Below are 144,179 nucleotides of genomic sequence, written 5' to 3' on the forward strand. Positions count from 1 at the left end.
TCCATATATTGGAGGGTGGGAAATGTAAACACAGTACTTAAGAAAGATAGAAGACAGACTCTAGAGTAGTTTCCATATACTGGAGTGTGGCAAATGTAAATGCGCTATTTAAGAAAGAAAGAAGAGAGAAAACAGAACTACATACCAGTTAGCTTGACTTCAGGAGCAAGGTAAACACTAGAATCTATTCTTAATCTACTATTAAGGAAATGTTAACAGTGAACTTTGAAATTAACCAGAGGAGCTGGGAGAGACAACATGGATTTATTAGTTTTTTAGAGGTAGTATTTAATAGAATAGTTAAGGGGAAATAAGTGAGTGTGATGCATTTGGACTTACAGAAGATATTTGATAAAGTCCCAAGTAAGAGATTATTAAACAAATTAGAGCATGATGGGTATCCAAGTGGTCTGGAATTAGTTAACAGACACAACAAAGAGTGTAAGAACAAATAGATCATTTTTAGGTTGGAAAACTCTGACTAGTTCAGTGCTTCAGGGATGAGTGGTGGAGCCCCAGCTGTTTATATCAATGATTTGGAGCACGGGACCAAATGTGTGATGTCCAAGTTTACTGATGTTACAAAGCTGGATGCCAGTGTGGTTCATCTAGAGGATGCAAGAAGACTTCTGGGCCCTTTAAACAAAGTAAGAAAATATATGAGGATATGCTTGATGAAATATAATGATAAAGAAATGAGGCCAATGTTTAAAAAAAAGAACAGCAATGTATTTTTTTAAATGGCAAGAGCCTAACTACCGTTGGTATCAGAGGAATCTGGGAGTCCTCGTACTCAAACCACTAACTCAAGGAGCAATTATGAAAGCAAGTGAAAGGTTGGCCTTAATGGCAGGAGGATTTGAATGCAAGAATAGAGGTATCTCGCCATAAATATGTATGAGCCTCATGAGAATGCACCTGGAAATGTATGAGTTTGAATTGTACATTCCTACCAAAGGAAGACTTCATTTGCATTCAACAAAAGCTGTCATATTGATTCCTCTGATAAGTGGTTTGCCATACGAGAGACATTAAGCAGATGTGCCTATGCTTTCGGCGGTGTAGAAGAATGGATAGGATTTCATCAAATCATTTAGATTTCTAATGGAGCTTGGCAGGGTAGATAAATATATAACCTTACACCTGCCGGGTATATGTTCAACCAGCTGTCGTTTTCTCAAAATAAGGAGTTGGTCATTTGATGGAGGAAATTTCAAAATGGAGTAAAACTATCAATATAGGAAAGAATAAAATATAAGTTAGACAGAAGTAAAACCAGCAAAATGTACCTCAACTTCCCTTTGAGAGCTAAATTTTTGATCGAACTATAAGTGAAGGTAAAAGAATGTCATAATAAATCTAAGCAATAAATATTTAGGTTAATTAGTTTTGCAAAAATCTGAAGCAAATGACATCAGATATAGGTTTATTGTGTATTTAATATTTCAGTAATATTTAAGTAATATTGCAAATATATTGTTTGATTAAGCATTCTTTGTTGTTTACTAATTCAATATGGATTATATGCACATCATTTGTAAAAGTACATATGATATGGTGGCATACACCAAACGTCACTTAAGCCTGGTTTATACTTCTGCGTCAATGCATCACCGCAAACCCTACGCAAAGCCGACGTGGAACCCTACGTGAGAGCCTGCGTTGCTACGACACGCACCTCTCCCAAAATGTAACCGCGCGTCGTGGCAACGCAGAACGCAACAACTGTGATTGGTCCACTTGGTAGCATCGTGTGTCATCCTACACTGTAATAGCTTCCCACTGTGCGACTGAAGGGCAGGGAAGGAACTCTGGCTGCAATGCTTTCCGTAAATCTTTACAGACCTCCAAAATTATGGAGGACACATTTCACATGAAAAAAGACGCTCGCGTCTTGTTTACCCCGAGACTACCATGACCATGAAGCCTTGCGCGGGCAGGTGAGTGCGCATGTGTGACGTGCGCGAATTGCCAAGCAACACAGACACACCTACGCACAAGTATAAATGCTCACAACGTGCGTAGGCCACTTGCATAGGTTACGGCGTCCAGTTAACGCAGAAGTATAAACCAGGCTTTACCGTGGTCACACCATTGACGCAAAGAAATTACACAAATGTGCTGAAAAAATTCAAGCAGTGTTGGATGCTCCAAGGCCAAAGGACGTGTCACAATTGTGGTCATTTTTAGAGTTAGTCAATCACTATAACAGGTTCCTGCCAAACCTGGCTATTGTTCCACCCCTTGAACTCATTACTACAGATCAGGAAGAAATGGCAGTAGACAAAGCAGTGTGAGGTGACCTTAAGACAAAGGAAATGGTGACATCAGACACTGTACTCACACATTATGATCAACGTTATATTGTGAAGCTTCAACTTATGGTATAGACAAAGTCATGTCACATGTTGAGTGAAGGAAGTAAATGTTCCATAGCCTTTGCATCATGTTCCCTTACCTCTGCAGAGAAAAAATATCTACAGATTGACAGAGAGCCCTTTAGTCTGGTTTGGGGTGTAAAATGTTACAACGAGTACTAATATGGGAGAGAGTTTACCTTAATTACTGATCATCAACCTCTGGTGTCCATTTTCAATCCAAACAAGAGCATTCCACGAACAGCAGTAGCACAACTGTAGAGGTGGGCTCTGTTACTTGGAGGACTCAATTACAAGATCAAATTCAAGAGGACAACTAATCATGGAAGTGATTATGGATGGATTATCCTGTTTAGCCTTGGAAAAGGAAATACCTGAAAAATTTCCAGGAGCACTCTCCTCTTGGCGTAGTCTCCTTAGTGCAAGTCAAAGGTCTCGCTATAATGGCAGAGATGATCCAAAGGGAAACCAGAAATGACCCTGCACTGTCTCAGATCTACATGACAACCCAAAAGGTCTGGAATGTGCAGCAGAAATTTGAGTTCTCTCATTTCTGCAAGCGCCAGGATGAACTTATCCTTGGCAGACGTTGTCTTCTGTGGGAATGAGAGTTGGTGTACCATGCAAGCTGAGAGTTAAAGTGTTAGATAAGCGACATGCCGGTCATCTAGGTCTGGTCAAAATGAAAGCATTGGCTTGAAGGTTTGTATGGTAGCCTGGGATAGATTAGCTGATCAAGCAGCTTGCCATGCACTGTTCAGGATGCCAGCGTGTCCAGAAGAAAGGAGTCCAGAACTTTCAGAACCACTTGCCGCAGTTCCAGAGACAAGTCCTGCAACCACCAAGGAGGAGACCCTAGAACCTGAGATGGTTTCACTGCCGTCCCTCACCTGCCAAGCAGAATGACACCCTACCCCATGTCAGATGAGATGTTATCCCACAACAGTATATATATATATATATATATATATATATATATATATATATATATATATATATATATATATAGAAATGCATTCTATATTAAGTTGGAGTTTATAGCTCAGCAGGGAGGAGTGTAGTGTATTTAATATTTCAGTAATATTGTAAATATATTGTTTGATTGTATTCTTTGTTGTTTACATAATTCATTATGGGTTATATGTAAAAGTATGTGAATGGCATACGTCGTTACTCATCATGTCATATGTGTGCACTTCACTAAAGTAAAACTAAGCTTACAAATTCTCTTGAGCCCCCGTGTGTCTCTTTCAATTAGCTTTTAGAGTTACAAATCATAACATGTTGCGAAGTGCAGGTAGGCCCATAGCTTCAATTTATGGTTAAATCAAAACTACCCAGTCAACACTCATGTCCATCTGTCAACATACTGAAAGAAGAGGCTATTTTCTGCACAGATTGCAAAAGAAAAGTCTGGAATATTTGAACTAAACAGGTAATGTTACATTTTTAGGAATATTGTCCTTCAGATGAGATACTAACTCAAGGCTTTATCATCATGTTTTTCTTGTTCTGGTATATATTTGTAGAAAAGGGAGTTCAGATCATCTTTCTTCTAACAGCTACACCAAAAATAGATTATTTGGTCATGCACTCTATTGTTGTTTGTAATATCACACTGCATGAAAAAAAACTATGTAATTGTCACTTTATGTGAATTATTTCAAGGTAAGTGTGATTATGAACTGTACAGACATAACAATATTTTGCTTCAGTAGCTGATCTGTCAAGATGTAACCATTCAGTTTAACCCTCCAAAACATCTTCATCCAGTTAGTGAAGATGGTGGCGCGACGCAGCTCGCAGCGGCCACTCGGGTTGTGATGTCTGTTATTTGTCAAGTAGGGTGCCATGCACAATCCTGATTTGATGGAGACGGACGTAAGAGCACGGAGGAACATCCGGTGAAGCTTCTGAAATGCCTGCTTCGCTGCTGCTGCTACTGTCTGGTCCAGAATCTCTGGAGGAGAAGGCCCTAAGTCCTTGGCTTTGCTTGTTGCTCGGCGGCTGGAGCGGGGTCGAAGCGCTTGGCAGAGGATGGTGCTTGCAGAGGCTGTGTCGGAGGGGCTGGTCGGAGGCTCGAAGTTTTCGGACGGACTCAGAGTCCGCTACAGTCGGATGCTTCCAATGGTGCTGTATTGGCAAGTTGGCGGCGCTTGGGGGTTCATGGCAGGGAGAGTTCCTCCCTTCTGCCGCCTGCGTGAGATGATGAGTCTATCGCGACTTTGAGACTTTTTTTTACCGTGCCCGTGGTCTGATCTTTATCAAATTATGGTATTGCTTTGCACTGTTGTAACTATATGTTATAATTACGTGTTTTTTGTCAGTTTTAGTCTTGGTCTGTCCTGTGTTTTCTTGTGATATCATTCTAGAGGAACATTTTATCATTTTTTAATGCATGTATTTCTAAATGACAATAAACGAGGACTGAGTGTCCTCATAATCTAATCTAATTTAATCTAAAAATAAAAATGATTTGATAATAAATGAATAATATTATTAAAATGAGTGCATTGTAATAATTTAAATAAATAAATAAATTGTACTTTAACAGAATTGTTTGCCAGGCCAATTTACAAGTAGTTAAAAGTCAATTACTGCATATTGTGGTTTAGAGGCACAATGCACTTTAAGATGGTAGTTCCTTTCTTAAAGGACATCAATGATCCAAATGTGTTTTTATGAATCCACTGGCTAATGATTTTTTTAAAGGTTTGAGGTTTTATAATTCATTAATTAAGTTTCTATTCCAATTCCAAGGTGGACAAACTCATGTCTCAAAATAATAATTAGACCCAGGGATTACTAGTCATGAAATAGTGACTTCCCATCATTTCTGGGGACTTCAGCCAGGCCAGAACTCTTTAACAAACTATCACCAACATGTTACCTGTGGAACCAGGGGAGTCAACACACTCTATCACTGTTGCACCACTAACCATGCCATCCCAAGCCTACACTTGTCAAGTCCTATCACCTGGCTGTATATCTACTCCCAGCAGGGGTGAGGACTACAAAGGTACGGTCAAAGGAGACAGAGGAGTGTTTACAGGACTGTTTTGAATCAGAGAACTGGACCATATTCAGGGATTCATCTTTGGATATGAATGAATATGCCTCAGCCATCACAGACTTCATGAAGAGCTGTATGGATGAATCTGTGCAATCGAGAACATACCAGGTAAACTCAAACCAGAAGCCATAGATGAACCATGAAATTTGCAGCTTGCTGAGGGCTAAATCTGTGGTGTTCAAGATCAGAGATTGAGGACACTACAAGAAATTGATGTACAATCTACTGAAGGCCATTGTAACAGCAGACAAACAATTCCAATCGAATGCACAACAGTTGTGATAGGGTTTGCATGTCAATACTTCCTATAAGGTGAAAACTAACATCATAAATAGCAGAGATGTTTCACTTCCTGATGAGTTCAGTGTTTTTTATGCACACTTTGAAAGGAAGAATAACACTATGCCTGTACAAATTCCCTCAGAATCTGGCAACCCTGTGTTCTCTGTTTCAGGAGCCACCATCAGAACAACCTTCAAAAGGATGAATCTATGCAAGGTGTCAGGCTCTGATGGTATACCTCACAGGGTACTGAAAATCTGTGCTGAGCAACGGGCTACAATGTTTAAGGGCACCTTTAACCTCTCACTGTTGCAGTCGGAGGTTCCCGCGAGCTTTAAAAGGACATCAATCATACAGGTGCCCAAGAAGAACAGGAAGTGAAACATCTCAGCAGGTTTAAAAGTAGATGATGGATGTAACATGAATATAAGGAAGGACAAGCCAATGATTGGGTACAAATGCAGACAGAGCAATGAGTTAAATTGGACCACAGAGGCAAAATTCAAAAGAGTGAAGAATGCAGGACTGAAGGTGATCTACTTAAATGCACATAGCATTTGGAATAAGGTGGACGAACTCATGGCACACTTACAGATTAGTCAGTATACGTTGTGGCATCACTCAGACATGGCTGAAAGAAGGCCATAGATGGGAACTTTACATCAAAGGATATACTTTGTATTGAAAGGACAGGCAGGAAGGCATAGGCGGTGGTGTGGCTCTGTTGGTAAGAGATGCAATTACATCTTCAGAAAGAGGTGACATAGGGTCAGAGAAAGTTGAATCTTTGTGGGTGGAGTTAAAAAACTGCAAGGCTAAAAAAACTACAAACTATATTATGGGAATCATATATAGGCCTCTAAATAGCAGCCAAGATGTGGAGTTGAGATTGCAAAGGGAGCAGGAAAAAGCAATTAATAAGGGTAATGTAACCATTGTAATGGGGGCCTTCAATATGCAAGGGGATTGGGAAAATCAGATTGGTGTCAGATCGCAAGAGAGGGAATTTGTTAAATGCCTGTGAGATGGCTTTTTAAAGCATCTTGTGCTTGAGCCTACTTGAGGAAAGTCTATCTTGGGTTGGGTGTTGTGTAATAACCCATTAGGGAGCTTAATGTAAAGGAACCCTTAGGAGGCAATCATAATATGGTTGAGTTCATACTGCATTTTGAGAGGGAGAAGCATAAGTCGCATGTATCACTATCACAATGGATTAAAGGGAATTACAGAGGCATGAGAAAGGAGCTTGCCAATATGGATTGGAGGAGGATGCTGGTGGGGATGATGGCAGAACAGAGGTGGCTGAAGTTTCTGGGAATAGTTCACAAGATGTCCCATAGAAGAAATTCTCAAATGGAAGGGTTAGGCAACTGTGGCTAACGAGGGAAGTTAAGGACTGCATAAGGGTTAAGGAAAGGGCATATAAGGTAGCAAAAGTGAGTGGGAAGTTGGATGATTGGAAAGCTTTTAAAATCCATTAAAGGAATAAGAAGGGAAAAGATTAAATATGAGGACCAGCTAACCAATAATATAAAGCAGGATACTAAAAGTTTTTGGTTATATAAAGAGTAAAAGGAAGGTGAGAGTTGATATTGGACCACTGGAAAATGATGCTGGTGAGGTAGTTATGAGGGACAAAGGAATGGAAGATAAACTTAATGGGTACTTTGCATCAGTCTTCACTGCCTGATGTCTGTGAGTGTCAGGGAAAGATAAAGAAAGCAAATGCAATTTTGCCGTTTATTTCAAGGGGAATAGAATATAAAAGCAAGGAGATAATGCTGAGGCATTACAAGACACTAGTCAGGCCACAGTTGCAGTATGATCAACAGCTTTGGGCCCCATTTCTTAGAAAGGATTGTGTTGTCATTGGAGAGAAAGAAATGTGTTGTCATTGGAGAGAGTCTAGAGGAGGTTCATGAGAATGATTCCAGGAATGAGGTGGGGTTGACATATGAGGAGCTTTTGGCAGCTTTGAGCTTTTACACACTGGAATTTAAAAGAATGCAGGGGGATCTCATTGAAACCTCCTGAATGTTGAAAGGACTAGATAAGGTGGATGTGGAGAGAATGTTTCCTACGGTGGGGGTATCCAGAACTAGAGGGCACAGCTTCAAAATTAAGGGGCTACCTTTTAGAACAGAGGGGAGGAGGAATTTTTTTTAGCCAGAGAGTAGTGAATCGATGGAATGCTCTGCCATAGACTGCGGTAGAGGACAAGTCCGCGGGTATATGGAAGGCAAAAGTTGATTGTTTTCCGATCCGTCAGGGCATCAAAAGATATGGCGAGAAGGCAGGTGAATGTGGTTCAGTGGGATCCGGAATCTGTCATGATGGAATGGTGGAGCAGACTCGATGGGCTGAATGGCCTAATTCTGCTCCTATGTCTTATGGCTGATAATCAACACAGGCACACCTGAAGGATGCGTGCTTAGCCCCGCTGTTCTCTCTCTACATTTATGATTATACGGCTAGTCACAGCTGAAATGCTATTTATACATTTGCTGCTGGCACCACTGTTGTTGTCGCCAGAATCTCAGGTGGCAATGAACAGGCACACACAAGTGAGAAAGTCACTTGGCTAGGTGCAACAAGCTCACACTCAACATCAGCAAGGCTAAAGAATTGATTCTGGATTCAGAAGGAAAAGTTCAAAGAAAACACACCAGCGCTCATTGAGGGCTCAGTGGTAGAAAGGGCAAGCAGCTTTAAGTTCCTAGGCATCAGCATCTCTGAGGATTAATCCTGGGCCCAACATATTAATACAATCACAAAGAAGGCACACGAATTGCCTTACTTCATTAAGAACTAATGAACTTAAGAGAAATTTCTAAGAAACTTCGGTATGTAACTAACGACACTTGCAAATTTCCACAGATTTTGAAAGACTCTTACAAATTTCTACAGATGCAGCCAGCCAGAATGCTCTCCATCACAGCACAGGATCACAGCAGGCTGCAGAGTATTGTACACTCAGCCAGTTCCTTTATGGGAGCAACCGTCCCCACCATCAAGGGGATCTTCAAGAGGCAGTGCCTGAAGGAGTCATCCATCACTGAAGATCCTCACGATCAGGACATGCCCTCTTCATGTTACCACTATTGAGGTGGAGGTATGGGAGCCCGAAGACCCACATTCAATGCTTTAAGAACAGCTTTTTCCACTCCACCATCAGATTTCTGAATGGCCCATGAAACTGTTTTGTAACTTGTGGTAATTTTTATGTCTTGTACTTCACTGCTGCTGTGAAACAGCAAATTTCTCTACGTCTTCTTAACAGCGATAATAAACCTGATTCTGATTCATTTCCAAAACTACACAATCACCTTCTTGCTAATTACTATATTTCAGACATAATGCCTAATTATGCATAAGTCAGACATAATGCCTAATTATGTTCTATACAGTATAAAAGTAGAAAATAATTGAACTTTTACAACTATTACATGAACTCACTGGTAATGTTCACCTATTTTTTAGATTCTAATACTGTATAGGCTGTGAATTCATCATATCATTCCTGCTTTTACTATATGTTACTGTTATTTTAGGTTTTATGTGTTATTTGGCATGATTTGGTAGGTTATTTTTGGGTCTGCAAACGCTCACAAATTTTTCCCATATAAATTAATGGTGATTGCTTCTTCGTTTTACGACATTTCGGCTTACGAACCATTTCATAGGAACGCTCTACCTTGGGATGGCGGGAGAAACCTGTAATGTACTCTCACCGAGTCCTCATCTCCATGCAGGGCTAACATTTCACTGATGTCTATTAAACTGAAAATGCAACACTCTATTCAAATAAGGAATAGCAGGAGCTATAGACTATTTGCCCTGACATCTGTCACTGCGAAAATGATGAAATCCATTGTAGTAAGTCACAGCAGGACATGTAAAAAGTTGCAATACAATCAAGAAGATAAGACATAGTTTCATCAAAATATAATTGTGTGTGACAAATGTATTAAGAGTCATTTGAGAATGGATAAAGTTGTGAGGAGGTTGCAGGAAACTTGCAAAAGAATGTAGACAAGTTAAGTGTACAGGGAAAAAGTAAGGTGAAGAAATGTGGTACTATCTCCTGTGGTTGGAGGAACAGAAAAACAGTTTATTGCTTAAACGGATGGAGTATTGGGAAACAGAGGGATATGAAGCATGGCAAGTAACTATGCAATTACATGGAACGTTGACTTCCATTGCAAAGAAAATAAGGTACAAAAGCAGGCAAGTCTTGGTACAATTTGGTGTTGGTGAACCTACACCCAGTGTATTGCATACAGTTTTGGTCTCTTTTAGTTCAGGGGAGATACATTTACATGAAACACCATTTAGAGAAGATTCAGTAGGTTGATTCCTGGATGAATGGCTAGGTTTCTGAGGTAAATTTAAATACATTTGGGAAAAACTCACTTTTGAAAGCATGAGTAATGATATAAAATATAACTCTGTGGGGATTGACAGATTAAAGGCTGAAAAAAATGTTTTCTCTTAAGATGGTGTTGAGGAGGAATTTCAACTTTCAGAGGATCTAATCTTCAGAACTCCCTACCTTGTAGAAGTGGGGAGGCTGCACTACTAACAGGAATCTGCGGATGCTGGAAATCCAGAACAACATGCACAAAATGCAGGAGGAACTCAGCAGGTCAGGCAGCATCTATGGAAATAAATAAGCAGTTCACATTTCAGGCCGAGACCCTTCATGAGGACTGGAAAGGAAGGGGGAAGATTCCAGAATAAGAAGATGGGGAAAGAGGACAAACTAGAAGGTGATGAATGGGTGGGGGAGGGGCTGAAGTAAGAAGCTGGGAGGTGATAGGTGGAAAAGGTAAAGGGCTGCAGAAGAAGGAATCTGAAAGGAGCAGAGACTGGACAATGGAAGAAACGGAAGGAGGAGAGGAACCGGGGGAGGTGAGAGGCCAGTGGGGAATTGAAGAAGAGGAAAGCAGGAGGGGAAAAATTACTGGAAGTTGGAGACATCGATGTTCATCCCATCAGATTGGAGGCTACCAAGATCAAATTAACCATCAGGCAACACACACAAAAAGTGCTGGTGAACGCAGCAGGCCAGGCAACATCTATAGGAAGAGGTACATTTGACGTTTTGGGCCGAGACCCCTTGTCAGGACTCTTCTTTCAGTTAGTCCTAACGAAGGGCCTCAGCTCAAAATCTTGACTGTACCTCTTCCTATAGATGCTGCCTGGCCTGCTGCATTCACCAGCATTTTTTGTGTGTGTTGCTTGAATTTCCAGCAGCTGCAGATTTCCTTGTGTTTGCGTTTCAAATTAACCATGTTCCTCCTAAATAGAGGAGCAGATTTAAGAGGCCTACTTCAGCTCATATTTTAGGCTCTTGCACTCTTATTACTTTTTATCTTATATTTTGGAATCATTATTTGTCATGGTCCGGATCGGGTTCCCTTTAAATTTATTTTGTTTGTGTTACGATCCGGACCGTTGGCTCCCTGTTTCCCTTTGGTTCCCTGTTTTCCCGTGTCCCTTGGGCTTGGTGATTAGAGGCAATTTACTCTCGGCTGAACCTGCAGTTTATAGTCTCTGGCGTTCAGCGCGAGAACATTAACAAAGGTACTGCGAGCCAATGTCATCTGGCCGGAGCAAGCCTAGTCTCCTCCCAAAGCAAGTGTCAGCAAGCCGCCTTCCCTTGTCAGTACGGGTCAGTCAAAGTTAACCTGCTGGGGTGAGTCAAGAGCTCGCCACGGCTTGGAGCGTACTTGAGCCCAGTTATAGTTCTGTCCATCATTGTGTGGTCTCCGTATCCATGTCGTGCGTCTAAAAGGGGTCCTGGTCCTGTACCCTGGAAGGGTCCTGACCCTGTGTCAAGAGGAGTCCTGACTCCATCCTGTGTCTAAGGAGGATTCCCGGCTCAGTGTTTTAAGTCTTGTGTCTAAGTCTGTCCAATGAATAAGAAGAGTCCCGACTCCATCCTGTGTCTAAGGAGGATTTCCGGCGCAGTGTTTTATGTCTTGTGTCTAAGTCTGTCCTGTGAATAAGAAGAGATCCTGGCCCTGGAGGCTCCAAGTATCAAGTCCTGGCCCCAGGAGGCTCCAAGTATCAAGTCCTTACCCTGGAGGCTCCAAGTATCAAGTCCTGGCCCCGGGAAGCTTCAAGTATCAAGTCTTGGCCCTGGAGGCTCCAAGTATCAAGTCCTGGCCCCAGGAGGCTCCAAGTATCAAGTCCTTACCCTGGAGGCTCCAAGTATCAAGTCCTGGCCCCAGGAAGCTTCAAGTATCAAGTCTTGGCCCCGGAGGCTCCAAGTATCAAGTCTTGGCCCTGGAGGCTCCAAGTATCAAGTCCTGGCCCCGGGAGGCTTCAAGTATCAAGTCCTGGCCCTGGAGGCTTCAAGTATCAAGTCCTGGCCCTGGCAGTCCGTGATTCCGAGTCTAAGCCCAGACCTTTAGTCCCAGCCTAGTCCAAGGCCTGAGTTCTTGTCCAGTACGCTGTTTCTGCTTCTGCTTTGCTCTCCTTGTAACGAGCAATAAACTCAATTTTGGTTAACTCTTCAGTGTCTGTGTCTTGCATTTGGGTCTGCACTGTGACATTATTAATAAAATTGACAAGAGGATCAGACATGAAGAGTGCTGTATTGGAACAATCACAACATAATCCATTTCATTGACAGAGAATCATCCAAACTTTCACGGCCTGAAGTGTTTGTACTTCACCATTGTGTGGAGTGTGAGAGCTTGCATCATCTGTTCCAACATTTATACCTTAAATGCTAGCTCTGCGTCAATCTAAAGCTGATTTTAAGTAGTCTGACATGGGAGAAGGAGAGAGGTCAACCCAATTGAGAAATCCTCCCCACATTATCTACTCTGGGTCTGGCCACAAATCAAAGTTCACTCTTCCAACAGCCTCATCCAGGCCAGGATAGCCCTCCATAGAGTACTGTACATATAACCAAACTAAATGCTGCATAAATTCCCTGAGTTCCTCCAACAGTATTTTTTGCTCCAGATTCCAGCATCTACAGCCTTTTTGTTCAAAGGGTAATTGGTTTATTATTGTCAAGGTAGCTCTTGTTTGTCAGCCATCTGGCCAGATCTTTCCATGCATAAATACATCGAGGTAATACCAAGGGAAAAATAAAAAGATTACGCAATATAGTGTTGCTGCTAGTGAGAAGAAATAAAGTGCAAACGTTATTAGGAAGTAGATTGAGAGATCTGGTTCTCCTAGCGTCTGCCAGTACGCTTGATGCCATATATAAAGAGTTGATAAGCACTGAATGTTTCACTTGTGGGATTTACTGATCACATAATGTACAGATATGATTTTGTTTTAAATTTTACTCTGTTTAATAGTTGTGCCACTCTGGCGGGCACTGCGTTTGTTTTGTTCTGCTGATAACACTGGGCTACCGAAGTGAGTCTTTGAGAATGCAAATAAATCAGGCATGGCTTTATCAAAATGATGTTGGAGATCAATTCAATGCGGAATAAGCCTCGCAGGCACAGTGACTGTACCTCTTGTGAGCTAAGTAGTAAAGCACCACATATTTTAAAGAGCAATTGGAAATCAGACGATGCTGGAAATACTCAGTCATTATAAATACAGTGAAAACGAGAGTTAATGTTCCAGGTCATTTTTTCTTATTTTGTAAATAAAGAATGCAGTGGGTGCTTTCGGTCGATAGACCGCATTCACCTTCGACTCGGCGCTGTCACGGGCGGGACTCGCGCGGGAGCGCGGCGCTGCGGCCGGTGACAGGAGCGGGGAGGCGGCTCACGCGTGTCGCGTCGCGCTCGGGTGGGCGGTCCAATCTCGCTGACGCAGGCTGAGTGAAGTGATGGCGCCCAGCTGAAGGTACAGCAGTTTGCTGGTGATACGTGCTGCCGCCCTCATGGACAAGCCAGCAGTGAGAGCAACGGGCGCCGCTGGGAAGTCCGTGATAATATCCTTTAACACCCCAGCCCCTCCCCGGGAGAGGAAGCAAACTAACAGCCGAGTGTAACCCGGCACCGGGATCCTGGCAAACCGATTGTCACAGCACCACACCCGGAGCGAAGGATGGGCCGGTTAGTCCGCTGGCCAAAGTACGGCCGAGTCCGGCCGGCCTGGCCAGCCGAGCCCGGCCCCATCCAGGATGTTCCTGCCGCCTATCAGTGTGCAGCTGAACAGGCCTTGGCACGTTTTATCTTGTCACCTCTCCCCGCTTTGTGAAACGTGCGGTTACAGGAGGAAACGTGCGGTTGATGGTTCTCTCGTATCGTTTTGGTTGTTTTTTTTTGTTACGCGGTTGCTTAAAAACATCTAGACTTCCTGGGAAGATTCACGATGAGCGCATTATGTAAGAAACGTTTATTTTAAATGGTTGTTCTATTTTAAATTTAGTATCTGCCCTTTCCAGTGTTCTCCTCTTGATCTGTAATAACATGCCTGTATCACAAAGATATTTCCTAGCTTATGTTCTTAACTCATATTGAACCCAATTGTCCGGTTTAAAACTATCTTAAGTTGCAGAAAATAAATGCAAAACAAATGCGCCAGGATTCCACTCCTGTCACAGTTATTTACTTCTGCACCAGAGTTGGTCATCTTAGACGCTGATTGCTGCACCCGATTACAATTCTCTGTATGCAAGGTTAAAGTAAATATTGCTGGGCCATTGTGTGGTAGGCATCAGTTTTGTTGGAACCTTACAGTCTGTAAGTTTGAAAGCAGTGGATAACGAACAAAATTGAGGTTGCAAATCGTTTTGCTGCCTTTACCACAGACGAATATGCTAAGACCGTTTATAATCGTCCAACTACTTTGTCACCTTATAAGTTAATTTTAATAGCTACATAGAACAAATCACATGGTGCATTTCTTCAGTAGCGCTTAACAAGCTGAAATGCTTGTTTACTGCCTTCTAATGGAGGGATAGATCAAATCCGGCCCAGGAGGTTATGCATTGCGATTTAACGTAATTTTGTGAATATGTTCAAGATCACATAGTTATAAATAGCTGAAATAGTTAACATTTTGTTTTGCGTTTCTGTGTGAGTAAACTGCAAGGGCATATTTAACTTTAAAGATAACTTTGAGGCTTCAAGACTTTTCCCCATAAAAATGAAAATATATTCAAATGCTTTTGAAACAAAGATATATTTGCACCCCAAAGCAGAAGCAATCTTACAAATCAAACGGGTATAAATGTGTTATATAGCTACCTTACATTTCACAACTTCTGTATTTTAGTGGATTTCCTATAAAATTACTTGAATCATCTTTATTTATACAAGGCACAAAACTACAGAAGGAATTGGGCAGGTCAGTAAGCTGACCCAGAACATTGACAAATAAGGTTTTTTCCTGCTGTTAACGTGGATCTCTCTGATGTTCCACTGGTTCATGGATGCTTAAGATATATATTTTTTTATTTGTTATGTGTTACATTGGTTTTGGTTGTACACTGTTGTAGCTGTTCTTGGCCACGTCTTTAAGTGCAGCAAAGTTAACATACTGGTTCGAATGTCAAGAAGTGTTCCTGCCACACTGCAGGTGCTGGAAATCTGAAACAGAAATGCTGAACTGGTCAGTAAGGAAAGAAGAGTGCAATGTTTTGTGTCAAAATCCCATCATCAGAATTTGTATAGATTTTATATTAAAAAAACAAGTTACCAAAAGGGAGAGAACATGGAGAATGTCTGTAGTAGCTGGTAGACAATTAAGGTGTCAGGGTCACAATTACTATGAAAAGTCAGAAGAAAGAAAAATATACCTAAACTAAAGGATGTAGACTTGTCTGTGGAGAGAAATGGAGGGTGGTTTCCTGAAATTGCTAAATTAAGTATTGAGCCCCAGTGTGGCATAATATGGTCAGATGGGAGAAGAAATGTCAAACCTTGAGTTTGTTGGACTTAAACAACACACGGGAGCATTCTGCTGTTTAGTAAGATCATTGCTAAACCAACCTAGGTCTTGACACTACATTCCAATACTCACTGACTTCCCACACCAAGGAGGCTAAATACAAAGATATGATCAGAATACAAGTGGAACAGAGAATTAAAGTACAACTAACTGCAAGCTCTCACTTGCCGTTGTATACTACATTTTGTAGATGCAGTTGTTCCACAAAGCCATCACTCAGTCTGAATTTTGGTCTCCATTGTAGAGCAGACTATACCCTGAACATCGAATACAATATACTAAATTGGCAGAAGTACAAATGAATTGTTTTCATAGCACTATTCCAGTCCATAAATTGTGGGAAGGGAACAAAAGGGCTGGTGTCCTGGTTGTGCGTGGGAAAATGAGAAGGAGAGTGATTTTTGGAAATGGAAGAGCAAGCCAAGAATCATGGCTGGTATCATCGCTTCAGAATACTGAAAGGAGAGGGAAATTACTGTCTTCAGGTACCCAAACAGTCCCTCTAGATGAAGCAGCATTCATTTCCATTCCTTCTATTTTAGTGTATTACATTCAGTCTTCAAAGTTGTCCCCTTCACATTGAAAAAATTATATACAGTTTGGGTAATTGTTTTGTAGAACACCTGGATTTGATGAGCAATGGAACTTGGTCATCTGTTGCATTAATTCTCTGTTCCGTTGTCACTCTGACAGGCGTCTTTGCTGCAATGCCCAAAGTAAACTCGAGGACGAACCCTTCCTCTTCAGCCTGGGCACATTATAGCTCTTAGAACTTAATGCAGCAACAGGTAAACACATACCCAATAGCCATACTTTTCTAAGTCAATTTATTTCTTCCTGTAATTGTGGAAAATGCATCATATATGGACTTGTAAAAGGATATTTAATAAGCTGGGACCTAACATTCATGTCAGTAAAATTAAAGCTAAGGAATCAAGGGCTGAGACAGTATAAAAAATAGGCATGCTATTACATAACAGTGCTGTGTACGACTTTGGATTAGGGAAGTATACAGTGGAGTTTACTCCATGGAGGGAACAGTACCACTGCTTTTCTTTATATCGATTTAGACTTTGATGTGAAGTCTTAATTTCCAACTTTGCAGATGATAAAAACTATGTAGTTGTGGAACACTGTAAAGAGAATATTAGTAATAGAATTCAGTGAACACCCTGTAAGATTTCTATACATTTGCAGGTTTGTTTGCTGAGGGAGTGCATTTTTTTTTACCAATTCTGAACAAGCAGAGCCTTCATTCGAAGAGGCTCTAAGTCAAGACTTGCTCTTTGCACAACTCTCTAGAATAGTTTTTCAGAAAATTTCCTTTACTACTAACAACTAGGCCACTTTATTTTTGTCATCTTGATCCTTAACAATTTGAAAAGCTGCCAAAGGCTCTGAACTAAAAGATGGACAGAAAGTGCCCATAATTCTGAACCTCAATGAAAACAATGGTGACTATAAGTAAGTATTGGCATGTTTTTATTTGGTTCTGTGTATTTGCTGAGACCGTTGAAAATTATATTGTGTGGATCTTGCTGTTGTGAAACATCTCTTGCTCTCTATAACTCTATAAATGTACATCTGGGGTGAGTTTAATGTTCAGAGTCAGGCTCTGAATCCCAAGTTCCTATTTAAACTAACTTTGAGCAAACTCTTTATTCAATCGTGCATCTGTTCAGATAGTTTGGAATCTACTTGTAGCAGCATTGGGGGTCAACAAGATACTGTTTTTAATTGCCTACAATCAGAGGAGTTGCTTGTGTATTAAGGGGCTTTGGCAGTTTCGTTACTCATTCTAGTTTAAAGGCTGGTTTAGGAGGGAATTTGACTTTAATTATACAGCTGCTTTGTTTATAGTGATGCAATTTCTTAATTGGTTGTCTCAAAGGTTACCTGTTCTACATTTGATACTGCACTTCCTGTTTCCTTTGTCCTCATTTGTTCCCTGAAGGAAACATTTTATTGACTTTTGAATGATACTGCAAGATTATTAGTGAGTTGATAACTTATACCAAAGTTCTTTAGAATACAAATTCCCATTTGCTTCAGAAGGGCCACTCTGGTAATTTTAAAAATCTTTTGTGACATAAGTGCTAACCTTATTTGATCAGAGTTTTTTCCTGAAATGGGTTGTTATGTAAAATTCTTCCATAATAGTCAAACACTAATAAGCATATGAGAGGAGTTAATTTTGGTTTATATCGTAATAGTAAAGTTGTTAGTTCCTGTTCTTTGAAAATTTGAATAATGTATGTGATGATATTTGAAGTGACAAGCAGCTAGAAGTTCACTGTACCATTGTGGATTGATTGGTGGTCTTCTGCAAAACAGTTACACAATCTGTGTTGGTTTCTCCAGTGCAAAAGTAATTGCATTGTGAGCATTAGACTTTAAAATAAATGTGGTGAAGTACACGGATATCACTGCTTACCTATAAAGATTTTTGACTGACCAGACAGGAGAAAGGACTCTGATATAGAGGGAGAGATTGGGGTGTAAGTTCATAGCTCCCTGAAACTGGCAATATGAGTACAATCTCAGGGACGTGGTAAAGGAGGCACACTTGTTTGATCTTCATCGGTTAGGACTTTGAGTGTAAGAGTCAAAAAGACATGTTGGAGCTGTATAAAACATTAGTTTTAACCCATGTTTGGAGAATTATATGCAATTCCAATTGCCATACAGTTGGATGAATATCATCATCATCATGACTTGGCTTCGCGAATGAAGATTTAGGAAGGGGGCTGCCCACGTCTTCTGCAGGCTCGCTGGTGGCTGACAAGGCCAGTACGGGACAGGCAGGCCCGACCACAGCGGCTGCAAGGGAAATTCTGTTCTGGGTTTAGTGCTGTTGTGTCACGGTTCTTCCTCCTTCTCCTTTTGTTCTCAATGCCAGCCCTGCATGCGTTCTCGAAGGAGGAGACAGACTATTGAATGGTGTATTGCCAGGCCTTGCGATCGGAGACTAGATTAGACCAGTGGCGAAGGTCAATGTGACAGGCATGAAGGGATTTCTACAGAGAGTCCTTGTACCTCTTCGGTGCACCTCTGTCACGGTGGCCAGTGGAGAGTTCACCGCACAGCACAATCTTGGGCAGGCGATGATCCTCCATCCTGGAGACGTGTCCTGCCCAGCGCAGCTGTGTCTTCAACAGCAAGGCCTTGATGCTGGTTACCTCCACCTGTTCGAGGACTTCGATGTTGGTGATGAAATCACTCCAGTGGATGTTGACAAGATCACAAGGCAAAGGAGTAGAAGTAGGCCATTCGGCCCATCGAGTCTGCTCCGCCTCTCCACCATGAGCTAAACTATTCTCCCATCTAGTTCTAATTTCCAGCTTTTTTCCCAAATCCCTTGATACTCTGACTAATTAGATACCTATCAGTCTCCTCCTTAAACACCCTCAATGATCGGGCCTCCACAGCTGTATGTGGCAATGAATTCCATAGATCCACGACCCTCTGGCTAAAAAAAATTTCTCCTGATCTCTGTTTTAAATGGGTGCCCTCTAATTCTAAGACTGTGGCCTCTTGTCCTGGACTCACTCACCAAGGGAAACAGCTTTTCCACATCTACTCTGTCCAACCCTTTCAACATTCGAAATGTTTCTATGAGATCCCCTCTCATTCTTCTAAACCCTAATGACTACAGTCCAAGAGCCAACAAATGCTCCTCATATGTTAGCCTCTGCATTCCAGGAATCATACTTGTAAATCTTCTCTGAACCCTCTCCAACATCAGTACATCCCTTCTAAGATAGGGGGCCCAAAACTGCACACAGTGTTCCAGATGAGGTCTCACCAGTGCCCCACAGAGCCTCATTATTCCTCTTGAAATGAATGCCAACATAGCATTTGTTTTCTTTACCACCGATCCAACCTGATGGTTAACCTTTAGGGTATCCTGCACGAGGACCCCCAAGTCCCTTTGCACTTCCGATTTTTGAATTTTCTCCCCATCTAAATAATAATATGCCGGATTATTTCTTCTTCCAAAATGTACAACCGTACCTTTCTCAACATTGTATCTCATCTGCCATTTCTTTGCCCACTCTCCTAAACTGACCAAATCTCTCTGCAACCTTTCCGTTTCTCCAACACTTCCTGCTGCTCCACCTATCTTGGTGCCATCCGCAAACTTAGCCACAAAACCATTTAATCCATAATCTAAATCATCAATATACATTGTAAAAAGAAGTGGCCCCAACACTGACAGTCACCTTGTTTGCCAATATGATTAAAACTTATATCATAATAAATGTTTTAATTAGATTAGATTCATTTGAGTTATCATCACCACACTCGATACAATGATGGTCTCTGCTGACTGGTCTTTGCGACCGTGCAAGCAGGCTGTGGAGCATGTTGAAGGTGATGCGGAGACAGCGCTGGTGAAAACGCTCAAGGAGTTGTAGGTGATGACAGTAGGTGACCCACAACTCGGAGCCGTACAAGAGGGTGGTCAGTACAACGGCTCTGTACACGCTGATCTTTGTGCCTTTCTTCAAATGCATGTTGCTCCAGATTCTTGTAAAGCCTGCCGAATGCGCTGTTTGCCTTTGCCAGTCTGTTGTCAATCTCTTTGTCGATCTTGGCACCCAACAAGATGATGCACCCCAGGTAGCTGAACTGGTGGACTGTCTTCAGCTCTACCTCACTGATGGTGATGAGGGGAGGGTGGTAATCTTCCTGAGGTGCGGGCTGATGGAGAGCTTCTGTCTTCTTCAAGCTGACTTCCAGTCTGAAGAGTTCGGCAGTCTCTGCGAAGCAGGATGTTATACGCTGCAGGGCTGTCCCTGTGTGGGCAACAAGGGCAGCATCGTCGGCGAAGAGTAGCTCTCGGATAAGTTGCTCCAGTGTCTTGGTGTGGGACTGTAGTCACCTCAGGTTGAACAGGCTGCCATCGGTGCGGTATTGGATGTAGACACGGTCCTTGTCATCAAGCCCTTCTGTGGCCCTTTCGAGCATCATGCTGAAGAAGATGGTGAAGAGAGTCAGCGCGAGGACGCAGCCTTGCTTTACTCTGTTGCCTATTGGGAAGGGTTCTGAGAGGTCGTTGTTGTGTCTGACTTGGCTACTCTGATCTTCATGTAGCTGGATGACCATGCTGAGGAACTTTGGGGGGCATCCCAGTCGTTCCATGATTTGCCACAGACCTTCCTTGCTCAGTGTCGAACGCCTTGGTAAGGTCGACAAGTGTCACGTATAATCCCTTGTTCTGTTCTCTACATTTCTCTTGGAGCTGCCTGAGAACAAATACCATGTCGGTGGTGCTCCTGTTGGCTCTGAAGCCACACTGGCTCTCTGGGAGGTGGTGTTCTGCGATGATTGGCACCAATCTGTTCAGGAGTACTCTTGCGAGGATTCTTCCTGCAATAGAGAGCAGAGTTATCCCCCGGTAGTTGGGGCAGTCGGACTTTTCTCCCTGTTCTTAAACAGGGCGATGATGACTGCATCACAGAGGTCCTGTGGTAGTTTACCTTGTTCCCAGCAGCAAACAAAGAACTCATGGAGTTTGGTGTGTAATGCTGGGCCCCCATGCTTCCAAATCTCAGGTAGTATTCCATCAACTCCCGCTGCCTTGCCACTTTTCAGCTGCTCTATGGTCTTGACTGTCTCTTCTTGGATTGGAATCTTGTCCAGTTCCGTTTTCTCTGGCTGTTGTGGGATGCGATGAATTGCTGAGTCTTGGACCATGCGGTTGGCGATGAAGAGAGTCTGGAAATGTTCCAACCACTGGTTCAGGATGGATGCCTTGTCTGTGAAGAGCACCTGACCGTCTGCACTGCGCAAGGGACTCTGGACCTGATGCAAAGGGCCATACACCGCTCTCAAGGCTTCATAAAACCCTCTATAGTCACCGGTGCCTGCGCAAAGCTGAGTTCTCTTTGCAAGGTTGGTCCACCAGATGTTCTGAATCTCTCAAAACTTGCGCTGGAGGTTGCTGCATACAAGGTGGAAGGCTGCTTTCTTATCAGGACAAGACGGCTGAGCAAGGTGTGCCTGGTGGGCGGATCTCTTCGCCAGCAATTCTTGGATCTCCTGGTTGTTTTCATCCAACCAGTCCTTGTTCTTCTTTGTGGAAAATCCTAGGACGACTTCAGAAGTTTGCAGGATGGTGATTTTTAGGTGTTCCCAAAGCACTTCGGGAGAGGAGTCTGTGGGGAAACTGGGATTCTGAAGCCTCGACTAAAGGTTAGTCTGAAAGTCAGCTTTCACTTCAGCTGACTAGAGGTTGCCAACCTGAAACTTCTTCCTTGGAGCGTCTCCTCTCTTTAGCTTGGGTTTGAAATGGAGACTGAATTTGCAGCGGACAAGACGATGGTCCGTATGACACTCTGCGCTGGACATCACTCGGGTGAGTAAGACATCCCGAAGTCTCTCTGGCGCACAAGATGTAGTCTATGAGGTGCCAATGCTTGGATCGAGGGTGCATCCAGGTTGTCTTCAGACTGTCTTTCTGCTGGAAAATGGTGTTATTGATGGTGAGTTGCTGCTCCGCGCAAAACTCTATCAGAAGGTGCCCGTTGTTGTTGCAGTTTCCAACACCATGTTTGCCAAGTACTCCTTTCCAGGCTTCTGAACCTTGGCTGACTCTGGCATTGAAGTCGCCAAAGATGAAGACCTTGTCGTCTACAGGGGCTTTCCATACGAGGTTGCGCAGATCAGTGTAAAACGTGTCCTTTTCTGCAGGATTCGCTTGAAGAGTGGGGGCGTACACGCTGAAGAGTGTGGCATGCTGCTTGGTTCAAAGTGGGAGGCGCATGGAGATGATGCGGTCAGACTGACCTGTTAGCAATTTTTCAAGTTTGGAGGCAGTGGAGTTCCTGACCATAAAGCCAATGCCAGAAAGGCATCTCTCAGTCTCTGGCTTTTCTGACCAGTAGAGGGTGTAGCTGGCGCTATGTTCTTGAAGGTTGCCTTCCTCTGGGAAGCGGACTTCACTGAGAGCAGCGATGTCAGCATTCAGTCTTGAAAGTTCATGCGCAACTAGAGCGGATCGTTGTTCTGGGCGACCACTGTCTGCTGTATCGAGCATGGTTCTGATGTTCCAGCATGCGAGCTTTAGCCCTTGCACTCCTTGTGAGGCGGGTGTGTACCTTTTCTTTTTTGTTGTTGTTCGACCGCATTTGAGGATGCCCGTTGACCACGGCTAGCCAACTGGGGGAAATGGAAACGAGCTTTGGTTAGGCCACCTTTTCTAGGCCCCTCTCCGTGTGGAGCAAGCAGTGCTGTCCCTAGAGAAGGCTGCTTGGTCGTTCAGGGTGCTGCCAAATGATATCGTCGTCTCCGGGGTCAACATCAGACAACCTGTACACCTGAACCGCCTGCATGCAGGATCGGAACTGTGGCTTCCAGTGTCATCTTCCACCTGCTGATTTTGCCCCTTTCCTATCACTGCAGGGTTGATGAATGGTCGGGGAGGATGGTCGTAGACGTGGCATGTCCTTTGGTCCGCGCAATGGTATTTTAGGTGGAGTGCAGTGTGCGCGGTACTGGCCCCACTCTTTACACCCGGGGTTCATCTGGCATAGCCTAGCAAGCTGGGACGGTGACAGCGAGGTCCTTGGGTCGTAGGATTTACGTCGGAGTGTTCTTCTCCTAGGTGGATGGCCTGACAAGGCTAACGAGCTCCACCTGCCTGGGTTTGGAGTCAGAGCTGTCCTTCTCTTAGGCTGGCTGCCAACCAAGGCTAACGAGCCCAGCCTACCCATCCAGTTATACCACCGGACACTCGGTCGTGCCATGACGTAGCAAGCTCGGTGGAAACGGGGGGCCCTGACGAGAAGACTTTGCTACGGACGCAGTAATGTAGGAGAGGCCTGTAATTGGATGGATATGGAGACTTTGTAAGCAGTGGAGAAGAGGCTCTCCAGGACGTTACCTAGATTGATACTATCAGGAGATTTTGGACCATTTTGAATTGTTCTCTTGAGAACATTGGAGGCTGAGGGGCAACACAAAAGAGGTGTATAAAATTATGAGAGTCATAACACACACAAAATGCTGGAGGAGCCCAGCAGGTTGGGTAGCATCTATGGAGAGGAATGTGCAAATGATATTTCAGGCGGAGACCCTTCATCAGGACAGGAAAGGAAGGGGGACGAAGCGAGAATAAAGGGGGGGGGGTGAGGAATGCAAGCTAGAAAGTGATGGGTAAAGCCAGATGCAGGGGAAGTTCGGTGAATGGGGAAGTGAGAAGCTTGAGGTGATGGGTGGAAAAAGTAAAGGGCCGAAGGAGAAAAAAAATCTGATAAAGGAGAATGGATCATAAGATAAAGGGAAGAAGAAGGGAACTACAGGGAGGTGATGGGCAGGTAAAGAGAAGAGGTAAGAGGGGAGCCAGAATGGGGAACGGAAAAAGAGAAGAGGGGTGGGGAGAAATTACCAGAAGGTAGAGAAACCAATGCACATGCCATCATGGTGCAGGCTACCCAGACAGAATATGAGGTATTGCTCCTTTCATCTTAGAGTGGCCTCATCATAGCCGTAAAGGAGGCCGTGGACTGACATGTTGGAATGGGGATTGGAATTAAAATGGTTGACCACTGGGAAGTCACGCTTGTTGCGGACCCTTGTATTTATGAGGGTCATTGATGGGGTAAGATAGCCATGTGTCTTTTCCCCAGACTGGAAATGTGAAATACTTCAGAGGGAGAATTTTTTTATGTAAGCAGAGAGTAGTGCCTGGAATGTGCTGCCAGTAGAAGTGGTAGAAGCCATTACAATGGCAATGTCTAAGGCAGGGAATAGAGAGATACAGACCATGTGCAGTCTGATAGAATTTGTTAGATTGGCATGATCGTTGGCCGAAAGATCTGTTCCTGTGCTTTGTTCTATTATATCTCTTGTGGTTGCACAGGAAGGTGGCATGAGAAGAGGACTGGGAAAAGGTAGAGAGTGAAATGGAGCATCGCAATGTTTGTACTAGAACGTCAAAATGTATTTACAGCATTTTCTGTTTTTATTTTAGATAATTTAGTATGTACACTGGTGATAGATTAATAAAACAAAACTATTCAAATGTTTTAAACGTTGTATAAACATTTCAGTTGTCGAACTGCTGTGTGGATTGCATTAATTTTAAAAATAACAGGAGATTTGTACTCAAATGAAAATGCTGGAGAGAAGATTTGATTCTGATGTAATGCTTGCACCAGTGTTGATGTGTTTTTAAAGTACTACTTAATTGCATTCCTGACTAAACTTTAGTGTCTTCTATTGAAATCGCATTTTACATTTGTACTATTCTGTATCAAACTTTTGTTATTTTTCTATTTTGAAGTCACTTACTAATTTCAGGAACAGTGTTAAAAGAGTTTAGCTATGATATGAAAAATTCATTGTAAAAATTATAGATTGTTGTTTTCCAATTAACAACCTGTATGAAGTAATTATAATACAGCTGTTATGGGCTACCAGCATTATTTAGTAGCTATGATTTGGCTTTGCATATGTGGTAATTCAGAAGGCAACAGTAAAATAGTGAAAACAGAATATACAGAATAAAAAAGTTTTCTTGCTTAAAATATTAAAGTAATGTGTCATCTTTAGCTTTATGCCTTTTGGAAATCAGTTCATCTTTTACTCGCTTAGCTATTCACAGTAACAGAAATTTTGACCGGGGTGCCCAAACCCTTGCATGCCACTGTAGCTGATTTGTAATGTATTTTTGCTGGTATTGTGAGAAATAGATGTTTTCTGCTGAACTAAACTACTTTTCAAATAAATTTAGGAAGTCATAGTTGAGTTCTCAATAAACATGTCATAGCAGGAAAGCAAACACAAGAAAATCTGCAGATGCTGGAGATCCAAGGCAAAACACACAAAATGCTGGAGGAACTCAGCAGGTCAGGCAGCATCTATTGTTATTAGGGGGAGGGGAAGATGGCGGCGCAACGCAGCACACGCTGTTGCTCCGAAATGATATCGTATTTGTGAAGTAGGATGCCGTGCACAATCCTGATTTGATGGAGACGTGAGAAGCACAGAGGAACATCTGGAGAAACTTCTGAAATGCCTGCTTCGCTGCCTCTGTGTGATTGAGAATCTCCGGAGGGGAAGGTCCCAGATCCTTGGCTTTGCCTGTTGCTGGGGCCGGGGTCGAAGCGCTTGGCAGAGATGGTGCTCGGTGTCGAAGGGCTGGTCGGAAGCTCGAAGTTTTCGGATGGACTCAAGAGTCGGCTGTGGTTGGGTGCTTCCAGGGTGCTGCATCGGCAAGTTTGCGGCGCTGGAAGCTCATGGCAGGAAGAGAGTTTGTCTTCCTTCTACCATCTGCGTGAGATGATAGGACTTTCGAGAGACTTTGAGACTTTTTTTTAACCGTCCCCATGGTCTGTTCTTCATCAAATGAAGGTATTGCTTTGCACTGTTGTAACTATATGTTATAATTATGTGGTTTTTGTCAGTTTTTTTTAGTCTTGGTTTGTCTTGTGTTTCTGTGAAATCTTTCTGGAGGAACATTGTATCATTTCTTAATGCATGCATTACTAAATAACAATAAAAGAGGACTACACGTCCTCATAATCTGATCTAATCTGTGGAAATGAAGAAACAGTCACATTTTGGGCCGAGATCCTTCATCAGGACTGGAAAAGAGATGAGAAGTCAGAGCAAGAAGGTGGGGGGGAGGGGAGTAAGAAGCACAAGGTGACAGGTGATGGGTGAAACCGGGAGAGGAAGATAGAGTGGAGGAAAGTGCTATCCTTTTTTTTACCATAGACAGGTTCAGTGTAGCAGAGATAGGCTGCATGAACAATTTGATGTACTTTAGGGGATCGTTTCTTGGAACCGCAAGTGCTTAAGCCAACCACATAGCAGGATCTGATCGACAAGTCCTGGTATTGTGCAATGAGATAGGATTAATTAGTGACTACAGAGTGAAAACTGCAAGTGAGAGAACAATGAGATTGTCTTTAATTCTAAGCCTGTACTGATGATGAAAGTGTGAAAGCAAAAGTACCTGAAATGAACTGACAAATAAGATTAAGAGACTGGTGTTGCAAGGCTGATGTTTAAGGGAATCTTCCTGAATAAACAGAATAGATACATGAAAAAGAAACGAAAAGATTAATTCCAGTGGGACATCCCCTGCCTGTGGTTAATTAAGTTAAAGAGTATGTCATCATTGTGTGACGTGTAAAAGAGTATGTAGAAGGGTATTTAGAAGGATTCATAGTAATTCGGAAGGAGAAATCAATTTTGTTTTTTTTATTTCTTGGAAGAAATAAAATATTTTTATCATTCATAGAAGACGATTCAGCCCACTGAGACCATGTTCTGACAAACAAAAAGAAACATGGGATTATGAAAAAAAGCAGAGTGGTAGTTTAGAAATTGGACTGTATTAATAAACCAAGAAATGATAACTAAAAATCAAAAAGGAAGGAAATTTTAAAGTACAAGATCAAACCAGACAAACATAGATAAGAGTTTCTGTAGCTACAGGTTTCCCCCAACATTTGAAGGTAGGGTGTTCCTATGAAACGGTTGGTAAGCCGGAATGTTGTAAAGCGAAGAGGCAATTACCATTTATTTATATGGGAAAAATTTGTGAGCGTTCGCAGACCCAAAAATAACCTACCAAATCATGCCAAATAACACATAAAACCTAAAATAAAAGTAACATATAGTAGAAGCAGGAATGATATGATAAATACACAGCCTATATAAAGTAGAAATACTTCTCTACAATCGTTGCCGCACTATTCTCCATAGCGAAAATCTCACGCAAGCGCTCTTGGCAGAAACACTCTCTCCAGTAACCTTTAAGCTATGAAGCTGCCAAATCATACCAAATAACGCATAAAAATACACAGCCGATATAAAGTAGAAATAATATATGTACAGTGTAGTATCACTTACTGGAATTGGGAAGACAGCGCCGAGCACACTGATGATGGTGTGTTAGGCTGAGTCGTTGGAGGTTGGGGTGGTACAGTGGCCCCCACCCTCCAGGTTGCTGACTGTTACCGATCCGCGAAGCATGCAGGGGTACAGCGGTAGGCAGGACACACCCAGCACATCTTTAAGAAAAAAGCCAAAATAAACAAGCTAATTAATTAGGTGCCGCCCGGCACGTAAATGTTGGCCCAGATCAGAGGTGACACAATCGGCAATCACCTCTAATCTGGGCCGACATTTACATGCCGAGCGGCACCTGATTAATTAGCTTGTATATTTCAGCTTTTTTCTTAAAGATGTGCTGGGTTCATCCCGGCTACCGCTGCAATGTATTGGTCTGCGGCCCGGGGGTTGGGGTGGTGGGACACTGGGGTGTCATCAGGGCAGGCAGGTCATCTTCTATGTCTGTCTGCCTGCCTTGATGTCGAAGGTCGAGGTTCCTCGTCTGCTGTGGCTGATGTGGAAGGCTTGCTTGACTGCTTAGCCTCGCGCATTTTTCTTTCATACAGTTCTTTGTAAGCACTCAAACCATCTTGCAAATATGCCCTAAACCGAAGTACCCTTTCAAAATTAAAGTCGTACTTTATCATTGCAGCAAAAATCTCACGCAGTTGCTTCGCGTTCAGTTCCTGGACGACTTCACTTTCGGTCCATTCGTTACTACATTCAGTTTTGATTGTTATCCTTTCCTCTTCCAATTGCATCAGCTCTTCACCTATCAGTTCTTGGTCATGGGATGCCAAAACCCCTTCAACATCATCTTCATCAACTTCCACAAGTCACACTCACTTTGTCCTTACTTCGTTCACCACAATCGAAACGCTTAATTATGTCTAGTTTTACGCTAAGTGTAACACCCTTACGAGCTCTTTTAGGCTTTTCTGATACCTTAGAACTCATCTTGCTAACAGCTGCTCACAGGCACGTGTTTAAGCAGTGCTGGCTAGAATGCAGTTCCGGAGGAGGACCTTGGCTGCTCAGGGAGCGTGCTGCCTTTTTTCGTAACAGTGAAAACACCTGTTAGCGAAAACAGGTAACTAATGTAGGTCTTTCGTAACAGTGAGGTTTCGTAAAGCAAATGTTCGAAAAGCGGGGGACACCTGTATTTAAAAATTAACAAAGTAAGCATTGGTCCTTGGGTGTGTAACATGCTAAACTGTTGGAGCAACTCAGCAGGTCACGCAGCATCTACGAAGGAGAATAAACGTTCCAGGCCGAGATCCTTCATCAGGACTAGAAAGGAAGGGAAAAGAAGTACAAGCTGGCAGATGATAGGTGAAACCAGGTGAGGGGGAAGATGTATAGGTGGAGGGGCGGAATGAAGTAAGAAGATGAGAGGTGATAGGTGGAAGAGGTAAAGGGCTAAAGGATAAGTAATCTGATAAGAGAGGACAGTGGACCATGGGAGAAAGGGAAAGAGAAGTGGCACCAGAGGGAGTGATTTGCAGGTGAAGAGATAGAGGGGATTCAGAATGAGGAATGAAAAAAGAGAAGGGGGAGAAATTACTGGAAGTTAGAGAAATTGATGTTCACATCATCAGGTTGAAGGTTACCCAGACAGAATATGAGATGTCACTTGTCCAATTTGAGAGTGGTCTTACCTTGACAGTAGAGGAGGCCATGGGCTGCCGTGTCAGAGTGGGAATGGGGAATCAAATTGAAATGGTTGGCCACCAGGAAAACACTCCTTTTGTGTTGGATGGAGCGAATGTGCTTTATAAAGCAGTCTCCCCCACCCAATCTACGCCAGGTCTCGCTGACATAGGGGAGGCTAAACCAAGAGCATGGGATATAGTAGATAACCCTGACAGACTCGCAGATGAAGTGTTGCTTCCTCCAAGATCCACAAACTATTATTTCCTACTCAAGATCCATAAATCTGACTGTCCAGAGAGGTCCATTGTTTCTTCCTGCTCCTGCCCCACTGAACTCATATCCACATACCTTTTTTTCTTACTTCCCACATACATCTGTCACACTTCACATTTTCGATTTCTTCAATCACTTAAAGTTCCCATGACCCCAAAACCTCATTTTCACAATGGATGTCCAGTCCCTGTGAGCTTCTACCACCTATCAGGAGCCTTAAAGCTTTCCACTTCTTTCCGGACAACAGACTTAACCAGTTCCCCTGCAACGTCACCCTCCACTGCCTGACCAAAGTAGTTTTCCACCTCAACAATTGCTCTTTCAGTTCCTCCTACTTTTTCCAAATCGGTGGGTATCCATATTAGCCTGCCCTTATGTCAGCTATGTAGAACAGTCTATGTTTCTAACCTATATTGGTAGTGATTGCTGGATCTTTTTACACTACATTGATGACTGCATTGGTGCTGCTTTGCCTCAAACTTCTGTCTGCCCTCAAATTTACTTGGACCATCTCTGACACCTTTCTCCTCTTTTTAGATCTCTCTGTCTCCATCTCTGGAGACAGACTGTCTATTGATATCTTTTATATACTTAACTGACTCTTACAGCTATTATGACTATACCTCTTCCCACCCTGTCACTTGCAAAAACGCTATTCCCTTTTCTCAGTTCCTCCATTTCTGTCGCATCTGTTCTCAGGATGAGGCTTTCTATTCCAGAACAAACAAAATATCCTCCAGATGGCTTTCGTCTTTTTCCTGTACATCCGGCCTCACCTCATCTTTTCACTGCCATAACAGGAATCAAGTTTCCCTTGTCCTTGCCTACCATCCCACAAGCATCTCTGCTTTTAAACATAGAAACATAGAAAACCTACACCACAATAGAGGCCCTTCGGCCCACAGAGTTGTGCGGAACATGTCCCTACCGTAGAAATTACTAGGCTTACCTATAACCCTCTATTTTACTAAGCTCCATGTGCCTATCTAAAAGTCTCTTAAAAGGCCCTATCATATCCGCCTCCACCACCATTGCCAGCAGCCCATTCCACGCACTCGCCACTCTCTGAGTAAAAAAACTTACCCCTGACATCTCCTCTGTACCTACTCCCCAGCACCTTAAACCTGTGTCCTCTTGTGGCAACCATTTCAGCCGTGGGAAAAAGCCTCTGACTATCCACACGATCAGTGCCTCTCATCATCTTATACACTTCTATTAGGTCACCTCTCATCCTCCATTGCTCCAAGGAGAAAAGGCCGAGTTCACTAACCTATTCTCATAAGGCATGCTCCCCAATCCAGGCAACATACTTGTAAGTCTCCTCTGCACCCTTTCTATGGCTTCCACATCCTTCCTGTAGTGAGGCAGAGATGATTCTTTGCATGACTCTTGTGTCCATTTTGTCCCTTCCCAATGATCTCCCTCCTGACACTTATCCCTATAAGTGGGACATGTGCATACGTGACTTTATACTTCCTTCCCCACCACCATTCAGTATCCCAAACAGTCCTTCCAAGTGAGGTAACACTTCACCTGCGAGTCTGTTGGGGTCATCTATTGTATCTAGTACTCCCAGTGTGGCCTTGTCTACATCGGTTAGACCCAACATAGATTGGAAGCCACTTTGTTAAGCACTTCCACTATATCTGCTGCAAAATGCAGGACTTCATAGTGGCAACCCATTTCAGTTCGACTTCAAATTCCCATTCTGACTTGTTGGTCCATGGTTTCCTCTACTGTCATGATGAGTCTGCTAACAGGTTGGAGGAGCAACATCTTGTATTCAGTCTGGGTGACCTCCAACCCGATGGCATGTTCATCAATTTCTCAAACCTCTGGTAATTTCTTCCCACTTCCCTTTCTCTCGCATTCATTTCCCTGTTACGGCTCTCCTCTTACCCCTTCTCCTCACCCAACCCTCACCTCCCTCTGGTTCACCCCCTTCTCTTTTTCCCATGGTCCAGTGTCCTCTCCTATCAAACTTTCTCCAGTACTTTTCCTCTTCCACCTATCATCTCCCAGTTTCTCACTTCATCTCCTCTTTCACTCACCCACCCACCCTCTTCAGCTGTTTTTATCCTATCACCTGCCAACTTGTACTCCTTCCACTTCCCGCACCTTATTCCAGCTTCTTCCCACTTCCTTTCCAGTCCCGATCAAGGGTCTCAGCCAAAAATGTAGACTCTTCACCTCCATAGATGATGCCTGACCTGAGTTCCTCCGGCACTCTGTGTGTGTTTTACTGTGGATTTTCAGTATCTGTAGAGTCTCTTGTGCTTATCGTCCTTGGGTGAGTTTTGCTGAGTTAATGAAAAATAAGTATTAATATAGTGTATGAATTAAACAGTGTTTTGCATCAATCTTAACTATAGTGAATGTAAGTAACATCCCAGGTATAGATGTAAATCAGGAATTGTAAAAGGGAGGCGATCAGGAGAATTGGTAGTTCTGCGAAGTGAAAAATAATTGACCGATTTATTCAAATACTTTGAAGAAATAAAATTGTTCTCAATTTTCTTGTTTATGATATAGCATACCATTCAACTTATTGAGACCCTATGTTTTAATAAGTACCCCATCAAATTTCTTTCCCTCACTTAGTTTCCTGTAACCTTTTCTCTCACACATTCGTCGATTCCTCGCTCAATTCCTTCTACCACAAACTTAACTGGAATTAATCTACAGTTATCAATTAACCATCTCTAGTTCATCCTTAGATAAGGGAGGAACTAGAACATCCAAGGGAAAACCACATAGTCCAAGAGAGAACATGTCAACTTCACACACACAAGATTGCTCCTGGGTTGCAGGAGCATTTTAAAATATCTGGCTTTTTTTATAATTATGAATTCATTAATTTAAATTTCTCAGGTGGGATTCCTACTTTTTCAGATTATGTGCTTCCTATAGCTGAGGTGCTATGTTCCATTTTGTGTGCAATTCCTAGATATTGCATGTTAGAATAGGTCAAGCTTAATTGGCATTCAACCATACAGTGTTACTCTGGCGCCAAGGTGCAAAACACAGTACCAACAGTCATACACAGTAAAGGCATACATAGTACATATAAGACAACAGTAAAATACAGTCACACAAAAACAATAATCCAAGTCCTTGAGTCCATGAATGTTGCAGCAGTCTGCAGTCAAACATCTTGTCTTCTGCTAAGTGAACACTGGAGGGCAACTCTGACTCCAGCATGGATGCAACACCACACCACCTCTGGTGGAGCACACCAACTCCAACACCTCTTTACTGGGTGGCTGCAAACAGGTAATGCCATGGTTTGAGGCCCAGTTCTTGCTCCAAGGCCATGACACTGCCCCCCCCAATAAAATTTTGAATCAGACTTGCAGCATTCCACATTATCAATATCCAACAGCGTCTTGCAATCACAAGAAGAGTGACTCAGGTAAGACTGCACACTACCTTTGCATATGGATGCCTTTCTGATGAGGCAGCGACACAATCTACCATCCAGCTCCAGTTTCTCCACCAATGAGCAACTCATTGATTGGGTAGACCTATAATGTTTTACATTCTTAACGTAACAAATACATTTTAAAAAAAGACAGTAACATCTTTGGTTAGCCCCATAGAAGCCGCTGCGTTTGATCACCAGGGTTAACTGTGCATATTTTAGATTATGAGAACACTCAGCCCTCTTTTAATGTCATTTAGAAATGCATACATGCATTAAGAAATGATACAATGTTTCTCCAGAGTGATATCACAGAAAACAGGACAAACCAAAGACTAACACTGACAGAACCACATAACTATATTATAGTTACAGGAATGCAAAGCAATACCATAATTTGATGAAGAATAGACAATGGGCACAGTAAAAAAAAGTCTCAAAGTCCCAAGTCGATCGACTCCTGAGAACCCGATAGCAGGCGGCAAAAGGGAGAAACTCCCTGCCATAAACCTCCAGGCACCGTCAACTTGCCGATACCTTGGAAGCAGCTGACCACAGCCGACACTGAGTCCATCCGTCCGAAAACTTCAAGCTTCCGACCAGCCTCTCCGATACAGCCTCCCGAGCGCCATCCTCTGCCGAGCGCCTTCGACCTCTCCCCGGCCGCTGAAACACGCAAAGTCGAGGATTTCGGGGCCTTCAGCTCCAGAGATTCCAGTTACTACACAGTAGCAGCGGCAGCGAAGCAGGCATTTCAGAAATTTTCCAGGTGTTCCTCCGTAATTAAGCATTAGCAGAAAGACTTTTTGCTTAATACAGTAAACTCTTATTTATCTGACATTTTCACTTTGGAATTTTTATCCAGCATTCTAAGAATATTCAGCAATTTCATAATTTCAAAAACTTAAATTCAGTGCTTTTGTTCGGATACAATTTTGTTCATACACTGTCTGCTATCAGCCTACCGTGCTGCAGCGCCCCCCCCCCCCAGTCTTCCACATGCGTACATCAGCTTGTATTTCTCCCATCTCATCCACTCTGTGGCAAAGGTATGAAATAGAGCCATGTTATTCTAATGTTGAACCAGAAAATGAACATGTATAAAAAAAATGGAAAAGGGTGAAAATCGTATTATAATGAAAGAATTCAACAATGCTTCCTCAGTGATTTGTGACAATAAATTACAAAATTCAATGGTTAAACATTTTTTCTTAAACTTGGGGAATGGTGTTGAAAATTGCCAAACAGTGCATACTGAATTTTACATTAGTAATGTCTGGTCTTTAAAATATGTTGTAAATATTTTTAAAAGGGTAAAGTGATGGAATGTAGTTCAGCAATTGAAAGATGTATGTGCTGATTACTAGTGTGTGATTACAGTAAAGTTATGTTTTGAGCAATTCTTTTACCACTGGCACTGTACGCATTCCACTCCCCCACCATTCCTGGTGGATGCAGGATGGCTGAGATTGGTCGAAGTCAACAATAATAGAAAATTTCAAAACAGTAAAATAGAAGCATAGGTCTTTTGGAAGTATTTAATTAGATGTCCTAAGATTAAATATCTGTCTCAGTTACATTTCCATGGTGCAGTGGTAATCAAATTGTTAATTAATCAGAGTGTCAGAAAGATCCTGGTAACTGCTTTAAAATGTCAATCTAAGGAGTAAAATTCAATTTTATAACTTTTCCAGCCTTAATACTACTTATTTGAGTTTTTTGGAACTAATATAATAAAAGGAATCCCAGCAGCCAAATGACCTACAAACGTTTGTACATTGTTTTGGTTATTTAATAGAACCAAGGCATTGTCGTCATTCATTGCCCATTCCAAATTGGCTGAAAGCTGCTAAATGTTAATTGCATTAGTAGGCTGAAGTTACACATAGGCCAGACAGAGAAAAGTGACAAATTTCATTCCATGAAAATATTAGTTGACCAGACTAATTTACGTGATAGTTCAGTAGTTTCATGATCACCTGTAATATCTTTCTTAATTCCAGATTTATTTAACAAAATTTAATTTTCTCAAATATTTATTTAATAATATATTATACCTTTGATGCACAGTGCTCCTGCTGTTCTTCATTGCTTAGCAGGGATTCAATTTAAAATGTCACCCAAATATTCCTGGTATTAGCCTGATTACTCCTCTCCAGTTCATAATGAAGATGCCTATCTCACTTCTCCACCATCCCTTAAAGCCAAAAATTCGGGATGGACATTGTCCTTCCCATCTATCCTACATCTGATTTATTGCCAACATGTTTCATCTCATTTACTGTTAAAATTTTAAAAGAAACTTAAACCATCAAATACACAACTCCTCACCCCTTTCCTGGCAAATGATCTCAATTTGCATTGTTCAATCAAATGTTTTTCCAATTACTCTGACTATTTAAAAATGTAGGAAAAAGCATTATTTTCCTACAGCACTCCTCCCTAAAATTTTTTTATCTGCATTAAGCTTGAGTTTGTGATTCCATAGGAGCAGATTGAAAACTGCAATTTTTTTCTTTTTTCTCATCTTCTAACTCTATCTGTCTCTATCTCTATATTTCTCTCTATATCTCTCTATCTCACTCTATCTCTACCCCTCTCGCTCTCTACCCCTCTCGCTCTCTCTGTCTCTCTCTCTCTCTCTCTATCTATCTCTATCTCTATCTCATCCTCTTTCACCACCCACCTCCCCTGCCCTGTTTTTTTTCAGGAGCTAAAGCATTCTGATCCCTTCTGTCTGCTTATCACAGTTGTGTGGTTGCAGAGTACAAAAAATTCCCTTGTATTTCATTCAAGCAGCTGGATTTTCTTGCACCAGATGACTTTCTCAGTTTGGGCTGATGGTCAATAAATCTGCTTTGTAAAGATTTCTAGCATTAATCCACCAAATCTATAGGTAAGGTTTAGTACTTCATTTTTGTTCATGTTAGTCATTTGCTATTTCTTTAGTTATATGTTCAAAATGGTTATAAAATAAGCATTTTTTAAAAATCAACAAAATTTTGGACTTTGTATCTCCTACAAGAGAAATGTTAGTGCTTTAAAAATAGCTCTTACTTGGTTTAATAATTCAATATTGCCGTATAAAATAGGAAATCTGATACTGTCCATTTGAATACAATTGGATGTTTAGTTGGGGCCAAATAATGGAACAGAACATTTTTGTATTCCTAGTCTTTAGCTTTACATTAAAAGCTTGTTTTTAAAAGTTAAATGTGTGAATGTACGGAAGTTCTAGTTGTACTGTTGTCTTTATTCTTTATTTATGAAGCATGCGTATTTTGTGACCTGAACTGTTGTTTTGCAAGTATGTTGTTTTGCTGGTATAAGAAACACCAGAGTAGTTAATAAAATGAAAAAATATAGTTTTATTTTCGTTGTGCAGCATTCCACAATGTATGCTAACTAAAAGTTGACTTGGAAGAAGTATAGAACAATGCAGAAAAGGAACAGGCCCTTTGGCCACTATGTCTCTGACTGTAATGCCAATTCAGATGAATTACATCAACCTGTATGTGGTCTATATCCTTCCATTATCTCCCTGTTTATGTACCTATCTAAATGTCGTGTAAACATTGGGATTTTATCTGCTTCCACCACCGCCACTGGCAGGATGTTCCAAGTATTTACCACTTGGTGCTTAAAAAATTAACAACTTGCCTCATAATTTTGCTGAAATTTCCCTGCACAGTATGGTGGCACGATAACAAAGCAGTTTGCACCACACTTTACAGTGTCAGCTGTGAAGTCAAGGTTCTATTGCTGACACTTTCTGTAAGGAGTTTGTATCTTCCTGTCATCGCAAGGGTTTCTTTCGGGTGCTCCAGTTACTTCCCACATTTGAAGATATGTACAGCTAGAGTTAGTGAGTCGTGGGCATGCTATCTTGGTGCCGGAAGTGTAGCGACATTTGTGGACTGCCCAGCACATTACCCAAGAAGGGCCACCCAAAAGTCTTGAACCACTACCGTCTAGTGGCCTTGACCTCACACATCATGAAGACCCTAGAAAGGCTGGTCCTGGCTCACCTCCGACCCCTGGTCAGATCAGCCCTCGATCCCTGCAGTTTGCCTACCAGGAGCACATTGGAGTTGACGATGCTGTCATCACCTGCTGAACAGAGCCACTCCCATTGGATCACGGCAGCACTGTGAGGATCATGGTTTTTGATTTCTCAAGTGCCTTCAATATCATACAACCCTCATTGCTGGGGAAAGTTCCATTCAGTGCAGGTTGGCACGTTCATTATATCCTGGATAAAGGACTACCTGAGTGGCAGACCACAGTTTGTGTGGCTTCAGAGCTGTGTGTCAGACATGGCTATAAGCAGCACTGGGTCCCCACAGTGGACTGTATTGGCTTACTTCCTGTTTACCCTGCAAACCTTGGACTTTAGATACAACACTGAGACCTGTCATCCGCATAAATTCTCTGATGACTCAGCAATAGTTGGGTGTATAAAGGGAGGACAGGAGGATGAATACAGGGCCCTGGTGGAGGACTTGGTCAAATGGTGCAAGCTGAATCATTTGCAGCTCAACATCAGTAAGACAAAGGAGATGATGGACTTTAGGGAGACTAAGCCTGTACTGCTCCCTGTTACTACTGATGGTGAGAATGTGGATATGGTGAGGACCTACAAGTATCTGGGGGTGCACCTGGATGACAGACTTGAGTGGAACACCAATACTGTACAGTGGCTGCATTCAAGAAGGGCTAGAGTCGCCTCTACTTCCTGAGGAGACTGAGGTCCTTTGGCATATGCAGGCCTCTCCTTCACATGTTTTACTAGTCTGTTGTTGCCAGTGCAATCTCCTATGAACTGGTGTGCTGGAACAATGGCATCAACACGGGTGATGCCAACAAGCTCAATAAACTGATTAGAAAGGTTGTCTCTGTTATAGAAGTCACACTGGAGACTGTGGTAAAACAAAAGACCCTATGGAAAATCCCGGCAATTCTGGACAATGTTTCTCACCCTCTGCATGCCACCTTGCTGAACAGAGCACTTGTAGTAGTCATAGTCATACTTTATTGATCCCGGGGGAAGTTGGTTTTCATTACAGTTGCACCGTAAATAATAAATAGTAATAGAAATAGTAATACTACTATTAGTAAATAGTAATAGTCATGGGAATAATAAATAGTAATAGAATAGTAATAGAAAAATAGTAATAAATAGTTAAATAGTAATGTGTAAATTATGCCAGTAAATTATGAAATAAGTCCAGGACCAGCCTATTGGCTCAGGGTGTCTGACCCTCCAAGGGAGGAGTTGTAAAGTTTGATGGCCAGAGGCAGGAATGACTTCCTATGACACTCTGTGCTGCATCTCGGTGGAATGAGTCTCTGGCTGAATGTACTCCTGTGCCCACCCAGTACATTATGTAGTGGTTGGGAGACATTGTCCAAAATGGCATGCAACTTAGACAGCATCCTCTTTTGAGACACCACCGTGAGAGAGTCCAGTTCCATCCCCACAACATCACTGGCCTTACGAATGAGTTTGTTGATTCTGTTGGTGTCTGCTACCCTCAGCCTGCTGCCCCAGCACACAACAGCAAACATGATAGTAATAGACTAAGACAAATGCACTACTCCAAAGAGTGCTGTATGAGGTCATTCTTGCCCTCAGCCATTAGGCTCTATAATGAGTCAACCTATAGCCAGGGAAGTGATGACCACCTCCTGTTAGACTGTTTGGGTAACTTATTTTTTATTCTTTCTTTCTTCTCTTCTAATATTTATATCTGCACATTTGTAATGCTCCTGTGACACTAATTTACTTTGGGATTAATGAGCTATCTAATATACTTCCATCAGATCACCCTTTGGCCTCTAATACACCAACTTTGTCATCCTCACTGCTCACTGATCCAGGCAGAATCCTGGTGAAATTCTTCTGCATCCTCTCCAAGGTTTTTCATCCTTAAGTAGTATCATTCTGTTTGACAGGATAAACTGAGGATACAGTGCCTTGTAAAAATTCAACCACCAACCCTTTGCTCACATAGATCAGTATTACAACCAAGGATTTTGATCATTTTGACTAAGAATCTTTATTTGTAAATCACATTCTCTATTTTTTTCATCGTGGAGCCCAAAAATCTGGGAACATTTTGAAGGATGAAAAACTAAAACTACAAAAGCTGAAATGTTAGCATTTCTGAGGTATTCATCCCCTTTGCTCAGTGCTTAGTTGAACTCGTTATCACAGCTATTATAGCCAGTATTCTTTTTGTTTAAGTCTCAATTAGCTTTGCACAATGTGATAGAGCAAGATTTGCCCACTCCTTGCAAAATTCCTCAAGCTGAGCCAAGGTCAGTTGGGGAGCAATAGTGGACAGCAATCTTGAGGTCTTGCCAGAAATGTTCAATCAGGTTAAGGTCAGGACGCTGACTAGACCACTCAAGGACATCAGTTTTCTTCATTTGAAGCCACTCCATGCTTTGGGTCGTTGTCCTGCTGAAAGATGAACTTCTTACCCAATTTAAGCTTTCTGGCAGAGGTCAGCAGGTTTTTATCCTGGATCTCTCTGTATGTAGCAACATTCATCTTCCTATCATCCTAATCAGATTTCCAGTCCCTACTGCTGAAAAGCATCCCCATGGCATGATGCCACCACCACCATACTTTACAGTAGGGATGGTGTTACCTGGATGATGTGTAGTATTAGATTTATGCCAAATGTACCACTTAATGTTGAGGCCAAAAAGTTCAACTTTAGTCTCATCCAACCACAAGACCTTCTTCCACATCTTTACATTATCTTAAAAGTAATGCTTTGCAAAGATTTTATGGGCAAGTGTATGCTTTTCTTTTTAACCTGGTCCTCCTCCTTGCCGTTCTTCCATAAATAATCATTTTGTGCAAGTCCTTCAAGATTGTGGAGCCGTGAACTTCATCTCCAGTTGCAGCCACTGAATGACTTTGCAGCTCATTCAGATTGACTTGGCATCAAAGTAGCCTCTCTTACAAGTGCTTTTCTTCTCTGGCAACTGTTTAGGGGGGCAGCTTGATGTAGGTAGAGTGGCTGTAGTTTCATATTCTTTACACTTTTTCACAATGGACTGCACAAAGGTATCCTCAGTGCCCTTGAGATGGTCTTGCACCCTTCCCCAGATTTGTGCTTCTCTACTATCATTTCCCTGACATGTCTTGAACGCTGTTTTTCGTCATTTTGGTTTGGTCTATTGAAAATCTGCCATACTGTTAGGACTTAGAGAGGGGGGATATTTATTCATTGAAAACAGGTGATCCTCCAATTTCTTACATCAACTAATAGGGTGAGTTGGTAAGGTATACAGTATTTTGCACTGAAGGAAGGCTAGCGTAGTAATTACAAATGGGGTGAATACTTTTTCAGCCCCACAATTTTGGTTTTTAACTTTTCATAAATTGTTCACACGTTTTTGAATTTTTCTTTTGATTTGACGTGATACACAATGTTTTGCAGATTAACTCAAAAAAAAATCGTACTTCAATATATTTTAAATTTAGAACACAGACAGTAAAATGTGAAAATAGTTGTGGGGGCTAAATACATTTTCAAGGTACTGTATATGTTCATCCAGCCATCACAATTCAAATTATTTAACTGTTTCTTTTTTTACGTAAATCAGCTACATATTTCTAATTAAATTCTATTAGTTATATTCAGTTAGGTGATCATAATACCTTGGCAGATGTAAATGGTTGTAATTTTGTGAAGAAGTTTTTGATTCCCTTTGCCATGTCGTTTTGGGACTATCCTTCATCTTAACTGCTGATGAAGGGTCTCAGCCCAAAACATTGACTGGTTCCCTTCCATCAATGCTGCCTAATTTGCTGAGTTCCTCCAGCATTTTGTGGTGTTGATTCTCCAAGAACCATAGGTTGGTGGGTGGTCCACTTTGATGTTTAGTCTTATAATAAGATAAGATTATTAAGGGATTGGTCACGCTAGAGGCAGGAAACATGTTCCCGATGTTGGGGGAGTCCAGAACCAGAGGCCACAGTTTAAGAATAAGGAGGTAGACCATTTAGAACGGAGTTGAGGAAAAACTTTTTCACACAGAGGGTTGTGGTTCTGTGGAATGCTCTGCCTCAGAAGGCAGTGGAGGCCAATTCTCTGGATTCTTTCAAGAAAGAGATGGAGCTCTTAAAGATAGCGGAGTCAAGGGATATGGAGAGAAGGCAGGAACAGGGTACTGATTGTGGATGATCAGCCATGATCACAGTGAATGGTGGTGCTGGTTCGAAGGGCTGAATGGCCTATTCCTGCACCTATTGTCTATTGACACTGATTACCATAAGACAAAGGAACAGAATTAGGCCATTTGACCTTTTGAGTCTGCTGTGCCATTTCATCATGGCTAATCCATTTCCCCCTTAGCCCCAGTCTCCTGCCTTCTCCCTGTATCTCATCATGCTCAGACTAATCAAGACTCGATCAAACTCTGCCTTAAATTTACCCAGTGACTTGGCCTCCACAGCTACCTGTGGCAATGAATTCCACAGATTCACCAATCTCTGGCTAAAGAAATTCCTCTTCATCTCCATTCTAAATGGATGTGTCTCTATTCTAAGGCTCTGTCTTCTCCACATCACTGTATTGAGGCCTTTCAACATTCAATTGATTTCAGTGAGATTCCCCCTCATTCGTCTGAATTCCAGTGAATACAGGCCCAGAGCCATCAAACACTCTTCATGTGATAAGCCTTTCAATCCTAGAATCATTTTTGTGAACCTCCTTTGAACATTCTCCAATGTCTGCACATCCTTTCTTAGATAAGGGGCCCAAAACTGTCATAATACTCCAAGTGAGGCCTCACAAGTGCCTTATAAAGCATCACTATTGCACCCTTGCTTATCTATTCTAGTCATTTTGAAATGAATGCTAACATTACATTTGCCTTTCTCATCACAGACTCAACCTAAAAATTAACCTTTAGGGAATCCTGCACTTTTATTTCTTCTACCAAAGTATATGACCAAACACTTCCGGACACTGTATTCCATCCGCCACTTTTTTGACCATTCCCTTAATCTGTCTTGAGTCCTTCTTCAGCCTCTCTGCTTCCTCAACACTACCTGCCCCTCTACCTATCTTCTTATTGTTCACAAACTAGGCCACAAAGCCATCAATTCAGTCATCCAAATCATTGACACGTATAAAAAGAAATGGTTCCAACACAGATCCCTGTGGAACACCACTAGCCACCAACACCTAACCAGAAAAGGCTCCTTTTATTCCCACTCTCCCTCCTGCTGATAAGCTAATGCTCTATCCATGCTATTATCTTTCCACTAAAACCATTAAGCAACCTCGTGTGTGGCACCTTATCAAAGGCCTTCTGAAAATCCAAGTACACAATATCCGACGATTTTCCTTTGGCTCTCCTGCTTGGTACTTCTTCAAAGAATACCAACAAATTTGTCAGGCAAAATTTTCACTTGAGGAAACCATGCTGACTTCAGCGTATTTTATCAGGTGCCTCCAGGTAGCCCGAAACCACATCCTTAACAATGGACTTCCAACATCTTCCCAACCACTGAGGTTAAACTAATTGGCCTATAATTTCCTTTCTTTTGCCTCTTCCCCCTTCTTAAAGAGTGGAGTGACATTTGTAATTTTACAGTCCTCTGGAACCATGCCAGAATCAATTGATTCTTGAAAGATCATGTCTAATACCTCCACAATCTCTTAGCCACCTCTTTCAGAACCCTGGGATGTAGGCCATCCAGGCCAGGTGATTTATCTACCTTTCGACCTTTCAGTTTCCCAAGTGCTTTCTCCCTAGTAGTGGCAACTTCACTCACTTCTGCCCCCTGACACTCTTGAGCTCCCGGCATGTTGCTGGTGTCTTCCACAGTGAAGACTGATGCAAAATACTTATTCAGTTTGTCTGCCATTTCCTTGTCCCCCATTACTACCTCTCCAGCGTAATTTTCCAGTGGTCCAGTATTTACTCTCACCTTTCTTTTACTCTGAAGAAAGATTTGGTGTCCTCTTTAATATTATTGGCTAGCTTACCTTTGCATTCCATCTTTTCCCCCTTTAGCCTTCTTTATGACTTTTTTTAGCTGCCTTCTGTTCGTTTTTAAAGCCTTCCCAATTCTCTAACTTGCCAATTTTTGCTCAATTACATGCCCTTCCTTTGGGTTTTATGTTGGCTTTGACTTCACTTGTCAGCCATGACTGTCATCCTGCCTTTACAATACTGCTACTGCTTTGGGATGTATCTATCCTGTGCCTTCCAAATTGCTCTCAGAAACTTCAGCCATTGCTGCTTTGCCACCATCCCCACCAGTGTGCCGTTCCAATCAACTTTGGCCTGCTCGTCTCTCATGCCTTTGTAATTCCATTCATTCCACTGAAATACTGATACAACTAACTTTAGCTGCTCCCTCTCAAATTGCTGGGTGAATTCTATCATATTATGAATACTTGTCCCTAAGGGTTCATTTATTTTAAGCTATAATCAATTCCAGTTCACAACACTCAAACCAGAATAGCTGATCCCTTCGTGGGCTCAACTACGAGCTGCTCTGGAAAGCCATCTTGTAGGCATTCTTCAAATTCCTTCTCTTGCGATCCAACACCAACCTGATTTTCCCAATCTGCCTGCATATTGAAATCCCCCATGACTATTTCAACATTGCCGTTTTGACATGCATTGTCTGTGTCCTGTTGGTTACACAGGAATAACTCAAAATTTATATTGGTAAAGCTTTGACCACCACCATTATTCAGATATGAATAACAAAGTAAATCAGAGACTACAGTTGCAAAGCCTCACTGCCCAGTTGAAAATCAATAATTTTATGTTCAATGTAATTGATATGGGAGAAACACTTTGTTTAAAAATCCAAGTCAATTAAACTTGCAGTTACAATAAATTTGGCTCTACCTTTCTGTCAGTATTGTATCCTGAGCTTCAACCACAATCCAGTGTAATAAGTAGTTTTAGTTTGCTGCCTCCCGTATTGTCATGTTTTGCAATATATCAATTAATAATCCTAATTTGTTTCAACTGGAGTTGAATACGGCAATCCGGCATCTGAGTGAGTGATCATAGTTTAAGCCCCTTATTAGAGGTTTGAATAGGTAATCTGAACTGCCACTGCACCTCCATGTTTGCTGTAATATTGGAAGTATTGCTTTCCGTGGAAGACATTGAATTGATATTCTGTATGTTCCTCTTGGGAAAAAATGTTAGAAGATGCAATGGTGATTTTCTAAGTGAAGAGCAGAATAAAAGTAATTCCCACATGAAATATATGGCCTCAAGCAACCTACCTTTGCCAGTGTAGATAATTAGTGGATGATGCCTTGCAGAACTAAACATGAATTGCTTCTTGGTAACTACCATTTTATGGTATTATTTAAATGTATTATTTAACTTGAGAAGTTGATGACGACTATGCATAAGTAATTTGGAGTGCACTTGGATATTCAGATATATTTTTAAAAATCCGAACAGTAGTCTGCAGTGAAGAATGGCTGGGTTTGAATCTTTTTGGAGATGGGAAACAATATTAGACACTATTTATAACTTACAAAGGGTATAGGTCATCTTTTGACAATGTGGTTCAAAACAAAGAGGAAAAAATGCATTGGAATATATGAATATGTGCTTAAATGGAGCAGAAGTTAAACTAATGCAATTTCTGATTCTCTAACAGAATACACCAAATTGAGGTCCAGATGTGCACAGCTGGTTTATTGCCCCAAGCTTTTGCTTAATAGTCATGTTTCCTATTAAATTTATGATTACATGAAATGTTTTTTATTTGTATCACTTGTTTAACCATTGCTTCTGTTTTGATTTTTTTTATCGTATTCCAAACAGGAAGACTCAATATGGATTTATTATCTAATTAGCCTTTAATGCTATTTTCATAATTATTTCAGCTGTAGATATATTTTTGCTAGATCAGAAACCTGAAATCCAAATGAAGTAAGAAATCTATTAAACCTATGAACCAGTTTGTAAAAGCCCTCAGGATTTGCATCAGCGGTCATCAATATCCTGAACATTAGCTGAAGTTCAGCTGTAACTTTGTGCTAATAAAATTATAACTTCATTTTCATGGTCTTACATGGAGACAACATAATTGGGCTCAAATGACTGGTCTACTGTTATTCATGCATTGGATGTAATCTGTGAAGTCCCACAGTAGCTGATCAGGTTTCTTATTATCTATGAGTAAAACTATCTTGATCCAAACCATTAATAGCATCTATGTATTATATAGCATCAGTTTGATCCATTTTTTGAAGTGAATATTCCCACAAATGTAATCAGTCTGAACAGAACTGTTGTAGTTAGTGTCTGTAAGTGATCTTAAAAAGTTGCAGTATCATCTTTGCCAAAAACCAGCAAAACTTTTCGGAGCTGAAGAATTAATTCAAGCTCTCTTTTTCTCTTTTTTACCATTTTGTCATGGTTATAATAGATCTCTACATGTAAATTTTCAGTAATTAAACGCATTCTGCATTTTATAACTTTTTCATCATGCTTTCAAGTATAGAAAATATGAAACTTGGATGTAAATGACAGGCCTATAAATAAACGTTATGGTATTGCAGGATTAAAGCTTGTCTTGGCTTGCAAAGCATCAATTTTCTCTTTTACTGTGCTGTTAATATGAATGATTATGAACTGGTTGCAGTTAGTTAATGGTTTATTTGGTGGTGAATCTTGTTATTTCAGTTTATCCATCTCTACAATTCTGGAAGCAAATGATGGAACTACTGCTCGTCAGACTGTGATCCCGATTAATAACCAGTTTCGCATTATACAAGGTATGAGAAAGAGCAACCGTGAGAAATCTTTATACCAAATGTTTCTTTTATAGTTTGGTATTTATCTGATGGAAAATATTACTGCATCTATAATAATTTTGATGAGCTTGTCTCTCATTTGTAAGATAAAATTGTAAATAATTTGGAAATGATGCTTTTTTGCGTGATTAAGTGTGCTGGGCCATAATGTGGAGAAGTAGGATGTGAGCTTACTGTTCTCTCATGGCTTCAGCCAAGTTGTTGGGCAGCTGCTGAGTGTAAACCAGAGCCTTAATTCATGAGAAAAAAGGAAAGGAAATACAAAATTTAACCCCCTACTCATTTTCTAGGGAATTTCTTGTACTTCAATAAATTATTTTAACTATTTTGGCAGAAAATCGACTTGAAGCAGTGGGACGAATCTTCAGCAGTGATCCTTTTATTCTTATTACTTTATTGTCTACAGCTATCAGGAATTCTTGCTCTAAATCACTATTCTATTCTATGCTGTGAGTAAAAGCTGTGAGAGGAAAGATCAGCTGAGAAATGATAATGCAGTTGAAAATGTGTGTCCACGTCACTGGGAATTAAAGAAGTTAGATAGTCATGAATTAAAGTGGAAAGGTGAAGGAGAGGACCACAGGATAAAGAGGAGTTGGCCAGAATTCAGAGGATACCGTTGTATCAGAGGATGTAACCCCACAGGAGGGGAAGCCCAATGTGCAGTCAGTTGATGAGGTAGTGCTTAGAGATAGTGGCAGCCATGGGAGTGGGGCCATTAAAGCCATCAGTACAGAGGGGTTGGAGTGGGAATGAAGACTCAAGAAATTACTTAAAAGTAGACCCAAGTGCAAGATGATTGAACTCTGCATCAATAAAGGCAGGTTTGTTCCCTGTTAAAGACAAATCACACCTTGCCTTCTGCTTAAGTTCATCTTCAGTGTGACTGATCAGTGCCAATTATGACCATTAAATGCACAAGAGAGTTTTACACAAGTGACGGCAAGATCCATGTTACCCACTGTTTACTGTTAATGCATGTTCCTGGCGACCCTTAGGCATAAATGTGATTAGGTTTTGAGTAAAAGTATTTGATATTGCATGAAGATGTTGTGCAATGCAGATTCATTTCCCGAACACTATATCCATGGTTTGAAACAGAATTCATTGAACATAATGGGAGATTATGCCTTTATCACTCATGGTGGGTACTCTCCGTAACTTTTGGAAATCCTGATGTCAATAGGATCAGGAAACTGAAGCACCTGTGAAGCACATTGATGCAACAGATAGTGTCTCTGCTTCAGTTTCAGCAACCTAGGCTCAATCCTATCTTCCACTACTGCCTATTTTACTGCGTGGATTTTCCCTAAGTGCTCCAGTTTCCTTTTGCATCCAAAAGATGTACTAGTTGGTTGTCTAATTATCCACTGTGAATTACTCCCAAGTACCAGTGGAAAATAAGACTATCAAGATACAGTTCATGGACATGTGGGAGAAAATGGGTTCTAGGTAAAATGATAGAAATTACTCTTACAGCCAGTATTGTCTCAATGGGTGGAATGCTTTCCAATGTCATCAAGAAATGCAGGTCATGGTCCATCAATTGTTGAGAGCACGGGAAGCTTGGAGGAGATTCTCAGTTTTTTCAGTGTTGTTGTCAGATTGCCAGCTCCTTAACTTTCAGCTCCACAAACCATCATAACGCTGTTGCTCCCAGCCAGATGTTTTTGAGCACATCTGATAAATCATTGGTCTAATCTAATATTTGGACGTATTCCTGCTGAAACAACTCAGTCTTGGTTGTTTTCAGAAAACATATTTTGACATGTCAGTTCACTCTGACCACCACCACCCTAAATCTAACTTCTTAACCATGCACGTCTCAGCTCTCCCAGTGAACTTTTTTGCTCTCCTTGATGTTTGTTGTTGAGCTGTATCTGTATAATTCAGTTTCAATACAGCTAGTGCTTTTCTTAACATAGTTATCACCAAGCCAAGTCTTAATCCATGAATCGTCGATAACCTGATAATCATATCTGTTAATGGATTTCCTTTAGGACAGGTTCTCAAACTGGACTCCACAGACCCATCAGTTGATAGTAGTGGTCCATGGCATAAAAAAGGTTGTGAACTCCTGCACTAGGATATCTGTGTAATAAATGAGTTAAAGTCTCTCCAATTAATAATCAGGAAGGCCAAAATATAGCTGTTTTGTACCCAGTCTAAAATGTGTTCTTTTGCCATTCACCTGTATTGTTTTACCATATCCACTACTTCAAATGGAATGGTATGGCAATATGGTTAAATAGCAAAAGAACAACTATCTTCAGGGCCAATGGCTTCCATATGTAAGCTTTTTTGCTGCTTTGCCTTTTATTAGCATGAAGCTCTTACCCATATTTTTGTTACTTTTGAACTCAGTTTTTCAATTATCCTTGTGTGTGTTCCCTACAGAGAATCCTAAGTTTACAATTACTTAATTTATTGGAAACTTCTTCTGCCATCCTTCGTTCAATTGTCCCAAGACACATTCGCTTATTGACGCTTGTTGATTCTTGGTCCTACAATACATTGAGTTTAAAAATCCTAGCTGTCACATTTCTTCCTGCCCACTAAAAGCCTAATCTTGCTATTCCTCCTAATCTTTCTTCCTCATCATTCTTCAACCTTCCAGCTTTGGACTTCTATGCAACTTCTCATATTATTGATGGAAAAGACCTGTGGTGCCTTGTATCAATAAAATCCAACCTTAAGTACTTTTAGAAGTTTAAACAGCACTGTCTATCACTACAATGAGAAATTTTAGCTCTCAACCCTAATGCAACAGATTGTCAAATTCTTCACCATAACCCAAGAATGTTTCACTTTCAGAGGCTGAAGAGGCACTTTTGATTGATGATCCTTTTACACGTGAGTACCTAATTTCTAAATTTCATTGTAGAACTGGAAGTATTACATTTGTTTGAAGTATTAACCCTTGTATTATCTAACAACTATACTTTTGAACAGAATTTCAAGACAGCTATTTGCTTAGTTAGTTTCCGGAGGATTTCATGTTTTTATATACGTCTCATCCAATTGCTCGGCCAACCTACCAATGCCATCTCTCTCCTTGCTCATGTGTATGTGATTATACAATATGTTTTCATCATTGATGTATCAAAGCTCAGATCTCTTCTAGATTAGACAGTTTCTCTGAATTCTCAGCTTCCCATTTAAAATTATTTTGCCTGATCTTGGACTGAGAAGTGATAATGCATGGCAGCTGTGAAGTTGAAAATTAGTGAATTGCAGTCCCTCGTTTCCCTTATTTAGTGGTGGGAAGAGATGATCTGAATGCTAGCCTAAGTCAAACTTGGCAACTTTGCTTTGCTAAACAATACAAATTGAGCTATGTTACTGAAGCATTCAAGACACAATGAATCTTCCCTGAGTGGGGGAGAAGCTAAAGTTTTGAGTGAGATTTTCTTTTGGTCTTGAAAGTTGAATTGTTGCTTTATGTATCTAGAAAAAGAGGATTTCCAACTGAGGGAGATTGGACTACCACAAGTGAGAAGAAAAATTCATTCTCTGTATTCTGTGTGCTACTAACTTAGCTCGTTCACTTAAATACTTCTTTCTACTCTTAATATTTTACCTGCTTCCTTAGGATAGATCAGTTGATTGCAGGTGCATAGGGACTTCTGAGCTATATAATTCATCACTAGAGACTGCTTGCTTTCTCGGTTAGTATACCTCACTTAGATTGTTGTGGCCTAAACTTGAAGATTTAGTGCGTACTTTAGGAAAAACAATTAGTGTTAGTGATAATCAATGGCAGAGCTGGCTATTTTTGTTATACACAGAAAGTGAGTTAACTGAAATTGATGCATTCAATATTAAGTCCCAGAAAACAGCACCTCATCTTCTTCAAACTAATGTTAAGCCTCCTTGCAACAATGCAGGAAGCCATAGTCAGAGTAAGAATGGTAAGGAATTCAAGTGACTGGTAGTTGGAATCTTAAGGTTACCCTGTGGACTGAATGCAAATGTTCTGCATTTGGTTTCTCCAGCATAAAGCAGACCACATAGTAAGCACGAAATGCAATATGCGAGATTGGAGGAAATGCAGGTGAAATGCAAAGGAAGATTTAGGTCCCTTGGTGGTGGGAAGCAATGAGGTAAAAAAAAAAAGCAGGTACTCTCACCTCCGGAGATCTGGGAAAATAATTCAGCCTACGTCCCAAATGCTTTTATGGTTTGCTGCTTTACTGCAATTAATGTCAAAATGGGATTTGGTTATCTGACCTAATTTTACAAATGATGAATTTGCTAGCTTCCCAAGTTTCAATGTTCATTAAAGGTTTATTATTCTGTGCCAATATTTCCAGTTATTTATGTATTATTCTTGTCATAGGGATATGTCGGGTCCGTATACAAGGAGACCAGGCTCACTGCTGCTTTGAACTGCCAGATGACGAGTCCTGCCTCAACTTCCTCACTGAAGTGAAAAAGGTTCAACAAGGTAGCCAAGAGCTTGAATTTAACATTAGGGAGAAAAAAACAATTTTTGACAGAATAAGACTTGAATTATTTTGCTCCAACAAAGTGTACAGATTATAAAAAATGCTTAAAATAGTCTATTTAAAAGGAAGATCCTGTTGGTGAGCAGGCATTATAATAGTCCTAAATGGTAAGTGATAGTCTTTGATTTGTAAATACAAGAGTGGAAGGTATAGGAGTAGAATTAGGCCATTTGACTCATTGACTCTGTTCCAATATTTCATCATGTCTGATCCATTTCCCCCTCAGTCCAAATCTGCTTCCTCCCCGTAACCTTTCATGCCCTGACGAATCAAGAACTTATCAACCTCCACCTTAAATATACTCAATGATTTGACCTCTGCAGCTGCCCGTGTCAACGAATTCCAGAGATTGTCCACTTTCTAGCTAAAGAAATTCTTCCTCATCTCCATTCTAAATGGATGTCCCTCTATTTTTAGGCTGTGCCCTCTGGTCCTAGACTCCCCCACTATAGGAAACATCCTCTCCACATCCACTGTATCAAGGCCTTTCAACATTTGACAGGTTTCAATGAGATCCCCCTCGTTCTTCTAAATTCCAGTGAGTATAGGCCCAGAGTAATCAATCGGTTCTTGTATGGTAAGCCTTACATTGCCAGAGTCATTCTCGTGATCCTCCTCTGAACCGTCTTCAATGTCAGCACATCCTTTTTCAGAAAAGAGGTCCAAAACTGCTCACAATACTTCAGTTGAGGCCTTACCAGAGCCTTTTAAAGCCTGAATGTTACATCCTTGTTTTATATTCTAATCCTCTTGAAATAAGTGTTACCATTGCATTTGCTGTCCTCACGATGGAATCAACCTGCAAATTAACCTTTAGGGAATCCCGCACGAGTATTCCCTAATCCCTTTGCATCTCGGACTTTTGAATTTTCTTGCCATTTTGAAAATAGTCTGTGCATTTATTTCTTCTACCAAAGTGCCTGACATATACTTCCTGACACTATTCCATCTGCCTGTTCTGTACTGGTTCTCTTAATCCAAGTCCTTCTGTAATCTCCCTGCTTCTTCGGCACTACCTGCCCTTCCACTTGTCTTCGTATCATCCACAAACTTGACCAAAAAGCCGCTGATTCCGTCATCTAAATCATTGACATTTAACGTAAAATGAAGCAGTCCTAACACAGACCCTGAGTTACTAGTCACTGGTAGTAAATCAGAAAACGCTCCCTTTATTCCCACTCTTTGCCTCTTCCATTGCTCTGTCCATGCTAGTACCTTTCCTGTAATACCATGTGCTCTTGTTAAGCAGCCTCTTGTGCAGCACTTTATCAAAGGCCTTCTGCAAATCTAAGTGCACAGCATCTATAGATACTCCTTCGTCTATCCTGCTTGTTATTTCTTTGAAGTATTTCAATAGATTTGTCAGACAAGCTTTTCCCTTGAGGAAACCATGCTGACCTTGGCCTATTTTATCATGTGCCTCCAAAACCCCTTAACAATGGACTCCAACAAGTTCCCAACTACTGACGTCAGACTAACTGGCCTATTATTTCCTTTCTTCTGCCTCTCTCCCTTCTTGAAAAGTGGAGGGACATTTGCAATTTTCCAGTCCTCCAGAACCTCACCAAAATCTATTGATTCTTGAAAGATCCATAGTCTCTTTGGCCACCTCTTTCAGAACCCTGGGGTGTACACCATCTGGTTTCTGGTGAATTATCTACCTACAAACCTTTCAGTTTCCCAAACACCTTCTCCCTAGTAATGGCAACTTCTTTCATTTCTTCCTCTTGACACTCTCAAAACTTACAGCATACTGCTGGTGTCTTCTGCAGTGAAGATTGACACAAAATACTTATTCAGTTCATCCACTATTTCCTTGTCCCCCATTGCTACCACTCCAGCAGTTCACTAGCCATTTTCGCCTCTCTTTTAAAAACTCTTTATATGTTTGAAGAATCTTTTGGTGTTCTCTTTAATATTATTAACTAGCTTACTTTCAGATTCCAACTTTTCCTTAATGACTTTTTTAGTTGCCTTCTGTCGGTTTTTAATAACTTCCTAATCCTCTAACATCCCACTAATATTTGCTTCAAATTCTCTCCCCCTGCCCCCCCCCGGCTTTGGTTTTTATATTGGCTTTGGCCTCGCTTATTTACCATGGTTCACGAGTAGGCATCGCTGACTCCGTGATGCCTACAATGTTAAACCTGCCAATCTCTAACTGTGCGACAAGTTCATCTACCTTCATCCAGTAATCATCTCACTGTGGCTCATAAGATAAAATAAAGTGGAAGTATATTTACAGACATTTCAACTTTAACAAACAGTTAATGATTAAAAAAAAGAATAGGAGCCCATTACAGTTAAGCCAGTCTAGATGTGTAAACATTGGAGCTCATTCTGGAAGTAGTCAGGACGCTTTGCTTTGATTGCTCACACACTGAACCCACGTTCTGCGTGAAGGACACCAGCCACAGTTCAAACTTCCGTCAAAGACTATTTTGAACGAACTGGCTAACTCAGTATTGGCACTTCCTCCTTTGAACCATTCGTCTGCACCAAGCCCTTTTACAATAAGGTCCCCCCTTCGGGTGGGATCCTCCAAGCACCTTCTCTTGGGCTCTTCTCCACAACCCAAAAGACCTCAAACCAGACCATTGTCCTTCAGAAATCTGATCCCGCCCAGCTCTCTGGAATGTTTCATGGCATCCCGCCTTGATTGGCTGACACAACATTCCTAGGCTGAGCAAACTAGCCTTTGACTAGTCTTTGAAACTTAACTAACAGAATACATTGCATTTGCAGAAAAGTGCTAAAATGAAATGCCTGTTAACATAGCAGTAAAAACACAATCTTAACCAGGGCATTACATTCCCTGTACTGTGTGCATTCAAATATAACACCTTCAGTCCTGTATTCATCACCCATTTTCATCTTGTCCGCTTTATACGTTGCAACTCATCCTGCTGACATTGCAATTTTTCCCTATCATCAGTCTGCCCTTGTGAGCAATCTCGCTATATACTACCTCTATTTGTAAATCAACTACCCCATCCTTAGCCCTATCACTCCATATCCATTCCCCTACCAAATTAGTTTAAAACCCTCTGAACAGCTGTAGCAAACCTGCCCACAAGGTTATTGGGTTTAGGTGTAACCCGTCCCGAGTGCACAGGTTGTACCTTCCGCAGAGGAGATCACAATGATCCAGAAACCTGAACCCCTGCCCCCTGCACCAGTTCCTCAGCCACTCATTTATCTGCCAAATGCTCTTATTCTTGCCCTCAATGGCACCTGCCACGGGCAACAATCCAGAGATTACCATCCTGGCAGTCCTGCTTTTCAGCTTTCTACCTAACTCCCTAAAATCTCCTTTCAGAATCTCTTCATCTTTCCTACCATGTCCCTGGTGCCAACATTTACCAAGAGTTCTGACAGCTCACCCTCCCCGTTAGAATGCTGTGAACCTGATCTGAGACATCTATGACCATGACACCTAGGAGGCAACCTATCATACAACAATGGCCACTCCACTTGCCCCTGCTTTATTTTTATTCTTCCTTGCTAATGAATCCCCTTCACTGATTGGCCACAGTTCAGACTCCAAAAACTGCCGTGAAGCGCAGCTTTTTAAATTTTTAATTGAGGACCTTTGGGAAGTTCCCTCAAATTCCGGTTTACTGACTGGCCGCAGTTCAAACACTCCGACCAAGCTGCATGGAAGCTTTCAGCACCCTGCTGTTTTATAACTTCTCTGAAAGCAGTGATTTTCAAAATGGGTGCTGGTTAAGTTAATTGGTGAGGTTCAGTTGAATGAGTTATTTAAATTTCACAATAACTTTGCCTATTGTAATCTTTCAATCATTGGTATCACACTGGAAATTCCTTTTGCACACCACAAGTTCTTTATGATTGTTTCAGGCCTCTGTGCTGCAATCAGCCTGGTCCAGCTCACCTGGAGGGATTCCCTAAGTAATGTTTGAAGAAACCATTAAGTTTAAAATTAATGATTTCACATTGTGTTTCACTATAAGCAATTAAAACAAATTGATTATACTTAAAGCCATATACTTTAGTAGACGTACAGGTTGACCATCACAAATCTGGAACGATTGGGACCTGTGCAGTGCCGGATTAGTGATTTTGCCAAATCACAGGTGGTTTGGTAAGGTTTAAGTAAATAAACCCCTCTAGCTCACTTTGTGATCACCTCACCCTACCTTTCAAGTACCCTGTAAATAGTACAAATTGGATAGTAAAGGGGAAAAAAATGACAAATGAAGAGCAAGAAAAATTTATTGAAGTACAGTACGGACAGTACCTTACAGGGTATCTGTATTTACTGACATCAGAGGGTTGGTTATTATCACTTCCAAAGTAAAGAGTTGGATTGTACAACTGGGCAGAGTTACATGTCTGAAAGTGGGGTCATCAGGATTGCCTTGAGTCTCATCTTGAAAGATGATTGAATCTTCATGACCTGGTGGTGTGATGAAGTTGGCACAGATCTTCAAGAATTGGTGATGGTGGTGGCAATACGTGGGTGAGCTGAAGTTGACGGCACTGAATTTTCAAGCGTTGACTCATGTCTTCCACTTTTTTTTAAGCTACTTTTCTGAATAATTCCTGTAAGCTAACCTATTTAATTAAGTTAGACAACCTCTCCTCCTCCACTCTCACCCTGAACACCAGTGTGCCTCAAGGCTATGTGCTGAGCCCTCTTCGGTACTCCCTTTTCACCTATGACTGCGTTCCTGTACATGGTTCTAACTCCATAATCAAGTTTGCAGACGACACCACGGTGGTTGGCCTGATCAGAGGGGATGACGAGGTGGCCTACCAGGACGAGGTCCAGCACCTGGCCACGTGGTGTGCCGACAACAACCTGGCCCTTAACACCCAGAAGACCGAGGAGATCATTGTGGACTTCAGGCATGCTAGGAGCCACACTCAAGTCCCCATCTACATCAACAGAGCTGTAGTGGAGCGCATATCAAGCTTCAAATTCCTTGGTGTCCACATTTCCAAGGACCTCACCTGGTCCCTGAACTCCACCTTCTTGATCAAAAAGGTGCAGCAGCACCTCTATTTCCTGCAGGGCATCAAGAAAGCTCACCTCTGTCCCAGGATACTGACGGACTTTTACCGCTGTACCATTGAGAGCATACTCACCAACTGCATCTCAGTGTGGTATGGCAATTGTCCCGTATCGGACTGCAAAGCACTCCAGCGTGTGGTGAGAACTGCCCAGCGGATTATCGGCACCCAGTTGCCCGCCATTGAGAACATCTACCATAAACGCTGTCTGGGCAGAGTGAAAAGCATTATCAAGGATGCATCTCACCCTAACCGTGGACCTTTTACTCTCCTCCCATCCGATAGGCACTACAGGAGCCTCCACTCCTGCACCAGCAGGCACAGGAAGAGCTTCTTCCCTGAAGCTGTGACCCTGCTGAACCTCACATCACAGCGCTAAGCAGTATTGCACCCATATTGTACTGTCTCAGTACTTTATATTTGTGTGCTATAGCACTTAATTTTTATTCGCAGTTATTTTGTAAATAACACTATTCTTTGCATCTCTGGTTAGATGCTAACTGCATTTCATTGGCTTTGTATCTATACTCGGCACAATGACAATAAAGTTGAATCTGATGTAATCTAATCTATTTCATATATTTTGGTCTTTGATTAGCTTATCTTGCAACATGTACATGTTCATTTTATCTTATTCAGTAATAAAACTGCATTGCTCAAGACCTTTTATCAATTCACCTGTCAGCTAAATTAACCTATCAATAGACATTGTTTTGGCTACCTCCTCTTCGTTTTCATCACTACTTTCTCCCCCACTGTCTTTTGTGTCTGGACTTACAACCATCTGCACAATTTCAGTGTCAATGTAACAATGAACAGTTGGTTTATTATCATCAATTTTTCTTTTTGTTTCTTTATATTATGAACTGTGGAAGAGCCAATGTTATACAAGTTGCATTGCTTTTCAAAGACACACCACTGTCGAGTTTTTTTTTCCAGAACTTCCGTCTTACCTTGCGTAGATAGCGTATGGAGTTTGCGGTTAACACCTCGAGAAGCACTTCATTTATTCGATGAAGATATGACTGGAGCTAGATAAGCACAGGTTATAAAAGTAAATGCAGAATAACACAGAGGAATGACTTGCTTCTTCTAAAGACCCTACCAACAGCTAATTCTGCTAATGGCACCACCAAAGCGGTGGTGATGTTTTGGTGCGGTGATGTGTTAATTTTTGCCAGCCTAATTTTAAATTTATGTTCTAACCAGCGGTGGAACTGGATTGTTTGCCGGATTTGAATTGGTTGATCTGTATTTCATTTTTCAGTGAAAAACAGTGTCACTTATCTTGACTTACAAATTAGTTATATGTTGAGTTTTTATGTAAGCATTGTTGCTAATGGCAGTTGGCTATTCACAAACGGCTATGGATTGAAGTCCATTTCACAAAACTAGTAGATTATTTTTGTCATATGTTCATGTGATATTTGTAAAAAGTTCAATATGGTAACTTTTAGTGATGTACTGAACGCATAAATGGCTCAACAGCTATCACTGAAAATGAATATTTAGATGTTAATTTGTGTTTTCTGAAACTATTGACACTTGTAGTAGATTACTTTTCAAAATTGATTTAACTTTAAAATCTCCAAGCAAGATAAAGTTTGCATGTACAATTAATTAACTAAATGAAGCATATTTGCTACCACCTAAGTATGGACTTGAGATTGAAGAAAATTAGGTTAAATTTGACTCTCAGATTGAGAGATTTCCCACATCTTTAACAGGATACATTTATTGCCATGCTCATTTTTGTATTGGGAATTACTTGACTATTTGTAATTTTTCTTTCCCTTTTCAAAAAAAAGCTACATTTAAAAGCATTGGTGTTGAAAAAGTGGCGATGGATTCATTTGGAATAGAATCAGCAGGTTGGCCCCAATATGGTTTGTTACAACGTGGCAAAGAAACTGGAGCAAGTAAATCAGGTAAAGCTGAAATTACTCCAAAGCTTATGCCTAGAGAATGAAGTGGTGGTTTAGTAACCTATTTACTCTGTGGAGGAGTAAGTCATAGCTGGATGATTTAATTTGGTTTAAGATTTATTGATTCTTTAGTTCCTAAAGCCAACCAGAAATGGAATTTTACCTGCACCTGTGGTTGTTTTAGGCCTCCTTTGTATGCAGTTCCTCCAGCAGATGCCTGTTGCTCCAGATTCTAGCATCTGCAGTCTCTTACAACTCTAGTAAAATAGGGATGTTCCAGCTATAAAGTACCCTTGACAGCTTTGCTTTGAGCAACTAAAAGTCCCTGGCTTCCAGAGATATTTGAAAACTGTTAAAAGAGAAATAAAACAATATATTTTAAATGAAATTAGTTAGGCACTTAAAAGATTAAAAGTCCTGCTTGGTGGTGCAATAATATCAGCGCCGGACTCCGGAGCAAAGGTTCCGGAGTTCGAATCCAAGTTGAGTTGAGCGTCGAGCTAGCAACTTGGCCTCATAAAAACAAGAATAGCTTGCTATGGAAACACCGTCATGGCAGTGCCCCGATAACTCCATTGCCGAGTTAAGGCTATTCTTCTTCTTTTAAAAGATTAAAAGCATCTAATGAAAAAAAGTTTAAAAAACAAACTTGCTGCCATACTACTTGTAACTCTGAGATGCCCTAACACCTTTTCCACATTAAAATTCGTGGGATAGCCAGTTCTTAACAGGATACAAGATCTGTGAGCTGATTGCTTGCAGTCTCAGCAATCAGCAACTCAAATGCTGAACTCAATGAAAACACCAGCAGCAGACGTTATTTAAACACATGACTCCAGCCAATGGGAGGCAACTGTTGGACTTCCTTGACTGTTATACGCTGCCATTTAAATGGTAAATGTCAGCTATCCCAACTAGCCAAAGCTGGACATTATTCAGACAAGTGACCATGTAGAAGACTAATGAAAATATGGTAAATAAAAATTAAAGGGAACAGAAGAGTTAAAGAGTTTTACACCAGCCTCCAATCTACTATATCCTAATCTCTGACTGGTGATGATCGCAACTGCAGTTTTCTCAAGGCTTTCTTGCCCTGGAGCCAGTTAGCCTTTCAGTCTGCTCATTTGCAAGACATGAAAGAAAATGATATCAGGATCTCATTAGGTTTTTTTTTAGTCTGCAGAGTTCCCACTTTTTCACATTTCCAAGTTTCCTGGTTACAGACATGATCTGTGTGCTCAGGATAAATCTCATGGCTGTGGCACTGAGCTTAATTCTGCCCTCTATTTAGGAAGAGGGACAATGTGGTTTGAGGAAATCCTTAAAAAACTGATTACTTTTCAATCTTCTTCATTAGAGCTTGGGTTTGATGATAATTTCATTGATGTTCTAAATTTGGAAAAGAAGAATCAACTGAATCAAGCTGGAAGCAGAGTTGCTCCTGTGGCAGTGTCTTCTCGTACCAAGTAAGTAATGTTTTTATTGTACACTATTAGCATGAATTAATTAAACTGGTTAAATTTGTGTACCACGCTTGGACTAGGATTGGAACACAAATCAACTAAGATTCTGTGCTGTTTTCCTGATCAGTATAAGAGCACAGTAATGAATTCTACCACAATAGCTATTGTTGTTAGGTATTTAAGAAATTAACCAAAATTACCTCTTCCAAACTTGAAATTATCCACTGTCACTGATTAGCCTGTGATATCTTGTTCTATTAAGTAGCTCATACGGATGCAGAAAGTGAAATTATCAGTGGGCAAGAGACAAGTTGGAAGAAAAAGCAAACCAATCATTTATGTACACTTTTGAAGAAGGATTGAGAATTATGTTTGCTCTTTTGTTGTTTTTTGGTTCATGCATCATGTTCAGTTTTTCACTCTGTAATGTAATGTAATGTAACTCTTGCTTCAGCTGGCCGCTTGATATAGGGGGTGATCACCCCCGGCCCGGCCAAACTTACAAAATCTCGTTCGGGTGGATGCTGCGTGATGTGTCTCATTACAAATCAGTACCCCGAAATAGCAAACAGTACACAATATGTGATTAAACGATTGAGCTTTATAATTCTTACTTTGACTCTATGGTTAGTAAAGAAAACGAAAAAAAGGAAAAGGGCCCATTCTCATGAAACAGTCTATTGCGCAATGTTGGAGCTCACTGATAAGCCGGTCATCTACCATCGACCTCCTCCAATCGTCGCTGACCTTCGGACCCTCACTCCAAGTCCACTTTGTCCCGCGGTCTACCAACTGACTTCATTCGCGTCTTCTCTGTTCATCTCTCCCCAGCAAAAGACCATGAAAATCTCTCTTCCAGACTTAGAAGAAAGGACAACATTTCTCTCATTGGATAGCCCCAGCATTCCAAACCCCGTTATCTCTAGCCATAGCCCAAACATTGCTGCTACAGAGAAATCATTACATTAGCAGTGAAACCTTACAGCATATTACATTCTCCCTCCACCGAATTCAGTCATGTGCTCATGACGTTGAGATAATTTGCCAACTCTTCCTGCAAAACACAAAGCCCAATCCAGGTGTAAAAGGCAGTGGCATAGCTCCCCAACACAGTAGGGGTCACACTCTGTTCCCCTGGTGCTGTGTAAGGCAACCTATCTGGTGGTCTCCTAATTCTCAGACCTCTGCACCCCCTCATCTAACACTCTTCAGGTTCCAACACCACTGGAGATACTTCTGGTCAACCTGATCTAACACTCGTGCCCACCTGCAACTCGGAGCCCTCTGTTCCATGGCCAAACCCCGCTTCCTCCCCTGCAGAGTCCTGCTGTCCACAGATACCCCGCCCCGCTTCACCTGTCTCAATAGGAGAAGGGCTGGGAGTCTCTTCCTCAATCAACGGGGAGTTAGCGAAAGGTAGCATATACCACACATCCAGGTCCTCATCCTTCGAATCAGTATCCCTCTCAGGGGTGGAGGTCGGCCTTACCTCACCTGTTGGGGGCCCGGTAGTCGCCCCGTGTTTCCACAGAGTCCTTTTACATAAGTCAGGCTCTGGGTCTATCTGCACCTCTTGACCCAGGGGCAACAGGTGGTTCAGATGGAGAATCTTGACAGGCCCATTCCCATCCTCTGGTTTCACCCGGAAAACTGGTAGGTTTGGCATCTGACTCTCTGCCACACAGGGCGTAGCCGCCCAGCAGTCAGCCAACTTATGGTTTCCAGGTAGCCCCAAATTCTTTATGAGGACTCTGTTTCCTGGCAGGAGTTGGAGAACCTCACCTTTTGATCATACCTCCTCTTATTCCCTTAATTCTGCTGGGCAGCCGTGACTTCAGCTAATTCATAAGCCCTTTTCAACACTCTTCTCATGTCAGACACATACTTCAGATAAATCTTCAGTGGTAAGTTATCCTCGTCAGTCCCAAAACAAAGGTCAATGGGCAACCTTGCCTCGTGCCCAAACATCAGATAATATGGCTAGTACCCAGTAGCTTAATTTCGTGTACAGTTATAACTGTGAACCAAATGCCTAATATGTTGACTCCACCTGCTCTTCTTGTTGATCTCCAGGGTTCCAAGCATATCTAGCAAGGTCCGATTAAACCTCTCTGGCCGGGGATCACCCTGCGGGTGATAGGGCGTGGTCCTCGACTTCTCGACTCCAAGCATGCCCAGTAACTCCTGGATGAGTTTGCTCACGAAATCCCGTCTCTGATCACTGTGTATTCGCCTGGGAAGGCCATAATAAGCAAAATATTTCTCCCATAACTCTTTTGCCACCGTAGACGTCCTCTAGTCCTTGGTAGGAAAAGCCTGAGCATATCTGGTGTAGTGGTCCGTAATGACTAAGAGATTCGCCGTGTTGCTGGCATCAGGTTCTATTGACAGGAAATCCATACACACCAGGTCCAGAGGCCCCACACTCTGCAGGTGGGACAAGGGAGCTGCCCGCGTAGGCATTGTCTTCCGCTGTATGCATTGAATGCAGGACTTGCAGTATTCCTTAACTTCCGACTTCATTCGGGGCCAGTAAAACTGGTCTCTGAATAATCCATAGGTCTTTTCCACCACCAAACGTCCAGCAGCCACTTCCCCAGAACTTATTTCTGGCAGCTGATTTGTCTTCAGAGCAGTCAGGTTACAATAAGCTCAGGGGATGGCATCATCAGAAGCCCCTAATTGATCCAGTACTAGCTCCTGCCCCTCCTTTTCTTCTGCCTTCACAGTGATGGCAGACTGACACAGGGCCTTTACCCCGGGACAGGAACAGTCTCCCACTCCTTGTCCTGGACCGGCCCCTCATGCGCCCGTTGGGACAAAGCATCAGCATCAATTTTCCTGCTTCCCGGTTGGTACTTCAGGCTGAAATCATAGGCAGACAACGCCGCCAACCACTGATGGCCTGTGGCATCCGGTTTCACCGAGGTCTGAATATAAAGGGGTTTGTTGTCCGTCCTCACGTCAACACGTCTCACGTTGGCCCCGTAGAGGTAGTCACTCAGCTTCTCCACCATCGCCCATTTCAATGCCAGAAATTCCAACTTGTTCTTCTCGGAGGGCAACAGACTCAGGCTGATAAACACAATGGGCCTCAACCTAGAGCCCTGATCCTGATACAGGACACCCCCCAAACCCTCTCGGCTGGCGTCCGTGTGCAGTACATATGGCAGTCAGGGGTCTGCAAAAGCCAGCACCGGCGCTTGGGTCAGCAGCTCCTTCAGCGACTGAAAGGCCTCCTCACATTTGGCATCCCACCTCGGTCCAAAGGGCTCCAACGGGCTAAGATACTCTCCACCCCCCTGTCCTTTATTCCCCTTCCCTTTCTTCCCCAAGGGAGGGTAACTGCACAGAAGCTGATTCAAAGGGTGACTCACTTTCGCGTAACTTTTCACAAACCTCCAATAGTAACCACAGAACCCGAGGAATGAGCGCAGAGCAGTCACGGTCTGGGGTCTTGTCCAAGTGGTAACTGCCTCGATCTTAGCTGGGTCTGTAGCTAACCCATACCGTGAGACTATGTGCCCAACATAGCTAACAGACGCTTTGCAGAACTGGCACTTATCCTGGGAAAGTTTTAACTCTTCAGCTTTCAGGTGGCCCAGCACCTTCAGCAGCCTCGCTTCATGTTCTTCCAAGATGTATCCAAATACTATGAGGTCATCCAGATACAGGTGTCCCCCACTTTCCGAATATTCTCTTTACAACATTTTGCTTTTATGAGAAAAGATGCTTGCTTTAAACTTGTGTTTACCCCGAGAAAGATTACCATGACCATGAAGCCTTGCACGAGCAGGTGTGTGCGCATGTGTGACGTGCGCGTGCACATATGTGCGAATGTGTGACATGCACATGCGTGTACATGCCGATTTTTTTTTTCGACAAATTGATTTGGCTCAAACTCCCCGATTCTGTTAAGTGAAACGATACAGTACATACATTATTTCTACTTTATATAGGCTGTGTATTTATCATATCATTCCTGCTTTTACTATATGTTAGTGTTACTTTAGGTTTTATGTGCTATTTGGTATGATTTGGTAGGTTATTTTTTGGGTCTGGGAACTCTCAGGAAAATTTCCCATATAAATTAATGGTAATTGCTCCTTCGCTTTACGCCATTTTGGCTTACAAACAGTTTCATAGGAACGCTCTACCTTCGGATAGCGGGGGAAACCTGTATACCAATACCTCAAGCGAGTTCGTATCCCTCACTGTTTTCTCCATGACCCGCTGGAAGGTTGCAGGAGCCCTCCCGAGATGCTCTGGGGCATCCTTTCGAACTGGAAAAATCCCAGGGGAAATATAAATGCCGTTTTCTCTTTGTCGGCCTCACTCGTGGGGATCTGGTGATATCCACCTCTCAAGTCCAACGCACTGAACCACTGCACCACTCAGGCAGACCAGCGCATCTTCAGTCCTCGGGGACAGTATACTGGTCAGGGAAGGTGTGCCTGTTCAGAGTCCTATAGTCCACGCACACCTGTACCTTCCCGTTCTTCCTTCGGGCCACTACTATTGGAGAGATGTAGGGTCTTTGGGACTCGGTGATGATCCCAGCTTCCTTCAACTTACACAAATGCTGCCGAATGTCCTCCACTTCTATAGGGGCCAGTCGCCACAACCTTTCTCTGAACAGGGTATCCTCAGTCACCCAGATAGTGTGACACGTGCCCTGGAACAACCCACATCAAACTCGTCGGGAAAAGACACCCTCCAGCTTCAACATCATCTCTACCAACCTCCTCTTCCAATCTGCAGGAACTAGGGAGTTCCCAAAGTTGAATGACTCAGCGGTCAACTTTCCCCCTTTTTCTAATAGCTTCTCCCGGCGTGTCTCACAGAGGCACCAGACATTACCGTCACCAAGAATGGATGCGCCAGGGTCATCCCCCGCTTGAAGGTGACTTCTCTCTTCATAGTGTTCCTGACAATCACCGCCATCCTACTTGCCTGTACAACTGAGGGCTTCTGCAATTCGGGTCTCACCAGTACCCCAGCTAGCTCCCAGCCCGGCCAGACTTACAAAATCTTGTTTGGGTGGATGCTGCGTGATGTGATCCCTGTTACAAATCAGTACTCCGAAATAACAATTGGGCCTTTCACTTTTGGGGGTTCCTTAGCACGTTGCTGGGAACGTGTTCCCCCAAAGACACCAGGCCGTTCCCTCACTGGGTCTCCTTTGAGTTTGCCCAACAACACTCTCTCTGCTTAGGTACCCGGGGTCTCACTTTCCTTTTGGCGTGACGCTGCTGCCAGCAGCCCTCCGCATTATCCGTCCCCTTGGGGAATCTGCCCCCCCCCATTAGCTCCATCATATGGGGGGGGGGGGGGTCACACCTGCTGATAACAGCCAACATATCTCCGTTCTCAACTCTGCCACAATCTCCTCTACCGCTCCCCGGGGTAGGCTATCTGTGGTCACTTCACCACAGGGGACCACTACTGAGGACTGTACGCTGCTGACGGAGTCCTCCCGCACCTCCGCCACGTTCTCCTCTTCCTGTACCTCTCTGATCAGCTCAACAAAAGATGGAGGGGGGCGCTTCCTACGAGACTGTCGGAGACCCCACGCAATCAGGTCATGGGACTGGGCGCCCCTGGCCTCTGGTCCACTCTTAACTGATCCACCTCAGATGCCTGAATGACCCCTCTGCGCTGCAAGCAATTTAGTTGTCTCCCTAGCCGAAGAATAAAAGCAGAAAGCTTCTCCCCCTTCTCCTGACACATGTTCTGAAACCCCACCATGAGCTCCGTTGGGCTTTCTGTCGGGCCAAAAGCATTGTGCAGTGCTTGCAGATAATTGACAGCTGTCGCTACGGGATACCGCAACCTGACAGTTCTGACAATGTCAGCGGCTCACCCATTCAAACTTTTAACCAATCCCTGTCACTTACATCATTAGAGCACTGCCACTCATCTAACAACTGAGAGGTCCGCTCCGCCCAAGCCTCATACTCCTCCCCTTTAGGGGTGGGCATTATTCCAGAGAATAAGTGGAGCCTGCCATAGCTGGGACTTTGAATCTGATTTTTCCATTTATTTGCCAGAAAAGTAAGAGCGGATACTAACTCAGAACTCTCACTCTTCACCAGGGGACATGGACTAATTAGACATTCCAGATCTGACCACTCTTTCCCCTCACTCCTCAGAAATGAGCTGCGCCAGCCATTTTATCAAACCTCCACCCACAATCGCAACAGTGGAATTAACAATTCACCCGGAGTACAAATATCTGCTCCACTGGTTCATTGCTCAGGGTAATCACACAGCATCCAACGGAATCAATCTCGAACATAGTCCCCACAATTGTAACTCTTGCTTTGGCTAGCGGCTTAATATAGGGGATGCTAGCTCCCAGCCCGGCCAGACTTACAAAGTCTTGTTTGGGTGGATGCTGCGCGATCTAATCCCTGTTACAAATCAGTACTCCGAAATAACAAACAGTACACAATATGTGATTAAACGATTGAGCTTTATAATTCTTACTTCGACTATATGGTTAGTAAAGAAAACAAAAAAAAGGTAAAAGGGCCCATTCTCATGAAACAGTCTATTGCACAATGTTGGAGCTCACTGATAAGTCAGTCGTCCACCATTGACCTCCTCTGGTTGTCGCTGACCTTCGGACCCTCGCCCCAAATCCACTCCGTCCCGTGGTCTGCCAACCCTCTCCATTCGCATTTTCTCTCCCCGGCAAAAGACCTCGAAAATCTCTCTTCCAGACTTACAAGAAAGGACAACATTTCTCTCATTGGATAGCCCCAGCATTCCAAACCCCGTTATCACTAGTCATAACCCAAACATTGCTGCTACAGAGAAACCATTACATGATCAGTGAAACCTTACAGCATGTTACAGTAAAGAGAGTGCAAACAGCTCTAGCACATACTCTGCCATCCAAATGAAATTGGATGAATAATCGTGGGAGAGGGCATTTGGGTGATTTGTCACACCTGTTCTAGGTTTGGGATTAGTTAGCTTTTTCAGAAATTCTTAGTTTCCTGAGCTCCTGAAGAGCTTAATCTTGACTTTTTCCAAGATGGCATCCAAATAAAGTAATTCCTAAGCTCCGTGACTGACTTCAATTCATTTATCTTAAACTTGGGACACTTTTAAAAATTAACCTTGTAATTTTGTTCATCTGTGAAGAAGTACTAAAGATGCCTGTTATTGGAAAAAATCTATCCCCAATTGACAATAACTTAAAAACTTGCATTAACTTAACAGTTAATGAGTGGTTGTGTGTGTCATTGATCTGATTCCTACCAGCTTTTCCCTATTGTGTGTTTTCTATCTACTTATTAAAACAGCACTGAATGGCTTATTTATCTTTGTATTTTTAATGTAGCAAGCTATCCACTGAAAGAGATGGGTCAAAGAATGGACAACCAAGAGTAACCAACACCATGCGGAAGCTTTTTGAACCAAGTAATCAATCGGTAGCCAGAGAAGGTCTGATTAAACATTGCCTAACAAAACGTGAAAAAGAATTTGTGGACTTTCAAGATTTTAGGTCTGTACAAATTACCTTATTACATGGGATTCAAAGGCTGTTAAAGCAAGTATTCAGGGTTTACTTAGAAAGCAATACAGCAGAAATGCAGTTTCATTGGCCCAACTAGTCCAAGATGACTGTAGTTCCAAACCAACTCGTTCCAGCTTCCTGCATTCATCCCAAAGCCCTCTAAACTTCGCCCCTCCATTTACCGGTCCATGTCTTTCTTAAGTGATACTATTATACTTGCCTCAACTACTTCCTATGGTGGCTCATTCTATATACTCACCATCCTATGTGGTGGAAAAAGTTGCCTCTCAAGTCCCTTTTAAATCTTTCCACTCACGCTAAACCTATGCCTCCTAGTTTTGGGCGACCCTACTCTAGCGGATGAGACTGTTGTGATCCACCGTACCTGTGTTTGCACAATTTTAAACAGTTCCATCAAGCCACCTCTTTATTCCAAGGAATAAAGGCTTGGCCCAGCCAACCCCACCACATAATGTCAGGTTCTTTAGTCCAGGGAACAATCTCAAAAATCTTTTCTGCACTCTTTCCAGATTAACGATATCTCACAAGATGTCCAAAACTGTTCAGTGTTCCAAGTGTGGCCTCACTAATGACTTGTGCAATTGCAATGTAGTGTCCTAATTCCTACACACACTGCCTTCACTGGTGAAGGTCAGGGTCCTAAACACCTTTTTCATCACACGGTGTATGAGATGCCACTTCCAATAAACTATGCGCTTGTATTCCTAAATCCCTCTGTACAATAACGTTCCATAGTGCCCTACTATTTAAGTCTTACGCTGGTTTGGACTTTCCAAAGTACTTGACCTCACATTTGCAAACAATTTGTATCTCCTCGACCCACTTCCCAAACTGATCATTACACTTAATTTCCCTAATATTCACCATGGTGCGTCAATTTTTATCAATTTTCATTTAGGCTTATTTTATTCAAAGAACTCGAGTACACTGTTTCTTATCTGGGAAGTAACAAATCATAATCAAACAAATCTGAACTCCAGTTACCTGAATCCATTTGATGGAACATCTTCAGTCAAATTTTGCTACAAAGGACATTGGTCTTACTGTTATTCATTGATTTCTTTCTGTGGTGTTGTGTTCTCACTGACTAAGCATTGGTCTTGGGTTTTCACAGGAATTTGCAAATTTTGTAGTACTCTTCAATTTCTTCTCATTTCTTTTTTAAAAGATCTATGTTCTATGCCCCAAGCAAAATTTATTTACCAATTAGGTAAATAAATTAGGCTCCTGATCTTCAATTCTTTCTAAACTTTTGCATTATATTTTCCCATGTAGAAGCTATTGAAACCCCTGTTTTGAACTAATTCAATGCATGTATGATTTTTATTCCCTCTCCTTGAGATACTGTTCTAGAGTTGTTTTTCCCTTGATAGTTTCTCTCAAGATGTAGATAAGTCTGGCACAGCTCTTATGGGGTTCCAGCATTTGTACCAATGCCACCACAGTAGTTGATAGATATTGTGCCTATGAATATATAATATATTGATAATATATTTTACTTGTGTATTTGTGTGTATGTGAATAAGATTTAAAAAATCAAATCCTTTTAATCTGTTCAGCAATGGATTTTAAGTCTTCTGCTTTAATATAATTCAGGATTTTGGCATCCCAGCCACACTTAATACCTGTGGATTTAGCTGTGATAACTCTCAATGTATGTGAACATAATTGCTCATTTTGGAGAAAAATGTCAAATTCTGATTATAGGAAGTTAATTGTAAATTTTGATAAAGAATTTTATGAATGGTTATCTGGCTTAAGGTTTTTTGTTGGGACCTGGAATGTAAATGGACAGTCTCCAGATTGTAGTCTGGATTCCTGGTTGGCTACTGATACACACCCACCTGATGTGTACTGTCTGGGGTAAGAGATGTCTAACTAAATTATTATAATCCTTTTTGAAACTTTCAAAAAATTATTTTTACTTTCAATAGATTTTTGGGGTGTTCACTTGAATTACTTGATTTTCAGCTTTCAGGAGTTGGATCTAAGTACTGAAGCCTTCTTTTACTTTGACTCTTACAAAGAGCAGGAATGGTTGAATGCTACAGAAAGAAGTTTGCATCCTAAATGTAAATATAGCAAAGTAAGTGAACACCTCCACAAACCTAAATAAAATTTGATGTCTATGTATTGTAAATTTTGAAAGTAAATATGGTAAAGTTCTGATAATCCACTATCCAATTATTTGGAAATCCTGATGGTTTGTTGTCTGACTCAGAGGTGATGCTCTGCTTGGGGGTGACGAGCCTATGGGATATGTGCCTAAAAATTTTGTTGGCACTCAGCATGCAGTGCTGCCCCTTGATTCTTCAAACCCAAATCATAATAAAAATTCACATTTCTCATGTCTTATGAGGTAAAATAACAATACTCTTTAGAAATGTTATTTTTGATTTGTTAAAGAGATTAATATTCATAATTTTTGAACAGGTTTCTAAAATGCCTTATTTATTTCATAGAACGTAGAATAGTACAGCACATTACAGGCCCTTCGGCCCACAATGTTGTGCCGACCCTCAAACCCTGCCTCCCATATAACCCCCCACCTTAAATTCCTCCATATACCTGCCTAGTAGTCTCTTAAACTTCACTAGTGTATCTGCCTCCACCACTGACTCAGGCAGTGCATTCCACGCACCAACCACTCTCTGAGTAAAAAACCTTCCTCTAATATCCCCCTTGAACATCCCACCCCTTACCTTAAAGCCATGTCCTCTTGTATTGAACAGTGGTGCCCTGGGGAAGAGGCGCTGGCTATCCACTCTATCTATTCCTCTTAATATCTTGTACACCTCTATCATGTCTCCTCTCATCCTCCTTCTCTCCAAAGAGTTAAGCCCTAGCTGCCTTAATCTCTGATCATAATGCATACTCTCTAAACTAGGCAGCATCCTGGTAAATCTCCTCTGTACCCTTTCCAATGCTTCCACATCCTTCCTATAGTGAGGTGACCAGAACTGGACACAGTACTCCAAGTGTGGCCTAACCAGAGTTTTATAGAGCTGCATCATCACATTGCGACTCTTAATCTCTGTCCCTCGACTTATGAAAGCCAACACCCCATCCTTTCTTAACTACCCTATCCACCTGTGAGGCAACTTTCAGGGATCTGTGGACATGTATCCCCAGGTCCCTCTGCTCCTCCACATTACCAAGTATCCTGCCATTTTCTTTGTACTCTGCCTTGGAGCTTATCCTTCCAAAGTGTACCACCTCACAGTTCTCTGGGTTGAACTCCATCTGCTTCTTCTCAGCCCACTTCTGCATCCTATCAATGTCTCTCTGCAATCTTCGACAATCCTCTACGCTATCTACAACACCACCAACCATTGTGTCGTCTGCAAACTTGCCAACCCACCCTTCTACCCCCACATCCAGGTCGTTAATAAAAATCACGAAAAATAGAGGTCCCAGAACAGATCCGTGTGGGACACCACTAGTCACAATCCTCCAATCTGAATGTACTCCCTCCACCACGACCCTCTGCCTTCTGCAGGCAAGCCAATTCTAAATCCACCTTGCCAAACTTCCCTGGATCCTATGCCTTCTGACTTTCTGATAAGCCTACCGTGTGGAACCTTGTCAAATGCCTTATTAAAATCCATATAGATCACATCCACTGCACTACCCTCATCTATATGCCTGGTCACCTCCTCAAAGAACTCTGTCAGGCTTGTTAGACATGATCTGCCCTTCACGAAGCCATGCTGACTGTCCCTGATCAGACCATGATTCTGTAAATGCCCAGAGATCCTATCTCTAAGAATCTTTTCCAACAGCTTTCCCACCACAGACGTAAGGCTCACTGGTCTATAATTACCCGGACTATGCTTACTACCTTTTTTGCACACGGGGACAACATTCGCCTCCCTCCAATCCTCCGGTACTATTCCCATGAACAACGAGGACATAAAGATCCTAGCCAGAGGCTCAGCAATCTCTTCCCTCATCTCGTGGAGCAGCCTGGGGAATATTCCATTAGGCCCCGGGGACTTATCCGTCCTAATGTATTTTAACAACTCCAACACCTCCTCTGCCTTAATATCAACATGCTCCAGAACATCAACCTCACTCATATTGTCCTCACTGTCATCAAGTTCCCTCTCATTGGTGAATACCGAAGAGAAGTATTCATAGAGGACCTCACTCACTTCCACAGCCTCCAGGCATATCTTCCCACCTTTATCTCTAATCGGTCCTACCTTCACTCCTGTCATCCTTTTGTTCTTCACATAATTGAAGAATGCCTTGGGGTTTTCCTTTACCCTACTCGCCAAGGCCTTCTCATGCCCCCTTCTTGCTCTTCTCAGCCCTTTCTTAAGCTCCTTTCTTGCTTCCCTATATTCCTCATGTTACGTACCCCGTAACTGGGTTGCCAAACCAGCAGAAGTGGATCACTCAGTTGGAGTCTGGATTACTAGAACTAAGAAAGTTTTATTAAAGAAACAAGCAACACAGTAATCGAAAGGATAATAAATGCAACAGTATCAGCAATGATAAACACACGTGCACAGAATTAAGATAACAGGATCAATCAAGCTCTATCGTTGTCTAAGGGTAAATGACCAATTTCAAAGTGATGCAAAGTTCAGTCCAATTTAGTTCAGTTCGCAGTAATCGTTGCCATGGCGATGGACAATGTGGGGGGAAGGAGAGAGAGAACGAGAACAAATGATCATTCAAAAACAGTTTCCACTCACAGACCTGCGATATTGCTCACAAGCAGCTTTCAGGCGAGTCCTTTGTGATGTCACCTGAGGTCACCGACTGTGACCCCTCCTCCAGATGCGGTCGATCCTCTGCAGTGAACCCGGCACCCAAGCGAGGGTGGACACACACCGGGTTCCCGCTGATCGTACCTTTCCACCCTGTGCGTTTATGGCCCGGTACTTCCCACCGACTTGTGAGAGGCGCACCGCTTCCAGGGTCTCATTACCTCAGGTGTTGTGTGTGTCCTGCCTTAGCGAACCTGTTCCTTTTTATTCCCCTGCTGGGGTATCGCCTGTCCATCACTTCAAACAGTTCAGGGTTCAAAGGGGAAGCCACTCTAGACAGCTCTCTCTCCCGTCCCTTCATTACACATCTCCAGGTCGCCTGTCCATCACTTCAAACAGTTCAGGGTTCAAAGGAGGAGCCGATCTTGACAATACCCAGACTGATGGCTCCTTCATTAACATCTCTAAATGCTGCTTCATTGTTCCTTATCTCTCCCTCCCCTGAGGACAGGTGGCAGACCAACTGCTGATGCCACTGGTGCTAGCCCAGGCCAGCAAACTTCTTAATTTATGTGTATTCTCGTCACACTCAATAGACCCATCTGATCCTTACTTCCTAAACTTAATGTATGCTGCCTTCTTCCAGCTGACTAGATTTTCCACCTCACTTGTCACCCATGGTTCCTTCACCTTACCATTCTTTATCTTCCTCACCGGGACAAATTTGTCCCTAACATCCTGCCAGAGATCTCTAAATATCGACCACATGTCCATAATACATTTCCCTGCAAAAACATCATCCCAACTCACACCCACAAGTTCTAGCCTTTTAGCCTCATAATTTGCCCTTCCCCAATTAAAAATTTTCCTGTCCTCTCTGATTCTATCCTTTTCCATGATAATGCTGAAGGCCAGGGAGCAGTGGTCACTGTCCCCCAGATGCTCACCCACTGAGAGATTTGTGACCTGACCCGGTTCGTTACCTAGTACTAGATCTAGTATGGCTTTCCCCCGGTCGGCCTGTCAACATACCGTGACAGGAATCCGTCCTGGACACACTTAACAAACTCTGCCCCATCTAAATCCTTGGAACTAATCAGGTGCCAGTCAATATTAGGGAAGTTAAAGTCACCCATGATAACAACCCTGTTATTTTTGCACCTTTCCAAAATCTGCCTCCCAATCTGCTCCTCTGTATTTCTGCTGCTACCAGAGGACCTATAGAGTACCCCCAATAGAGTAACTGGTCCCTTCCTGTTCCTGACTTCCACCCATACTGACTCAAAAGAGGATCCTGCTACATTACCCACCCTTTCTGTAGCTGTAATAGTATCCCTGACCAGTAATGCCACCCCTCCTCCCCTTCCCCCCCCCATCCCTTTTAAAGCACTGAAATCCAGGCGTATTGAGAATCCGTTCCTGCCCTGGTGCCAGCCAAGTCTCTGTAATGGCCACTACATCGTAATTCCATGTATGTATCCAAGCTCTCAGTTCATCACCTTTGTTCCTGATGCTTCTTGCATTGAGGTACACACACTTTAGCCCTCCTACCTTACTGTCTGTACACCGTTTATTCTGCTTCTCTTTCCTCAAAGCCTCTCTATATGTTAGATCTGGCTTTACTCCATGCACTTCTTTCACTGCTCTATCGCTCCAGGTCCCATCCCCCTTGCAATCCCTCTCGAACCATGCTAGCAAACCTACCTGCAAGGATGTTGCTCCCCCTCGAGTTCAGGTGCAACCCATCCAATCTGTACAGGTCCCACCTTCCCCAGAAGAGATCCCAATGATCCAAAAATCTAAAACCCTGCTCCCTGCACCAACTCCTCAGCCACGCATTCAACTGCCCTCTCCTCCAATTCTTACCATCACTGTCACTTAGCACTGGAAACAATCCTGAGAATGCCACACTTGAGGTCCTGTTCTTCAGCCTTCTGCCTGGTTCCCAAAACTCACTCTTCAGGACCTCATCCCTCTTCCTGCCTATGTCGTTGGTACCAACATGTATCACGACTTCTGGTTGCTTTCCCTCTCGTACCAGGATGTCGTGCACCCGGTCAGAGACATCCCGGACCCTGGCACCTGGGAGGCAACAAACCATGCGGGTCTCCTTCTCACGTCCACAAAATCTCTTGTCTGCTCCCCTGACTATAGAGTGTCCAATGACGACAGCTCTCCTGTTCTCCGTCCCACCCTTCTGCACCACTGGGTCAGACTCAGTGCCAGAGGCCCTGCCACCGTGGCTCACACCTGGTAGGTCGTCCCTGCCAACAATATCCAGGACGGTAAACTTATTATTTCAATCTCTGTTATATTTTTATCAATAGTAAGACAATGAATATACATAAATAAGCAAAAAAAAATTACAGGAAATTTTCAGCATGGATTGAGGCCCTTTGGTTTGTCAAGATCTTAGTTCTATAGAAGAGCAATCCAGTTGGTCCCATTCCCCCACCTCTTCTATTCACTGTTCATCTTGCCAAGAGGATCAGTGGGGTTTTCCTTTCACCTCCCCCCCAAAAAATTTGTGACACATATCGGGAGTGTTGTATACAAAGGGCCTGAGGCATTGTTGAAGATTCCTAACACGTCCTGCAATTGCTTTGAACTGTTACTGTCAGCAGGGAGGTACAGGAGCATCAGGACAAGGACCACCAGACCGGGTAACTGCTTCTTCCCTCAGGCAGTGAGACTAATGAATACCCTGTCACTAGGACAATGAACTGTTTGCCTATGCTGTACATTACATTCACTTTGGATTGTAATTTATTAACTTAGCTGTGGTAATATTTTGTTTTACATGCTGTGTATGATAAAGTTTTGTGGATGCACTGTGCTCTGGGGGAATGTTGTTTCATTTGGTTGTATATTATGTACAGTCAGGTGACAATAAACTTCAACTTGAACATTATGTCTGTAAATTCTTTAAGATACAACTCTGATTAAATCTGACTCCACTAATACCGATGGCAGTGCTTTCCAGGTTTTAACGATTAGTTGTAGAAGATTTTCTTTTCATGCCCCTTACTTCTGCCAACTAACCTCATGTAATGTCACCTGGTTTAGACCTTCTGCCAAAAGGAACAATCTCTTGGGTTCCCAAGCTTTTTTATACGATGGACCAATGCCGTTAAACAAGGGGTCCATAGACCCCAGGTTGGGAACCCCTGCTCTACGTGCAGGTTGTCGGCGAATCATGATTTTAAATTCTTTTACCAGATACCGTCTCAACCTCCAGCCTTTAAAGGAGAACAATGCCATCTCCTCTAGTCTGTTCTTATGGTCTAAGACACAAAATAATCTGCAGATGCTGGGGTCAAAGCAACACTCACAACACGCTGGAGGAACTCAGCAGATCGGGCAGCATCCATGGAAAAGATCAGTCAACATTTCGGGCCAGAACCCTTTGTCAGGACCGTAGAGGGTCTTCAACTCTGCTTCCCACTCCCATTCAGATATGTCCATACATGGCCTCCTCTACTGCCATGATGAGGCTAAACTCAGGTTGGAGGAGCAACACCTCATATACCGTCTAGGTACCAAGGGGCTGGAGACTACCTAGACGGTATATGAGGTGTTGCTCCTCCGACCTGAGTTTAGCCTCATCATGGCAGTAGAGGAGGCCATGGATGGATATATCTGAGTGGGAGTGGGAAGCAGAGTTGAAAAGTTGAAGTCCCTCTACAGTCCTGACGAAGGGTTCCGGCCCGAAACGTCAACCGATCTTTTCCACGGATGCTGCCCGACCTGCTGAGTTCCTTCGGCGTGTTGTGAGTGTTTCTTATGGTCTAAGAACTTGCAGAATCGTGGTTGTAAATATTTTTTGTAAACACCTTATAACTTCAAATATTTTACAAAGTATGGTGTCCAGAACTGAACACAATTGTATCTTGAGCATTGATATGGGTGTCTAAATTCTCAAGGTAATAAAGGCAGATTAGCAGTTTATCTTTCACAGTGCAAGTGTTTGTGCTTACATTTGTAAAACTCAAGGTCCTATATGTTTTTTATTAGTGCTTCCTCAACTTATCCTGCACTTCCAAGGATCTTTATACCGGTGTTGCACTGCCCCTTCTCACTCTCAGATCTGTTACTGTATCCATTTAGAATTGTTCCCTCTAGCATAAAGTGCCTCTCTCATTTGCAATTTCCTGTGTTGGATTTTATCTGCCTTGTGCCCACCCACCCCACCTATCAGTTGCTGTCTTCTTGAAACATATGACTATCTTCCTCAGTGCACTATGCTTCCGTATTTTGTCTTTTGCACATTTGGATATAAAATTGAAGAATGTGTTTTCTTGCATTTGCCACATCTCACCAGGTTCTGGCTGCTCAAGAGTCTGGAGCAAATCACGGAGCTGCTCTAGTAGTTGGAGAATGATCTTGCATGATAGGGAATAAATGAAAAATAAAAGAATAACTTGTGTATTTGTTTCCACACCCAGCTTCCTTTGTTTTGGTGATGTGATTCAGAGGTTCTCATAAATGAAAGCTGTATTTTGATGAAGTTTCTTCTGTTTTAGTTGAAGCTGGTTCGATTAGTTGGAATGATGTTGATTGTTTTCGTGAAAAAGGAGCACGTAAAGCGCATAAAAGATGTGGAAGCTGAGTCTGTAGGAACAGGAATTATGGGAAAAATGGTAAGTAATAGTTGACACCGTATTGGGGAGACACACCTAGAGTGTCACAATCTCTCTTTTCAGAATCAGATTTACTATCAACAGCATACATTGTGCAATGTGTTAACTTTTCTACAGCTGGAATAGTTTGTTTCTCAGCATTTCAATAAAAACAAGTTCCTGTTTTACAAAGAATGCCTATCCACACAAAAAAAAATCAATAATTTGGAGAACAATATTAGACTAAGAGACTAACTAATTCAATGCATACTGCTACTTTAAAACATATTCATTACATTATTCTATGCATTTACATTTTTCACAATGCTGTACATTCTGTACGTGGCATTAATTGATGTGGGTGTCTAAATTCTCAGGGAAACAAAGGCGGAGTGGCAGTTCGTTTTGTCTTTCACAACACAAGTTTCTGCATTGTGAATTCTCACCTTGCTGCTCACGTGGAAGACTTTGAGAGACGGAATCAGGATTATAAAGACATATGTGTTCGAATGAGTTTCCAAGTGTCTGAACATAATCAACCTTCTATAAACATTAGTAAACATGAGTGAGTATGAAAATAGCTTGGGGGATATCTTGGGACCATATATTTGTGCTGATCAATCCTGGTCTGTTGGTATAAAGACAATCTGTGTGATGTGTATGAATTTTGTACTCAGGACTCAGATAAACCTACAGACATTCCCATTGTTGCATTGTCTATCAAGTTCTGGTTACCAGTTTATGCATAAGAAAGTGGAATAACATTTCCAAAAGCTGATCCTATTTTAAGACCTATATAAATAGGATATTTTGTTTTTTGTCACGTTCATGTATTTGCTTATACTGAACAAAGAAACAAACTGGAGCAAATAGTTTCTTATATTGGTCCTTTTAGGCAGTAGAGATCATAGTTTGGGAAATACAAAAAAAGCCTTGCAAAGTACTGGAGGAACTCAGCAGGTTAGGCAATATCTATGGAGAGAAATGAACAATCAATTTTTCAGGCCAGGACCATTCATCAGGATTGTGTGTTGCTCAAGATTACCAGCATTTGCAGAAGAAGCCTTGGCAAATTGCTGCAACACACCTTCTAAGTGGTTTAGAGTGGGTCTGAAGATTTAAGGTGGTGAATGGTATGGCAATCATTTGTCATGCATGGCACAGAGCTTTAAGGATTGTTGGACCTGCATCTGACCAGACTGGTAATGGAATGCCACATTCTCCAGACAAGAAGAAGGCATTCCATTACATTCCCAATGTGTATTGCACAAATGTATAATTTTTTTTTTAACTTTTCAGGTTTTCAAAATATTATTTAATTGTGTGATTCTATGATCAAGCCTACCCTAGTTCATAATGTTCCTGGAATGCACACAGATGAGAAATAAACACTTATTTCAGGATCCAGACCCTCATTGCAGAATTACAGAGATTTGAAACTCAATTAAATTTTTTTTGATGTTTTTAGCAAGGCGACTGGTGAAGGTGAGGATATTAATAATGTATTTGACAAGGTCCCATATGAGAGGCTCATCCAGAAGATTAAAATGCTTGAATGGGCTGTTTGGATTCAGAATTGTCTCCCATGGAAGACAAGGTAGTTGTTGGTAGGACCTCTGGTTGGAGGCCTGTGACTATTGTTGTTCATAGGGATACATACTAGGACCTTTGCTGTTTATGATATGAGTAAATGATGTGGATGAAAACATAGATGTGTGTTAGTAAGTTTAGACAATACAAAGAAAGTGTTGTGGATAGCATAGAAGACTGACAAAGGATACAGTGGGATATGGATCAGTTTCAGATATGAGTAAAGAAATGGCAGATGGAGCATAACCTGGTCAAATGTGCAATGTTGCACTTTGGAAGATCAAATGTTAAAGGAAAGCACTCTGTTAATGGCAAGTATTTTAACAGTGTTGATGTGTCGAGGATCTCAGGGTCCAAATCCATAACTCACTGAAAATGGCTACTCAGGCTGATAGTGTGGAAAAGAAGGCATATAAAGTACTTGGCCTTAGTTGAAGAATTGAGTTCAAGAGTCGGGAAGTAAAGTTCCAGCTTTGTAAAACTAGTTAGGCCACATCTAGAGTATTGTATTATGTTCTGATTGCCCCATTATAGGAAGTAGGTTGAGGCATTGGTGAGGATGTTGCTTGGATTGGACGACATGTGCGATAACAAAAGGTTATACAGACTTGGATTGTTTTCTCTGCAGTTATGGAGGATAAAGAGAAGCATACTTGAAGTTTCTAAAGTTATGAGAGGCACAGATGGAGGCCTAATAGGTTTATAAAAGTGATGAGAATCAGAATCAGGTTTATTATCACTGGCATGTGTCGTGAAATTTGTTAACTTGGCTGCAAAAGTTCAATATAATACATAATATAGAAGAAAATTAAATAAGTAAATCAATTGCAGTATAAGTATATGGGAGAGTAAAAATCATTCAAAAACAGAAATAAAATATATTGAAAAAGTGAAGTAGTGTTCACGGGTTCAATGTCCATTTAGGAATCAGATGGTAGAGGGAAAGAAGCTGTTGCTGAATCACTCTGTGTGTGCCTTCAGACTTCTGTATCTCCTACCTGATGGTAACAATGAGAAAAGGGTATGTCCTGGGTGCTAGGAGTTTTTAAAAATGGGCGTTGCCCTTCTGAGACAATGCTCCTTGAAGAATCCTGGGAACTTCGTAGGCTGGTACCCAAGATGGAGCTGACTAAATTTATGTCCCTCTGCAGCTTCTTTCGGTCCTGTGAAATAGCCCCCTCCCCCCCACCCCCAATACCAGACAGTGATACAGCCTGGTCAGAATGCTTTCCATAGTACATCTATAGAAGTTCTTGAGTGCTTTTGTGGAAATAATCAAATCTCTTCAAACTCCTAATGAAGTATAGTTGCTGTCTTGCCTTCTTTAGAGCTGCATCTATAAATCTATATTACCTTCTTTCTTGAAGCATAGATAGGCAACGGTATTTTTTTCAGAGTTGAAATGTCTAATACTGTGAGCATGTATTTAAGGGAAAGGGGGTAGGAAATGTAGGATAAAGGAGATGTGCAGGGCAAGTTTTCATTACACAGAGGATGTGCTGCCAGGGTGGTAGTGAAGACGACTATAATACAGGCATTCAACTGGCTCTTTAGTTGAGTATTTGAATACTAATTTATTTAGTTGGACACGTCATGGGCTGAAGGTCTGTTCCTGTGCTGCACTGTTTCATGTTCTATGCTTACTCTTATAGTTTGATTCATAATTTCACACGAAACAGTTTGTTTGCTTGAAAAAAAATATGAAAAATATTGAGGCCTGTCATTCAGACCACATCACACCAAATCTGTACTATCAAGTCAAGTTTATTGTCATTTATACAGCCAAACAAGACAGCGGTTCTCTGGACCGGGGTGTAAAGCACTGTTACATGCATAACACACATAGAGCACACAATAACTTAGGAAAGTAAGAATTAAATTGACAAATGAATTAAGCATAGATAAACAAAATAAAGTGCATAAATTAGATATTGTAGGGTACAGTACAAATTATCTGGTGACACTTTGAGTGCGATGGAGTTCAGAAGCCTAATGGCCTGAGGGAAGAAGCTCTTCCCTGTCCTGAGTGTTCTTGTTTAAATGCATCTGAGTCTCCTGCCTGATGGTAGGAAGTCAAGAGGATGCTGGATGGATGGGTGGGATCCTTGATACTACTAAGGGACCTGCGTACCCAGTGCTCCTGATAAATGCCCTCAATGGATGGTAGGGTGACCTTTTATGATCCTCTTGGCTCTTCTGACAGTCCTTTATAGGGACTTATGGTCTGATGCTCTGCTGCTCCCATACTAGATGGAGATGCAGCTTATCAGGACATTCTCAGTGGTACTCCTGTAAAATTCAGTTAAGATGGGGTTGGGGTGGGAGCCTCACTTATCTCAATTTCCTCAAGAACTGGAGGCACTACTGTGCTGCCTTATGCAGGGAAGTGATATTAAGGGACCAGGTGAGATTGTCTGTGATGTGAACTTTAACTTTCTTTATGGAGGAGCCATGTATGCTCAGAGGGGGTGGTTCATCTGCACCTTCCTAAAGTCCACAGTCATTTACTTGGTTTCTCTACGTTCAGACTCGGGTTGTTGTTCTCACACCAGTCCACCAGCCACTCCAGTTCCTCTCTGCACTCTGACTCATCATTGTTGATAAGGCCAACCACTGTTGTGTCATCCGCAAACTTGATAAAACAATTTGAGTTGATTCCTGCGACACAGTCACGTATCTGCAACGTGAACAGCAGCGGGCTGCTCACACAGCCCTGGGGAGAGCCAGTGTTCAGCATAAAGGGCCTAGAGACAGTGCTACCCACAGGGACTGACTATGGCCTTTCTGTTACGAAGTTCAAGATCCATTTACAGTGGGAGGCATTGAGACCCAGTGAAGGCAGTTTCTCCATTTCTTGGGTATGATGGTGCTAAATGCTGAACTGAAGTCTATAAACAGCAATCTGGCATACGAGACCCCATTTTCCAGGTAGGACAGGACTGAATAGAGGGTAGAGACAATGATATCATCAGTGGATTGATTCGAGTGAGAAGTAAACTGGAACGGGTCAGATGCAGATGGAAGAAAGTCTTTAATGTGCTCCGTGCCAGCTGCACGAAGCATTTCACAATGGTTGATGTTAATGCCACAGCGTGATGTCATAATCTGGGGTCATCTCTGACTAGAAACCAAGCTAGAAATTGCTACTTTAAAAAGTGTGGATAAAAGAACAGAATGAAGACTGGATGACTTACTAATCCATGAGTACTGAAAACAAGCCATATTGGGAGTGTGATGGAATGCCCTCCAGTTGTCTTGGTGGATGCAGGTCTGGCAACCCTTAAGTTCTGTGCTCTGCGTCACAACATGTACCATGATTGGCGCAGTAGCAAGGCTTACTTGCTAGCTTTCAAACGGTGCTCTCTACTGAGCCAGAACAAGATATGCAACCATTTGCTTCAGCTTGTTTCTTTCCTTAATATAAGCAGCCACATGAAAGCAAGTTCTCTTCCAAGTTTCACACATAAGCGTAAGCTGTGTTCCTTCAACACTAACCATAATCATACTGTCAAACATGTACAAAATGCTGGAAGAACTTAGCAGCCCAGGCAGCATATAGGAAAAGAGTGCAGTCAACGTTTCAGGCTGCAATCCTTCGGCAGGACTGGAGGGAAAAAAAAGTTGAGAGTAGATTTAAAAGGTGGGAGGAGGGGAGAAAGAAACACGAGGTGACAGGTGAAAACTGAAGGGGGAGGGGATGAAGTAAAGAGCTGGGAAGTAAATTGGTTAAAGAGACAGAAGACCATGGAAGAAAGACAAGGGGGAAGGAGCACCAGAGGGAGGTGATGGGTGGGCAAGGAGATAAGGTGAGAGAGGGAAAGGGGGATGGGAAATGGTGAAGGAGGGGGTGGGGGTCATTACCAGAAGTTCGAGGTATCAATATTCATGCCATCAGTTTGGAGGCTACCCAGACAAGAATATAAGGTGTTCCTCTAACCTAAGTGTGGCCACATCACGACCGTGGAGCATAGCTGCTCGGTGAATTGGTTTCCCTATCTACGTTGGATCTCGCTGACATACAGGAGGCCACACCAGCAGCACCAGACACAGTATATGACCCCAACAGACTCTCAGGTGAAGTGTTGCCTCACATGGAAGGATTGTTTAGGGCTCTGAATGGTGGTGAGAGAGGAAGTGTAGGGGCAGGTGTAACATTTGTTCTGTTCGCCTGGAAAAAGCCAGATCTCCCAGAGGCCACCCATTTTAATTCCAGTTCCCATTCCTATTCCGATATGTCTATCCATGGCCTCCTCCACTGTCATGATGAGGCCGCACTTAGGTTGGACGAACAACACCTTGTATTTAATTTGGGTAGCCTCCAACCTGATGGCATGAACATCAATTTATCAAACTTTTGATAATACCCCCCACCCCTCTCTCCATCATTTCTCACCCCTTTTATCTCTTTCACCTTACCTTCTTGCCCACCCATTGCCTCCCTCTGGTGTTCCTCCCCCCCTTTTCTTTCTTCCATGGCCTTCTGTCTCTTTCACCAATTAACTTCCCAGCTCTTTACTTCATCCCTCACCCTTCAGGTTTTACCTATCACCTTGTATTTTTCTCTCTCTCTCTCTCTCCCCCATCTTTAAAATCTACTCCTCAGCTTTTTTTTCCTCCAGTCTTGCTGAAGGGTTTTGGCCTGGAACATCAACTGTACACTTTTCCTAGATGCTGCCTGGCCTGCTGAGTTCCTCCAGCATTTTGTGTGTGTTGCTTGAATATCTAGCATCTGCAGATTTTCTCTTGTCTGTAATTATACTGTTTCCTATGTACTAGCCCTGTCAAAGTAGTTTCACCCTAGGCTACAGGCTACCATCTATTCAACATTATTTAAGATGGGCAAGAAATGTTGGGCTTGCTGGTGATTGTTTTCTCCCCTGCATGAAAAAGAAAGTTGGTCTTTGAATCAAACACTTATAAGATAACCCCGTGCACTTTGGAAAATTTTGCTGGTAATGGTTTAATTACAGCAGTTGCAGTATTTTCTGACTTTTCACAATTTGTTCATATTTCTGTTAGCATTGTTATTTGGCTTGGAGACCTGAATTACAGACTCTGTCTCCCAGATGCCAATGAAGTGAAGGCACTGATAGAGAAGCAAGAATTAAGGAAGCTATTAGAATATGACCAGGTAGGAAGACGTTTGTGCTTGCGGTTAATTTGTCATGTGAAATGAGCCAATAGTGTAAATGAATCAATAAGTCTGTAATTATGTGTTACATTTTAAGCTTTGATTTTGGTAATGATAACTTAATCAGTTGGGTTTATTTTCCCTAATGTAAGTCGTTACATTTGCTGTTTTGTGGCAACACAGTGCAGACATGATAAATGAATGCAATTTACAATAAAAATAAATAATGCAAAAGAGAAGTAGCGAGGTAGAGTCATGGACCTTCAGAAATCTGATGGCAGAGGAAGAATCTGTTCCTGCAACGTTGAGTGTGGGTTTTCAGGCTCCTGTTCCTCCTCCCTGTTAGTAATGAAAGGAGGGTATTCCCTAGATGGTGAAGGTCTTTAATGATGGGTGCTGCTTTTTTGAGGCAGTTCCTTTGGGAGATGTCATCGATTATAGAAAGACTTCTGCCCATAATGGAGCTGGCTGAGCGTACCTCCCACTTAAGGCCTCTTACGATCTTTTATACCAGATGGTAATAAAACCAGTCAGAATCCTCACATCTGTAGAAATATTCTTGAGTCTTTGGTAACATACCAAATCAGCTCAAACTCCTAATAAAGTATAGTTACTGGTATGCCTTCATGATTGCATCAGTGTTATGGCCTGGATAGATCTTCTGAGATGTTGATGCCCAGGAACTTGTAACTGCACATTCTTTCTACTGCTGACATCTGAATAAAGATTGGTATGTGATCTCCTGACTTTCCCTTCCTCAAGTCTACAATCAATTCCTTGGTCTTGCTGACATTAAGTGCAGTTAAGAGTTCCAAAGAATAATACAGACAGTGGTTTTGGGCTGTGCCACAATGTTCAATTAGAATATAATGTAAGTACAAAGTTAAGTACTTAAATGAATTTCACATTTGACTAAGATCTCTATATTCAGTTTTATGGCAGATTATTATGTTTCATTAGTTCCATTTAATATCAGAGAATGTATACAATATATAACCTGAAATTCTTGTTCTTCGCAGACATCCTCAAAAAAAAGCAAGACTGCCCCAAAGAATGAGTGACAGTAAAAACATTGGAACCCCACGCCCCCCAATTCCCCCCACATACAAGCAGCAGCAAAGAAGCGACCCTCCTCTTCCCCCCACTTATTTTAGCAAAAAAAAAGCATTAGTGCCCTCCACCCACCAAGCAAGCAATAGCAAAGCCCCCAAGAAAGACCATGATCTGCAGGACAACAAAAACTAATTGTTCACCCGACAATTCAACATACCACAGGCTCGCTCTCTCCCTAATAGAGGGACAGAAAGGTTCACCCTTTCACAGCAAGAGGGGAGACAAACTAAACAGCACGCTGATTTACAGTGTTACAGTCTGCCATGTCATTCCCCCCCCCCACCCGAGTTCTCCAACTCAAGAATTGGCAACAAACTCCCCACCAACAAGAAAGAGAGAACATGATTTATCTAGTACAGAGCCCCTGACAGCTAATCCAGTGTTCCGTCTTCTCCCACGACACTCGCAGTGACATAGAGTTGGCTCATTCACAGGGCTGCAAAGCCTCAGAACTCCAAAAGTGTGCTCGTCTTCCAGGCTGCGTCCTTGAGATATAGAAAAATGACCACAAAGAACCAAAGTTTGAGTGTAGCTCTAAATCAGGGTCTTTTACAGAACCTCATCCACCTTAAAAAGGAAAAAGAGAGACATTAAAGGTAGAAATTAAGCTGTTCCCGCAGACGAGCTCAAAAAAGTTGCTATCGAGCGCCATCGTACCTTCCCCCATCTTTGTTGTCTGGATACTTCAATGTTAATCCTTTTTTGAGTTCAGGATATTTTTATAAGGTTTAAGAACCCATAAGTGAAACATCAATTTGGCCTAAATGATAAACAAGAACAAAGGAAAACTTTAGAGGAGATGATGAGAGGAAGTAAAATTACCCATGTGCTGTCTAAAGTGCACAATTCTATTTATTTTGATTTATTGACTAATCACTAGCATTGGTTCAAGAACTTGTATATTTTTAGATATTTAAAAGGGAAGCTTCATCCTTTTACCATTTATTAAATCTTAACTTTTTCAAGGATTTTTGCATGTAATTATGACATTCAGTATCTCCTCTGCTTATCAGTAATGGGTAAACTGTTAGATCCATTCTTCATTTTGACTTTTTCTGGAATCATGACTTTAAAATACAGAAAATATTTGAACATGAACACAATTCATTTCTATCCTACTTTCAGCTGAATATTCAACGAAGGACTAAAAAAGCCTTTGCAGACTTCAGTGAGGGGGAAATTAATTTCAGACCTACTTACAAATATGATACTAAATCAGACCGATGGGACTCGAGGTAAATAATTGTGATAAATATATTTATTTTTGGAATTATGTACGATGATATGTAGAATCATAAGTTTTCTTGTAGAAAACTCCATGACTTTGGTTAAGTACTGTAGCCAACAATTTTCACCTTGCACTTGGAAATGTGAATGGAAGTTGCATTAATTTTCAAAAGCATACTACTTAAGCTTGCATTCTCATTCATTCAGTTTTGGAGGTTTTTTTTGACACTGAGACCTTCTGTAAAACAGGTCAATTGGGTAGGGTTTCAGAAAACCTTTTTAATGCAATTTTTATTTTAAAACATGGCAACTAACACTGTTCAATTAGTAGAGCTCAAAGTAAGTTAAATAGTGTGTCACATCCACCATATGTTCTAAACAAATGCATGTGAGGAAGAGGAGAGGAAGTTGGACAGAATAATTGACCATTAATATCAATCTGTTATGGTCACTTCATATTCTTAGCAAAGTTTTAAAAACCATGCTTTTTAATATCCATGATGTTTTCAGTAAAACCACATTTTGTGGAAACCTGCCAAAGTGGATTATTTAATCTGCTGGGATTAGTTTCACAGGTGGGGCCTGATGTTTGTACATATTTTAAAAGTGGCCTTAAATTCAAAAGAACCCTGCTTGAAATTCAGTTCCACCAGACAGACACTCGTGCCTGCCATTATCCCTTTTTACAATTCCCTCTTGGTGTTGCCTGTTCACTTAATGTTGACTTGTTAAATTTATCACCTTGATAATATCCTTCATTCTTGATACTAACATTTTCTTTCCTCACTATTATAATAGCAATTGGATTGAAATGAGATGAGTGATAATCTCAATTTCTAATGTATGCTTATGTTAATTGCGACTACTTTATCCCTCCCCCCCCCCCCCCCCACTTTGAGAAGCTAGAAAGCCGGGGGAGAAACAACATTGTCAAAAGGATACAACTCCCTGAAATTTTTCATGTTTATTGCTTTTTATTGATCAATACACAGCAACAATAGATACTGGCATTGTGAACTAGTTATTGATAAAAATATTTCACACTCAGCCACACATAATGTTTAACAAAAAGTTGTTTTTTGTGTGTAAGTTTTGTAAATATATGCAAAGTACATTTTGAATTGTGTTGCTGTTTAATTACCAGTTTTCCATCCATCTTTGTCATTGGCCTATGCTAAAAAGAAATGCTGCTGAATAATTTTGAACTGCAACTGATTTCTGCTCGGGTATTTATTTTTCCTTCACATGACCAGAGGTCTTTTGGATTATGTTGGGTTAGAATTACGTTTATAACTTGGCTTTGATAGCCAACTTCGGAAGATGTTTAGTTTAAATGTTGCTTGCTTTACTTAGCAAAGAGATTAGCATCCTGTTTATTCGTCTCTTCAAAAATTGCATCACCCCGGAAATCAAGAAAATCAACTGCTTAGTTCAACGGAGTCTCAAAATTGATTTGAAACAGATAAGAAAATGCAGGCACTTTGAATGTGTTTATCATTATTCTGTATTATTGTTTATCTCAAGGTTTATAATACATAGCTCTATCATACTGATTGTCTCTTCTTGACAGTGGCAAATGTCGTATCCCAGCTTGGTGTGACCGAGTTCTCTGGAGAGGTGAAAGTGTCCGGCAGAAATGTTATCGAAGTCACATGGAACTTCGAACCAGTGATCACAAACCTGTCAGCTCACTTCTGGATATAGGGGTATGTGCTCTCGTTTTCACTCTCTAAATAAATCGAATCATTTTAATTACCTATGCTCTTGTCTTGATGCATTTTAAATCAGCCATTGGTGATATGTAGTCTATAAGGGTTAAATATAAGGGTCAAAACTCTTCTCTTTTAAATGCAAATTTAGAATATTCACCTACCACTGTATAAAAGTATTCTACACCAAAAAAAAACACAATTGCCATTTACAAGTCAAATTACTCAACACACTGTAATGTACTGAAAGAAATAACACATCATTTGTTACAGGAGACTTTGGTATTTGAATCTTGCTGAATGTGTCCTTAACGCTTGCATTGAGATTATTAATAAAAATAAAGCATAAATCTATTCTTAGCTGTATACAAGTTTTGATCTTGTAAATATGAAACATCTGCCCTGACAAACATTTTGCTTTTTGAAGAATAGCAGTTCTCTCTCCAGATCAATAATTATCCCTCAACCTGCATCATTTATGTACAATTGATGTATTCATTATTTCAGTGCTAGCTGACTATAGTCTACAAGATCATGCTTTAATTGTATTTGATAAATATCCCAAATATTTTGCAACCAAAGGTTACAAAAGGGGAGTATGTAACTAAGTTTGTTCTGCAGGTTTAATATAAAATGCACATTGATTTTTGATTATGTTTAACAGTCTTTTGTTGTGTGGGTTTTTTTCCGTGGATTCTATTGTGTTTCTTTGTTTCCTGGCTGTCTGCAAGAACACGAATCTCAAGGTTGTATATGGTATACATACTTTGATAATAAATGTAGTTTGAACTTTGCTTCTAATTGAAAGATGAAGTTAATTAACAGTACATTTTCCATCCTCCAATAGGTGAAAATTGTAAATGAGCAAAGGTACAAGAAAGTTTTTGAAGATATTGTTCGAGTGATGGATCGAATGGAAAACGAGTTCTTGCCTTCTTTAGCTCTTAGTAAGCGAGAAGTAAGTGCATAACAACTTTACTGATTTGAAAATTGTCAGCTATAGTATTGTGTTTTTCAGCAAATATTAAAACCTAGCACTTGTTTTTTGATTCACATAACTTCATTTCCATTATCATTATTTATACAATTACATTTTTTATACTGATTAGCAGGATGCTGTTTAAATTATAGCACAGTCTGGTGTGTGTGCAGGTTCATGCAAATAGTAGAAGCATTTATGTCAACTGTAGGTTTACCACTTCAGGAGAAGTTATTTGAAATATCTAACCCAAGTACTTCTGTCATTGATGAATTATTTCTGTCTTGGTTTGTGCTTTTTAGATATAGAATTGACCAGAGCTACATACTCTATTCATACTACCTTTTGGCACAAATCTATTTCAAAATGCTATAAAGTTTCTGACACCTCCCTCCCCTTTCTCAATCTCTCTGTCTCTATCTCTGGGGACAGCTTATCTTCTGATATATTTATAAACCTACTGATTCTCACAGCTGTGTGGACTATATCTCTTCCCAACTCTGTCATTTGCAAAAATGCCATCCCCTTCTCTCAGTTCCTCCATCTTTGCCGCATCAGCTCTCAGGATGAGGCTTTTCATTCCAGGACTATTGAGATGTCCTCCACCACCACCATCAACGCCATTTCATTCACTTCTGCGCTCACCCCATCCTCCACCACACCACCAGGAATAGGGTTCGGCTTGTCCCCACCTACCACCCCACTAGCCAACACGTCCAGCATGTAATTCTCCTTAACTTGTGCCATCTCCAACAGGATCTAACTTCCAAACACATCTTTCCCTCCCTCCACTTTCCACTTAAAGCAGGGATTGCCTTGTCTGCTCGTTCCCCCTCCCCCCCACTGATCTCTCTCCTGATACTTATTCTTGCAAGTGGAATATGTGCCATACATGCCCCTACACAACCTCTCTCACTACCACTCAGGGCCCCAAGCAGTCCTTCCAGCTGAAGCAACACTTCACCTGTGAATCTGTTGGGGTCATTTACTGTATCCAGTGCTCTCAGTGTGGCCGCTTGTACAGGTTTCCCCCGCCATCTGAAGGTAGAGCATTCCTATGAAACAGTTTGTAAGCCGGAATGTCGTAAAGCGAAGAAGCAATTACCATTTATTTATATGGGAAAAATTTGTGAGCATTCGCGGACCTAAAAATAACCTACCAAATCATGCCAAATAACACGCAAATCCTAAAATAACAGTAACATATAGTAAAAGCAGGAATGATATGATAAATACACAGCCTATAAAAGTAGAAATACTTCTCTACAATCATTGCCGCACTGTTCTCCGTAGCGAAAATCTCACGCAAGCGCTCTTGGCAGAAACACTCTGTCCAGTAATCTTTAAGCTATGAAGCTGCCAAATCATACCAAATAACAGGTAAAAATACACAGCCTATATAAAGTAGAAATAACGTATGTACAGTGTAGTATCACTTACGGGAATCAGGAAGACGGCGCAGAGCACACTGATAGTGGTGCGTTAGGCTGAGTCATCGGAGGTTGGGTTGGTGCAGTGGCCCCCGTCCTCCGGGCAGCGAACCGATACCGATCCATGACACGTGCAGGGGTACAGCAGTAGCCGGGACGCACCCAGCACATCTTTAAGAAAAAAGCCGAAATAAACAAGCTAATTAATTAGGTGCCGCCTGGCACGTAAATGTAAGCCCAGATCAGAGGTGACGCAATCGGCAATCGCCTCTGATCTGGGCCAGCATTTACGTGCCGGGTGGCACCTAATTAATTAGCTTGTTTATTCCGGCTTTTTTCTTAAAGATGTGTTGGGTGCGTCCCGGCTACTGCTACGTTCTCCGCGAATCGGTATCTGTCCGTGGCCCGGAGGTTGGGACCAGGGGGGTGTCAGCTAATTGTCGATCAGGACAGGCAGGTCATCGTCTATGTCTGCCTGCCTCGATGGCGAAGGTCGAGGTTTGTTGTCGGCTGTTGCTGATGTGGAAGGCTTGAAAAACGACAGTATGCTTGACTGCTGGCCTCAAGCATTTTTCTATCATACAGTTCTTTGTAAACCATCTTGCAAATATGCCCTAAACCGACGTACCGTTTCAAAATTAAAGTCGTACTTTATCATTGCAGTGAAAATCTCACGCAGTTGCTTCACATTCAGTTCCTGGACGACTTCACTTTCGGTCTGTTTGCTACTGCATTCGGTTTCAATTGTTATCCTTTCCTCTTCCAATTGCATCAGCTCTTCATCTATCAGTTCTTGGTCATGGGATGCCAAAACCTCTTCAACAACATCTTCGTCAACTTCCACAAGCCAAACTCACTTTGTCTTTACTTCGTTCACCACGATCAAAAGGCTTAATTATGTCTAGTTTTACGCTAAGTGTAACACCCTTACGAGCTCTTAGGCTTTTCCGGTACCTTGGAACTCATCTTGCAAACGGATGCTCAAAATAAATGGACATAAAGCACAGATGCTCACAGGCACGTGTTTAAGCAATGCCGGCTAGAATGCTGTTCCAAATCCGGGGGAGGAGCGGCTGCTCGGGGCGCGCGCTGCCTTTTTTCATAAGTGAAAACACCTTCTGTTAGCGAAAACAGGTAATTAATGTAGATCTTTTGTAACAGTGAGGTTTCGTAAAGCGAATGTTCGAAAAGCGGGGGACACCTCTATGTCGGTGAGACCCAATGTAGATTGGGAGATTGCTTCACCAAGCACCTATACGCTGTCCACCAGAAAAAAATAGGATCTCCTGGTGACCACCCATTTCAATTCTACTTTCCATCCCCATTCCGACATACCAGTCCATTGCCTCCTCTACTGCCGCAATGAGGCCACACTTAGATTAGAGGAGCAACATCTGTATCCCATCTGGGTATCCTCCAACCTGATGGCATTAACATCAATTTCTCAAACTTCTGGTAATTGCCCCAATCCCTTCACCATTTCCCCTGTTCCAGTTTCCCTCTCTCACCTTATCTCCTTACCTGCCCATCAGCCTCCCTCTGGTGGCTCTCCCCATCCCTTTCTTCTGTGGTCACATTACCTGTTCTCCAGCCCTTTATCTCTTTCACCAATCAATTTATCAGCTCTTTACCTCACCCTTCCCTCTCACCTATCTCCTACCACCTTGTACTCCTCCCTTGCACCCTCCTTCCTCTGACTTCTCATCTTTTTTTCCCAGTACTGATGAAAGGTCTTGGTCTAAAACGTCAACTGCTTACTCTTTTCCATAGATGCTGCCTGGCCTGCTGAGTTCCTCCAGCATTTGGTGTGTGTGTGTGTTGCAATAAAGGGTTGTCTACATTGCTGGGTCCTGTAGACTTCGATCAATCTAATTTTCTCACTGGTATCATTAAGTGTGTGCGGGGAAAGGTCTTCATGGAAGTCGTACAAGAAGGGGAAGATTCATTTATGGAGAAGCAGCAGAAAGGAAATGTAGTTCTGAATTTAACAGTTAACTCTTTTTATATATAAAAAAATAAATTATGAACTGGGTAAGTCAAAGCAATAGGACAATATACAGGTGACCTAAGCCTACAGTACAGTTACTGCAGGGCTTTTGTGATATTACTGCTTTAAGTTAAAATTTTTAAGAATGATCCAGAAGCATTTTTAATTCTTGAATCAAATAGAAAATAAGCAACCTGTTCATGTTTTTTTTTCCAATTGCAGTTTACTTTTGAGGATGTTAAATTCCGACAGCTGCAAAAGAGATGGTTTCAGATTACTAATGATGGGCAAGTGCCATGTCATTTCTCCTTCATTCCAAAATTGAATGACAGTCATTACAGCAAGCAGTGGCTAAAGGCAGAACCTTGTGAAGGATATCTTGAACCCAGTAAGTAAGCTAAGGATATCACACTATGTGATATTCTATTAGTAGTGTTGTCAAAGATTATTGACTTGATTTGTACCTTGAGGTCATTTTATTTTTGTCCTTGCACTCTATGCTTTAAATGTTAGCATTGTTGTTGTACACCATTCAGGCAGAAATGTATCTTAATTTCTGAGTCATCTTTTGTTTCCAAGTTTTAATTATATCATAGATGATACTTCATAGATGGAATTTATTTAACTATTGTGCCTAATGTTGTGTGAATTAAGTCACTGGAGAAATGTACTGGTAGATACGCAGCAGCTTCTTCATTTGGTAATATATCACAAATAATCTTTTGGAGTCACAAAGAGAGAGACCCTTTTGAAGCAAGAAGTCTGCTTGACCCAGCACCACACAACATTTTGTGCTAAAGATCAAACAAAATTCAGGATGATCCAAAGATATTTACAATGCTTCATTTGAACTACACATATAATAGTTTCAAATGCCTGGGTGTTCCCACCTTCTTGTCCAAAATGAGTGTTAATTATTGTCATATAATGCAATAGGATGTTGATTGGGTTTGTGCATATGTAGACAATGTATTTAAGTGCCTGTTTCCTGGTCTGTCTGGTCTGCATTTTACTGTTCTGAGCTACATTCTAAACTTAATCTTCAATACATTCAAATCTGAAGACTAGTGGCTGAAGTCATTAAAGTTATTTGCTACATGTGCTAACTTCAGAAATCGCTCTAACACCTGTCAATTGTTTTGAAAGAATTATTCAGTGTGTTCCATTTCTCTGTGGTTTATCCACTGCCATATGTTTTCCCTTATTAATATTATAGAATTGATTTGATAAGGCAATTACTTTCCTAGTTTTGTTATTTTATTATTGCATATATGTATGACTTAATGAATTTTTTTTTCTCCCCTCCCTTGTTCTTGAACAGCCTTCACATTCATTGGATCATTTTTCATTGCTTCCATTACCTCCAGTGTAATCCCACCAAAAATACATCATGTACAGTGCTGGATTTAAAGTGCCCCCCCCCCCCAGAAGTTTTCATGTATTATTGTTTTACAGCATTGAATCACAGTGAATTTAATTTGGTTTTTTTGACACTGATCAACAGAAAAGACTCTTCCATGTCAAAATGAAAACAATTTTTTACAAATTGGTCTAAATTTATTACAATTATTAAACACAAAATAATTGATTGCATTATTACTCACCCTCTTCGAGTCAGTATTTATTAGATGTACCTTTGGTAGCAATTACAGCCTTGAGTCTGTGTGGATAGGACTCTATCAGTTCTGCACATCTAGAAACTGCAATTTTTTCCCATTCTTCTTTACAAAACTGCTCAAGCTCCGTCAGTTTGCATGGGGATCATGAATGAACAGCCCTTTTAAAGTGGTCACTCCAGGACATTAATTTTGTTGTTTATAAGTCATTGCTGTATAGCTTTGGCTTAATGCTTGGGGTCATTGTCTTGCTAGAAAATAAATCTTCTCCCGAGTCTTAGTTCTCTTGCAGGCAGCATCAGGTTTTCCTCCAGGATTTCCCTGTATTTGTACTGCATTAATTTTACTGTCTACCTTCACAAACCTTCCAGGACCTGCTACTGTGAAGCATTCCCACAGCATGATGCAGCCACCGCCATGCTTCATGGTAGGGATGGTGTGTTTTTGATTATGTGCAGGGATGGTGTGTTTTTGATTATGTGCGGTGTTTGTCTAAACACCAAACATAGTGTTTAGTCTGGTTTCATCAAACCATAGAACCTTCTTCCAGCTAACGTCAGAGCCTTCCACATGCCTCGTGGCAAACTCTTGCCAAAATTTCATGAGAGCTTTTTGTCACAGTGGTTTTCTTTTTGCCACCCTCCCATAAAGCTGTGACTGTTGAATCACCCGGTCAACAGTTGTATGCACAGTCTCTCCCATCTCAGTTACTGAGGCTTGTAAATCCTCCAGAGTTGTCAGAGGTCTCTTGGTGGCCTCAGTCACTAGTCCCCTTCTTGCATGGTCGCTCAGTTTTTGAGGACAGCTTGCTGTAGGCTGATTTATAGCTATGCCACATTCTATCCATTTCTTGATGATTGACGACTCAGTGACTTGGAAACTTCCTTGTATCCATCTCCTGACTTGTGCTTTTCAATAATCTTTTCGCAGAGTTGCTTGGAGTGTACTTTTGTCTTCATGGTGTAGTGTTTGCTAGATACTGACTCACCAGCAGTTAGACCTTCCAGATACAAGTGTATTTTTACTACAGTCAATTGAAACACCTTGACTGTGCATGAGGCTCCAAAAACAGATCTCCATTTAGCTAATTATGTGACTTCTAAAACCAATTAGCTGTACCAGTGATGATTTGGTATGTCATATTAAAGGGAGTGCATACTTATGTAATCAATTATTTTGTTTTATATTTGTAATTAATTTAGCTCACTTTGTATGAAAGTTACTTTGACATGAAAGTATTTTTCTGTTGATCAATGTCAAAGGAGGCCAAATTAAATTCACTGATTCAATGTTGTATAACAATAAAACATGAAAACTACCAAGAGGGGTAAATAGTTTTCATAAGCACTATCTTCTCTCCTTTCAACATTTGAAAGGAACCCATTTCTGTAGAATGTTATGTTTTGCTCTTCTATCTCCTCCAGTACCCATATCAATTCCACGAAACACCACTTTGTTCCCAAAATCTGCATTCTCAAGTGTGTTTTACATGTGAAGCAACAACTTACATTTTCTAAATTGTGCAGGTTAGCACACTTTATTCACTTCTCATTTACTTTCGGGAGGCCAAATACTGGTTAGGTACCCACTTTGCAGTATGTGTCCCTTCAAAAAATCAAGGTTTTGTCTATGAAGTACTGCAGTAATCTTGAGATAGTAAACTTCATCCACCTTTCTTAGTTCTTTGGTTGACTTCTATGCAACTTCATTACCCTTCAAATTTGTTCTTTGAAAGCACAAAATCCATTGTCAAACTGTAGAAAAAACTCCTTTCAAGCAAATTCAGTCATTCTAAGTTTTCGTATCACTGTGCCTACTGTGCTACTAATTTTCATTTATGAAATACCTTGGATTTAAAAAAAAGTTTAAAAGCATCTAATAAATGCAAGTAGCTGCAATTTTTAACTGTCTCCATTTTAAAAAGGTTTCTGAATACTTCACGTTTTCCCTTTTCAGATGAATTTGTGGATATTGCACTGGAAGTTTATGTTAGCAAGGGCAGTGTGACATTATTAAACTCGGCTGAGGACAAGATTGAAGACATCTTGGTTTTGCATCTGGATCGAGGAAAGGACTATTTTCTTACAATTGGGGGGAATTATTTGCCAAGTTGCTTTGGTACATCACTTGAAACACTTTGTCGAATGAAAAAGCCAATCAGGGACGTGCCAGTCACTAAACTTATAGACCTGGTAAGGATTTGAATTACTGATTTAGGTGATGTAATTTGAAACTGTCTTTATTAGCCTCTATCACCCCTCCATGGAATTTAAAGTGAGTGAACCAAATTACATTTCAGTATCACGAGTCTATTGAAGTAGAGTTGAGCAGAGGATCTAATTTCCTTTTTGTGCCATCCAAGCTTTTTGAAATTATCCTTCATTTAACACTACACCCTTATCTTTTCCCCTTCAGATATTTATTCATATTGAACATAAGAACATAAGAAATAGGAGCAGGAGTAGGCCATCCGGCCCATGGAGCCTGCTCCACCGTTCAATAAGATCATGGCTGATCTGTCCGTAAACTCAGCTCCATCTACCTGCCTTTTCCCCATAACCCTTAATTCCCCTACTATGTGAAAACCTATCTGTGTCTTAAATAGTTAACGGTTTCTTAAATAACAATAAATGCAACTGTTTACAATTTGATAACAAGATCTAAAGTTAAATGAGAAGCCAAAAATACCTTCCTTGTTGTCGGTTTCTAATATTTTATATGTTGCTTCCTTACAACATTGTTAAATTGAGATTGGTGTAAGTGATATTTGTTGCAAAGGATTTTGATTCGCAATAATAGCTGTAATCAATTTGCACCCAGCTTGTGCCAGTTTAGCTAAAGTAAAAAGCAGCAAGTGTCTTGTGAAGAAATTTTCCTCATGAGGAGATAATGTGATTCTTTAAGCTATTAAGTTCAATCCAAATGATAACTGTTCTTGGGGTTGAAATTTGGGAAGTAGAATAATGCAGTGGGCATATCTTTACAGTGCTGAAGACTAGTTTAAAATCTTAACCAGTTGATATGAAAGTAAAATGTATTATAATTTTGTTTTATTTGCATGAGTTTTCGGATAATCACTCGTGTTGAAATTTCATACTGATACTAAAGGAAATACTCTCTCAACATTGGGGTTGAATTAAGTCTTGAGGAACGAGACATTTTATCCTTTATCTTCCTTTACCACATGAGGGTTCTTAAGCTTTCCATTTCTGAATGCACTTTTTTAAAAATGTCTTGGATTTTGCAGTTGCTGAATTGCAATGGTTCTTTTCTGATTTCAATAGAAGCACTTTTTGAAGCTTGTGGACAGCATTCCAAGGATAGGAGTAATTGTTTCACTGAACTTGATTCAGTTTCTGCTTGTGACTTATTTTTCAGAAATCTTTCTCTGCCTGATGCTTTTTCTCCTTTCTTTCTGTTCTGATCTGTTCAGGATGATGACCACATGTTTACAAAGGTAAAAGTACATTTGGACTAACAATCTGATTGTGTTTAATCATTTAAATAAATCACAGATTTTGATCCTTAGGATTATTTTGAGCTTGGCCAGTGGCCTTGTGCATAAAGTTAAATTTGTTGCTTAATCATACAAACCAAATAAAATCACAGACCCCATTTCCAATTTCGTGAATTAACTCCACTTGTTCCATTCTGTACCCTGGTTGTTTCTATTCTTAGATGACTCCTCTGGGTTGAGGATTTTTTTTTACTCCAGTTTGAGCGTAAGGTGCCTTTGTATGATTTCATTTGACTCTGGGTGGCCCTTGTGCTACTTTAAGATTGTTTATTGTCATTCTCAGTACATGATTGTAAAGGAGAACAAAATGATTGTTACTCCAAATCCGATGCAGCATGAAGACACAATATAAATATAAAAGTAATTATATAAAACACAATGAACAAGATAGATGGTGTGGGGCCTAGGTGAAGGCTCATCAAAGAAATAAATATTCATCTGTCTTGATGCACTGTGTATTTGCAAGATAAATGATAATAGGAGCACACCATCTAAAGCTATTTATGTTCTTAGCTGATGATCGTACATCTACATTGCAAGGAGTTGTGACTTTATTCATTCAGGAAACAAGTTGAAACTAGTTGCTACTAATGCTCTGACTGAGGCCAGACAACTCAGCACAGATCTAGAATATCAAAATTGAGAGCACCTTTCCTTTCTAGATCACTTCTTTCCAAACATTGCAATATACAATAAGGTACAACGAAGCCACTCATCAGAATATATCAACATAGGAGCAGAATTAGGCCGTTTGGCCCAACGAGTCTGCTCCGCCACTCTATCATGGCTGATTTATTACCCTTCAACCTCATTCTGTTACCTTCTCCCTGTAGCCTTGACACCTGATCAACCTCCACTATAAATGTACTCCACAGCAGTCCATGGCAATGAATTCCACAGCTTCACCACCCTCTGACTAACAGAATTCTTCTTCATCTCTGTTCTAAGTGGATGTCCCTCTATTCTGAGGATGTGCCCTCTGGTCTGAGGATCGCCCACTACAGGAAATATCCTGTCCACATCCACCCTATGTAGGTCTTCCAATATTCGATTCACCACCCCCCACTCCCCATTCTTCTAAACCCCAGTGTGTACAGGTCCAGAGTCATCAAACGCTCCTCATACTTTGACCCTTTCGTTCCAAGAATCATTCTCATCAACTTCCTCTGGATCCTCCAGTGCCAGCACATCTTTTCTTAGGTCAGGGGTCCAAACCAAAACTGTCCATAATACTCAGTGCAGTTTGACCAGTGCCTTATAAAACCTTAGTATCACATCCTTGCTCTTGTTCTAGTCCTCTGGAGGCTAACATTGCATTTGCATTCCTTACCACTGACTCAACCTGTAAGATAACCTTTAGGGAATCGTGCATAAGTGCTTGCAAGTCTCTTCACAGCTCTGATTTTTGAATTTTCTCCCCATTTAGAAAATAGTCTATGCCTTTATTCCTTCTACCAAAGTGCGTGACCATACATGCATGTATTCCATCTGACACATCTTTATCCGTTATCCCAACCAGTCAAAGTCTTTCTGCAGATTCTGTTTCCTCTATACCATCTGCACCTCCACCTATTTATTTATGTTTGCATTTGCACTGCTTGTTTTCTATACTCTTCTTGCTCTTTCGTTGATCCTGTTTGTAGTTACTATTGTATAGATTTGCTGAGCATGCCCGCAGGAAAAAGAATCTCAGGGTCGCATGTGGTGACATATATGTACTCTGATACTAAATTTTACTTTACACTTTGAAAATATGAGAGGAAACGGCCCCAATACAAACTCCTGCGGAACACGTTAGTCAACAGCAGCCAACCAGGATAGCTTCTTTCCAGATCTTATCTCAACTAACTGGATGATGGAATTGATGGCTCTGTGGCCAAGGTTGCAACCAATATAAAGATAGGTGGATGGGCAAGTAATATTAAGGAGACGAGGAGTCTGCCCCTCCTTTATTCCGACTCTCTTAGTCAGACATCTTCTATCCATGCTAGTATCTTTCCTGTAATCTCATTGTGCTTATCAGCGTCATGTGAACACACCCGTGGGAAAAAGAAAATAAACAACATCTACTGACTTTTTCTATCCTGCCTGTTATTTCCTTAAAGAATTCCAACAGATTTTTCAGGCAAGGTTTCCCCTTATGGAAGGCATGCTGACTTTGGCCTATTTTATCATGTGCCTCCAAATGTCCTGAAACCTCATCCTTAATAATGGAATTGAACATTTTCCCACTACTAAAGTCAGGCTGTCAGGTCTATAATTTCCTTTCTTCTGTCTTCCCTTCTTAGAGTGGAGTGACATTTGCGATTTTCCATTCCTCAGGAGCCATCCCAGAATCTAGTGATTCTTGAAAGGTCATTATAAAATTTCCACAATCTCTTCAGCTACCTGTTTCAGGACCCTGGGATGTAGTCCATCTGGTCCAGGTGACTTATTTTCTTTTAGACATTTCAACTTCCCAAGCAGCTTATCCTAAGTAACAGCAACTACACTTACTTCTGCCCGCTCCTCAACACTCTTGAACTTCTGACATACTGCTTGTGTCTTCCACAGTGAAGACTGACGCAAAATACTTATTAACTTTGTCCCCAATTACTACCTCTCCAGCGTCATTTTCCAATGACCCAATATACACTCTTGCCTCTCTTTTACTCTTTATATATCTGAAAAGGCTTTTTGTATCTTCTTTTTATATTATTGGATAGCTTATCTTCATGCTTCATCTTTTCTCACCTTATGTTTTTTTTTGTTACCATATGTTGGTTTTAGCTTCCCAATCCTCTAGCATCCCACTAATTTTTGTTTTATTATATACCCTCTCTTTTGCTTTTATGCTGTCTTTGGCTTCACTTGTCAGCCGCAGTTGTCTCACCCTCTCTTTAGAATACTTCTTCATCTTTGAGATGTATCTGTCTTGCACCTTCCAAATTACTTCCAGAAATGCCAGCCATTGCTGGTCTGCTGTCATCCCTGCTAGCGTCCCCGTCCAATCACCTTGGTCCTGCTCTTCTCTCATGCCTCTGTAAATCCCTTTACTCTACAATAATACTGATATATCTGACTTTATCTTCTCTCTTAAACTGCAGGGTGAATTCTTTCATATTATGATCACTACCTCTAAGGGTTTCTTTAACTTAAGCTCCCTAATAAAATCTGATACATTACACAACACCCAATCCAGAATTGCCTTTCCCATATAAGCTTCACCACAAGCTGGTCTTTTAAAAAAAAACCATCTCGTAGGCATTCTACAAATTCCCTCTCTTTCCAAAGTGCTTCTACTAACTTCAGTTTGCAAATAATACTGCTATAGTCTTCCTTTGTGAATATTTAAAATATGATACTAGCATTTTGATTCCACGGGAGACTGATGAACTCCTACTTTATAATCTAGTACCAGCTGATGAGTTTGTATTTCTGCCTTGATGTTGCTTTTTCCTAATCCAGAGCTAATTGACTAAGTGATCTGTTACCATTTGTTCTCACAAAATAACACCACCTAGAATTGTTCGTGTTGCATAATGATACTTGGTTTGTAAATTTTGTTAAGTGTACAAACTTTTATTATTTCTCATGGCATATTGTACTTGACTATTGTCTCTAATTAAGAAGAATTGTGCCATGTCTCTTTGGTCCAAATTCTTCAAGACCCCTTCTCATTCCAATGTCCACTCCATAGAATAAATTGAGACATGCTTCCAAAAGTTTCACGGGGGAGCTCAATGATCAGCAGCTTTATGATAGAAAATGTCTGTGTATTAGGGATGTGCAAATCCTTCCATATCAGGCTGTACTATTTAAAGACTATAAACAACACAGCCCTCCCCCAAAATGTCCTTTTGCCTGCCTCAGAATGTTAGATAATTGTGAGAATCTAGACTAGTCATTGAGCTGACAAGGTCATTGAGACAAATTAAACTCCCAGAAGCAATGGCTTTTCGACTGGTTTATACTTAGCTTTGCAGGACTGGATCAAACCATACCTGATGGAACTTGGAAACCCTATCCTTCTAGAACAGGGGTTCCCAACCTGCGGTCCACAGACCCTTTGCTTAAAGGTATAAAAAAGGATTGGGAACCCCTGTTCTCAAAGAACAGTATGTCAGAATTCACGAGGGTGGGCAATATCACCCTCCTAAACAAAAGCTAATAAGAAAAATCAGAAATTGGTAATCCATTTCAATTGTTAAATGTCAATTTAGAAAATTCTGTTCCAGGCCATTGCTAATTGAGTCAAGTCTGAATCATACCTGAAACATGTCTCTGATAGTCTTTAGCACTCATAGGTCTCTGGGTACAGGACTGGGGATGGGACGATGGAAGTGCTTTCCAAAATAGGGTTTGGGGAGGGAATCTATAATTGGATGGCATTGCTCTGCAAACACATAATTAGTGCAGTCCAAATTAACAGCTTGGAAATGGGATCCTTCTCAATTAACTCTTATTTTTGTATTGAGCTTTTGTTAAATTTATCCGGATGCCAGGTTGTGGAAGCACTTAGCTCAAAGCATTCCTGTATATGGATGATATGCCCTGTGCAGATCCACTATCAGTCTGCAGATTGTTCAGCATCTGGAACCAGATTGAAGTGGCCTTGGGAATAGTGGGGGGAAATTGCAGTGTTCTTATGATAGCCTTTTACTGATAGTAATAGCATATTTTCAGAATATGGCATTCTGCCAAAGGTTGCCATTATCATCTGGTATCAAAAACTTAATCTTGTAGTGTTATTTACTTCAAATACTCTGCTTTTCTCTGTAAAACTGAACAGCTCATAATTATTGAAATACTTTATTTCCCAAACATCATAGTTATTATCACTTCAAAATAAAGTAAACTGATGGTACTCTAGATCTGCTTTATCATTGGGTGCTTCCATATCTGATTTGGTCTTCAGTGAGTTGCCTGACTGTAAATGATGCAATGAAAAATGCCACTTTCCTAAATTATCTAATTTCTCATTATGTTTGATAGGAGAAATCTCAGTTAGACCTCGTCACTATGGATAATATAGGAACTGACAAACAATCTCTACAAATTCCAAAGGAAATTTGGTTGTTAGTAGATCATCTCTTTAAGAATGCAATTCGTCAGGTAATTGTAATCAATTTTCTCCTATTTCACCTGTGAACTATCCATCAAATGATTCATTTCTAATTTCTCAAAAGACTGCTGAACTGATGAGAGTGACAAATACGTGGTCTTGCAGATGCTCTTTTTGGCCGCTGAGAAGTGGCCTTTATGAAGAACTGAGATTTTTGCAAAGAAAAAAATACGCGTGCATACAAAAGAACATTCTTACTGCCACGCGGTTCCTTTTTGCAGTTAGCTTAGTTTCTCTACTTCCTTGTCTGACTGTATTGTGCCACTACCTTTATTTCCTTTATGTGTTTCCATGTACAAGTCACAAGGTAATACAGCACAGAGAAAGGCCTTCCAACCCAACAGTATTCCTTTTTAACTACATTTATTTATTATTACTCTCTCTTTCTGTATTTGCAAATACAAAAGAAAGAAATACTAGTCGATAAATATCAGGAACATCAGATGAAGAGTCCTTGAAAGTAATTCCATTGAAATGTTTCCACAACCAATGGATTCACTTTCAAGGACTTTTCATCTCATGTTCTTGAGAGATACATATGTTATTATTATGGTAATTGTATGGTATTATGGTAATTATTCTATGCATTTATTTAAGTATGCTCAAAAGAAAATGAATCTCGGGGTTGTATACGATGACATGTATGTACTTTGATAACATACTTATTTTGAACTGATCCATGATGACCAAAGCATCCTCCTTGCCAATCTTAGTTTCCCACATTCTGCCCAGAACCTTCTAAACTCTCCCCTCCATGTACCTATCCAAATATCTACACACCTTAACCACTTCTTCCGGCAGCTCATTCCAGGTACTCATCACTTTCTGTCAAGTTACCTCTCAGATCTCTCCCCTCATCTTGTATCTGTGCCCTCTAGTTTGGACTCCTTAAAGACTATGTATGACCCCTCATGATTTTATAATCTTAGGTCACCCCCCGATTCAAGACCTTGTGAACCTCATAGGAGTGCAAAGGGCTTCATAATCATACTCTTCTAGGTTCCTTCTATACACATCAGAAGAGGTCAGATTTTAAAATCAAATTTTGGGAACTGGTTACTGATTTTCACTTCAGCATCTGTCACTGTTTTTGAACTCTGCAATGGGCTGCCAGTTGAATTTGGGACCTACAAATTTGTGTATTTTTCTGCCTAAGGTTGTAAGTCTGTATCAACAACTAAGCTGTATCGTAGAGAAAGACAGCACAACACAGGACCTTCAGCTCACTGAACTTGCACTCGCTATGGAACAAACTAATCCTACCTTAACCCATTTTATTCTCCCTCATATTTCCATTAACCTGTGCTAGATTCTGCTACTTATCTACACAGTAGAAGAATTTACAGGAGTCAATTAACCTACCAACCTTGCACGTTTTTTGGAATATGGGCAATAACTAGATCTCCCAGAGGAGACCGAAGTGGTCATATGGATCCTGCACAGACACCAGAGAGAGTCAGGATTGAAAGGTTGCTGGAGCTCTGAGACAGCAGTTCTACTGTCTGCACCTCTGTACCATTCCTGTAGAGAGTTTAACTTTAAGAAGCCTGAAGAGGCAAGACCTGACGGAAAATTTTTTGTTGCTTTCACTATACGAGTACTGTGTGTTGGATGTATCTGATGTTTGCTGCCCCTAACTTTGAACTTTGAAATGGAATTATTACCAGTACTGGAACAAGGGAAAATTCCTTGTGGTGCATTTTTTGTTTCAATTATTAAAAGTGGTCACAGTCCAATTTCCAGGCAAAGATTAATAAAGTTGAGTAGAAACGTCTTGGTGAGAATATCACATTTTAGAAAGTTTTTCATTTCAACCTGATGATCTTTTTGATAGGAGGACCTGTTCCAGACTCCTGGTATGCAGGAAGAACTTGAGCAGATTTTTGACTGCTTGGACACAAGTATTCCACTAACTATTCGTATCCTTTGGGCTATAAATGGAGACAAAACAAATGACACTTTGGTATCCCAGACAAAGGCACTATTTCAACAAGAACTCAAATGTATGGTCATCTCTGATTTTGCTTTGCTGATACATACCTGTAGGTTTAATAAGTTTGTTGCATTGGGAGGTGCTGCTTCAAAGTGCAGTTAATTTTTAAGTGTATAATAATATGCTTATTGGAAATTAAGGTTGGAATTACTACAGTAATTCTGTAATTTTTCCTGAGAAAGCAATTTATTGCTTCAACTGTAGAAAAGTTTTCAATGGGTAGATGGGAATATATTCCTGTGAAATACCTTTTTAGTTGAAACCATGTTATTTGAGGCATTTATTCCATGAAAAATGGATAGAGACCTGATACTTTGACTACAAAAGAAACACAAAATGTTGTTCAGAGTCTTATTAAAATCTTTATTCTCACGAATGATTGTGAGTTGTTGAAGTTGTATCCGTCGAGAAACCTGTACAGTCATGCAAAGGAAAGCGGAATACAGAAGCTTCCATCATATCCATCAGGAGGTGATAACACAGAGACTGTCTGTCAACATGTGGAGCTAATGCTGCAAATTCCCAGCAATGCCTTACTTGCCAGCCAGGGCACAGACCTGTACAACTCAAAACTGAACAGATGCACTGCTCCCTCCAATCCCTTAGTTCCAGTTCCCATAGGTAGACTTTTCTGATTGAGACATGGTGCAGTTGATTGCTTCAGGAACATCAATAAGAGGGTAAGAGCTTGTTTCACATTCCTAACACAACAGTGGGGAGAAAAGATTTGTATCATATTCCCAGCATAGCAGTGCTTTCAGTAATTCAGCTCTACACAGCTAAAAGTTATAATGACTCCTGGCATTGCTTCTTTAGTGCTCACATTCCTGGAAATATTTTGAACACCAAACGAGGTATAAGAATGTAACTGCAAGCTGAAATATGATTAGCTTTGTCAATTGTCATTGATCATGTTATATGAATGTCAATGTAACTCAACTATATAACAGGAAAACGTATTCAAAGCCAAAGGAGCATCTGTTGTTAGATGCTCCAGAAAACTTGATATTTTCCTGATTACGTGCACTAGCTGGCGGCAACCATTCAGTAGCTGAAGCTCTACTCATCTTCCTTGAAGCACTCCCAGAACCTGTGATATGTTATGAGCTTTATCAACGATGCCTAGAATGTTCATATGATCAACGCAGCTGTCAAAATGTGAGTTATAACCATTATTGTATTGTTTGTAAAAGGAGCCATAATTGTTTGTCAATTTGTTGTTTATGAGCAGATACCCTGATTCATTCAACCTGTTCCACATAGTTGTGCAATACCCCACACCAAAATAATTTGACCTTGTGAGAAAGGGTAAAATGAAAACTCCTGCAATTTGAAGGGCAAAGTTCAGGAAGATTCTTCCAGAAGATTTTTAATTGTCCAGAGGTTTACCCAACTCAAGAATGTGACTCCTGGACCTTGCTAATCTTTTTAATTGGCAGATGAGTGCAATCTTTTTTTGTTAATTATTAAGCAAACCTCAATCAGAACTTCCTTGTTTTTTTACCCCTCGGAAGTCTTGGAACCATAGAACACTACAGCACAGAAAACAGGCCATTCGGCCCTTTTGTCTGTGCCGAAACTTTATTCCGCTAGTCCCATTGACCTGCACCCAGTCCATAACCTTCCAGATCTCTCCCATCCATGTGCTATCCAATTTATTCTTAAAACTTAAGAGTGAGCCCACATTTACCACGTCAGATGGCAGCCCCGTTCCACACTTCCACCACCCTCTGAGTGAAGAAGTTCCCCTAATGTTCCTCCTAAACCTTTCCCCTTTCACCCTAAAGCCATGTCTTTATTTAGTATTTATTTATCTCTCCTAATCTAAGTGGAAAGAACCTATTGGCATTTACTCTGTCTATACCCCTCATAATTTTGTAAAATATATCCCCTCATTCTTCTATGCTCCAAGGCAGGGGTCCCCAACCTTTTTTGCACCGCGGACCGGCCGACTGAGGGGGGGGCGCGGGGGTGGTGTTCAAGTAGGGTTAAACTCACCTCAACATGTCTTTTACAGTTATGGTTGCCAACTTTCTCACTCACAAATAAGGGACAAAAGTAGCAGTCAAATCCCGGGAGACTTTACCCCATAAAAGACTACCGTGACCATGAAGCCTTGTGCGGGCACCTGTGTGTGCATGTGTGACGTGCGCATGCACGTACATGCCAATTTTTTTCCACCCCCCCCCCCCCCGGCCCGAGACATTGACTGATTGTTTCCACGGATGCTGCCCGACCTGCTGAGTTCCTCCAGCGTGTTGAGTGTTGCTTTGACCCCAGCATCTGCAGAGTATTTTGTGTTTACGCTTTTGCCTTCATCTTCCCAACTATACTGTACATACATTATTTCTACTTTATATAGGCTGTGTACTTATCATATCATTCCTGCTTTTACTATATGTTAGTGTTATTTATTTTCGGTTTTGTATGTTATTTGGTATGATTTGTTAGGTTATTTTTTGGGTCTGGGAACGCTCAGAAATTTTTCCCATATAAATTAATGGTAATTGCTTCTTTGCTTCCCGCCATTTCGACACGAAAGGTTTCATTGGAACGCTCTGCCTTAGCGGGGGAAGTACGGGACAAGGGCAGTCCCGTATGGGACAAACCAATTTAGCCCAATATACGGGATGTCCCAGCAAATACGGGACAGTTGGCAACCCTATGTTCAAGTTCAACAGTGTGTGACGGGGAATGAGGAAAGGTTCAGCTGATTCATTGCATTTCCTCACGGCCCGGTAGCACATGCTTTGCGGCCCGGTGGTTGGGGACCACTGCTCCAAGGAATAAAGTCCTAACCTGTTCAGTCTTTCCCTGTAACTCAACTCCTGAAGACCCACCAACATCCTAGTAAATCTTCTCTGCACTCTTTCAATTTTACTGATATCCTTTCTATGGTTAGGTGACCAGGACTGCACACAATACTCCAAATTTGGTCTCACCAGTGTCTTATACAACCTCACCATAACATCCCAACTCCTGTACTCAGTACTTTGATTTATGAATGCCAGGCTGCCAAAAGCCTTCTTTACAACCCTATCTACCTGTGACGCCACTTTCAGGGAATTATGTATCTGAACTCCCAGATCCCTTTGTTCCTCCTCACTCCTCAGTGCCCTACAATTTACTGTGTATGTCCTACCTTGATTTGTCCTTCCAAAATGCAACACCTCACAGTTGTCTGCATTAAATTCCATCTGCCATTTTCTGGCCCATTTTTCCAGTTGGTCTAAATCCCTCAAAGTTTTGAAAGCCATCCCCGCTGTCCACAAGGGCCGCGAGGAAATGATATGATTTGGCCATATAAAACGACATGAGTCAGTTGCACCTTTCCTTATTCCCTGTCACGCACTGTTGAACTCGAACACCCCCCCTCCCCCCACCCGACAGCCGGTCTGCAAGAAAATTGTCAATATTAGACCAGTCTGTGGTGCAAAAAAGGTTGGGGATCCCTGATCTAGATCATTGATATAGTCAAACAACAATGGTCCTAGCACAGACCCCTGAGGCACACCACTAGTCACAGGCCTCCAGTCTGAGAAGCAATCATCCACTACCACTCTGTCTTCTCCCACACAGCCGATTTCAAATCTAGTTTACAAACTCTCCACGGATGCCTAGTGTCTGAACCTTCTGAACTAACCTCCCATGTGGGACCTTGTCAAAGGCCTTACTAAAGTCATGTAGGGAACATCCACAGCCTTTCCTTCATCTACTTTCTTGGTAACCTCCTTGAAAAACTCTACAAGATTCGTTAAACATGATCTACCACGCACAAAGCCATGCTGACTATCTTTAATCAGCCCTTGGCTGTCTAAGTATTTGTATATCCAATCTCTCAGAACACCTTCCAGTAATTTACCAACTACTGATGTCAGGCTCACTGGCCTGTAATTACCTGGTTTACTTTTGGAGCCTTTTTTAAACAACAGAACAACATGAGCTACCCTCCAATCCTCCGACACCGCACACATGGCTAAGGACATTTTAAATATTTCTGCCAGAGCCCCTGCAATTTCTACACTAGTCTCTCTCAAGTTCCGAGGAAATATCATGTCAGGCCCAGGGGATTTATCTACCTTTATTCGCTGTAAGGCAGCAAGCACCTCCTCTTCTTTAATCTCTATATGTTCCATGACACAACTGCTTGTTTCCCTTCCTTCCCATATATGCTATGTCAGTTTCCTGAGTAAATACTGATGCAAAAAAACTGTTTAAGATCTCCCCCATCTCGTGAGGCTCCACATATAGATGACCACTCTGATCTTCTAGGGGACCAATTTTGTCCCTTATTATCCTTTTACTCTTAACATACTTGCAGAAACCTTTCGGGTTTACCTTCACATTATCTACCAAAGCAACCTCATGCCTTCTTTTTGCCTTCCTGATTTCCATCTTTAGTATTTTCTTACATTTTCTATACTCTTCAAGTACCTCATTTGTTCCTTGTTGCCAAACCTGCTATACACCTCTCTCTTTTTCCTTAACCAGATCGCCAAAATCCCTTGAAAACCAGGTTCCCCATGCCTAAACTCTGCGCTCTCAAAATTTTGCCTTTGAAGGCCTTCCACTTACTGAACACATCCTTGCCAGAAAACAACTTATCCCAATCCACTCTTCCTAGATTCTTTCTCATTTCCTCAAAATCGGCCCTTCTCCAACTTAGAACCTCAACTCATGGACCAGACCTATCTTTATCCATAATTAACTTGAAACTAATGACATTATGGTCACTGGACCCAAAATGTATGCCTACACATACTTCTGTCACCTGACCTGTCTGGTTGCCTAATAGGAGATCAAGTATTGCATCCTCTCGCGTTGGTACCTCTATATATTGATTTAGAAAACTTTCCTGAACACATTTGACAAACTCCAAGCCATCCAGCCCTTTCACAGTGCGGGAGTCCCAGTCAATATGTGGAAAGTTAAAATCCCCTACTATTACAACTTCCTGTTTCTTACATCAGTCTGCTATCTCTGTACAGATTTGCTCCTGCAATTCTCTCTGACTATTGGGCGGTCTATAATACAACCCTATTAGTGTGGTCACACCTTTCCCGTTCCTCATCTCCACCCATGTGGCCTCTGTAGACGAGCCCTCCGGGCTGTCCTGTCTACACACAGCTGTGATATTCTCCCTGACTAGTAATGCCACTCCTCCCCCTCTCATCCCTCCCCCTCTATCACGTCTGAAACAACGGAACCCTGGAACATTAAACTGCCAGACCTGCCCTTCCTGCAACCAAGTCTCACTAATAGGAATAATGTCGTAATCCCACGTGCCAGTCCACGCCCTAAGCTCATCTGCCTTACCTACAATACTCCTTGCATTGAAATAGATGCACCTGAGAACATTTCTAACATGTACAAATCTTTGATTTCTGTCTATACATGCAGTCCTCACATGACCTTTATCTTCCTCCACCTCACTATCTGCCCTAACACTCTGGTTCCCTTCCCCCTGCAAATCTAGTTTAAACCCCCCGGAGCAGCACTAGCTAATCTACCCACAAGGACGTTAGTCCTTCCCTCCAGTTCAGGTGCAAACTGTCCCATCGGAACAGGTCCCACCTTCCCTGGAACAAAGCCCAATTGTCCAGAAACATGAAGCCCTCCCTCCTGCGCCATCTCCTTAGCCATGTATTTAACTGCATTATCTTCCTATTTCTAGCCTCACTAGCACGTGGCACGGGTAGCAATCCTGAGATTGCAACCCTGGAGGTCCTGTCCAACTTTGCACCTAACTCTCTAAATTCTCTTTGCAGGACCTCCTCCTTTCCTATCTACGTCATTGGTCCCTATATGGACCACGACATCTGTCTGCTCACCCTCCCTCTTGAGAATACCAAGAACTCGATCTGAGATGTTGCGGACCCTGGCACCAAGGAGGCAACAGACCATCCGGGATTCTCGATCTCTCCCACAGAACCTCTTATCTGTCCCCCTAACTATTGAATCCCCTATCACTACTGCTGTCCTCTTTCCCTTCCTTCCTTTCTGAGCTGAGGGTCCAGTCTCGGTGCCAGAGACGTGACCACTGCAACTTGTCCCTGGTAGGTCATCCCCACCAACAGTATCCAAAACAGTATACTTATTGTTGATGGGAACGGCCACAGGCGTGTTCTGCTCTTTCTGTCTATTCCCCTTCCCTCTCCTGATAGTCACCCAGCTACCTACCTCCTGACTTTTAGGGGTGACTGTCTCCCTGAAACTCCTGTCTATTTCTGCCTCTGCTTCATGAATCATCCGAAGTTCATCCAACTCCAGCTCCAGTTCCCTAATTCGGTTTGTCAGGAGCTGCAGCTGGATGCACCTTTTACAGGTGTAGTCATCAGGGACAATTGTGCTCGCCCTGACTTCCCACATACTGCATACGGAGCACTCAACTGCCCTAACTGCTGCCTCCATTACCTACTCCTCAGTTAATTAAATTAATTAAAGGAACTTACCCGGCCTTACCTCACTGGAGCAAGCTCATCCTCAGCCTCTGCTCGCCAAAGCCTCTCGAGCAAAGCCTCAAAGCTCCACTCCTACCCTGAGCCACTCACACACTGGCCGCTCCTCTTCAGTTACCCCTCCTTTTATTTGTCCCTGACAATGATCTCAAGTACTCACTCCCTCTAATCAACTAATCAACACTGTTTAACCCTTCAGTTGCCCTCCGCGCTCCTTTTAAAGCACACTCACCTCAGCTGCTTCCCAGCACTCAGCGCTTTCCCGAGACCCTCGCTCTTCCTCCTGCTGCGATGGTCCCGCAATCACACTGTCCCGAGTCCCTGCTTCACGCTCTTGCATTCCATGTTTTTGTTTTAAACTGTCCCTCTAATTTTAGGCTGTATATTTGAAATTAATTTTCTTGTTCTGCCATGCACTCACAGAACCCTCCACGTATGGACATGAAAATTAGACATTGTATTTTAAATCTACCTGACCACAGGTAGATTTAAAGTTATCTTCATATTCAGTAAGTTCACTCCAGTACGCTTTCTGCGAAAGATAACACTGCATGCCATTGGCCACCCAGTTTTAGATACGTACGTGTTGGAGTACCAACAGCTTTTTACCAATTTTAACGCTTCTCCCAGTGGTGTGCAGAAATGTTGAGCATTTACCATGTATACATGCAATGCTTATTATTTGCCTCTTCATGCAGATGTCCTTTATTGAGTGCTTTTTTCTGAATAACTTAGCAGCTTGTATTGGTATCAGGACTTAGCATCATTAAAAATGTTCCATATTAACTTGAACTATCATTGCATGGCCATTCTCAAATATAAGTGGCAGTTCAATTGCATGACAGAAACATCTCTTCATTTTCATCTCTTCATTTTAATATTCTTGTAAGACAAAAGAAATGGTTTGTTGGATCGTTCCTCAGTAAACCATCGATGAGGTTGTCTTGTTCCCCAACATCACTCAGTTTAAAAAGGCACTTGTTTGTACTGGCAAGTTTCCTTGGATACTTGTTTCTAAGTATCTAGATAATTAATTCATCTGAACTACTAAAATGTTGCATAGTGCCAAGATTTGTTCTTGTGAAGGAAATTTCAAAACCAATTCAACTAAAGATTCCAGTCAGATGACTGAAAGGTTTCGAAGTTAGAGAATATTTCTGCACCAGGAGTGCTTTTTTCCAAGACCAAGCTATTTAAAATTCACACATTGAACTAAAGGATTTCTGACCCTATTGCAATTAAAATATTTTGTAACCTATTTACAAGTATTCTGCTTAGGTCGTGCTGCTTGATATGCAAACAGTTGCTCTTCAATGTTGAAGTATTTTTAAATAATCACAGAGTGATATTATTTTAAACAAGCCTTCCTTGCCTTTTTTGCCCTGGAGCAACCGTTGAAATCATTTTCAGGTCTCGGGGAACCCCTGCATAATAATTATATTTACAGCTCATGGTATGTAGCGTGATCAGTAAGTTGTAGATATATTAATCCAAAAATAATTGTCAATACTCTTTTGAGCAAAGAATGAAATTTTAGCCAACCTTTCTTGGGGGGAAAAAAACAGATAGTAAGCTTAGCATACCTATCTTGAAATTAATCTTTCATTCCCTTTCCTAAATTTTATATACTCATAAGGCAAACATAATAAATTTCTCAATTCTGGGTCATAGTTGAGATAAGCATACACGGATTTCACCAATTGAAATGAGACTATTTCTATCCCTGTTATTGATGCTTGTTAAACAAGAAAAAACTTGCTCACACATGAAAGAAGATGAAAACTGCAGCAAAATGTTCATTGCTTTCCTATGAATGGCAAGATGTTCTTCTTTCACAGAAATTCAGAACTTGTCCAGGGGCAGGTCAGTAAATCTCATCTTGAGTGCATGATCAGAGTGCAGCTCACAAGGATCTTCCTCTTCTCTCAAAATCAAGTTCTCAGGCCGAGTAGAAGATTCAGAGAAAGGGTCCCTCACCCAGTCATATACTTGTGTTGAAAGAGAAGAAAAAATTTTGTTCTGTAGTTCTTCCAGATGGTTTTCAGTAAGACTTGAGACTTTCTAATTTTCTTCCTCACTCCAAAGCCCAAGCAGCAGTGGAAACATTTCAAGATTTCCTTTTGTAACATGATTCTTCCAATGATTCAGTTTCCTTTTAAATCCAAAAATCTTATCACATGATGTCTTAAGGTGGATAAGAAACCCTGACCAGATAGACTACATCCCATAGTCCTGAAAGAGGTTGCTGAAGAGATGATGGATACATTGGTCATGATCTTTCAAGAATCACTTGATTTCTGGCATGGTCCTGGAGGACAGGAAGATTGCAAATATCGCTTCATTCTTTAAGAAGGAAGGAAGGCAAAAGAAAGAAAATTATAAGCCAGTTAATCTAACCTCAGTGGTTGGGAAACTGTTGGGGTCTATAGTTGAGGATGTGGTTTTGGGGTATTTAGAGACTAATGATAAAATAATTCAAAGTCAGCATGGTTTCTGTAAAGAGAAATCATGCCTGATAAACCTGTTGGAGTTCTTCAAGGAAGTAACAAGCAGGGTGGACAAAGGAGAGGCAGTAGATGTCATTTACTTGGATTTTCAGAAGGCATTTGATAAGGTGCCACACATGAGGCTGCTTAACAAGATAAAATCCTATGGTGTTACAGGAAAGATACTGGCATGGATAGAGGAATGGCTGACAGGCAGGAGGGAGTGAGTGGGAATAAAGGGGGCCTTTTCTGGTTGGCTGCCAGTGACTAGTGGTGTTCCTCAGGAGTCAGTATTGGGACCGCTACTTTTTACATTGTCAGTGATTTGGATAATGGAATTGATGGCTTTGTGGCAAAGTTTGCGGATGATACGAAGCTAGGTGGAGTGATAGGTAGAGCTGAGGAAGCAATGCAATTGCATCTGAGCTTAGACAAGTTGGAAGAATAGGCAAAAAAAAGTTGCAGATGGAGTACAATGTTGGGAAATGTATGATGCATTTTAGTTAAAGGAACAATAGTGCGCACTATTCTCTAAATGGGGAGAAGGTTCAAACATCAGAGGTGCAGAGGAACTTGGGAGTCTTCATGCAAGACTCCCAGAAGGCTAATTTACAGGTTGAATCTGTGATAAAGAAGACAAATGCAATGTTGGCATTTATTTCAAGGGGATTAGAATATAAAAACGAGGAGGTAATGCTAAGGCTTTATAAGACACTAGTCAGGCCGCACTTGGAGTATTGTCAACAGATTTGGGCCCCATATCTCAGAAAGGATGTGTTGTCATTGGAGAGGGTCCAGAGGAGGTTCACAAGGATGATTAAAGGAATGAAGGGGTTAACATAAGAGGAGTGTTTGGCATCCTTGGGCCTGTACTCACCTGAATTTAGAAGAACTAGGGGGATCTCATTAAACCTCTTAAATGTTGATAGGACTAGATAAAGTGGACGTGGAGAGGATGTTTTCTTTGGTGGGGTTATCCAAAACTAGAGGATACAACCTCAAAAACTGAGGGGCAACCTTTTAGAACAGAGGGAAAGAAAAATTTTTTTAGGAAGAGAGTAGTGAATCTGTGGAATACTCTGTCACAGATTGTGGTGGAGGCCAAGTCCATGGGTATATTTAAGGTGGAAGTTGATAGTTTCCTGATCGGTCAGGGCATCAAATGATAAGGTAGGAAGGCAGGTGTATGAGGTTGAGTGGGATCCGGGATCAGCCATGGTGGAATGGTGGAGCAGACTCAATGGGCTGAATGGTCGAATTCTCCTCCTATGTCTTATGGTTTTACCTCATACTTTATTAAAATTTTTAATTTTGCACTACTTAATTAACTGTTTAATTAAGTAGGAGAAGTAGGAGGCGGGAGGAGAAGATGGCGGCACGACGCAGCGTGCGCAGCTCTCTGGTGAAATGGTATCGTATTTGTAATTAGGATGCCATGCACAATTCTGATTTGATGGAGACAGACGTCAGAAGGCACAGAGGAACATCTGGAGAAATTTCTGAAATGCCCGCTTCACTGCTGCTGCTACTGTGCGATCGAGAATCTCCGGAGGGAGGGCCCCAACATCCCCGGCTTTGCTTGCTGCTGGCGACCGAGGCTGGGGTCGAAGCGTTCGGCAGAGATGGTGCTCGGTTCTCGGTGTCGGAGGGCTGATCGGAGCTCGAAGTTTTCGGACGACTCAGAGTTGGACTGTGGTCTGGCATGGCAGGGAGAGTTTTCTTCCTTCTCCTGTCTGCGTGAGATGTGGGACTTTCGAGGGACTTTGAACTTTTTTACTGTGCCCATAGCCTGTTCTACATCAAGTTCTGGTATTGTTGCACTGTTGTAACTATATGTAATAATTATGTGGTTTTTGTTAGTTTTGCAGTCTTGGTCTGTCCTGTGTTTCTGTGATATCACACCTAATGCATGCTTTACTAAATGACAATAAAAGAGGACTGTGTGTCCTCATAATCCAATATATACTTCAATTTTTTTCTATAGTTATGTATTGCATTGTACTGATGCTGCAAGGAACAGATTTCATAACATATGCCAGTGATATTAACCTGATTTTGATTCAGATTTTTCAATAATTACAATAATTTTCAATGTTTTCAATATTCGAAAATATTGAAAGTTATTTTCAATAATTAGTGTTTCACCCAGGTCTATCTACTAAATTCCTTTTCCTTTGCAGTATATTCATCTAAAAAATAAATCCCTACGTTATTGGGTGTCTGAGAATGTTTTGCCGTAATAGAAATGCCATAAAAATTACTGAGATGTTATACTTTGCTGGAGTATATTTGTTCTGAGCATTGGTAATTTATGTGTAAACATTTTGAAAGTTCAAAGGTCTTGTGGTAGCTTTTTTTTGTATAACAGCGATTGAAAGCATTTGCTGAAAATAACGATACTACAGAATTAATGGGTATTGGATTGTAAAACGAGCTGATATACAATGTTTCATTGTTAGTGTTTTGCATTACACCTGCTGCATTGCAGCCACACTATTAATCAATCTTTGACCAAAAATGTTTATTTTCTTTCTCACTAGTTGATATCTCAATTGCCCCGGAGTCACAGAAATGTGTTTCGGTACTTGATGTCATTTCTGCGGGAATTGCTGAACTATGCAGAAGACAACAAGCTTGATGCCAAGATGCTAGGTAAAAAATTTTTTGCACATTTTGATTCAGAATGTTCTACTTATTAATATTGTGGGTTGTGTTATATATGCACCCACAACATACCTTTATTTGCAGATTCTGAGACCATTTGTCTCAACACTCTAGTAGTTCATACATCTTAAGAAGTTTACTTAAACTGAACATGTTTTAACAGGATTGAAAACTATCATTCCTGGTGAAAATATCTTCTATCTAACTTCAGTATATTTCAAATGTGGTATATCAAACTGGAAAATTTTAATTTGTTTGTGTTTCATACACAGAATTTAGACATTCTCGTCCATTGATCTCTAAATCAGAGAGCATATAATACAGCATATAGCAGTTAAAAAAATTGTGGAGGCATTAGTAATGATCTTTTAAGACTTGTGAGATTTGAAATGGTTCCAGAAGACTGATAAATTGTAAATGTTACTCCACTCTTTAGGGAGAAAGGCAAAAGAAAAGGAATCATGAGCTAGTTAACCTGTCATCAGTGTTTGGGAAGATGTTGGAGTCCATTATTAAGGATGAGTTTTTGAGTTTCTTGGAGGCATATGAAAAAGTAGCATGGTTTCCTAAAGGGGAAATCTTACCTGATGAATCTGTTGGAATCCTTTGAGGAAATAGCAGGCAGGATAGAAAAGAAGAGTTGTTTACTTGGATTTTCAGAAGTCTTTTGACCAAGTGCTACACGTGACACTGCTTAACAAGATAAGAGCCCATGGTATTACAGGAAAGATACCAACATGGACAGAAGATTGGCTGACTTGCAGGAGGCAAAGAGTGACAATAAAGGAGGCCTTTTCCGGATAGCTGCCTGTGACTAGTGATATTCCACAGAGGTCGGTGTTCACATTGAATGTCATTCATTTCAATGACAGAATTGATGGTTTGTGGCCACGTTTGCAGATGATACGAAGGTAGTTGGAGGGGCAGGTGATGCTGAGTGTGCAGAAGGACTTGGACAGATTAGAAGAATGGACAAAGAAGTGGCAGGTGGAAAATAGTGTAGGGAATTTTTTGGTCATGCACTTTGGTAGAAGGAATAAAGGCAAAGACCATTTTCTAAATGGAGAGAAAATTCAGAAATCAGAGGTGCAAAGGGACTTGGTCCTCGTGCATGATTCTCTAAAGGTTAACTTGCTGGTTGAATTAGTGGTAAGGAAGGCAAATACAATGTTAGCATTCCTTTTGAGAGGACTAGAATATAAAAGCAAATATAAATAAATGCTGAGGCTTTGTAAGGCATTGATCAGATGCACTTTTAATAATGTGAGCAGCTTGGGCACCTTATCCAAGAAAAAGATGTACTAGCATTGGAGAGGGCCATCCAGAGGAGGTTCATGAGAACGATTCCAGCAACGAAAGGATTTCTGTATAAGGAGCATTTGATGGCACTGGGTGTGTACTCATTGAAACCTATGGGATATCAAAAGGCCTTGATAGAGTGGATGCAGAGAGGAAGTTTCCTATAGTGGGTAGTCTAGGACCAGAGGGCACAGCCTCAGAATAGAAGGATGTGCCTTTAGAACAGAGATGAAGAATTTCATTTGTCAGAGGGTGGTGAATTTGTGGAATTCATTACAACAGAGGCTGTGGAGGCCAACTCATTGGGTATGTTTAAAGCAGAGGTTGATAGGTTCATGATTAGTAAGGGCATCAAAGGTTTTGGGAAGAAAGCAGAAGAATGGAGTTGAGAGGGTTAATAAATCACCCATGATGGAATGGCAGAGAAGACTCGATAGGTCAAATGACCTAATTCTGCTCCTGTGCCTAATGGTCTTCAGAGTAGTACAGGGTGTGCTGTCGTACTTGATATTCAGACCAGAATGTACTTCAGTGACACTCCTGTTACCAATTAGGCTGACGACTGATGTCCTCTTGATAAAATTGGCAGCAACATCTGAGTCAACAATTCAGTATAATGCCAAAGGACTTGTGCATTGTCAAATGCAATATTATAGAGATATCATGTCCCTGTTCAGAGGGATGTAAAAAGCAACCCCTTAAACCTAATGTAATCCCTTCCTTAAAAGTGTCAGTATCTGGTAAATATTCACGTGTCATCCCAAAATGGTGAGCTTTAATTATTTTTGGTGAACTTAAAAATCAAGACCACTTATTCTTTCAGTAACCCCAACTGTTTATTCTTTGTCAAATTAAAACTAGTATGTTGCTCCCCAAGTTTTCTATGTTAAAATGTAAACTATACTATAATTTTTAATCGAACTGTAATATTTTCAAAGAAGAAAACCGCCCATTTGGTATTAGTAAAGAATCTTGGATATTCTGAGGAAATGAAAACTTATGTAAATTTTTCAATTATTTTTGGAGCATTTGGTTTGAAAATAGTAAAAAGTGAAAAAGTTGAAAATAGTCAACAGTATAGACTGAGTTAAGGGAGCAAAAAAGCTAAAATGTTGTACTAGTAAACTTTTTAGAACATTTTTTCAATGTGAAATGTTAGCTCTGTCTTGCTTCACAGATGCCTGATCCTCAATGTTTCTATATTTTCTGTAAATTTACAGATCTTCAGTTTTTTCTGGCTTTTGTCAATGGTGCCATTTTTAAAATAATTTACATCCCATTGTTTCATTTTGCATACGGAGTGCCTTTGTCCAAATTTAAACAGACAAGAATATTGCCCCTCAATAGGAGGCCTTTCACTCAGGTATTTGAAGGACTATTTTCCTCCAAATGCCAGCATCAAAGATATTAGATGTAAGGGGCTTTATCACTGTGTATAATGCCAGGGCTTTGGCATCATAACATATTGATGGCCCTGCAGCAGCCATACCCACAATTTTTTGCTGGAATCCCCAGACCTAAGAGTTACGCGAGGGAGTGGAACCGAACAACAGCAGCAAGCAATACTTTCAGACCAGGAAGATAAAAGTATTTACAGTAAAGATAAGGAACCATATCCAGCACATTTTGCTGTTTTGAATAGTTGTTTCAATAGCCTATTTTAAAAACTAGGAGATTGGAGTTGATAATGTCATTGTTGACCATTTGGGTTTGCTTCCATTGCTTGCTTCATATCCAGAAATCCCAATAGATTACTGTCTCTAAATGAGGCAGTGTTTACATTTTAAATGTACTTGATTTTCCCAGATATGTAGGCAAGTATTCTAATATGTGAACTTAATTATTTATTTAACTTCCGTGTGATTGCTATTACTGGTTTTTAACTAATTGAAACAAACATGTTTAGAGAAATTGGCATTTCATTTCAATTGTATGCATATTGATTATTTCAAATATTTTTTCCTGTAATCCCCAGCTACCCTCTTTGCAAGTCTGCTTTTGAGGCCACCACCAAACTTTGTTGGGCGGCAAACCCAAAATGATAGACAACGTGCTGTGAACTTCATCTATGTCTTCCTGGGTGGAGATAACTGATTTTTGGACATACTTCTGACCATGTCTTCACTGCACTGTGATCGTATTACAAATGTACATCAAAATGGTGATCGATAGATACAGATACTTGAGCCTTTTATTCCAGTATATGCCAATATCAATTTTTGTGGTAGGTAGTCCCAAAATCTTTCTTGCCAAGTAGTGACTGCCATAAACTGGTTCCATGTGAACATAGACACTTTCATTCATTGTACAAACCACTTTTTTGATTGTGAATTTTTATTTACCAATTAATGCATAAAATATTTCAGCATTGTACCCAATGTCTATTTTTATTACCAGCTTGCTGCAAATTGGACTAGAACATTTTTAATAATTTACACAGTTTAATAATACTGAGCAAGGGTAACTCCATCAGATTAAGTAGAAAATGCAGTGATGCATCGCAGGATGAAATGTCCAAATACGTCTTTTTAACTTCCTACCATTAAAACAAATTTCTCAACTATATTTGAAATAACTGAATAGAAATTAGCTTAGTAAGAGGGCAGTAAACTTCCATTCGGTGAATGTATTTCATCTGACAGCTGTGACGGAACTTGTCTGTTTGATTTGGTTGTGTTTCCTGGATGGGTTTTAGGAAAGATTAATGTATATAAAAGTGATCATCCAGATTACTAAGTAATAATGGTAGAGATGGTGAATTTAATTGTGTGCAGCAGCACTCAATGCAATGGCTTAATGTTCAGAAATCCAAGTATAATATGTGTCAGAGTGAAACTATTGGTTGAAACGTGGCATTTTAAACTTTAATGAAATTGTGAAATTTCTAAATAATCCCTACAGACACAGGGAAGACAGCAGATACTGGAAATCAGGAGCAACATGGAGGGGAAAGATCTGGCGGAATTCAGCAGGTCAGGTAGCATCTACGCAGAGAAATGAAGAGTCGATGTCTAAGGCTGAGACACTTTGTCAGGACTTGGAAGAAAGGGCAGAAGCTCGGCTTCTTTCTTTACAGTCTTGATGAAGGGTCTTGGCCTGAAACGTCAACTATTTATTTTTCTGTATAGATCCTCCTGACCAGTTGAGTTCCTCCAGCACTTTTTTTTAAATATATGTTGCTCCAGCATTAGACTACAGATAAAGTTTGGATACTGAATTCATTCAAATTATATTGTGTATTTTCAAGAGTGATACAAAGCTTTTAATTTTCATATATTTATTGAAGGTCATATTTGTTCAACAAGCAGCATTTTATTATACCCGTATATTATTTATGGTTTCTTTCATGAAGTACAAGTTAGTGTCATGCAAGGAAAAAGCACTACCTCTTATGGAATAATAAATTGCAGTTCTGGAACCCAAAGCTCTCTCCAGTCTATGAAGAATTCAGATTTAATTACAACCCAATTATTTCACTGAGTTTTTTCTTGCTGTCCTGAGGCTACCTGTCAATCAGAATAGTATAGCAGTATTACAGAACAACCCTGCCATTCAGTCAATCAGACAATTACATGAATTATGAGATGAAGGAAGTAGAAGACGTATTTTAGTTTGATATATTTGTTCTACTGGAATTGTTGGGTTGAATCTTTATTATTCGATCACCAGTTTTTATAAAAAAAGCGCTAAATAATCAGTTTAAACTGGCTTAGTGTTGCCAGATCCCAGCCATGGGAAGACATTCGTGTGTGTGTGTGTGTATATATATATTTAAAAGTAAAACTATGGCATTAAGTTTATGTGTAGAACAGAGTATTTTCAAAATAATGTATGCAGCTCGAGAAGGTATAGAAATCGTTTTTGAAAAAAGAACTACAACCTCTCCTTGATATGATATGCTTGTAAATGTCTGTAAAAGCATCTTTTATTGAACCTCTTCGCTCAGCTAATACCAACACTACAGATCTTCAGTTGCATTTTTAATTGGCATTTCCCTCAGATCAGAATGCCTGGATAAGATGAATAAGGCACTTTTGTACACTCTGTTTTCAATACAATTTGGCATGAACCTAACAGCTAAAAATTGTCAGTTAATTAATCCATTTACATGCAAGTTGAAATGAAATTTATAATCAAGTGGCTTGATTATAAATTCACTGTACAAAGAAAAGCAAAAACAACAGTTGTGTAACACTTGCAATCCCTTACCAGCCGACGATCAATGGGTATTCATTTAAACTATGAAGTAAATGAAAATACTTGAAATTCCTGTCGTTGGTCGTGTTGAATGATTGGTCATTTGAAGTTTTTATCCGCATTGTTTTAATCAATGTTATGCCAGCTCAATAAATATGCTGAATTTATGAAAGCCATACTCCAAAGGACCTGATACAAAAATTATTCAATCTGTTTGATATGGTGAGAAAAACTTGGAATAATTACATACCAAACAATGTTCATAATTGCTGTCCAATACACTACAATGTATATTTTGGTCTCTGGGTTATTTCATTACCTTAAGTTACATTTTTCAATTAAATCCATTTAATTCTCTTCAAATAGCATTGTTTGTCATTTATTTAAAATATTCTGGTTTCTGGTGCATGGAGCATTTGAGATGACCTATCATATTTAAGCTTCTGTCAGATATTATGTAGACTTAAGGAAAACTACAGCACGGAAACAGGGATCATAGCCCTCCATACCTCAGCCATCCATGTACATAGAAACATACATAGAAAATAGGTGCAGGAGTAGGCCATTCGGCCCTTCGAGCCTGCACCGCCATTTATTATGATCATGGCTGATCATCCAACTCAGAACCCCGCCCCAGCCTTCCCTCCATACCCCCTGACCCCCGTAGCCACAAGGGCCATATCTAACTCCCTCTTAAATATAGCCAATGAACTGGCCTCAACTGTTTCCTGTGGCAGAGAATTCCACAGATTCACCACTCTCTGTGTGAAGAAGTTTTTCCTAATTTCGGTCCTAAAAGGCTTCCCCTCTATCCTCAAACTGTGGCCCCTCGTTCTGGACTTCCCCAACATCGGGAACAATCTTCCTGCATCTAGCCTGCCCAATCCCTTTAGGATCTTATACGTTTCAATCAGATCCCCCTCAATCTTCTAAATTCCAACGAGTACAAGCCCAGTTCATCCAGTCTTTCTTCATATGAAAGTCCTGCCATCCCAGGAATCAATCTGGTGAACCTTCTTTGTACTCCCTCTATGGCACGGATGTCTTTCCTCAGATTAGGGGACCAAAACTGCACACAATACTCCAGGTGTGGTCTCACCAAGGCCTTGTACAACTGCAGTAGTACCTCCCTGCTCCTGTACTCGAATCCTCTCACTATAAATGCCAGCATACCATTCGCCTTTTTCACCACCTGCTGTACCTGCATGCCCACTTTCAATGACTGGTGTATAATGACACCCAGGTCTCGTTGCACCTCCCCTTTTCCTAATTGGCCACCATTCAGATAATAATCTGTTTTCCTATTTTTGCCACCAAAGTGGATAACTTCACATTTATCCACATTAAATTGCATCTGCCATGAATTTGCCCACTCACCCAACCTATCCAAGTCACCCTGCATCCTCTTAGCATCCTCCTCACAGCTAACACTGCCACCCAGCTTCGTGTCATCCGCAAACTTGGAGATGCTGCATTTAATTCCCTCATCCAAGTCATTATTATATATATTGTAAACAACTGAGGTCCCAGAACTGAGCCTTGCGGTACCCCACTAGTCACCGCCTGCCATTCTGAAAAGGTCCTGTTTATTCCCACTCTTTGCTTCCTGTCTGCTAACCAACTCTCCACCCACACCAATACCTTACCCGCAATACCGTGTGCTTTAAGTTTGCACACTAATCTCCTGTGTGGGACCTTGTCAAAAGCCTTCTGAAAATCCAAATATACCACATCCACTGGTTCTCCCCTATCCACTCTACTAGTTACATCCTCAAAAAATTCTATGAGATTCGTCAGACATGATTTTCCTTTCAGAAATCCATGCTGACTTTGTCCGATCATTTCACCGCTTTCCAAATGTGCTGTTATCACATCCTTGATAACTGACTCCAGCAGTTTCCCCACCACCGACGTTAGGCTAACCGGTCTATAATTCCCCGGTTTCTCTCTCCCTCCTTTTTTAAAAAGTGGAGTTACATTAGCCACCCTCCAATCCTCAGGAACTAGTCCAGAATCTAAAGAGTTTTGAAAAATTATCACTAATGCATCTACTATTTCTTGGGCTACTTCCTTAAGCACCCTGGGATGCAGACCATCTGGCCCTGGGGATTTATCTGCCTTCAATCCCTTCAATTTACCTAACACCACTTCCCTACTAACATGTATTTCGCTCAGTTCCTCCATCTCACTGGACCCTCTGTCCCCTACTATTTCTGGAAGATTATTTATGTCCTCCTTAGTGAAGACTGAACCAAAGTAATTATTCAATTGGTCTGCCATGTCCTTGCTCCCCATAATCAATTCACCTGTTTCTGTCTGCAGGGGACCTACATTTGTCTTTACCAGTCTTTTCCTTTTCACATATCTATAAAAGCTTTTACAGTCCGTTTTTATGTTTCCTGCCAGTTTTCTCTCATAATCTTTTTTCCCCTTCCTAATTAAGCCCTTTGTCCTCCTCTGCTGAACTCTGAATTTCTCCCAGTCCTCAGGTGATCCACTTTCTCTGGCTAATTTGTATGCTTCTTCTTTGGAATTGATACTATCCCTAATTTCTCTTGTCAGCCATGGGTGCACTACCTTCCTTGATTTATTCTTTAGCCAAACTGGGATGAACAATTGTTGTAGTTCATCCATGCAACCTTTAAATGCTTGCCATTGCATATCCACCATCAATCCTTTAAGTGTCATTTGCCAGTCTATCTTAGCTAATTCATGTCTCATACCTTCAAAGTTACCCCTCTTTAAGTTCAGAACCTTTGTTTCTGAATTAACTATGTCACTCTCCATCTTAATGAAGAATTCCACCATATTATGGTCACTCTTACCCAAGGGGCCTCTCACGACAAGATCGCTAATTAACCCTTCCTCATTGCTCAAAACCCAGTCCAGAATAGCCTGCTCTCTAGTTGGTTCCTCGACATGTTGGTTCAAAAAACCATCCCGCATACATTCCAAGAAATCCTCTTCCTCAGCACCTTTACCAACTTGGTTCACCCAATCTACATGTAGATTGAAGTCACCCATTATAACTGCTGTTCCTTTATTGCACACATTTCTAATTTCCTGTTTAATACCATCTCCGACCTCACTACTACTGTTAGGTGGCCTGTACACAACTCCCACCAGCGTCTTCTGCCCCTTAGTGTTATGCAGCTCTACCCATATCGATTCCACATCTTCCCGGCTTATGTCCTTCCTTTCTATTGCGTTAATCTCTTCTTTAACCAGCAACGCCACCCCACCTCCCCTTCCTTCATGTCTATCCCTCCTGAATATTGAATATCCCTGAACGTTGAGCTCCCATCCCTGGTCACCCTGGAGCCATGTCTCTGTGATCCCAACTATATCATAATCATTAATAACAATCTGCACTTTCAATTCATCCACCTTATTACGAATGCTCCTTGCATTGACACACAAAGCCTTCAGGCGCTCTTTTACAACTCTCTTAGTCCTTTTACAATTATGCTGAAAAGTGGCCCTCTTTAATGCTTGACCTGGATTTGTCGGCCTGCCACTTTTACTTTTCTCCATAGTACTTTTTGTTTCTACGCTCACTTTACACCCCTCTGTCTCTCGGCACTGGTTCCCATCCCCCTGTAGTGAACTAACCTCCTCACGCCTAGCCTCTTTAATTTGATTCCCACCCCCCAACCATTCTAGTTTAAAGTCACCTCAGTAGCCCCCGCTAATCTCCCTGCCAGGATATTGGTTCCCCCTAGGATTCAGGTGCAACCCGTCCTTTTTGTACAGGTCACGCCTGCGCCAAAAGAGGTCCCAATGATCCAAAAACTTGAATCCCTGCCCCCTGCTCCAATCCCTCAGCCACGCATTTATCCTCCACCTCATCGCATTCCTATTCTCACTGTCGCATGGCACAGGCAGTAATCCCGAGAATACTACCTTTGCGGTCCTTTTTCTCAACTCCCTTCCTAGCTCCCTATATTCTCCTTTCAGGACCTCATCCTTTTTCCTACCTATGTCATTGGTACCTATATGTACCACGACCTCTGGCTCCTCACCCTCCCACTTCAGGATATCTTGGACACGATCAGAAATATCCCGGACCCTGGCACCAGGGAGGCAAACTACCATCCGGGTCTCTGGACTGCGTCCACAGAATCGCCTATCTGACTCCCTTACTATCGAGTCCCCTATCACAACTGCCCTCCTCTTCCTTGCCCTACCCTTCTGAGCTACAGGGCCGGACTCTGTGCCGGAGGCACGGCCACTGTCGCTTCCCCCGGGTAAGCCGTCCCCCCCAACAGTACTCAAACAGGAGTACCTGTTGTTAAGGGGCACAGCCACCGGGGTACTCCCTATTACCTGACTTTTCCCCTTCCCCATCCTAACCGTGACCCACTTGTCTGCCTCCCGTGGCCCCGGCGTGACCACCTGCCTGCAACTCCTCTCTATCACCTCCTCACTCTCCCTGACCAGACCTGTACCTATCCAAACTTCTCTTAAACGTTGAAATTGGGCTTGCACTGGTAGTTCATTCGACCCTCTGGAGAGGTTTCCCCTCATATTCCCCTTAAACTTTTCACTTTTCACTCTTAACCCATGATCTCTAGTTGTAGTCCCACCCAACCTCAGTAGAAAAAGCCTACTTGCATTTACCCCATCTATACCCTTCATAATTTTGTATGCCTCTATCAAATCACCATCAATCTTCTACAGGGAGTAAAGTCCAAACCTACTCAGTCTTTCCTCGTAACTCAGGTGCTCCAGTCCTGACAACAGCCTTGTATATTTTCTCTACACTCTTTCAACCTTATATACATCTATTCTGTATAGGTGACCAAAACCGCACACAATACCCCAAATTAGGCCTCACCAATGTCTTATACAACTTCAAAATAACCTCTCTTCTCATGTACTCAGTATTTTGATTTATGAAGGCCAACGTGCGAAAAGCTTTTTTTGCAACCCTATCTACCTGTGACACCACTTTCAATGAATTATACACCTGTATTCCCAGATCCTTTTGTTCTACTGTACTCTTTATGTTCCACTGTTCACTGTGTAAGACCTACCGACGTTCAGTACCTCGCACTTGTCTGCCATTTTTCCAGCTAGTCCAGATTCCACTGCAAGTTTTGATGGTCTTCCTCGCTGTCCACTACACTCCCAATCTTGGTGTCATCTGCAAATTTGCAGATCCAGTTAACCACATTATCATCCAGATCATTGATAAAGATGACAAACAATAATGGACCCAGCACCGATCCCTGCGGCACACCACTCGTCACAGGCCTTCAGTCAGAGATGCAGCCATCTACTACCGCTCTCTGGCTTCTCCCACAAAGCCAATGCCTAATCCAATTTACTACCTCATTTTGAATGCCAAGTGTCTGAGCCTTCTTGACCAACTTACTACATGGAATCTTGTCAAATGCCTTGCTAAAGTCCATGGGGCAACATCCACTGCCTTGCCTTCATCAACTTTCCTGGTAACTTCCTTGAAAAGCTATATATAAGATTGGTTAAACAAGTCCGACTGAGAACAAAGCCATGCTGACCATCCCTAATCAGTCCATGTCTATCCAAGTACTCATATATGTCTCTTAGAATACCTTCTGATAACTTTTAAAAAGCTGTAATTCTCACCGGCTATAATTTCCTGGTTTATTTTTAGAGCCTTTCTTAAACAGCAGAACAGCATTAGCTATCTTCCAGTCCTCTGGTCCTTCACCTGTCACTAAGGATGATTTAAATATCATCAATTCATGTGTTCCTGTAATGTAGCTATTGAAGGTATTTATATGTAATGTTGGTATTGCCTGTGTAATTTCTTCAATAGTACAGTGAAACCCTGGTAATACACCATCTGACCATTTGGAAATCCTGATGGTTCAGCATTAACCTTACTACCCACCAATTCCCAAGCATTCTTGAAAGTAGCATTCTTTACATACCATATCTAGAATATTTTCATTAATTGCATTATGGTTTAATCCAAAGTCCTTTCAAGTCTGGCACTACCATGCCAGAGTGCAGTTTTGCTGTATTATTAGATTGAGCTCATTATATGAATCTTCAAACTTTGGTCTCTTCAACAATGTGAATTTTAAGTTAGGACCAAAAGTAATGATAGTGATTATATGAGATTTTAAAGCATTTTTAAAAGCCTTAATTATTTTTGGAATAATTGCATTATCAGTGCTGGGTTCTGTCATGTTGCAGCTGTTCAAAGCATTCCTTGGTGTTTATATTTCTAAATGTATCCTTTGCTGACTATGTGCTTTGAATGACTGAAGAGCCTTTTGTTTACTTCTGATATTAAATCATTCAAATTGTACTGATTTTTGTTTTAATTACTCTATTTATAAAGTTAATTGCTTACTAAAATCAAAATTATTTATTGATGCCACCATCCTTAACTAAATATCCTTAATGTCCTGAGTCCTTGTAATACCAATGAGTCACCATTTGCTTTGTATGTGTTGTAAAATCTCAGCGGGTATATGTGTGGAGAGAAATGTTTGAAAGATACACATGACAATGTCAAGTTTAAATAGTTTGGTAATGTCTGTCATGTAGATTACACAATCTCGCCTGTCAAATCAGATGGCAATGATTACTCTGGAGGGATCAAGTTCAAGTTTGCGCAACACACGTCAAAGTTGCTGGTGAACGCAGCAGGCCAGGCAGCATTTCTAGGAAGAGGTACAGTCAACGTTTCAGGCTGAGATCCTTCGTCAGGACTAACTGAAAGAGGAGCTAGTAAGAGATTTGAAAGTGGGAGGGGGAGGGGGAGATCACTATACCCCTTGCCCATCCTCTGGGCTTCCCCCCCACTTTTCTTTCTCCCTAGGCCTCCTGTCCCATGATCCTCTCATATCCCTTTTGCCAATCACCTGTCCAGCTCTTGGCTCCATCCCTCCCCCTCCTGTCTTCTCCTATCATTTTGGATCTCCCCCTCCCACTCCAACTTTCAAATCTCTTACTAGCTCTTCCTTCAGTTAGTCCTGACGAAGGGTCTCGGCGCAAAACGTCGACTGTACCTCTTGCAAAAGATGCTGCCTGGCCTGCTGCGTTCACCAGCAACTTTGATGTGTGTTGCTTGAAATTCCAGCATCTGCAGAATTCCTGTTGTTTGCAAGTTCAAGTTTATGGTCATTTAACCGTACACATGTATACCGCCAAACGAAACAATGTTCCCCCGGGTCAAGGTGCACAAGAGTACGTATAACTACAATGTTCCTCCGGGTCAAGGTGCACAAGAGTACGTGTAACTACAATGTTCCTCCGGGTCAAGGTGCACAAGAGTACATATAACTCTCACACATTACTCAGATAAAGTAATATTACCACAAATAAATTATAAAAGGTGCATTTGCAACACATTTAAAAAGTAAATAGTATAATGCTACTGGCGCTTCATGTGTGATGAGACCTGGCTGGTGACAGGGAGCTCCTTAATCTTGCTGCATGAGGGAACAAGCTGTTTCCCAACCTAACCATTTTGCCCTAATCTACAGTATTTGCTGAATATTGGTAGGGAGTCTAAGAGATTGTTGGATGGATGGGAGAGATGATTGACAATGCAAAGTGCCCTGCATACATGGTACTTCTGATAAATGTCTCTGGATGGAAAAGAGTCCCAGATGCTCCTCACAATCCTTTGTAGGGATTTGCGGTCAGATGCCATACAATTCCCATAACAGATGGTGATGCAGCCGGTCAGGACACTCTCAGTTGTGCTCCTGTAAAAATTTGTTAGGATGGGGGGGATTGGCTTGCCTCAATCTTGGGAAGTGGAGATGCTGCTATCCTTTGCTGACCATAGAGGTGGTGTTGAGGGACCAGGTAACATTGTCCATTATGTGCAGTCCCAGAAACTTGGTGCTCCTACCTTTCCCCACGGATGAGCCGTGTATGCCTTGAGGAGTGTTCAGCCTGCACCTAACCACAATCATCTCTTTGGTCTTGTCCATGTTGAGACTCAAGTTGTTGTGCTGGCACCATTCTACCAGCCTCTCTATCTCCCCTCTTTATGCCATCTCGTTGTTGATGAGGTCAACCACTTGTCATCAGTGAAGTTGACGGTTCAGTTTGAACTGGATCTAGCAGTACAGTCATGCATCAGCAGTAGACTGAGCATGCAGCGCTAGGAGGCATTGGTGCTCAGCATGATGGTGCTAGAGATGTTTCTGGTAACACAGACTTACTGTGGCCTTTCTGTCAAGAAGTCCAGGCTTCAGTTACAGATCGAGGTGTTGAGACCCAACGAGGACAGTTTACCCACCAGATGTCCATTGTGTTGATCATATGCAGAAAGAACTACAATCTACAAATCAGTGAACAGGAATGAGGCAAGGACAGTGGAAACAGGCAAACAAAAAGTCATTGTTCTTGCCATGTGGTTGCAGAAATGGACGGGTCCATTTTGTGAGACTGTTCTTGCAGCTGCCATTTTGTGAACTGATTCTTGGCTTTCTGCTGAACTTGAGACCACTCCTAGATAAGATTGAAGTAAATTGAAGAAACTTGTAAAAGTAGTCAGCTTCATTGTGGGTACTTGCCTCCACAGTATCCAAGACATCTTTAAAGAGAGGTGCATTAGGAAGGCAGCGTCCGTCGTTGAGGACCCCACCACCCAGGACACGCCCTCTTCACATTGTTACTGTAGGGAAGGAGGTACAGAAGCCTGAAGGCTCTCACTTAGTGATTCAGGAATGGCTTCTTACCCTCTGCCATCTGATTTCTAAATAGACTTGAACCCGTGACCGCTACCTCACTACTTTTTTTAATTTTAACTTGATCTATTTAATAGACATATATATGTAATGTAACTCAGTTTTTCTCTATACTTATTTATCATGTATTTGTTGTACTGCTGTTGTAAAGTTAACAAATTTCACAACATATGCCGGTGATATTAAACCTGGTTCTGATTCTGACGATAAGCTGTTTATTATGTTAAATGGCAGGTTTGCAGAAGGAGCAGCGTATGATCTGGTCATCTGGGCCCAGTGTCAGGCTGACCTGGTTAAACTAGTTTGAACCAGTCTGAGTTGGACAGAACAAGAGACATTGCCTAGATCACAAATGAGTCTCAGGGGAGAGCCATAAAGCAATACTGCTTGTAGCTTTGGGCCATATCAAATGAGAAAATGACACAGAGCTGTCAGATGACCTTGAGCCAATGAAATTGAACATCATAGACTGACCTGATAAGGAAAAGAATAAGACCGGAGGATTTTGGGAGCAAAGGCAGCAACAACTCCCAAGACTGCATGTTGGATATGTGGAGATTAAGTACAGGCAACAAAGATTCCCTTTTCCAGTGTTAGCTTTTCTATTCTTTGACTATTCCTGGAGGATGAGGAAAAGCTAATGTGTGTGCACATAGATAGTTAGTTTGTAAATTCACATGCTTGTTAGTTGAAACAATAAAGATACTTGTCAGTAAATACAGATTCTCTCTGTGCCTAACTGATCTTTATTATCGAGGAAAAATCCTTATTACAGAATTGGTGTCCCTGGGTGGGCTCAAGGATAAATCTCTCTGTTGAATCAGTGGGAGATTGAGGTAGACCATGCGGGTGAGATACAGAAAGATCTGGGGCTGGGTAGTTAGTTATTACTGAAGAATTCACGGAAGTGTGCAAGTCCTGACAAGTTGAATTGTTTTGATTGGAGGGGATTCCTCCAGAAATACGCATGGGGAAGTGGCCACAACAAGAAGAGTCTGCCAGTCACACTGAAGGCAAAGGGAAAAACGCTGGGGAAGCCCTTTGGAAGGCTGCCCACAGGAAACTGACAGGCAGGAAATTTAAATGGTGCCAAAAGCCAACGGCAGCAGAATGTTTATTTGAGGATTCGATAGAATGTCAACTGAAAGCTAATACAGAACGGGACAAATTAGAAAAGAAAAATCTAGAATGTCAGCAGAAAACTGAAGCAGAGGAGGACAGATTAAAAAGAAATATCTAGAATGTTGGCAGAAACCTAAAGCTGAATCAGAGCAGGACAGATTAGAAAGAAAAATCTGGGATTTTTGCAGAAGGCTAAAGCTGAAGCAGAGCAGGACAGATTAGAAAAGAAAGATCTAGAATGTCGGCAGAAAGCTGAAACAGCAGGACAGATTAGAAAAGGAAAACATGGAATACTGGTGCGAAGCTAAAGTAAAGCGGGGCAGATTAGAAGGGGAAATATCGAAGTGCGTCATGAAGAGTTAGTGCATCTTAAGGAACAGGTTACTGACTTACAAGCCTAGAGAGGTATGGACTTGATACATGTGCGTCAGTATCAGTTGAAGTGTGAGAAACTGGTTAAAGAAAAGATGAACAAGAAGAAGAAGCCCAAGTAGCTAAGAATGAAGTGGAGTGTTTGAAGAAACAGTGCAATGTTTTAAAGACAGCAATGAATGTGATATGGAAATCAGTACGTGAAGTGAAAAGTAACACTATAACGTACAAAGTGTTTAAAGCAGATGCAAAAACCGCAAGACAGCTTGCCGCACAGAAAGGACTGAAAGAAGGGAAGAGGATGAATATGGCAATATAGTTTGGAGTTGATGAGGCCAGATAAGATTATGACAATGACAAAGACCCAACACCTGAGGATCCCCCACCAGTATATAATCAGTGTTGCCGATGGGGTCACTGACCCTGTGGTTAGTATCAGAGAGGGACGGAGCCGGGACTGAAAATCAAAACCAGAGTATAACACACACCAGCCCCTTCAAGGTACAACAGCTGAGAGGTAATGCTAAGGATATCGGGACATAGGTGCTCAAAGACGATCCTCAGGAACTGTTCCAAGCAAATAATCATCAGAAAGTAATTCACAGTCGAGATGATGCCAAGGCAAGGAAACTGGTGGTAATGTGTTTACATCTGAATATACATTCAGCTTTGACAAATATAAAATGACAAGGTGGCGGAGCAAATAAGGAATTAAATGATGGCCTGTGGCCATCAAACTTTACAACTCCTCCCTTGGAGGGTCAGACCCCCTGAGCCAATAGGCTGGTTTTGGACTTATTTCCTGCATAATTTACATATTAGCCATAAACCATAGAAACTACAGCACAGAAACAGGCCTTTTGGCCCTTCTTGGCTGTGCCAAACCATTTTCTGCCTAGTCCCACTGACCTGCACACGGACCATATCCCTCCATACACCTCCCATCCATGTATCTGTCCAATTTATTCTTAAATGTTAAAAAAGAACCCGCATTTACCACCTCGTCTGGCAGCTCATTCCATACTCCCACCACTCTCTGTGTGAAGAAGCCCCCGCTAATGTTCCCTTTAAACTTTTCCCCCCTCACCCTTAACCCATGTCCTCTGGTTTTTTTCTCCCCTTGCCTCAGTGGAAAAAGCCTGCTTGCATTCACTCTATCTATACCCATCATAATTTTATATACCTCTATCAAATCTCCCCTCATTCTTCTACGCTCCAGGGAATAAAGTCCTAGCCTATTCAACCTTTCTCTGTAACTGAGTTTCTCAAGTCCCGGCAACATCCTTGTAAACCTTCTCTGCACTCTTTCAACCTTATTTATATCCTTCCTGTAATTTGGTGACCAAAACTGCACACAATACTCCAGATTCGGCCTCACCAATGCCTTATACAACCTCATCATAACATTCCAGCTCTTATACTCAATACTTTGATTAATAAAGGCCAATGTACCAAAAGCTCTCTTTACGACCCTATCTACCTGTGACACCACTTTTAGGGAATTTTGTATCTGTATTCCCAGATCCCTCTGTTCCACTGCACTCCTCAGTGCCTTACCATTAACCCTGTATGTTCTATCTTGGTTTGTCCTTCCAACGTGCAATACTTCACACTTGTCTGTGTTAAACTCCAGCTGCCATTTTTCAGCCCATTTTCCCAGCTGGTCTAAGTCCCTCTGCAGGCTCTGAAAACCTTCCTCACTGTCTACTACACCTCCAAACTTTGTATCATCAGCAAATTTGCTGATCCAATTTACCACATTATCATCCAGATCATTGATATAGATGACAATTAACAATGGACCCAGCACTGATCCCTGTGGCACACCACTAGTCACAGGCCTCCACTCGGAGAAGAAATTCTCTACTACCACTGTTTGGCTTCTTCCATTGAGCCAATGTCTAATCCAATTTATCACCTCTCCATGTATACCTAGCGACTGAATTTTCCTAACTAACCTCCCATGCGGGACCTTGTCAAAGGCCTTACTGAAGTTCATGTAGACAATATCCACTGCCTTCCCTTCATCCACTTTCCTGGTAACCTCCTCGAAAAACTCCAATAGATTGATCAAACACGACCTACCACGCACAAAGCCATGTTGACTCTCCCTAATAAGTCCCTGTCTATCCAAATGCTTGTAGATTCTGTCTCTTAGTACTCCCTCCAATAATTTACGTACTACCGACGTTAAACTTACTGGCCTATAATTTTCCAGATTACTTTTCGATCCTTTTTTAAACAACGGAACAACATGAGCCACTCTCCAATCCTCCGGCACCTCACCTGTAGACAGCGACCTTTTAAATATTTCTGCCAGGGCCCCTGCAATTTCAACACTAGTCTCCTTCAAGGTCCAAGGGAACACCCTGTCAGGTCCTGGGGATTTATCCACTTTAATTTTCCTCAAGACAGCAAGGACCTCCTCCTTTTCGATCTGTACAGTTTCCATGATCTCACTACTTGTTTCCCTTAATTCCATGGACTTCATGCCAGTTTCCTTAGTAAATACAGATGCAAAAAACCTATTTAAGATCTCCCCCAAATTTTCTTTGGTTCCGCACATAGCCGACCACTCTGATCTTCAAGAGGACCAATTTTATCCCTTACAATCCTTTTGCTCTTAATATACCCGTAAAAGCTCTTTGGATTATCCTCCACTTTGACTGCCAAGGCAACCTCATGTCTTCTTTTAGCCCTCCTGATTTCTTTCTTAAGTATTTTCTTGCACTTCTTATACTCCTCAAGTACCATTCAGTAATACAGTAAAACTGCATAACAATATTCAAAAAGCCTAAACCATTAAAAACAATATAATTTATTAAATGGCAATGCACTTCTCTAATAGCTATAGACATATTGCATTTATAACAACTGCCTGACTGAACAGGACCACACACAAATTTCTAAACCAGCCTGCACAGCAGTATTCAGCACTGGAACTATAAAGCTTAATGCTAAGTATGCAAATTTGGTTCCCTACTCTGTGCATTAAAAGTTGGCGGAGATTATAGTGCAATGTGGAAGGGTTAATGATACAGGAGAGTGATACTCCTCAAGCACCTTATTTACTCCCTGCTTCCTATACATGTCATACAACTCTCTCTTCTTCTTTATCAGAGTTGCAATATCCCTTGAGAACCAAGGTTCCTTATTCCTATTCACTTTGCCTTTAATCCTGACAGGAACATACAAATTCTGCACTCTCAAAATTTCTCCTTTGAAGACTTCCCACCTACCGATCACATCTTTGCCAGAGAACAACCTGTCCCAATCCGCGCTTTTTATATCCTTTCAGGTCTCTGTGTATAGCAGTTTCATAACCATCTCTATTCTTGCTTATCAATTTCTCTTTTTCCAGGTGTCAATATCATTCTCAAATAACAATCTTTCTGTTTCATCCCCTGTGTGTTTTTTAGGGTTTACCTTCAGGCCCAATGCATGTGACATTTGTAGCAGTTCTGCCAGTAGCTGATAATATTTCTGCTTGGTTTTAGTCTGCAGTAGTAGGTCATCTACATATTGTATCAAGCACTCAGGTTCTGAGAATCACTTTAACCCTTCCCCTAAGTGCTGGTGAAGATACAGATGGAGAATTATGGCACCCCTGTGGTAAAGCAGTTCACATACACTGCTGTCCCTGGAAGGTAAATGCAAACTTATATTTACACTCTCTTTCTAGTGGGAGAGACCAAAATCTATTATTTATGTCTAAAACCATGGACATTGTTCAACCACTGTTTCTGGAGTAGGTGCTACAGTTGGGGCTGTTAACGGGGTGATTTTATTTAGTTTTCAATAGTCAATCTCCATCTACCATCTGATTTCCTTACTGGCCAGATGGGTGAGTCATTAGAGGAGCTTACTGGCTTCTGTACCCCTTGTTGTACCACCTTTGTATTACCTTACGGTGCCTACATCTTCCTCTGCTTTCTTTGAAACACATATGGCTTCTGTGGTTTGGGGTCTGGACCTTGTAGGCACACACTGTCAGCCATCTTTCTGCAGTCTTGCTTATGCCGTACAGAGGCCCCTGAGTTCTGTGCAATGATTTGCTGCACCTTGTGATCATTGCACATCTCCAATGGTTTTATCCATATTTCACTCGTTGTGCATATTCTATCCTGGTATTCACCTACTGGGATCTGCATGTGGTATACATTATTCATATCAGTTGGCATCCAGAAAATCATACAATTACCTCAGTCAAAACAAAGCTCTGTTTTGACCATATAATTACGACTCATTATATACTCTTGATGATGACGAGGCCTCTGTCGGTCAGGGTTAACCATGGAGATTGTGCCCTAGCTGTCTAGGTACGCAAGCCAGGGCAGTACAATGTGGAGAGCAAGCTGTTGCCCACGTAGCAGACTCCTCCTCTCCACGCATCTGATGAACCCAAAGGAATGGCAGAGTCCAATGCAGTTTAGCACCAGTAGCGCTGCAGAAGTTGCCAGTCAGCATTAAGCTCAACTTAGGACTGCCTTAGGGACTCCAGCTCTGGATTTTTCCCTTTGGCTTTCCTCCTGAAGCCTTCTCCGTGGGTGGGTATATCCGTAAGGCAGTGAGATTTTCCTTCTCCTATATGAACTGCCAACCACAACTGATGAGCCCCATCTGCCTGAAGCAACTGGTTTTAAGGTGTCAGTAACCTACCTTTGCCCCTTCTCCTGTTAGTAGAAATGGTTCCGCTGGGCTTAGTATCTAAGCCGCAAGTGAAGGCCAGGAGCTGGTCTTGGTTGTTAGAGGCTATTTGAGCTGCACGCCTTTGGGAGCTTATCCCCATTACCACCCCTGGCTATAACAGCCTGCTTCCTGGGTAATTCAACTAACACTATTGAAAGGTTTAATGCAATGTCTCCTATTTTGACTTCCAATGGTACACCCACATATCCCACTTGTGAATGTCCTGTGAATCCACTTAGAATAATTTTGCCTTGTATCTCCCAAATTGCCTTATTTACAGTAGTGGCATTGACAGAGGTTCAGGATCCTCCAGTGACCCATAAAATGGTAACAGGGCAACCTCGGACCATAACATTCTCTAGAGGTCTTCCCGTCTCATCCTACCTTGCATCAAACATCCATGTTGGTGAGGCCTGACTCTATCATTGAAGTATGGGCTACAAACCTCTGGATGGCGGAGGCTCCACCATGTTAAGTTGTGATCTCAGCCTCCCTGGCCCCTCTAAGGCCAAACCACCTTCCTCTGCTCTTTCTTTTCTCAGGTTTGGACGTTCTCGCTTAATGTGTCCACCTTGACCAAATACTCTCTGTTCAATTCTCCCCGTTCCCGGCACCATCCAATTTCCTCTGCCCTTCCTTGCCACTTGATAGGTTGGTGGGTCTCTTACCCTAAATTTTCTAGGCTGTTGCCTGACCTTAAATAGGCATCACTTTCCTACTAGAAGGTTTTGTTGGCCTTGGTGCTTCCCTTTCCTACGATCTACTCGTTTTCCTCAGTGCCTATGCCTCAGTATGTGTATGATCGGTGGGTTCAAACATTTCCTCGTGCCTTTTTGGATTCATTGGTACTGTGAGACACCTATCCTTATCCTGAACCATCTATTTGAGGGCTCTGCTCCTAAATGGTCTTGACCTAATGCTGCTCTATATACTCCTTGGAATACTGCCCATAGAAGGAACACAAATGCAGTGGGATTTTCAACTCTACTCTGGTAACATTTGGCTAGTGCTTCTGCTGGGTCCTCTCTGTTACACCCATAACAGTCAGTGCCTTTAGTCATAGTCATAGCTATACTTTACTGGTCCCGAGGGAAATTGGTTTTCATTACAATTGCCCATAAATAATTAAATAGTAATAAAACCATAAATAATTAAATAGTAATATTGGAAGAATTGGAAGAGCAAATCTGCAGAGAGATAGCAGGCAACTGCAGGAAACATAAAGTTGTGGTGGTAGGGGATTTTGATTTTCCATATATTGATTGGGACTCCCATACTGTTAGGGGTCTAGTTAGAAAACATACATAGAAAATAGGTGCAGGAGTAGGCCATTCGGCCCTTTGAGCCTGCACCGCCATTTATTATGATCATGGCTGATCATCCAACTCAGAACCCCGCCCCAGCCTTCCCTCCATACCCCCTGACCCCCGTAGCCACAAGGGCCATATCTAACTCCCTCTTAAATATAGCCAATGAACTGGCCTCAACTGTTTCCTGTGGCAGAGAATTCCACAGATTCACCACTCTCTGTGTGAAGAAGTTTTTCCTAATCTCGGTCCTAAAAGGCTTCCCCTCTATCCTCAAACTGTGGCCCCTCGTTCTGGACTTCCCCAACATCGGGAACAATCTTCCTGCATCTAGCCTGCCCAATCCCTTTAGGATCTTATACGTTTCAATCAGATCCCCCTCAATCTTCTAAATTCCAACGAGTACAAGCCCAGTTCATCCAGTCTTTCTTCATATGAAAGTCCTGCCATCCCAGGAATCAATCTGGTGAACCTTCTTTGTACTCCCTCTATGGCACGGATGTCTTTCCTCAGATTAGGGGAACAAAACTGCACACAATACTCCAGGTGTGGTCTCACCAAGGCCTTGTACAACTGCAGTAGTACCTCCCTGCTCCTGTACTCGAATCCTCTCACTATAAATGCCAGCATACCATTCGCCTTTTTCTCCGCCTGCTGTACCTGCATGCCCACTTTCAATGACTGGTGTATAATGACACCCAGGTCTCGTTGCACCTCCCCTTTTCCTAATTGGCCACCATTCAGATAATAATCTGTTTCCTATTTTTGCCACCAAAGTGGATAACTTCACATTTATCCACATTAAATTGCATCTGCCATGAATTTGCCCACTCACCCAACCTATCCAAGTCACCCTGCATCCTCTTAGCATCCTCCTCACAGCTAACACTGCCACCCAGCTTCGTGTCATCCGCAAACTTGGAGATGCTGCATTTAATTCCCTCATCCAAGTCATTATTATATATATTGTAAACAACTGAGGTCCCAGAACTGAGCCTTGCGGTACCCCACTAGTCACCGCCTGCCATTCTGAAAAGGTCCCGTTTATTCCCACTCTTTGCTTCCTGTCTGCTAACCAACTCTCCACCCACACCAATACCTTACCCGCAATACCGTGTGCTTTAAGTTTGCACACTAATCTCCTGTGTGGGACCTTGTCAAAAGCCTTCTGAAAATCCAAATATACCACATCCACTGGTTCTCCCCTATCCACTCTACTAGTTACATCCTCAAAAAATTTTATGAGATTCGTCAGACATGATTTTCCTTTCAGAAATCCATGCTGACTTTGTCCGATCATTTCACCGCTTTCCAAATGTGCTGTTATCACATCCTTGATAACTGACTCCAGCAGTTTCCCCGCCACCGACGTTAGGCTAACCAGTCTATAATTCCCCGGTTTCTCTCTCCCTCCTTTTTTAAAAAGTGGAGTTACATTAGCCACCCTCCAATCCTCAGGAACTAGTCCAGAATCTAAAGAGTTTTGAAAAATTATCACTAATGCATCCACTATTTCTTGGGCTACTTCCTTAAGCACCCTGGGATGCAGACCATCTGGCCCTGGGGATTTATCTGCCTTCAATCCCTTCAATTTACCTAACACCACTTCCCTACTAACATGTATTTCGCTCAGTTCCTCCATCTCACTGGACCCTCTGTCCCCTACTATTTCTGGAAGATTATTTATGTCCTCCTTAGTGAAGACTGAACCAAAGTAATTATTCAATTGGTCTGCCATGTCCTTGCTCCCCATAATCAATTCACCTGTTTCTGTCTGCAGGGGACCTACATTTGTCTTTACCAGTCTTTTCCTTTTCACATATCTATAAAAGCTTTTACAGTCTGTTTTTATGTTTCCTGCCAGTTTTCTCTCATAATCTTTTTTCCCCTTCCTAATTAAGCCCTTTGTCCTCCTCTGCTGAACTCTGAATTTCTCCCAGTCCTCAGGTGATCCACTTTCTCTGGCTAATTTGTATGCTTCTTCTTTGGAATTGATACTATCCCTAATTTCTCTTGTCAGCCATGGGTGCACTACCTTCCTTGATTTATTCTTTAGCCAAACTGGGATGAACAATTGTTATAGTTCATCCATGCAACCTTTAAATGCTTGCCATTGCATATCCACCGTCAATCCTTTAAGTGTCATTTGCCAGTCTATCTTAGCTAATTCACGTCTCATACCTTCAAAGTTACCCCTCTTTAAGTTCAGAACCTTTGTTTCTGAATTAACTATGTCACTCTCCATCTTAATGAAGAATTCCACCATATTATGGTCACTCTTACCCAAGGGGCCTCTCACGACAAGATCGCTAATTAACCCTTCCTCATTGCTCAAAACCCAGTCCAGAATAGCCTGCTCTCTAGTTGGTTCCTCGACATGTTGGTTCAAAAAACCATCCCGCATACATTCCAAGAAATCCTCTTCCTCAGCACCTTTACCAATTTGGTTCACCCAATCTACATGTAGATTGAAGTCACCCATTATAACTGCTGTTCCTTTATTGCACACATTTCTAATTTCCTGTTTAATACCATCTCCGACCTCACTACTACTGTTAGGTGGCCTGTACACAACTCCCACCAGTGTCTTCTGCCCCTTAGTGTTACGCAGCTCTACCCATATCGATTCCACATCTTCCCGGCTTATGTCCTTCCTTTCTATTGCGTTAATCTCTTCTTTAACCAGCAACGCCACCCCACCTCCCCTTCCTTCCTGTCTATCCCTCCTGAATATTGAATATCCCTGAACGTTGAGCTCCCATCCCTGGTCACCCTGGAGCCATGTCTCTGTGATCCCAACTATATCATAATCATTAATAACAATCTGCACTTTCAATTCATCCACCTTATTACGAATGCTCCTTGCATTGACACACAAAGCCTTCAGGCGCTCTTTTACAACTCTCTTAGTCCTTTTACAATTATGCTGAAAAGTGGCCCACTTTAATGCTTGACCTGGATTTGTCGGCCTGCCACTTTTACTTTTCTCCATAGTACTTTTTGTTTCTACCCTCACTTTACACCCCTCTGTCTCTCGGCACTGGTTCCCATCCCCCTGTAGTGAACTAACCTCCTCACGCCTAGCCTCTTTAATTTGATTCCCACCCCCCAACCATTCTAGTTTAAAGTCACCTCAGTAGCCCCCGCTAATCTCCCTGCCAGGATATTGGTCCCCCTAGGATTCAGGTGCAACCCGTCCTTTTTGTACAGGTCACGCCTGCGCCAAAAGAGGTCCCAATGATCCAAAAACTTGAATCCCTGCCCCCTGCTCCAATCCCTCAGCCATGCATTTATCCTCCACCTCATCGCATTCCTACTCTCACTGTCGCGTGGCACAGGCAGTAATCCCGAGATTACTACCTTTGCGGTCCTTTTTCTCAACTCCCTTCCTAGCTCCCTATATTCTCCTTTCAGGACCTCATCCCTTTTCCTACCTATGTCATTGGTACCTATATGTACCACGACCTCTGGCTCCTCACCCTCCCACTTCAGGATATCTTGGACACGATCAGAAATATCCCGGACCCTGGCACCAGGGAGGCAAACTACCATCCGGGTCTCTGGACTGCGTCCACAGAATCGCCTATCTGACCCCCTTACGATCGAGTCCCCTATCACAACTGCCCTTCGATGGTTTAGAGTTTGTAAAATGTGTTCAGGAAAGTTTTCTAAGTCAATATATAGAGGGACCAACTAGAGGGGATGCAATATTGGATCTCCTGTTAGGAAACGAGTTAGGACAAGTGACAGAAGTCTGTGTAGGGGTTCCAGTGTTCATAACACCATTAGTTTCAACTTGATCATGGACAAGGATAGATCTGGTCCTAGGGTTGAGGTTTTGAAGTGGAAGAAGGCCAAATCTGAAGAAATGAGAAAGGATATAAAAAGTGTGGATTGGGACAGGTTGTTCTCTGGCAAAGATATGATCGGTAGGTGGGAAGTCTTCAAAGGAGAAATTTTGAGAGTGCAGAATTTGTATGTTCCTGTCAGGATTAAAGGCAAAGTGAATAGGAATAAGGAACCTTGGTTCTCAAGGGATATTGCAACTCTGATAAAGAAGAAGAGAGAGTTGTATGACATGTATAGGAAGCAGGGAGTAAATAAGGTGCTTGAGGAGTATCACTCTCCTGTATCATTAACCCTTCCACATTGCACTATAATCTCCGCCAACTTTTAATGCACAGAGTAGGGAACCAAATTTGCATACTTAGCATTAAGCTTTATAGTTCCAGTGCTGAATACTGCTGTGCAGGCTGGTTTAGAAATTTGTGTGTGGTCCTGTTCAGTCAGGCAGTTGTTATAAATGCAATATGTCTATAGCTATTAGAGAAGTGCATTGCCATTTAATAAATTATATTGTTTTTAATGGTTTAGGCTTTTTGAATATTGTTATGCAGTTTTACTGTATTACTGAATGGTACTGTTGGTTTTCATTCACTTATTACCAGAATTGTTTTGTCAATACCTCTGTAGTTATAATGTCAAATAATCTCTGGAGTTTATTCTAGGAATAAAGTTCTTGGCTTAAAGCATGAGGAGGAGGTTAAAGTCAGTTCACTTTTGTTTATATATTCTGTCATAAAATCTCAGAGGTAAAATTTTACTTGCATCCTCCTTTTGAATAGGAAAGTGAAACACTACCGTTTAATTACTGGCTGAGGCTAGATAAGGGAGGTATATTTGGGGAAGGTCATTCAGTAGAAGATTGTAAACCTCAAAGGTGTTTCCTATGTGAAAAAATATATATTATTTCTCAAAGGACTCCAATCTGAAATTTTTTCCAGCCATGACCCTTTCAATCATCTCGCGACACTCAGGCTGCTAGGGGCGATATCAGTGCCCTGTCACATGAGAGACTGTTGACACAGAGAAACAGATTTTGTCATGCTATTTTGGCAAAAACCAAGAAGAGTGCAATGTGAGGGTGTTGTTTTGCAGAATTGTCCATGCTGAATGTGGTTAAGTACGTGCATGTGGCTTTGCTTGCATGTCATATGATCATCAACTATTTTAATAATCAGTTTATTGTTTGGCTGTGGTAAATGACCCACAACCTCATTCTAGAGCTCCAAAGGCTCCTGCAACATAGAGGATCTTCTCAATGCACAAGGTGTTGGAGGAACTGGCAGCTGAATCTACTGAGTTCCTCCAGTGCCTTGTGTATTGCTCCGGATTCCAGCATCTGTTGTCTTTTGTCCTATATAACCAAAACATTTGGGTACCCATTAAAGTAAGTAAGTGTGTGTGACTGGGTGATGGATCCCTGTTCCTGTTGCCTCTGCTGTCCTCACTTTCTTCGCAGTCCCTCTTTTAACTCACTCACATCTTCATTCTCCTGCTTCCTCCACTAAAACATTTTCCAGTGGTTAATCAGTGTGAGGAGGAGTATGGTCATTAAAGTAGGAATGGAGGGTTATTGTCAGTGAAGCTGTGGACAGCAGGAGGAAGAGAGAGGGAAGTTACAACGTAGATAGCATCTTCCTTCCAAGACCGAATCGTAAGTCATACTTATCATTTTGACTGTACTTCCACATTTGCATGTAACCCAGACTTAGCCTTTCTCTTTTACTGATCCTCTAATATGAATAAGGATCACCAGATATAGCACATTCCAGGGAGGACACTAGTTAGTGAGAATCAGAACATTTTCACACTGAATGCAGTCCAAAATTAGCACTCTATGAACAATGGCACACTTCTGATTTATTGGAGAACAAATTGAGCACACATTTTACTTGTGGTTTCCAAACAAATTCCCATTCCCTCTTGAGCGTGTGGCTAGAGGCAATAGACAATAGACAATAGGTGCAGGAGTAGGCCATTCGGCCCTTCGAGCCAGCACCGCCATTCACTGTGTTCATGGCTGATCATCCACAATCAGTATCCAGTTCCTGCCTGATCCCCATAACCTTTGATTCCGCTATCTTTAAGAGCTCTATCTATCTCTTTCTTGAAAGCATCCAGAGACTTGGCCTCCACAGCCTTCTGAGGCAGAGCATTTCATATACCCACCACTCTCTGGGTGAAAAAGTTTTTCCTCAACTCCGTTCTAAATGGCCTACCCCTTATTCTAAAACTGTGGCCTCTGGTTCTGGACTCCCCCAACATCGGGATCATGTTTCCTGCCTCCAGCGTGTCCAATCCCTTAATAATCTTATATGTTTCAATAAGATCCCCTCTCAGCCTTCTAAATTCCAGAGTATACAAGCCCAGTCGCTCCAATCTTTCGACATATGACAGTCCCACCATCCCGGGAATTAACCTTGTGAACCTACACTGCACCCCCTCAATAGCAAGAATGTCCTTCCTCAAATTTGGAGACCAAAACTGCACACAGTACTCCAGGTGTGGTCTCACCAGGGCCCTGTGCAGCTGCAGAAAGACCTTTTTGCTCTTATACTCAATTCCCCTTGTTATGAAGGCCAGCATTCCATTAGCTTTCTTCACTGCCTGCTGTACTTGCATGCTTGCTTTCAGTGACTGATGTACAAGAACACCTAGACCTCGTTGTACTTCCCCTTTTCCTAACTTGACTCCATTTAGATAATAATCTGCCTTCCTGTTCTTACCACCAAAGTGGATAACCTCACATTTATCCACATTAAACTGCATCTGCCATGCATCTGCCCACTCACCCAGCCTGTCCAAGTCACCCTTGCATTCTCATAACATCCTCCTCACAGTTCACACTGCCATCCAGCTTTGTGTCATCGGCAAATTTGCTAATGTTACTTTTAATTCCCTCATCTAAATCATTAATATATATTGTAAACAGCTGCAGTCCCAGCACAAACCCTGCGGTACCCCACTGGTCACCGCCTGCCATTCCGAAAGGGACCCATTAATCACTACTCTTCGTTTTCTGTCAGCCAGCCAATTTTCAATCCTTGTCAGTACTCTGCCCCCAATACCAAGTGCCCTAATTTTGCCCACTAATCTCCTATGTGGGACTTTATCAAAGGCTTTCTGAAAGTCCAGGTACACTACATCCACTGGCTCTCCCTTGTCCATTTTCATAGTTACATCCTCAAAAAATTCCAGAAGATTAGTCAAGCACGATTTCCCCTTCGTAAATCCATGCTGACTCGGTCCGATCCTGTTACTGCTATCCAGATGTGTCATAATTTCATCTTTTATTATTGACTCCAGCATCTTTCCCACGACCGACGTCAGGCTAACCGGTCTATAATTCCCTGTTTTCTCTCTTCCTCCCTTCTTGAAGAGAGGGACAACATTAGCCACCCTCCAATCCACAGGAACTGATCCTGAACATATAGAGCATTGGAAAATGATTACCAATGCGTCCACGATTTCTAAAGCCACCTCTTTAAGTACCCTGGGATGCAGACCATCATGCCTCCTGTTCTCTTGCAAGCTCATGGTTTCCCTGTAGGTTTACGTCAAGACAATGATGGCAGTAGTCTAAAAGCTGCTTGAGTTGCAGTGGAATTTGTAACGTTGGTGATTAGTTATTGCAGAATATGAAATGCACTGAGCTGTGACGATGGCCACTAGTTGCTCCAAGTAGGAATAGATAGGTAGGAAGCTCAGGGCACCCTGTGCCAAGTGGTGTTGGATTCCTCGGTGCTTGTTATTGCAAGCAGGATTACAGCAGGCTTTCCAGTGCACAGGGCAATTGTTTTTATACCATTTATTGCCCGGCCCTTTGATGCTTCCTTGGTAGAATAAGAATATGACTTGCCATAGTATAGTGAAGTACAGAGAATTGAATAATTAATGAGGTAGGTGTGCAAGTAGGAGGGTATGCCATTTTAAGATTAGCTCATTCACCATGACTCATCTTAATCCAGAGTATTCCACGCCTTGCAGTTGATTTCCTGGAACTGGTTTACCTTATTCCCATTCATCACACTGTCTCAATGATGTGTCTGCAGAGCCTGCCGGGCAGAAGTAGGCTGAAGATCTTTGTTTATCTTGCATCAGACTTTCAACAGCATGCATTTATTTATCAATTAAACTACAACTTCGAAAATGCCTTCCATCACTTGCAACAACAGGACATCTTCCC

General features: G+C 41.6%; 1 protein-coding gene across 4 annotated transcripts; it reads left to right on the forward strand.

The window, feature by feature from the left end:
• The first annotated feature begins 13,531 nt into the window (after positions 1-13,531).
• ocrl (OCRL inositol polyphosphate-5-phosphatase) lies at positions 13,532-120,302 on the forward strand. 4 transcript variants are annotated; one of them, XM_072270667.1, is made up of 24 exons: positions 13,532-13,647; positions 16,996-17,076; positions 45,509-45,600; positions 48,454-48,492; positions 49,979-50,086; positions 56,993-57,112; positions 58,467-58,575; positions 65,924-66,088; positions 67,883-67,984; positions 68,093-68,207; positions 75,363-75,479; positions 75,836-76,023; positions 82,068-82,179; positions 84,418-84,527; positions 86,090-86,225; positions 87,076-87,186; positions 90,847-91,012; positions 94,197-94,432; positions 95,674-95,697; positions 100,732-100,851; positions 102,696-102,780; positions 103,885-104,012; positions 114,339-114,450; positions 117,737-120,302. In XM_072270667.1, the coding sequence occupies exons 1-24, from the start codon at positions 13,598-13,600 to the stop codon at positions 117,853-117,855; spliced, it is 2,745 nt and encodes a 914-aa protein (XP_072126768.1). In that variant the 5' UTR covers positions 13,532-13,597; the 3' UTR covers positions 117,856-120,302. The 4 variants fall into 4 exon arrangements, 3 of the variants coding, with proteins under 3 accessions (XP_072126768.1, XP_072126769.1, XP_072126770.1); XM_072270668.1 differs by lacking the exon at positions 95,674-95,697; XM_072270669.1 differs by lacking the exon at positions 16,996-17,076 and having other exon boundaries at positions 13,554-14,044.
• Positions 120,303-144,179: the final 23,877 nt, after the last annotated feature.

Source organism: Mobula birostris, chromosome 10 (genome assembly GCF_030028105.1).
Source record: "Mobula birostris isolate sMobBir1 chromosome 10, sMobBir1.hap1, whole genome shotgun sequence".
Classification (NCBI taxonomy): Eukaryota; Metazoa; Chordata; class Chondrichthyes; order Myliobatiformes; family Myliobatidae; genus Mobula; species Mobula birostris.

Coding starts and splice junctions, on each gene's coding strand:
- ocrl (XM_072270667.1), top strand. CDS start 13,598: ATGGACAAGCCAGCAGTGAGAGCAACGGGCGCCGCTGGGAAGTCCGTG. Junction 87,187..90,846: donor TAGCTCTTAGTAAGCGAGAA/GTAAGTGCATAA, acceptor TTCCAATTGCAG/TTTACTTTTGAGGATGTTAA. Junction 95,698..100,731: donor ATGACCACATGTTTACAAAG/GTAAAAGTACAT, acceptor TATGTTTGATAG/GAGAAATCTCAGTTAGACCT.